Source organism: Haliotis rufescens, unplaced genomic scaffold, assembly GCF_023055435.1.
Source record: "Haliotis rufescens isolate VD_foot unplaced genomic scaffold, xgHalRufe1.0.p SCAF_5, whole genome shotgun sequence".
Classification (NCBI taxonomy): domain Eukaryota; kingdom Metazoa; phylum Mollusca; class Gastropoda; order Lepetellida; family Haliotidae; genus Haliotis; species Haliotis rufescens.
Genome location: NW_025964223.1, coordinates 16,369,680 through 16,483,093, shown reverse-complemented (window position 1 = coordinate 16,483,093; position 113,414 = coordinate 16,369,680). Strand labels below are relative to the sequence as shown.

The 113,414-nt window shown below is 39.0% G+C and overlaps 2 protein-coding genes across 2 annotated transcripts in view; both read left to right on the top strand.

The window, feature by feature from the left end:
* The window catches only part of LOC124113621, a 21,626-nt gene extending 1,209 nt beyond the window's left edge, over positions 1–20,417 (top strand). The window contains exons 2-15 of the mRNA XM_048383998.1: positions 2,209–2,257; positions 3,972–4,150; positions 4,850–5,051; positions 5,452–5,622; positions 11,060–11,191; positions 12,060–12,199; positions 12,828–12,944; positions 13,210–13,276; positions 13,531–13,692; positions 13,963–14,088; positions 15,121–15,220; positions 15,364–15,431; positions 15,550–15,643; positions 19,671–20,417. Coding sequence (XP_048239955.1) covers positions 2,209–2,257; positions 3,972–4,150; positions 4,850–5,051; positions 5,452–5,622; positions 11,060–11,191; positions 12,060–12,199; positions 12,828–12,944; positions 13,210–13,276; positions 13,531–13,692; positions 13,963–14,088; positions 15,121–15,220; positions 15,364–15,431; positions 15,550–15,643; positions 19,671–19,932 — 1,869 coding nt within the window. The 3' untranslated portion in view covers positions 19,933–20,417. The remainder of the gene's footprint in view (positions 1–2,208; positions 2,258–3,971; positions 4,151–4,849; positions 5,052–5,451; positions 5,623–11,059; positions 11,192–12,059; positions 12,200–12,827; positions 12,945–13,209; positions 13,277–13,530; positions 13,693–13,962; positions 14,089–15,120; positions 15,221–15,363; positions 15,432–15,549; positions 15,644–19,670) is intronic.
* Positions 20,418–38,041: 17,624 nt separating this feature from the next.
* On the top strand, positions 38,042–109,689 carry LOC125373069 (mucin-3A-like). Its single transcript, XM_048383903.1, has 26 exons — positions 38,042–38,252; positions 43,432–43,465; positions 44,279–44,410; positions 47,766–48,044; positions 48,901–49,056; positions 66,964–67,251; positions 67,851–68,009; positions 77,150–77,443; positions 78,062–78,217; positions 85,400–85,693; positions 86,559–86,678; positions 87,643–87,930; positions 90,853–91,146; positions 92,906–93,090; positions 93,360–93,555; positions 95,260–95,430; positions 100,836–100,967; positions 101,268–101,407; positions 101,962–102,078; positions 102,322–102,388; positions 102,686–102,847; positions 103,128–103,253; positions 104,235–104,334; positions 104,480–104,547; positions 104,664–104,757; positions 107,858–109,689. The coding sequence occupies exons 1-26, from the start codon at positions 38,199–38,201 to the stop codon at positions 108,117–108,119; spliced, it is 4,368 nt and encodes a 1,455-aa protein (XP_048239860.1). The 5' UTR covers positions 38,042–38,198; the 3' UTR covers positions 108,120–109,689.
* The last annotated feature ends 3,725 nt before the right edge of the window (positions 109,690–113,414 follow it).

Genomic DNA, 113,414 nt, shown 5'->3' with positions numbered 1-113,414 from the left:
TCAGCGTCTTGTGGTCTTAATGTATTATGGGGCCAGTATCTGTACTGGATCGGACAACCGTACAGTTTTTATTCACCCCACTTGGCAAAAGATTGGTCTAGATTTTTGAGAAAAAAAATGTTTCGAGCTTCCACGGCAACAACTTTCATATTTAAAGTAACGACAAGTATTTACCATTGCGGGAATATCCATGACTTCTTCCTCTTATTTTAATTTGAAACATCGCTCTAAAAGCACAAAATATAGTAGATGTATTTCCAGTGATGAGACCACCTATATCTCGAATCACAGCAGGTTTATCTCCTAATTCTACAATTAACTTGGAAAACTCTCGGTTTTCATTGGTCAGTTTGAGAATAAAAATCACACTAACCACCCCTAATTGAAACATAAGATTTGAGGGCCGCTATAACCACGAAAGCTTATATTTATAGAAAAAATTCTTCTTTCACAGTCGTCGATAGGCATTATTTAATAATAACATCCATATCCATTGCAAAACGATTCCTCGAAAAAATATTTCTTCAAATTGCAAAGTAATTCTCTATTTCAACCCGTCTTATAGAGTTCAATAGAGATAAAATTAATCTGGAATGGAATGATGCATCTTTTTATACATACTCATGAATACATCTCCTTGATTTTAAGGTTGTGATTAACAGTTTGAACGTGCATGTTAATGCAATTCGGATGTTTGCATATTTGGAGTATAATGCTAACACACGTTGTTAAAAATGTGAGCAGCATGCAATGATCGTTTAGCTATCATATGCTCATAAAAACACTTTTGTTCAACCGTAAATGACGCTTTCGCAATGTCACGACTCGCTTCAAATCAACGTCTACGAGCCGTTGGTTTACTGCAAACGGGAATGTCGCGAAACGAATTCGAACACGCCGGACCTTTTAATGTTCATCGAAACAGAGTATCATATCATCTACAGCAGTGCAACATCGGTCGAGGGGACACCATATCCGACCCCGACGGATATATCCGTTGCTTCCACAACAGGGACCACTAGCTTGGTGTAGACAACATCTGAGGTTCAGAAGACAAAAAGCGGAAGATATACTGTTGTCAGATGAGTCCAGGTTTCATCTGGACAGCACTGATGGTCGTCCAAGACTCTACCTGCGGCTTGGAGACGTTTTAGAGACGCTTGTGTTGACATTTCGAACAACATCCACGAGGCTCTTACACTACCTCTGTTTTGGGGCGTGTCGCTTTGTCGCGTGTCACTCCTGTTACCATGTCGCTCTTGTAACCATGTATAGGATTTGTCAATAGCTTTGTTATGATAAAACATTGATCAGACAAATGACCAATTAATATGATGCTATTTTCAATGACACAACATTTACACCACTTCAAATGAAGTTTTCCGTTTTCCGATAGTACATAGAAGCGCAGTTGTTGTGCTTAATCAGAATTCACTAAGTATCTCAAATGATCAAATACGCTTGTATTGAAGCAAACATGAAAACTTTGTTTTCCATTTTTGATCCTTTAGTTAAATCTGTCAGCCTCTCTGTTCTAAAATCCGAAAGCCCGTGATTGATATTTTGCCATACAAACAGTGTTTTACCACATTATCTAAACATTTATTTTCATCAAATAGCCCCTGTCATCTCTTATTGGGGGTTGTGCTTATTGTTTAAATGACAGGCTTTGTGATCCAATCACAAACACTCCTGAATAAATGCAACCTGTTTTACCTAGCGTACTCCTGTTGCCTTCTACAATTGAGGTTCCGAATATGACCTTTGATTGTGAAAGTTTGTCTTCAAGATGTCGCAATTCATCACAGTGACAGTGATCAACGTGACAACCAATGGCCAAGCTTAATTGTAGAAAACTCGAGAAATGTTTTCATATGTTTTATGTCCTAAATTAGAAATAGGCAATATATGATCTAACAACTTTCAGATAAGATTTAGGAGCATTGTCTTCAGATCTTATATATTTCCAGAATGATTGAAGATGTACCTATTCACTGTCAGTAATTATTACTTTGAATCTTGTCCACGATGATGATGAGACTGTGGTACCTAAATGTTGTATTTTCATAACCTGCAGAATAGCATGGATAAATCAAGAACATAGTAGCAAGAGGACACACCGAACTATACTGAAGATGCGATACAACAAAATGCACATGTTCATACCACGAGCCATTGGACGATGTAATATATGTTCTACCCTTTCAGATGAGCAATGCTGCCAGTACGACCACCGGTACTATAACACCTTCACCTAGTGAGTATTGATACCGTGAACCTATTGTGCGTTATATGTGTACTTACAGTGTTATATTCATCTACCCATGACAACAACAGTGATTGCTCTATTTGTTATCGAACAGTTTAACAATTCCTGCGTCAGTTCAGATAGGTCATAGGCTACTTAGGTCCTACGTGCACCCCACAACCTCCCAACAAAACTTACTTTTCCTGAAGCCTTAGAGTCTCCTGAACATGAAATCATATGTTAATATCGAAAATATAGGGATGCACTTCCTGTTTTCATCATATTTGTGGAGGTACCCTCAAAATCGCGATTTTGCATTCCACGTCAGCGTCATTTTTGTACTGCAACAAAAAGGTCAATAAATGTCTTTAAAATTGTCCAATTTCCATGTGTAATATATCAAAAATAAAGCTGAAGTTATTCCAGTTACGATAATGTTATTTGCATATAAATATAATGACAAGTTTAGTGGCTATTAAACTTTTACTTAGTAGAACACACATATGCAAATTCGCTCAACGCAGAAAACGGTTGCATTCTATATAAAATATGCATAGAGCTTCTACCGACATTATATAATCGAGCTATATCCATTTACAATGTACGACTACCGATCAATAGAATGAGGGTCCCCACTTTCGCAACTTTCAATTTGATGTAACGTGAAAGGATAAGCAGCATGGTGAAATGAAGTCAGTTTAAACTATCTGGACAGATGATCCGGATGATCCGGTTGTGCTATCAGCGTATTTTGTGGCACTGTTTCGGGAGTAGTTTTGTTAACGACTGTACAACCAGATCACTCAAAGTGAACATTTCCGATACAAATCATACGAAAACTCCGTAGAAGTGTGCCTTATTTCTGATTATGTGGCCCCAGATATCCCAAATGTGAACAATAACATTCCCTATCTCTAGTGTAAAACGCTGTGCGAAGATCACAGCTGTTCTTTCTTATTCCGGTGGTGACCTTGCCTTTCGTTCGAAGGACCCGTGAAGATTCCGGGGTAGAATAGGTCTTCAGCAACCCATACTTGCCGTAAAAGGCGACTATGCTTGTCGTAAAAGGCGACTAACGGGATCGGGTGGTCAGGCTCGCTGACTTGGTTGATACATGTCATCGATCCCAAATGCGTGGATCGATGCTCATGATGTCAATCACTGGGTTGTCTGGTCCAGACTCGATTATTTACAGACCGCCGTAATATAGCTGGAATATTGCTGAGTGCGGCGTTAAACAACCAACGAACCAACCAACCAACCAACTTTCGTTCAAAGTTGTCACTGACATGCAAGCAGACTTGACCTAATAAATAAAATACCATACTCATTCTCGTTGGATACCATTTTTACGAAACACGTGAACTTATCTGCGCGTTCGGTTCCAAATTCAATTTAGCGGTGTTAAATCTACAAGAAACCTAGATCTACATTGAAAATACAGTATGTTTATCTCCTAAATGGCATAGTGATTTCATGTAGGTGTTGTTAAAGAGTACCCCTAAAGGCTTTTAATGACAAACATTTGACAATTTACAAGTACTATAGTCTATATCCGATTGCAAGGCTTTTTTACTTTAAGCAAGCCTTTATGTTGTCTCAACAGCGTTTACACACTACACACATTTATGTATTTGTGAAATGAAAACATGACTCAGTTTCATCTTTAATAGTCTGGCTTTATATTAATTCGATAGCAAATACAAGTTGATTATGTCTTCAGCGGCCGGAAGGGTTACCAATCTAAAGTCGTTTGACAACACCTCCCGCTCTGTTGCTGTGGAATGGAGCAGACCACACCAACCTAACGGGAATATCTTTGAGTACATTGTCGACGTGAGGACGGACCTTCGGTGTGTGAAGCGGGTCATCATTAACTGCACTGGATGTAGCAGAAATCGGGTAAAATGTGCGCTAGATATGTACAAGATTCACTCGTATGTAAGAGTCCTTGACAAAGTACATTGTCCTCCCACTCGTCTTCATGTAACAATGTAATTTCTAAGACTAGGTTAAATGACCGAATAATTGATTACTAGTACTTGAAGAGAGGGATGTTACTCGCAATGGTTTTGATGAAGGAGACATGGGTGTTTAACGTCGTGTTCAAGAGTATATCACGCATATAGTGACGTGTGTGTGGCTGTTTGTGCTAGTGTGGACATATGCCAGTTTTATAGTGCTGTAGATACCATGCCTCAGTTACCCCAATACCGTATGGATACCACAATAGGACACATCATGCTGACTCCAAACCTACCAGTCTGGGTAAAAGCAAGTACTATCCTTTAACGTGTTTCCGACCAGTCCTTGTTTTATGCCGAGCGCCAGACAGAATAACAAGTGTCATATTCTATGCCGTTTGGGTGTGACGGGGCCGGGGACCAAACCACCGAAACCCAAGTGGAAATATACCAATCATTGGTTTATAGCAGTTGTTTCAAACTGTGTTCCATAGGTAGTGTGAAGCTGGTTCACATGCTGAGAAAAAAACCCATCAAATATATAACATCTACATGGTACAGCTTTTACAGTTTAATTCTTGTTTACAGTGAAGTCGTCGCAATATACTGATGACATATATGTTTAACATTTGTACAGACCATGCCACAGATGCAGATGGAATGTACAACAACCATGACAGTGGTGATATCTCAGACGGACATTGAAAATATCGCCCACGTCATACAGCACAACTTGACAGGCCTGAACCCAGATATAGTTTACAAAATAGAAGTAGTAGCTGTCAATGATGAGGGGCCAGGCACACCGGACAAAGTCTATTTGCACACACCTGAAGAAGGTGAGGCGAAATTACATTTTTTACTTATGAATTGTGTGTATTTGTGTGTCCGTGTGTGCGGACATTCAATTGTCGTGGAGTTTTTTGTGTTAATCAGACACCTATATCACACAATCATCAAACAATGAAAAATAACAATAATTGCTGTTCGACATCAGCGCTAGCATGACCACAACCATGCTTATGATTAAAGATAATTAATATGATTATTAAAAAGCAAAGAACATTTTAACGTGAGCCAGGAGGCCAACTGTAATACAAATCGTGAATGTATAGATTCCGACTCTAAATGCTTCTGTACACGCTATTGAATATGAATTATTGGGCCGGGCTTTCATTGCGCTCTCACAAGCAGGTAAACACTTCACCACTCATACATTACAACACAGATATATTTCAGCTGCTGGTGACCCTACAAACTTCACGGCACAGAGCAAGTCATCAAGCGAGATAACTCTGAAATGGGATCCTCCACAGCCCCGACCTGGTGTCACACAGTACAACCTAACTGTGTATGAAAAACAGGAAGAGGGCGAGGGTTACGACACTTTGCGGACCATATACTTTTCGGGTCAGTTGTTTTCGGTTTTGGACGTCATTCCTTTATCAATTGGCACCAATGACGTCATATTGCAAGGGGCATAAGCCATGGTGTGTTTATTATGGAAATAGAACTCTCTGTAAATGTGAAAAATATGAACCGATGTTATGAAATACTTTTCATGATGAAAAAGTACAAGAAAAATAGGTTTATTTTCGTGTGAACTTGCCATTTAAATCAGTTTTAAATAACACATGTTATCATTTAATGTATTTTAGTGTTATAGGTGCGATAAACCAATCCGATAAACACAAATTACCTACAAACATCAATGATGCCTACATACTAAATAGACTATTACCTGACGTTCCATTATAGTAAGTATAAATAGAGGTTTCCATATTTGTAAACAAATCTGGCTGGAATCATTTCAAAGCATACACATTCCAAGCATACACATTCCAGGTATGTTTGTCGTCTATTTGGGATTTATGTTATTAATGCTCCAATCCAAGGCAAGATCCCTACTGTAATCGTTTGGAGTATTATATGTTCCAATCATAACTCAACATCCAAAGGCCAGAATTTCTCCAAACACAACAGCAACATATGCAGCAATGTGAAGTAGTGCCTAAAAAAATCCCAATGCCATAGGCTCAATGACTGAGGGTGGATAACTCAAAATTCATCTTAAGACTGCAGCAATTGTCTTGGAAACTAATCGTCCAATGACTTCCACATTTGGCATGCGACCAAGGAATCAGATACCCATCAATTTTGCAGGACGTCCAATGTCACGAAAACGCACTGTTTAGCAGCCATATTGGTTTAAAGGTTTTGCCTGTCCGTTTTAACACTTATATCACTACTTGTCTTTACAAATCGTCCGCTCCGAAACTATCAGAGCAAAGGCTTCCAAACTTTGCATACGTTGTCTCCATGCACCACCCCACAACATTAAGTTAGCCAAACCTTGATATGTCTCTTGCTGGTCGCCATTTTGAATGCTACTTCTGGCTAAAAGTTGTCATAAACATTTTTACTTGAGTTATCATGTAAAGTGGATGCAGAAACTACTTCCTATATTGGCTACTGAACAATATCTGTTTTTCATCACATGTGAAAGGTTTCGTGAATTTGTGGCCATACTGGATTTAGTATGTTTATAGCCGATTTATCATATTTGTTGGGTACGCATCTTCCGCAGTCGTTCTTTCTGCCTCTATCAGCTGCAGTACTTTCAAAATGTGCTGCTACTGTTTATCTTTTACCGTTTTCAGATATTTCAATTAGTTAAGGACACATTGGAGTTTTTTTCTGCTGTAATCCTTCCCATAAGGTGTGCTATAAAAATTCGTATCTTCTCGTATCTGTCTCTGTCTCTTTGTCTTTCCCTCTCTATCTCTCTTTCTCTGGCTCACTTTCTCTCTCTCTCTGCCACTGTCTCTCCTTATCTATGTCTCTCTCTCCTATCTGTCTCTCTGTCTCCCTCTCTCTCTGTGCCTCCCCTGTGTCTCTCTCGCTTTCTACTCAAATATATTTTTAATCAACTGTCAGTGTTCCGATTTAGTCCACATTTTTATTTTGTATATTCACCGTGAATGCCCGTTGCACACGAAAAGTCCAAACTTGTAGTTGTAAACCCTTTTAGTAATGGAACTTCAAACAAACAACGACGAAGGTTTTTGCCTTATCCTCCATCAATGAAAAAGCAATGGGGGCTGTTTTAAGCGCATTTTATTGACTCTTCTTTCGACCAAAATCAGAGACATTGAGAATTGACTTTTCCGTATTCCAAGCTGTATCCTCCAATAAATATTAGTGTATCTTGAATGAGCTACCATGCATGTAAACCAGAATGCTAACATGTAGTTTAGGATCACTTGGACACCTCATCATTGCTGCAACTTTATACATGTTTTTAATTTTTTCACCTATTTTTGTAACAGCGATAGCAAAATAACCATTAATTCGATTTTTTTCACGTTATCTTTGTGCATGTAGACTGCTGGTACTACATCCCACAAAAGTACCATGCCCGTAGGCCCAGCAGACAAGAAATCAAGTAATTTTGAAGATATACTTTGCCTTTTGCGGACAACCGCGGGTCCGACTACTTTCTTATTTGCCATGTGTCTGCTGCCTGAAGTGCTTGGTACTTTATGTTCATTAGTCACGTGGTTTGGCAACCATATTGGATTCAAGTTTCAACAGTGCCTTTTGGGGACATGTCTTCAAAATAATTCTCCCCTTAATTTACTGAATGTAATACTTCCAAACGTTTTGTGAACTGTCTCCACACAATACACATCAAGTATGTATAGACGTTTTGGATATCCTTTTTAGTTGTGGCCATATTTGATTTAATTTTGATAATATGTTTCTCATAAATTAAAAAACCATAATTCATCTCTTGCAAGGTTCTTTACAGATAATATTGAAAGTTTGTATGATGTTTTTGTACCATGTGCACGCATTTTTTTGTTTTTGGTTGCATGTTAAAAGTAGCACCGCTGAGCGTTTATATTTGATTATAGTTGCATGTTTATTGCTCCCACGGAGTCCAAATCCTGAAGGTAGCTTTCAGAGACCAAAGCGCAACACACAGACTTCCGCAGTATTTATATAGATGTAAAATTCTAGACCTCTTTGCTGTCAATTCTATGTCATTACTATTGTGTTTATTATTCCACCGAGTCAGAGATGACTTCATGACCAGTTGCCCGAATATGTTCATATTGTGCATGTATATGTAGACAGTTGTGTTCTCGATACCACAAAAAAACAAAACAAACATTGACCAAGTGAAGATAATTTTAAAAACCGTCATTTTGATATCATATTTGGCCCTATTGCTCCGCAACCGCTTGTCGCATTACTTTCAAACGTTTTATGTGTCTGCTTCCTGATGTGCTTGACATTTTATGTTCTTTGACGTTGGTCATTTGTCATGTGATTCGGCAGCCATATTGGGTTAAATGTTTTCACAGTGTGTTTTACTTTGTTTTGGGTACATGTCTTCAAAATCATACTCCTCTGAATCTGCTGAATGAAATGCTTCCAAACGTCCTGCGAATTGGCTCCACACATGATACATCGAACAGGTCTCGTCATTATTGGATATCTTTGTTTTGTTGCCACCAGATTGGAATGTACTTCTGTACTTTTCTCGTACATTGTACATTTACTAAAAATCATATTGTTTCTTCATAGAAAATACTGGAAGTTTACATGGAGTCGTGTTTAAGCGTGCGTCAATTTGTGGGTGCAAACGTGAATACGTTTGGTGCGTGTGGGCGATTTTGAGTGCGAAATTTTGTTAGTGCTTTTGTGCAGGTGTGCGTTTGTGTTGCGTTTGCGGGCATGTTTATGCATACGTTTGTGCGTTCGTACGTTCGTGCATACGTTAATGCGTGCGTATGTTTATGTGTGCTTGCGTTTTGTTCGTACGTTTATGCCTGCACGTCCCCTGGAACGTGCCTATGCTGCTTGCAACTATATTTTGATAGAAATTGTGATTGTAATTGTATTTGATAGATGGTGTTGATTCAGCTAGCTTTATAGTGAAACTTGTCTTGGGTCGAAAACGTAAAGTGGGCGCATAATGTGTTGGATCACCATATCCCTCATCTTTGTTTACGCTGCATGAGGAATGTCATATTGCTGCCTTGTCAAGCTATATTAATACTACACATTCATGGAATATAACCGACAGATAGGAATATAATCCCAACAGGAATGCATTATCACAGACAAGATTATGTCACACAGTTGAGCTTGATTGAGTCCAGTCAAGAGGCTGAGGGACACCCTATATAGTATTTTGGCACGTAAACAGCAAACATGGAAGGCTATCAAACATATGATATATACTATCTACGATGCCGAACATATTTGAGGATTATATATGCAAACACCAAAAGTGAAATGACTCTATATATCAGAAACACTTGAAATGGTATATATAGGTATAGTGTTAACGTTGACAACTTCACATTCAGATGCTTGCGTAACAATTTGATCTGTAGAATGTGCTATCTGGTTATGAGGAATGTGTTCAGCAGGTTTGAAGACGTTATGACAAATTATAGTCCTGTGAATGCAAGCTACCTAGCGAGCAGATGGAGCGTTCGACAAACTAATGATTGACACTCACACATTGAGCTCACTCTTAGATGCAATAACAAGGTGTTCAGCAGGTTTGAAGACGTTATGACAAATTATAGTCCTGTGAATGCAAGCTACCTAGCGAGCAGATGGAGCGTTCGACAAACTAATGATTGACACTCACACATTGAGCTCACTCTGAGATGCAATAACAAGGTGTTCAACAGGTTTGAAGACGTTATGACAAATTATAGTCCTGTGAATGCAAGCTACCTAGCGAGCAGATGGAGCGTTCGACAAACTAATGATTGACACTCACACGTTGAGCTCACTCTGAGATGCAATAACAAGGTGTTCAGCAGGTTTGAAGACGTTATGACAAATTATAGTCCTGTGAATGCAAGCTACCTAGCGAGCAGATGGAGCGTTCGACAAACTAATGATTGACACTCACACGTTGAGCTCACTCTGAGATGCAATAACAAGGTGTTCAGCGGGTTTGAAGACGTTATGACAAATTATAGTCCTGTGAATGCAAGCTACCTAGCGAGCAGATGGAGCGTTCGACAAACTAATGATTGACACTCACACGTTGAGCTCACTCTGAGATGCAATAACAAGGTGTTCAGCAGGTTTGAAGACGTTATGACAAAATATAGTCCTGTGAATGCAAGCTACCTAGCGAGCAGATGGAGCGTTCGACAAACTAATGATTGACACTCACACATTGAGCTCACTCTGAGATGCAATAACAAGGTGTTCAGCAGGTTTGAAGACGTTATGACAAATTATAGTCCTGTGAATGCAAGCTACCTAGCGAGCAGATGGAGCGTTCGACAAACTAATGATTGACACTCACACATTGAGCTCACTCTGAGATGCAATAACAAGGTGTTCAGCAGGTTTGAAGACGTTATGACAAATTATAGTCCTGTGAATGCAAGCTACCTAGCGAGCAGATGGAGCGTTCGACAAACTAATGATTGACACTCACACGTTGAGCTCACTCTGAGATGCAATAACAAGGTGTTCAGCTAAACATACAATGCCATGTGTCGATAAGAGCGACATTCTTGGAAACCATCTTTGAAATTATGGTCATCTTGATTATTTACAGGTTGGTACTTTGTCACTAGTATTGAATACAATTGTCATTCTGGTTTAGTTTGGTCAAATTTGGTATTCTTACCTTAACACCAATATTGGTTTGACATTTTACAACTGATGAGTGTAGCCTGTTTTGCGCTTAAAAATTCGTATCATTGTCAGTATGATAATGACTAATTATATTTATATACAAATATTCATGATATTGCGTTTTGATACTTCTCTTAAAGGGAGTTGGGGACGATATTTTCAGATTGGGCAACTAAGACGTATACCATTGGCAATCTCTCCAGCTACTGGTCGTACAAGTTTGATATTGTAGCTGAGACAGTCATTGGTGCTTCCGCCATTGTCAGCAGCAGCCCTGAGAGGACGATGGAATCAGGTACTATATTTACGATAATTCTGAAGTTACTATGCAATATAAAAGCACATACTTTCTATACAGTGGTCGGTGGTCATACATCTTACGTAAGGTTTATTTCAAATTCGTATTATGGCATAATTCAATTGCAACGATGCAGACATTATAAGTTATTATCAATATTATAATTAGTTTTTTATATCAGACTGATAATATAAAGATGACTCTATGTCAGCATACTTAAAGATCGTGAGTTTGTTACGTGTCGATTCACAATTGAAACAATAAGTTAATCTAGAAATATGAATTTAGTGTCAACCAACAAATGGTTTTACAACTGTATTACACAACTAACTAGATTAACATATCAATACAAACTACTACACAACAATTACTATGGCCTTATGCAATAGGGTAGCAGTTCAATATTCAATGACTGTATCAAATACAAAATGTGAAGGCAGTGGTGACAGCAAAAAGTTCAGTGTTAATAATATTCACCTATCCGCAACAGTGGTCATGCTTCCGGGATAGGCCTAGGCTGGGAATCCGGGATGAAAAGTGATAATCACCCAAGGGCTGGAGTCTTACCAGCTTCCAGCGCTTTGTACACAGTGCCAGAGCAGTACAGTGGCATTTTAACATCACATAATGTTCCACATATTTCTATAACGCTTGACATCCATCCATACTATTCCGGATGTTTACGAACATCTAAATAAAATCCTCACCACTGCTTAAATTGAATAGTACTACATTCCTGACAACGAAACATGGACCAAATACAATGCAATGATCTTTTACCGAAGCTCAACAGAAACAATGTAATTCAGTTATAATCATTTTTTAACAATACATTACATTGCCATATAATAAATCATATCTTCAGAGCCAACTGTTTCGACGAACTTCCAGATCACGAAACTCCCAAATGTATTCAACATGGTCCGAGTGTCGTGGAAGTGTCCCAAACAGAAGGATGGACGAAATGGAGGGATTGTCAGCGCCAATTTGAATTACTTTACAACCGTAAGATAAATATATTAATAATACATTTGTAGTGATGTATTGTAGACCGAAGCGTATTATTAGCCATAGTGACGTATTCTTTTGTCACAGAGCATATTTACAGAAAACGCCTTATTTAACTAATGGACTAAAGTAGCCGTCCACCCCAGGGATTCGAACTCACGATCGGCAGATCCTGTCACAATGGGCTGTCTCGGGGAAAGTAGCCATCCGTGACCTCACAGTCTGTGAACCAACAAGGCCATAGTTCCCTATGTGATTCGGTTTCAGGACTTCATGTGGGGATGTTGAGGGTCGGGGTACTTCAAATGGGAGTTTAGGGTTTGCTTTACCTGCTCCTGTGCACAGGTATCTCAAACAAGAGAAAGGCCCTTGAACCTCTTTTGCAATGGCTGATTCTACTGGGTACAACGAAGCTTAACCATGTATCATAAGGCACACTTTGACATGCTTTAGATTCTTATACAAATGAGTACTGGATAATATACAGATTTTCCACTCTCAACATTAATTCATAGTTGTGCCTAGTTTCATCACCAGGACGCACATTCTTGTAAGGTTTGCTTCACTCAAAACCTCAACACGAACTAAAAGCATGTTTAACATGTATTGATTATTTTCTTTCCAGCAGCCGGCAGCATATGTGGAACCTGTACGGAAGAACATTAACTTATCAGCCGGAGGAACTGACTGCATGTGGGACGAGACTGTTACAGTCACTACAGAATTCTTGTACGAGTTCCTGGTGGGTCATGTGTGTAGGGCAAGAAGACGAATGTGTATTTTCTCTAGTTACATAGGATAGTTTCATGTCAAACAATATGTATGCACATCAAGAGATATTTTAAACCAAGTTGATATGTTCTTCCACAGCTGACATTTCTGACTACAGACTCACACACATACATACACCATTCCACATGACGATAGAAGGCATATTATCTATACAATACCATATCAATACTCATCTTCCGGTCCTATTTATCGTATCGAAGGTTAATTATGTTTAGGTTCGTCTCTACAACAATGGTTTTGCTGGTGCCATAGTAAATGCCAGTTTCTACATACAAGGCGGACGTAAGTATTAATATTTTTATCCGAATTTAATGAATACCAAATCTGACTGTTCATGCATCAGAGAAAGCATGTGCCGATGTAATACGATTGAATTTCAATTCAATACCTTTTGTCTCAATATTTGTCGTTTTTTAATGTACACATCCAAAACAACAGGCCAACAATTTAATGTCTTGTTATTGACAAATCTATATGTATAAATACATTTAATATAGTAGTTACATGCATTTAATCGTTTGCTTGCAATTGCATAGCACCATTACAGACGGCAGTTACAAATTCCGTGAAAGAGAGAACTGAGAAATCGGAGACGCCATCATTACTCATTTGTCCCCGCTGTCTTCATGATCGCACAAATGGCCAAGTAAACAACACAGGGTTAATAGTGTGTCGAAAAGACAACTGTGGGCACGCCAGTAAGTATTGGGGTCTTCCTCATGTTTGACTGTTTTGATATATTTAGTGAACAATGCACAAACGCATAGGTGAACTTTCGATTAACAACTGACTCCCAAGGTGAAAGAAAGTAGTTTGTGATCACATGTTTTGCAAAAAGAGTCGCCGTAGAATACATTTCTATCGAAATGGTGTGTGTCATTTTGTCAAACTTTCTTGAACATAGATATGATTTTTTCAAGTTCGATAGTTTTGCATTACAACAATATATAGGGCATATCAATCTACAGGAAATCGTCGCCAAGCTACTACTGTAGTGGATTATGACAATATGGCCAACTGGAATGAAGCCAATGCACAGGATTTTGATATTACCTACAGAGCAACAAAAAAAGACTGGCTTGACGGAAATATTCGTAAGTTTTTATATGGGAAGCCTTAAAGATAAAATACAAGATACTAATAATTACAATTAGTTCAAAATCGTTCAACCTTTCATGCAGGAAGAACCTGATCCTAGAAGTAGGCTGATCAATATCCGCTGTTTTATATGGCGAAACGATGTTTTCGGTGATTTATACTGGGAAAGGGTACTAACTTTAATCACAAACTTGGGCTATACCAGCTTTCATGTTTTCGAAAAAGGCAATAGTCCCGCAACATGATGTCGTTAATTCACCGTCTAAGCACTAATGGAAACTATGACCGTAAACTGTAGTCAAACGTTTATGTATATTTATAAATTGTAGCAAACATACTTAACAATTAAATCTATATTCTTTTGAATAGACAGGCTGCAAAGGGGCCTCATTTCAGAAGTATGCTGAGTATAATATGCTCATCCTTTTAGCTTGGCTTAGCGCTGATAATCATTTTCTGAAATCAGGGCCCACTTTTTTTCATCACGTGGACCTCTCAACTGAACCACATTTGTAAATCTAATCGTTCCATTAGGTTGGCTAAGGTGGGCTGACATTTGTAAATCGTATTTTTTATTTGGTTGGCTTAGCGTTGAAAACAATTTTCTTAAATGATGGACCACTTTTTATGCTGTCCAAAAATCTGAAGGCAACATGTTAGCCAACATTTATAAATCGGGGGAATCATTATATATCACATGTTGGCTTTCTAAGAACTACATTACAGTATCAATATTGTAATATTGCAGCATTTAAATACACCGATCAGGTCTATAAAACTTGTCATTTTGTCATACTTGATGTTTTAATGTCTCTGGAAACCATTACTAAAATGGATTAATGGTTTAACATCTCTGTAGCATAACCGTGTAAGACAAAACAAGTTCTACTTAACCAGGGCTCGGATTCCTTATTCGGGTATCTTGTTTCACAGACCAGCTGAGACAATGCTCTGGTAAAGCATCCTGTTTTTTATATAAAAGTTCACACACTGTATTGTCATTCCTGTATTTTGTTTTGTATTTACAGGAAAATCAAGTTTAATTTTCACACTCGGAAATGAGGATTGCAGTGGAAACACGAAAAATAGCTTTTGTAATGGAAAACTCCCCACAGGGGAAACATTTATGTAAGTTACAGACCATCTTGAATGGTCACAAAAAGTATATTTCATGAAGCGGTTTAAAGAAGTTTCAAATTCAATGCGGACATGTTCTGTTTCCTTCTATTGTTTTAAAATAAACTATTTTGCAACGATTTTTTTGGTTTCAGTGTGTTTGCATTTTCTTGCACGAATTATGGATGCACCACGAGCAACAGAATAGAAATATCAACACCAGGTAAACATCAATTTGTTTTAAACGTTGACTCCATGATGAACATACCTGTACTTGAAGTAACTATATAGTAACCGTTTTGATCGGTTTGATGTAAATCCAAATGACATGTGTGTTTCAGCTCAAGTACCAGTTGCTGTCGTGGTCGGAGGTGTAGTTGCTGTGGTAGTTGTCATGCTCGTTGTGATAGGCATCTTTATCATTCTGCGACGAAAGTGAGTGTGATTTACTTAAAAGCAGAATTAAGCTCTACAGTCAAACCCTGATTCTGATTTAAAGAAGTAAACATTTATGTGTAAATGTGATTGTAAAAAGACATGTAATCATTCTACAATGCTATTTATTATCTCAATCTCCTTATATATATTTTTATTATCATATTTACGCACCATTATCAACTGGCACAGTGGAGAAATTGTGGCTGATGGTGCATCTATTCATAACATTGTTCACTTTAAGCAAAACACACAAGTCACACTGAAACAATAAAGTAAAATGTTATTTTGTGCCATGTATTTTGCGCTACAAATCTTGATCAAACTATTGTTGTTTCTACTTGATGATATTCGACCAACAGACATACCACAGGCAACAATGTTAGCAATCTCTCGGTTATTCTTGTACCGCCATGATAAAGCTGTCATGTTACTTTGTCTTTAACCAAAATTCACTTTCAAAAACTCATAAATAAAGGCCTAAACGCAACTTAATAGTGTCACATGGGCCGTGTGTGTCACATGGGCTGTATCTGAATAAAAGAGAAGCCTGAAATGTCCAATCTACTGCCGATACTGTATGGCAATGTGTTTCACGGGCTCTGGAAAGTCTTCCATCTCAAATGTTTATCCCAGTGAAGCATTCAATGATGATGACTAGCATTCGGAATAAACCACACACCCCAACAAGTGTCGTTAAGAATGCCCCATTTTAACCTTTTCGAAAGTTAAGAAACTCTTCCCAATTTCATCATTTCCCGCACTTGAGATTAATTCAAAGAGCTGCAGATGAAAAAGTATTATCTTGTAATTATTACCAAAATGAAAGATATGGACTTAATTGCTACAGAAGCAAGATATCACAAAGTATGCAGAGCTCTGTTTGTAGCAGTATAAGCAGAAGGACAGCTTCGGATCAAACACAGAAAAGTTTGGATGAAGTTACTCAAAGAAACAACCAGGTATAAAGGCAGAGAAGGCTAATACCATGGCACTTCCGCTACGTAGGTTCAAGTCCTTCTTTGGACAAACGGGTATTTTATCGGAAAATGATTGTTCACAGCGACTGAAGATGAGGTTGCGGAAACATTTTCAGTACTCACTGATCTGCTTACAGCCTAATCCTTCAAAACCAGAACTCGACATATCTCTTCACGTTCTCTTCATTAATGCAGCTTCAAGTACCTGTAACTAGGAATCGAAGTCACAGAATTCATCCCAGGCTCTAGATCAGAGAACTGCCTAATGTTAATGGAGGTCCATGGATTCACGCCTACATGATCTGCTCATTGCGTCCAACACATAAGGCACAGCTTTTGCTCTGCTTAAAGGAACACCATATAACAGATGGTTGAGAGCGCACGAATTAGTTGTGGAAGCAACGTTGCTCCTACAAAGGCAGTCACTCTCCAACTTGGTTAGAGAGTATTGTTTATGCCACAGAAGTAGAAGGTCTCTAGCAAAATATAGTCATGCGGAGACAGTACAGAAAAGGATGGAATAATACGTGAGAATGTCAGAGAGTCGTGGAAAGACCTAGCAGGGATGCAGCAGTTGTGTACAACATTCTGAAGCTTCAGAGAGTTGGTTTATTACCAGCCACGAGAGGGCAGCCATTACAAGGGCCACAAAGCAGATGTGTGGAGGATGAACGTGTTGATTTACATAAGGAATCGGGACTCCACAGCCTGGGGAGGGATGAGGCAGATGTGCAGTCTCCTGTCTGTTTTCAGAACTGAACTCATTCTTTCACTTATGTGAATGCTGATGAGAATGCTTATCTACTGTTGGTAAACATTGCAACTGTATTTACAGTACCAGACAATATGACAAACGTGTTCTGCATGCTGAGGGAATTGGTTGGGAGCACATGGAGAAGTTCATCAGTGACTGGACACAAGCACACACAGCTTTTGATCACTATTATCACACATAAATTTAAATATATTTGGCACTCTGACAGTGAAGCCAAAAGATGAGAAACTAAAAGCTGTTCATTCTGACAGTGAACTGTTTGGAGGAGGAAGTATGGTTTTATGCCGTTTTACGCCTCCAACATTCCAGCAATATCACGGCGAGGGACACTAGAAATGGGCTTCACACATTGTAACCATGTCGGTAATAGAACCCGGGTCTTCGGCGTGACGAGCGAACGCTTTAACCATTAGGCTACCCGACCGCCCCGAACTGTTTGGAAGATTAATCATAACGTCAAAGTCTAGATGTGTAGATCTGAAAGAAGAACTGATATATGAACTCACCACAGTGCCCTCTACTGATGAAACTCTTAGAAAGAAATGAAGAATGTTTTGCTCAATGAACTTTGGAGTGGTGTTCCTGTTCATGTAAGGCTCCTTGTGTCCGATAGGCCAGTGTTGACAGCTTCCATATTGGCTGAAAGAGGTGCTTCCACATGCTCCGGCAGGTGAATTCAAGGAAGTTTCAGATACGGTATGGATTTCTCTTGACCATTCATAGCCTTTTGAAGTGCTAAGTTCAGATCAGGAGGAAGCAGTCACACGTATGATGTTTCATGCACCCAAAGCCTGAAGATCACAAAGGAGTAGGCATCCAGTCTCCAATTACAGATGTTGGTATCCTGGGTGTCCCCATCTTCCCGAGGCAAGGGCGTTAACTGACTATAAAAGTCCAGTTTGCACCCTTGCCAAACTAGGCTGGAATTTCTTGTCTCAATCGTAGCGCACACAGTGGCTAGTACGAGTTATGTCCCTCCTATGTCCCTCCTACTGACCAATAAGATTCCACCTCTCATATCATTTGCATTTTCCTCAAACAAAATGGAGGAGCCTAGGCAAGACGATGATCGATGATCAAGGTTTACATTGTTATAAAACGGGTCTTACTCGCGAAGTGCATCAAATCACTTGATCATCTTGATTAAAAAAATGAAAAATTTGCAAAATATCTGTCGACGCACAGTTGGCGGTATACGTGCTTTGCAAATCATGAAGTCAATCGAAATGTGCACCTTTAGATCCATGTTGTTTATGGACCGGATGTCTAGTTCGTAGCAAGATTTTGATTGGACCATTCTTAGACTCGTTAGTTCAACCAAAATGTAACTTTCATCCCAGTTGAGCAAGGCTGGAAGCTGGACTGTTATAGTCAGTTAACAACCTTGCCTCGGGAAGATAGGGTGTCTCCATCTCTGCATCACTCCACTTATCCATGTTTTGGTTCCGCACAGGCACAAAAAACAAGGTACACCACTGGAGGAACTGTACCTCTATTTTTGATTGATAATAAAAGGGTTCAAATAAAAACAAACCCTTTATTGTTTATCTATTGATGTATTGTTGCACAAAAAATAGTTGTAGCGTTGTTCTAAGTTACGGTAAATACATATAATGTAGCGCCCGTCTTGGCGTCCATCTTAGATTTCTCAAAATGTTAAATAGTCAAAAGTGACCTGTAAACATACATGTACCTAAAAATGAATAAAATGCAGAAGAACATTTTCTGTACTCCGATACAATGTTGATTTTAACATGTTATATCCACATCAATCTTGTGTGGATATAACAAACAAACACTGACCCATAAAAATAAACTGATACCACAATTATGTTGTACAACAGGCTTGACAACCCCTTTGAGACATAAAACTAACAGAATATGAAATAAAACCTACCGAATATTTGGTGTGCTACGTTAAAAACGTTTTAAGCTCCTGCTCAAAATTACCGCTTCGACTATAACATGGCGTGACCGGTAAAGAGATGTCCTCAGTTCTGAAGCACTATCATATTTTATTAATGAGATGGTGCCCGTCATTTTTCTATAGAACTGGTCTTCCTGGTGGCAGTCCTATATCAAGCAATAGCACATACAGACATGTGACTGAAATACACACAAGATGGTGACACACAGTACAATAACAACATGAGAAACAAAATGTCATCCATTACATGTTCTTGTATTGAAGTCTTTTACCATGACTGAACTCATTAATCAGTGTGCCCATTCTTCGATATACTTATAAGACTAACTTTCTCATTTCTTATAGAAATGCACAAAGGGAAAAGCCTAATAAGAACAGAGATCAAGTCATCGCCAATTTTCGTCCAGAACTATATCACATATATGACGAGATTCCTGATGCTCGGATGGTGACTGTCCACAGCAGTCGCAGTCATGAGGGTCACGTAAACTATGTGTCTGGACAGTCCTCTCGAGATAGATATAACACGTACGACCAGCTTGCAACCTACCCGAATGCAGATAGTCATGAATATAGAAGGATAAATATTGAAACCAGATTTAAATAAGGTAAACAGAAGCACGAGTTGCGTGAATAACTGACATGTTTCGGCAATGCTATACTTACAACACATCAGTACAAATGCCCTGGATATATATTATAGTTTGTGACAAATATGTACTCTATGTATAGATCCATGAATGTACATTTATGCGACAGGTGTCAAGAAATATGCATAATATTCTCAAAAATAATTACATATTTATACAAAAATATGTTATGAGTATGGGTTTTTTCTCAAGCAATTAGCCAGTATCAGACATCTGACTTTTTCATAAGGTGATGTGAGGGACAGGCCAAACTGGAATCTAGCATCATCACTATTTGATAGTGATTCATAAACAAGTGCCCAAGGAGTCGTACGGAGTTGGAATCGTACAATCGACTAGACCCAGACCCGTGAAGATCCGGGGTAGAATAGGTCTTCAGCAACCCATACTTGCCGTAAAGGCGACTATGCTTGTCGTAAGAGGCGACTAACGGGATCGGGTGGCCAGGCTCGGTGACTTGGTTGATGCATGTCATCGTATCCCAATTGCGTGGATCGATGCTCATGACATGAATCTCTGGATTGTCTGGTCCAGACTCGATTATTTACAGACCGCCGTTTTATAGATTGAATATTGCTGAGTGCGGCGTAAAACAACAAACAAACAAAACAAACAAACATGATCATTCTCGTGAATATGGAAAGGGTTTGATCGTTTTTAATTGCTGTAGAAATTACACACTTACCTCTTAGAAAAAGTTGGCCTATTGCTTCAAAGATGAACGACAATTGTAAGAATAACACATTAAAGATATACAAGCATTGTATGTTGTTATTGAAAAGATTTGTATTTAGTTTTGCAATAACAGCATGCAATATATCTCTTATATATCTTGTACATAAACAGATGTATTTCTACATATTTTAATAGAATCGCATTTTTATTTTAGACGTGTGTAAAAGTTTTGCATTGAAACATTTACCATTCGAACCAACACAGTTACAACATGTCTAACTTTGAGTCGTATATCTTTAGAACATTTGTTGAAATAACATTCTCGATGGTGCCTCGAAAGTTGCGAAATGTAACACCAACGGTTGGAGCTACTGTAATATTGCTGTGCATAAAGGGAAAGTTGACTTTGGAAAGTTGAAGTCACCACCCTTGTCATTCAGTCTTGTGGGGAGTTTTGTGACTCTGAATCATTGTGAAGGGATCTAAATATGAAACAGACAAGGCAGTTTCACGGGCCTGTTGTGTTGTGTTCTTGATACGGTTGGTAAATCTTTTGAAGAAAGTGACAGTTCGGCCGTTATATACGTTCATATATAATCTATCACGATGCGACTGTACATGTTTCTTTAACACTTATGTAACTTTAAGTATGTCATTAACTGTCATTAACATTAATTGTGCCACTCTGTGTCTCTTGCGTTTGTTTGTTTTCCCGATTAAACTATTTGTCTCTAATGCTTTTTCTCCTCTTGGTGGTATGTATAGACTTTATAGACTTGTTTAATGTTAATATGATCTTTTGTATTTTTTTTACGAAATATGGTAAATATTTGCAATTGGAGTATTGTAAGATAGCGTTTTGTGCCGAAGGGGAAGTTTTCCTTTTACGAGAGCTTCTTTCAGTATTTCTGACAGTTCCTAAGTTCCTATATGGTTTGACCCGGAGCAGGATCCGGATCATTACTTTTGACAGCACAAGTAACGGCTGCTGTGGTGGTCAATTGAGAGAGATATTAGAACTTATGTAGGTACTCGGCCCCCCCAATTTTGTAAGTATGCTACAAATACCTAAAGTACGTTTCTGAATATGTTGTGTACATGTAAGAAAATATGGAGTTGTGTAATAAGTGCTTTCATCGAAAGTTTGTTGTCATAATATTGAAGATGTTTAAATCCGAACAATTCCAAAACATAATATTCAAGTGTAATGTTGAAGCTTGTATGAGAAGTTTTCAGGATACAGAAATATAAACGTGTTTTTCTATGTTTATTTGTGAATCAAAACGTGTCTGATTTGAAAGAGCAACTATATTTTGAAACTTTGTTTCCTTTGTTCAGCTTGTACCGGTCTGTCAGCTGTTTGTCAGTCTGCCTTTCCCTGTCCGTGTCGGGGCATGATGGCAATTTGGAAAGTGAACATAAATTAACAGAATGAGTGCAGGGCTACAAGTATACTTAGGAGTCGTTCAAATGCATATCGTCATTTAATCTAAACAATTATTTCCACCGTCAAAATATTATTTTGTCAGGAAGCTGTAGACCAAAGGAATGTGGTGAAATACTATGTTTATTTGACAAAAAGATATGTATACGCCTATTATTTGACCAGTAATAGATGAATTTATGTGACATTCTACCATGAAATTGGAATTACCCGATTCTGATTGGTCAATCAGAGGTTATCAATCACAATAATATTATTTATATTAGATATTAAAGGAAGTATTATCGGGATATTTGGTGATTTTTCTAGCTCTTAGTCAACAATGCTGTTGTTAATATAATGTCATTCATACATTTGCATAAATGTTCATGTTGCCGCTACTCACCAATTAACGTGTTTGAACTGTTTAGAAACGTGTTTTCGAGTGTGTTCATGATGTTTCTTGTGTACGCATTATAATCTAATATTTGTTATCTTATGAACTACTGAAGAGTGAATTGAAACTATAATCCCTCACCGTCAGAATGTACAGGTAGGTTCGCAATAATTAAACGGCGAAATGTATTCCTCTCCCTTACATGGAGACTTTCGGAAAGACATTCATCCATTGTACAAAACATCATCTTTTGGTGCATTTGGTCTGGCAATCCTCAGAGCTCCAGATAAGCTTTTGGTGTTGTGGGTATTTTACCCATGCATTTTAAAATCATTGAGTATCATTATTCTATCCGGGTATTCAAATTTTTGTTACCCACTAGTTTTTGCACGTGTGGGTATTTAAGTTAAATATTTAAAAACACTATTCATCTAGTTCCTGCAAACTGATGTCGTGTGGGTTCGAGATCTTTATAGGACTCAAAAATACCACGATACGTCCACAAGAAAGTGTGAAGGAAAATGATCGTGATGTAACTGTCATCGTGGAGTTTGGCAAGGTTGACGGAATGCCCGTTTATAATTTCAAAATAAGTTGCTGATTTGCTAATCGAATACGCAGGGTTACTTCACAATATTTTGATGATACGCACAAGTTTTATTTTTGTAGCGTATCTGTAATGTTCGTTGCGTATTTGATACGCTAGGATTTTACTTTACTGCGTATTTCTGCATTTCTGATGCGTATTACACGCAGATACGCAGCTTATCTGTATCTCTGAATCCTCCATCTAAATATGAGATTCTGAATCATATATTTGACATGGCCGTTAATTTCATCCTTTATTTGGTTACATCACATACCTAATGTTGTCGTCATGGTCTGTCTACAGCTGTGCACAGTGGGTGTTATTTGTACAAATAAAATGAATACTTGAGTTCCCTCCCTTTCATCATTATTTTAGTGCCACGCCCCTAACGCAGCTGCGCAGAAAAGGGCGGATCCATTGGGTACGTATTTTGTAACCGGTTTTCTACAGATATACCAGATCACAAATTGGGCGATGAAACGGTCGATAGACAAAAGAAAACATTGCACTAAAAAAACTGTTGACAACAGTTGAAGCTTTCAGGGGTTTTATTCAGGGCACGGATACCATACACATATAGTGCTAGTGAAAACATTTTCAATGAGAAAATGTTTATCGGTATTGTAATATTTTGGTATTTTTCACATTCACGAAAAATACATGTTTGTAAAAACAGTTTGTTGTTATTTTATAAATATAAACAATTGAGAGAGTACTAATTGTTGCTTGTATCTTCATAAAAAAGAAAATCAAAACTAATTATTAGATTTAAGAAACAAAAATACGAATCATTGTCCACAGTGTAATGTATTCACTATTTCAACACTAACTAACAGGCACTAGTAAATATTTACAATACTTTTTGTATTTTCCAGTTTAAATATCACCCCGGGGAACACCAAAAATTGGGCTTCAAACCCTGTACTTTCTCAGAGAAAATAGAGCTAGAGTGCTCTTCTTTTTCAGGTTCCACATTACCTCGTTTACATTTCAAGATGAAGGTCACTTAATGACAATACCCTAACTGTGAGGTCACGTTAACTTGCTACATCATATTGTGACGTCACTTGTAGTTCACTAGAATTACTACTATGTTGAGGGGAGTAATTAATGTCTCTCTGCGTATAAAACATTTGTGTTGTACTTTCCTGTAAGGTGTCAGAGTGTCAGAGTGATATGACACGTTATGTGAGTCATTGCTGGATTGACTATCTATTCGAAATATTGTTTCACAGAAATAGTCACGAAAACGGTTTATCGTTTGTAGAGGGGATTTCTTTGCCCAAATGCCGCATTCGGTGTATTACATGCTTGTTGTATGACACGACATGGCTCATTGATATACACATGAATATGCCAAGCATTAACTTACAGTGTGGAAAGAGAAAATCCTTTTCACGGATAAATCATCGACTAACTAAATGTGTTTTTTACAACTTTTGACGGACACGAGCGAAGCCATCTTGTATTGTTTGTGTACATTCTGCTCATGTCTGTGATTCAGCATTTGTACTCATAAACATGATAACAGATGGATACAAAAGCAATGTTTGTGATTCTTTCTATGATCAAGAACAAATTCGTATTCGAGTGTGTGTTCGTGTCATTCCGTTCAAATGGTCGTGGCCATGGGCATGGACCGCGTGGCTGGTTGTAGATTTGTGAATGAATGAAAGTTGTGCCGCCGTACCATATGAAATGAAACTAAAGCAATAGTGACGGATTTATGAATTACCTGAGCAATATCTTAAACTTCGGCTAATTTCATCCTTTTTATGAGCCCAAACGTCACCATCACTTTCGGGTCACAGCTGATAGAGACAGACTTGTGGTTATCCCTAAGGTCAGTTTCCGCTGGCTGTTCCAAGAATTCAGTTCTTGTCTTGAAAAGTATTGCGAAACAAGTTCAAGGTTCAATTTGCAAGTGTATTTATAGACTATAACCAAGTATTCAATGTAAATATAGAACGAAATAAGATTGTCTTTATTGGTACTTTTTTTAAAGACAGACATGAACGTATCCAATTTGGAAAAAGGAGGAAGATATAGCTGCTGTCACTAAACTGAACATCCGCATCACGAGTCCAAGTGTATGAATCAGCGATGGACGAATGATTTCACACTAACAGAAACAAAATAAATCATGTCATGATAATGTCCGCGTCTCCCAACAACAACCGCACGTCTGTATTCAATCACTACATCATTACCGATATCAGCCGTTACGAATCTTTTCCTAAAATATCGTACCTTTTTACCTACCTATCGAGCAATTGTTTACATTGCTTTTCACACCATGCCATTTTTTTCCATTAAGTTCAATCCGAATTTACACCAAATTAGTCCTCTTAAGTTTACTCCCGTGCTCTACATTATGATAACATCATTCACTTATACTGACTCAGAAACATTTGCTTATGATATTGTCGGAATTTCTCATGAATATGGATTGTCGATTTCTGATGAGTTTCTGTTGACGTTTTTGTTTCTATCTTAACTTCTTAACAAACCAACTTAATGCCAAAGAGGATGTAACACCACATAAACAATGTTAAGGTAAATTCACGAATATGTATAAACCATGCTTGTTAAATCAGGGAAAAGGCTAGTGCCTGAAACTTTCGGGGGTTATGTAAATTCCCTAAATCAGACATATTACCCGAAATTTCCAGTCAATTTATATATTCCCTGTCCGATATACTGCTGAGCAAAAGAAAGTTTATACCCATGTTTGATGGTGACAGAAAAAAGAACCAAACACGAAATGGTTATTCAGTTGTGATGTATTTGATACCGGTATCACAGTTTTGAACTGGTCTTCCTGGTGGCAGTCCTATATCAAGCAATAGCACATACAGACATGTGACTGAAATACACACAAGATGGTGACACACAGTACAATAACAACATGAGAAACAAAATGTCATCCATTACATGTTCTTGTATTGAAGTCTTTTACCATGACTGAACTCATTAATCAGTGTGCCCATTCTTCGATATACTTATAAGACTAACTTTCTCATTTCTTATAGAAATGCACAAAGGGAAAAGCCTAATAAGAACAGAGATCAAGTCATCGCCAATTTTCGTCCAGAACTATATCACATATATGACGAGATTCCTGATGCTCGGATGGTGACTGTCCACAGCAGTCGCAGTCATGAGGGTCACGTAAACTATGTGTCTGGACAGTCCTCTCGAGATAGATATAACACGTACGACCAGCTTGCAACCTACCCGAATGCAGATAGTCATGAATATAGAAGGATAAATATTGAAACCAGATTTAAATAAGGTAAACAGAAGCACGAGTTGCGTGAATAACTGACATGTTTCGGCAATGCTATACTTACAACACATCAGTACAAATGCCCTGGATATATATTATAGTTTGTGACAAATATGTACTCTATGTATAGATCCATGAATGTACATTTATGCGACAGGTGTCAAGAAATATGCATAATATTCTCAAAAATAATTACATATTTATACAAAAATATGTTATGAGTATGGGTTTTTTCTCAAGCAATTAGCCAGTATCAGACATCTGACTTTTTCATAAGGTGATGTGAGGGACAGGCCAAACTGGAATCTAGCATCATCACTATTTGATAGTGATTCATAAACAAGTGCCCAAGGAGTCGTACGGAGTTGGAATCGTACAATCGACTAGACCCAGACCCGTGAAGATCCGGGGTAGAATAGGTCTTCAGCAACCCATACTTGCCGTAAAGGCGACTATGCTTGTCGTAAGAGGCGACTAACGGGATCGGGTGGCCAGGCTCGGTGACTTGGTTGATGCATGTCATCGTATCCCAATTGCGTGGATCGATGCTCATGACATGAATCTCTGGATTGTCTGGTCCAGACTCGATTATTTACAGACCGCCGTTTTATAGATTGAATATTGCTGAGTGCGGCGTAAAACAACAAACAAACAAAACAAACAAACATGATCATTCTCGTGAATATGGAAAGGGTTTGATCGTTTTTAATTGCTGTAGAAATTACACACTTACCTCTTAGAAAAAGTTGGCCTATTGCTTCAAAGATGAACGACAATTGTAAGAATAACACATTAAAGATATACAAGCATTGTATGTTGTTATTGAAAAGATTTGTATTTAGTTTTGCAATAACAGCATGCAATATATCTCTTATATATCTTGTACATAAACAGATGTATTTCTACATATTTTAATAGAATCGCATTTTTATTTTAGACGTGTGTAAAAGTTTTGCATTGAAACATTTACCATTCGAACCAACACAGTTACAACATGTCTAACTTTGAGTCGTATATCTTTAGAACATTTGTTGAAATAACATTCTCGATGGTGCCTCGAAAGTTGCGAAATGTAACACCAACGGTTGGAGCTACTGTAATATTGCTGTGCATAAAGGGAAAGTTGACTTTGGAAAGTTGAAGTCACCACCCTTGTCATTCAGTCTTGTGGGGAGTTTTGTGACTCTGAATCATTGTGAAGGGATCTAAATATGAAACAGACAAGGCAGTTTCACGGGCCTGTTGTGTTGTGTTCTTGATACGGTTGGTAAATCTTTTGAAGAAAGTGACAGTTCGGCCGTTATATACGTTCATATATAATCTATCACGATGCGACTGTACATGTTTCTTTAACACTTATGTAACTTTAAGTATGTCATTAACTGTCATTAACATTAATTGTGCCACTCTGTGTCTCTTGCGTTTGTTTGTTTTCCCGATTAAACTATTTGTCTCTAATGCTTTTTCTCCTCTAGGTGGTATGTATAGACTTTATAGACTTGTTTAATGTTAATATGATCTTTTGTATTTTTTTTACGAAATATGGTAAATATTTGCAATTGGAGTATTGTAAGATAGCGTTTTGTGCCGAAGGGGAAGTTTTCCTTTTACGAGAGCTTCTTTCAGTATTTCTGACAGTTCCTAAGTTCCTATATGGTTTGACCCGGAGCAGGATCCGGATCATTACTTTTGACAGCACAAGTAACGGCTGCTGTGGTGGTCAATTGAGAGAGATATTAGAACTTATGTAGGTACTCGGCCCCCCCAATTTTGTAAGTATGCTACAAATACCTAAAGTACGTTTCTGAATATGTTGTGTACATGTAAGAAAATATGGAGTTGTGTAATAAGTGCTTTCATCGAAAGTTTGTTGTCATAATATTGAAGATGTTTAAATCCGAACAATTCCAAAACATAATATTCAAGTGTAATGTTGAAGCTTGTATGAGAAGTTTTCAGGATACAGAAATATAAACGTGTTTTTCTATGTTTATTTGTGAATCAAAACGTGTCTGATTTGAAAGAGCAACTATATTTTGAAACTTTGTTTCCTTTGTTCAGCTTGTACCGGTCTGTCAGCTGTTTGTCAGTCTGCCTTTCCCTGTCCGTGTCGGGGCATGATGGCAATTTGGAAAGTGAACATAAATTAACAGAATGAGTGCAGGGCTACAAGTATACTTAGGAGTCGTTCAAATGCATATCGTCATTTAATCTAAACAATTATTTCCACCGTCAAAATATTATTTTGTCAGGAAGCTGTAGACCAAAGGAATGTGGTGAAATACTATGTTTATTTGACAAAAAGATATGTATACGCCTATTATTTGACCAGTAATAGATGAATTTATGTGACATTCTACCATGAAATTGGAATTACCCGATTCTGATTGGTCAATCAGAGGTTATCAATCACAATAATATTATTTATATTAGATATTAAAGGAAGTATTATCGGGATATTTGGTGATTTTTCTAGCTCTTAGTCAACAATGCTGTTGTTAATATAATGTCATTCATACATTTGCATAAATGTTCATGTTGCCGCTACTCACCAATTAACGTGTTTGAACTGTTTAGAAACGTGTTTTCGAGTGTGTTCATGATGTTTCTTGTGTACGCATTATAATCTAATATTTGTTATCTTATGAACTACTGAAGAGTGAATTGAAACTATAATCCCTCACCGTCAGAATGTACAGGTAGGTTCGCAATAATTAAACGGCGAAATGTATTCCTCTCCCTTACATGGAGACTTTCGGAAAGACATTCATCCATTGTACAAAACATCATCTTTTGGTGCATTTGGTCTGGCAATCCTCAGAGCTCCAGATAAGCTTTTGGTGTTGTGGGTATTTTACCCATGCATTTTAAAATCATTGAGTATCATTATTCTATCCGGGTATTCAAATTTTTGTTACCCACTAGTTTTTGCACGTGTGGGTATTTAAGTTAAATATTTAAAAACACTATTCATCTAGTTCCTGCAAACTGATGTCGTGTGGGTTCGAGATCTTTATAGGACTCAAAAATACCACGATACGTCCACAAGAAAGTGTGAAGGAAAATGATCGTGATGTAACTGTCATCGTGGAGTTTGGCAAGGTTGACGGAATGCCCGTTTATAATTTCAAAATAAGTTGCTGATTTGCTAATCGAATACGCAGGGTTACTTCACAATATTTTGATGATACGCACAAGTTTTATTTTTGTAGCGTATCTGTAATGTTCGTTGCGTATTTGATACGCTAGGATTTTACTTTACTGCGTATTTCTGCATTTCTGATGCGTATTACACGCAGATACGCAGCTTATCTGTATCTCTGAATCCTCCATCTAAATATGAGATTCTGAATCATATATTTGACATGGCCGTTAATTTCATCCTTTATTTGGTTACATCACATACCTAATGTTGTCGTCATGGTCTGTCTACAGCTGTGCACAGTGGGTGTTATTTGTACAAATAAAATGAATACTTGAGTTCCCTCCCTTTCATCATTATTTTAGTGCCACGCCCCTAACGCAGCTGCGCAGAAAAGGGCGGATCCATTGGGTACGTATTTTGTAACCGGTTTTCTACAGATATACCAGATCACAAATTGGGCGATGAAACGGTCGATAGACAAAAGAAAACATTGCACTAAAAAAACTGTTGACAACAGTTGAAGCTTTCAGGGGTTTTATTCAGGGCACGGATACCATACACATATAGTGCTAGTGAAAACATTTTCAATGAGAAAATGTTTATCGGTATTGTAATATTTTGGTATTTTTCACATTCACGAAAAATACATGTTTGTAAAAACAGTTTGTTGTTATTTTATAAATATAAACAATTGAGAGAGTACTAATTGTTGCTTGTATCTTCATAAAAAAGAAAATCAAAACTAATTATTAGATTTAAGAAACAAAAATACGAATCATTGTCCACAGTGTAATGTATTCACTATTTCAACACTAACTAACAGGCACTAGTAAATATTTACAATACTTTTTGTATTTTCCAGTTTAAATATCACCCCGGGGAACACCAAAAATTGGGCTTCAAACCCTGTACTTTCTCAGAGAAAATAGAGCTAGAGTGCTCTTCTTTTTCAGGTTCCACATTACCTCGTTTACATTTCAAGATGAAGGTCACTTAATGACAATACCCTAACTGTGAGGTCACGTTAACTTGCTACATCATATTGTGACGTCACTTGTAGTTCACTAGAATTACTACTATGTTGAGGGGAGTAATTAATGTCTCTCTGCGTATAAAACATTTGTGTTGTACTTTCCTGTAAGGTGTCAGAGTGTCAGAGTGATATGACACGTTATGTGAGTCATTGCTGGATTGACTATCTATTCGAAATATTGTTTCACAGAAATAGTCACGAAAACGGTTTATCGTTTGTAGAGGGGATTTCTTTGCCCAAATGCCGCATTCGGTGTATTACATGCTTGTTGTATGACACGACATGGCTCATTGATATACACATGAATATGCCAAGCATTAACTTACAGTGTGGAAAGAGAAAATCCTTTTCACGGATAAATCATCGACTAACTAAATGTGTTTTTTACAACTTTTGACGGACACGAGCGAAGCCATCTTGTATTGTTTGTGTACATTCTGCTCATGTCTGTGATTCAGCATTTGTACTCATAAACATGATAACAGATGGATACAAAAGCAATGTTTGTGATTCTTTCTATGATCAAGAACAAATTCGTATTCGAGTGTGTGTTCGTGTCATTCCGTTCAAATGGTCGTGGCCATGGGCATGGACCGCGTGGCTGGTTGTAGATTTGTGAATGAATGAAAGTTGTGCCGCCGTACCATATGAAATGAAACTAAAGCAATAGTGACGGATTTATGAATTACCTGAGCAATATCTTAAACTTCGGCTAATTTCATCCTTTTTATGAGCCCAAACGTCACCATCACTTTCGGGTCACAGCTGATAGAGACAGACTTGTGGTTATCCCTAAGGTCAGTTTCCGCTGGCTGTTCCAAGAATTCAGTTCTTGTCTTGAAAAGTATTGCGAAACAAGTTCAAGGTTCAATTTGCAAGTGTATTTATAGACTATAACCAAGTATTCAATGTAAATATAGAACGAAATAAGATTGTCTTTATTGGTACTTTTTTTAAAGACAGACATGAACGTATCCAATTTGGAAAAAGGAGGAAGATATAGCTGCTGTCACTAAACTGAACATCCGCATCACGAGTCCAAGTGTATGAATCAGCGATGGACGAATGATTTCACACTAACAGAAACAAAATAAATCATGTCATGATAATGTCCGCGTCTCCCAACAACAACCGCACGTCTGTATTCAATCACTACATCATTACCGATATCAGCCGTTACGAATCTTTTCCTAAAATATCGTACCTTTTTACCTACCTATCGAGCAATTGTTTACATTGCTTTTCACACCATGCCATTTTTTTCCATTAAGTTCAATCCGAATTTACACCAAATTAGTCCTCTTAAGTTTACTCCCGTGCTCTACATTATGATAACATCATTCACTTATACTGACTCAGAAACATTTGCTTATGATATTGTCGGAATTTCTCATGAATATGGATTGTCGATTTCTGATGAGTTTCTGTTGACGTTTTTGTTTCTATCTTAACTTCTTAACAAACCAACTTAATGCCAAAGAGGATGTAACACCACATAAACAATGTTAAGGTAAATTCACGAATATGTATAAACCATGCTTGTTAAATCAGGGAAAAGGCTAGTGCCTGAAACTTTCGGGGGTTATGTAAATTCCCTAAATCAGACATATTACCCGAAATTTCCAGTCAATTTATATATTCCCTGTCCGATATACTGCTGAGCAAAAGAAAGTTTATACCCATGTTTGATGGTGACAGAAAAAAGAACCAAACACGAAATGGTTATTCAGTTGTGATGTATTTGATACCGGTATCACAGTTTTGTGCTTAAAGTTTGCAGTGTTTCCGCGACTTTTTGCAGCCTATTAACGTTCTGATAGCGTTTGTAACTATTTGGTCAAATCCAATTTTCAAGTGTATACTTTCTTTTGCCCGGTAGTTTATGCATGAAGATGCCAAAGTACTTAAGCATAGTACGTTACTTGCATTGAGACTTATAAAAGGTTATGATATAACCGAAACTGATCAACACTTGCTTTATTGCAAGGGCTGTATCTGTAGACGTTGTAATACTAAAACATTCCTCTCTTAGATTCCATTTTTGAACAGTAGCTGCTCAAATAAGCGTGTACGCAAAACGGCCGCATGAGCACGAGCACATTTATCAACGCTGATGTAATGTTAATTGAGAAACTCTTCAAGACAAATACTTCCAATAATCGGGACTGTACTTCATTAAAATTACGGCTGAGAGTTTCCTGTAGATCATAAATGCAATTAAGTATATGATAATATTGAAATATTTAGCCTGTGTGCACTGCATTTCACAACAGTTAATACTTTCCTCTTGACTTTGCTCTATTGCTGATCAGCGCTATTCCTGGGTTACACTGAACCTTTTTTCCTTATATACGTTCGACATACATGGCAAACAGTCAATTCTTTCATCGTCCATATCTGTTAACATTATTTTGCTATTTCAAGTAAGGTCAGTAAGTTCATGTATGACCATGGTGCACAATATTCGTCAGCTCGATACATTCAAAGACAGAATGATGTAGCCAACCAGCAAATCACAAAACGTGTAACAGGCATACACGCGTATGGCAGGTATCACCTAAACATGTTCATGGCCTAAACATGGTTAGGGGGCACGGCGATACGCCGTGCAGAGTTTCGTCCCTTGACCGCAGCAGAAACCTCTGATTGTGGGTTCAAATTCCGGTTCGCCCCGATTATGTTTCTATGTCAGTCAGCACCATATCCGTGCTCGTGGGTTTCACCGAAGTGGTAAACGTCTGAGACCTGCATCACTTCGGGCTTTCCCCCAACATTAAAACTGACACGCCGCCTTATAACTGTAATATTGTTAAAAGCGACGTTAAATCCAACTCACTCACTCACTAAACATGGTCACAATATGAATTGTCCCAGACTGTTGAAAAAATAAATTAATGCAAAATATTTTACTTGAGCTCATATTTGTTTCAAATGGTCGGCCGCTAATGTCTTGTGCTTTGAGCTTAACTCTTGAGCTACATATTTAACCTATGGCTAGAAATAACCTTTTCAGGTAGTATGAGAATATCTATTTTGGAAACGTCCTCTTTAAACAGGAGACAAATTGCATTGACACCAATAAGATCCTATTTATTGTACAGATTCTACATGATTCCAATGTCAGATATTCAATACGATGCGATGGTCTTGGATGATGTCGGTTGCTTTGTATCATTACTATTTGATAGTGATTCATAAACACATGCTCGTGATGTAGTCGGAATCGTACACTTGTAGAAATGAAAATGTATGAAGGGTTGGTTAAATTTACTAAGCAGCGAGGTTTCGTTGAATAGTTTAAATACTGACCATAATGTGTCATGTCCTCATGCCTATAATGTTATCAGATAGTAGTGTGGAAATGTTGGTTAAAATGAACATCAGAGTTTAAAATTGGACGGAACAGGGCTGATTAAATGTTTTCCTTTGTGGAACAAGGAAAGGAAGAACAACCGCCAGTTTATGCAATCTGTGGGTTGTAACGTGTAACGGATGATCACAACATGAAGCAATGACGCTTACTCACCTTACTGAGATAATGATAATATAAAATAGCTCTCATACCTATTAATAGGTAAACTTTTAATGATGTTGTTGATAACACAATTGTTTATTTCATCGAATGTAACAGAAGAGTATTTATGAGTAGTACAATCACAAATGTGAATGTCACTTCCATCAATGAAATGAGCAACATATATCATTTGTCAAGCAAATATTTCATTGTGTTAATATTTTTCAAAAGCGCCTCCCCGATGTATTCTCTCATTTCACGATTCCTGTTACCTTATTTGTACTTATTTTCAGATATATTCTATGTTTCAAATGTTACATTATCGTTGATAATTGTGTATTGGTGCGTCCGTATCCTTTCTTTCCCTTCCACTTATTTACACACCTCAACTAGAAATAAACACCGATCTGCTTCATATTAGGATCTGTGCATAAAGATTCATAGTAATAAAAAACACTCTCATAAAACCGTATGAACAGATGGATGACTTCAAGTTTCCCATGGTCAACTTTGCCTTTATGTCGAGGAGTATTCCAGCAGCCCCTTTGGTGTCTACATTTCACAATTTTTCTACCGTGATTTCCAAGAGTGTCATCCGACTCATACGTTGTTTCATGAGGGTTGCAACATTGTTGATTTCGAAGTGAATTATTAGATTCCGGACCAATTGTCTCACCTTCATAATATCAAGTGCAGTTGTAAATTTCAAAATTTACACATGTATACAAAACAGATGTCTCTGTGTGTTATAAATTGTGCAATCGATTACCGAATTTTGGAATGTCATGCTTCAAAACGGGGAACGCTCATTGTACCTTTCGGGGGAACGTAACCTCGGATACTGGCGAGACGAGAGAACGCTTCTCTCCCTAGATATTCCCCGTCGAACCTTGCATGTAAGATAGCTCATGCTTTCATCCCCGGCGCATCTCAAGCAAGTATTGTTCAGTAACAAGAAACATGCAAACTATCAAAGTGACATGACACAGATGTGCAAGGTAATTAAACTAAAAATAAAACGTACTTCTTTGGAAGTCATAGTGGATAAAGGCGACACCTTGAAAACTGTCATTATAATTCACGGTTTCATGTACTTGTGGGAATATTTCTCTAAAACAACAGTCATGACGCATGGCATCACATATACCTGATTCATATTTGTTAAAGATAATTTATGCGGAAAGCATTGTGTTGGCTGTTGAGGGCAGGACATTCTTATCCTTTACATTTGGTGTCATCGCTGATTTTCATTGATCCATTCATATAATTCCCATTGATATATTGTCTCTAACGTCCATTGTAATCTGTTATTATCGGCGCATAATCGAGATTATTCTATGGCATTGACGTATCATATTTAAATCCATTTTTTAACGTCTTCTGCCTGAATGTATATACTGACCGATATTACGGACAACAATCATACGATTTTATGACGTTGTGTATGAAGCATTTAAATGTTCGGATTATTATTCCATGTAAGTCTTTGTGTAGAAAAAAATATTTGATGGTGTTTAAATAAAATTTACTTAAAACATAGAATATACATATTTGTACAGGTGATGTGAAAATTAAGGGAAGAACACCAAAAGTCAAATGAAGAGTGGATGGAATGTCTAATTTTACAATGAAATTATCTGTTACAGACTGACAAACAGACAGACAGACAGAAAGATATATTTCGTATGTGTGGCCATGAGGCCAGTAGTACAAGGACATTTTGTTGTAGGAGATTTGTCGTAGAGCACCACTTGTATATTGTATCTGAATAGATGTACACATTTGAGTTTTTTTGCATATTCAATGCATCATCCTTCTTTCAAGGGGCGGTCGGATAGCCTAGTGGTTAAAGCTGCTTTTACGTTTCCAAATATACGTCTTTCTAACTTCTTTCTAATGTATTTATGTGACAATGAAAATAAAGTAAATATGTGTTCAATCATGGAGTAATCTTCTCTAAACCCTTCTCGGCATTCTGACAATATCTGTTGGGTGGAGACCCAAAAGTGTAAGCGAGATTTGATAATTGATTTGAGTATTTTACTTATAATCTCTAACACGACAATGCCTCTGTAATTTTTTGCGTCACCCTTCGAGTCGGATTTATGTAAAAGGACAATTAGTCCAAGATTCCATGATTCCGGGAATAGAAGAATATGGTATAAAATAATATAATAACAGAGAGCAGGTTTCCTTCACAGCTTCTGTTGGGATCCCGTCATGTCCAGGTGATTTTCCAGTTTTCAAATACTGTATAGCATATGTTATTTCACGGTCTGATATTTCTCCACTTACCAGTTCATCGCAGTTTCTACAGTCATCACAGCCTGTGGTAGATCTGCGTAAATCTGCGACATCTTGAAAGATCTGATTTTTCTTGCGGATATAAAAGTTGTCTGAGGTAGGCATACCAATGACCAGCAACATTGCAATGTTGCAATATTTCTTAATTGTTTACCAAAATAATTTACAATTTCTACTTTTTGCAGTTTTTATATCTTCTTCAGAGACAGACATTTCATATCAATTTTATTTCCTTTACAAGTTTCTTTAAAAAAGCTTTATGGCGTTTAAATACTCACTGCAATGTTGAGTACCATTCGTAATTCTAAACCTGTGTGGAAGGACATATTTTGTACGTTTCAGTGTCTCGCATTCCATATCAAACCAATGTGGCTGGTGTTGGTGTAGTTTGTTTAAATGAGGTCGTCGTGCTTCAGGATGTCCCATAATGGATATCAAGCTATTTTTAAATAGTTATTTTAACTTCTCTGGAGCCGGGTCTAAATTTGTTTTATTAATTATCAAACAATGTTGAAAAATGTCAATGCAACTGTTTATAAAGTTCACAAACTCCCACGTGCTTGCTCCCACCGAAAGCGATCTGTGCAGTGAGATGCGTATGCAGCACAAGCGCCTGTGGGGTGTGCTCGTTCACGTGACAGATCCTGTGTTAAGGCTAAGTCGACTGTCAAGGGAAGATCAGATTCTGTTCTAGCTAAAAAAAATTTATTGCATTCATACATGTACATAGAAGAGGACACAATACAATAATCTACAACATTATTGCCTTGATGGCCAAGAAACGCAAAATCCCCCTCTACGTCTCATCCTGATCTACCATTCAGTACATGCATGGTCATGCTTACACACAGATCAAGCAACTGGTTACCTTGAGTAGTAATAAAATACTGTCTTTTGACTTTCTGGGAATGGCAATAGTTTAACTCATCAACTTAGAGATAATCGACGGAGTCATCTTCTGTTAAACCTTGTTCTGCTCCAATACGAGCATTTATATCACCAGAAAGAGTTATTAAAGTACCTGGATATTCATGACACAGAGTATACAGTTATATCTGTAAGAGTTTTATACCTGTGCAGTTTCGCATATTAGCTGCCGATGTCAGTCAGATATACAAATCCCAGTATAATGGGAAACCTGGGCAGTACTTTTTTAGGAAGAAAACTATCTGAAAATCACTGTGTAGTGGTGTGAACAGCAGGCTTCCTTGTCTCCCGGGGTGGTTATCACCACGTCGCCTGCTAGCTCTGGGGTCACGACCGCCTCTGGGGTCTAGTGGTAGAGCGTCCGGGGGTCCGGGGTTCGATCCCCATCTGCGTCATACCAAAAGACGTTAAAAGATGGTACTTGTTGTTACCCTGTCTGGCGATCGGCATTAAGGGACTAAAGGAAGGACTGGTCGGATCGGAGTCAGTATATTGTGTCTGAGTGGGGTATTCATGTTAAACTGCGGCATGGTATCTCAGTGAGTGAGCACTATAAATCGGCATGAGTCCGGACTAGTACCATCAACCACACAAACACACACACGTACAAGCGGGTCGCTATATAAGTGCAATAATCTTGGACGCGACGTTAAACCCAATTTCACATCACCTCACCTCACCCCTGGTTTCACTCATGTGAGTAGCTTCGTCGGGTGGGTGGGCTTTGTGTCCAGCTTTCTTTTCTATCGTTAATGCACAGTGCACAGCAACCTCGATACAACCAGGAAGTAGATCACTGGTATACACCCGTCGACAGAGAGCGAGGCGTCGCAGATCTGAAACACAGCCAATACCTGGAATACGTTTAACAAACACTTCACAACGTTTATCAAATGTTGTTAACTCGATGCAGTACCCAAATCAACAATGACAATTTGTGGATTTTACCTACTGACGCTCCTGGCTGTACTTGGATATCGGGTTGGTCACTCTATTCATATAGTGTTAACACCAAATGAAATAATTAAATATAAGAATATATACATGTATGTCCAATTATCGATTGCATCTTCTATTCATACTGTGAAGAATAGACACGAGCTCGTCTCCTGAGACTGATTGAAGTACCTGAGTTTGTTACAAAATGGTCTATTTGATTTCCCTGTCTGCTGGCACAGGTCCAGTAATAATATATCAATTCATTCTGCACTGTCGGTGATACTTCGGCATACACATGCAGCTGTTATGGCATAACTTTCGGGACCAGCTGTTCGAATCGACGCGTTGGTAGCAATGTCGAGCTATACACGACATCGTCTCTGCTCTCGGACGGGTTCTTCACTCCTGATCATGATACACCCATCTAGTCTTCACTCAATTCCAGTAAACACACCATGCATGCATTTCAAAATTCATTTAAAAATGAAAAATTCTGATATACTTGTATTTTACTTGAATTTGCCAAGGCCGTGAGTTTTTTGCAATAGCTTTGATCTTGTGGAAACATATTTAATTGAGAGAGTACTGTAGAAATTTAAGCATAACGTTTCAGTGAATCAATAATAAACAAAGTGTGAATTCACAACATTCATCACGTATACGTTCGACCGTAACGTGCTAAAAATGACAGTAGTCATCCTTGGACCAACTGGGCAGACATTAGAAATGCCCCATTTATATATCAACCTTTGCAACACAGTGTCTTGAATCTTTTGTAATCCGTTATTGATGTTGCTTGACGATAATTCTACCATTCCGACTTGAAGAAAGCTTGATTCTCATTTGTCAAAACAGAATTAAAATCGAAATTAGGAATGTCACAGAAGAAAAAAAACATGCGCATAAATACATCGATCTATACAAAGCTTACATATAGCAATTGTTGTCCATAACCACTGAGAACTGTGTACGTTCGATACCGAAACTTTATGGGATGATTTTGGCGACGCTTTCGACGGGCTTGAAACGGAAAAATAACACGCCTAGGCTTAAATTAAACTGAAAAAATGATTGATATCCCTTACTAGGCACGAATCTATATGGCCAACTTGCACCAACATTTCACCCTAACGGCTGTTGAAGGTTTCCCTACTTACAAGAGACAGTGGATCCCTTACATTGGTAATAATTTGGATACCACGTGAAACATTGGAAATGCTTATGACAGACTATAACTGCGATATTGGTTTGCTGTCAATAAGTGTTATTGACTCATTATTTTTAAGTGGAAATTAATAAATTGTGTCTTATGTTGAAGTGTTGCTCTCTCTCATTCCATGTGTGAGTATTGTTTCATTAAATTTGGGAAATTCATTTTTCCAGTCATGTTTTTGTACCTTATCGATTTTGAGGCCTCGGCTGAAATTTGGAAACAATGTTACTCAATTAAAGTAGGCACAATCTGATATGTAGTCCAGGGCTTGCAAACGTGCAGCCCCGGTACCCCTGGCGGGATTTATGATGAGACAACAACACTTAACGAAGGTTATATCATTTGTACACAAATGATCTGTTCGATAATGTTATAAATGAAACAAGCGATAAGATAAAAAGGAAACAAACATAACAAGAGTGTAAAAAAACATCATGATAATATGTTGTCAACAAGCCTTTGTCGCATTAGCACCATTTGAACGTCCATTCAACATGTTGCAGGACCAAGAGTTAGTGTAAATTAAGACAGCTTTGATCGTGTGATCTAATTACTGTCAGGCTTCGATATGGGGAATTAGCTATTTGGAGCTAGCCTTGAAATTATTACATTTTGATAGAGCATGTACGGTACAACCTACATGACACTTCAATGTTTGGATGTTGAGACTATTTGGGTAACTACGGTAAGGATTTATGATTACAGGAAAAAAAACATAAGTCGGGCATATACGGCAAACTGCGTGTCTAGATGAAGAACATGAATGTACTTCCGTGAAGACAGTAAACATTCATATGTTAATTTTAGTAATATCTTTCCTGACATAATAATTTCGGCAAATACGGTAGTAAAATAGCAGGGTGATTGTGCAGAGTAAAGATACGAAGGTACAAGGTAGAAGATACACCTCAGTTTTTAGCGAGAGAATAGTAAGTTCCATTAGTGAATATTTTGTGAATGTGATGTTGCTGTTGAAGACACGCGTTTCCTATACCTGCGGAGCTATATGACAATACATGATTGCGTGAATAAGGTACATGTAATTGCATACTAAGACGATATGTGTTTGAATACATTGTCGAGAAATTTCAAAGAAGACTTTAACTCTATGGAAATGACTACGGCAATGTAACACGAAGGCGATCCTGCTATTGACAACGTGCATTTCTCTATATTCTGAGCTATACGATAACATATAATTGCGTGATATAACTGAATGGAAATGACTACGGCAATGTAACACAAAGGCGATCCTTCTATTGACTACTTGCGTTTCTGTGCTAGACGATAACATATAATTGAGTGAAAATGGTAATTGTATACCTAAACGATGCGTGTTTGAAGGTACATTGTCGTGACATATAAAAGAAGGCTATGATTGTATTGAAATGACTACTGTAAAGAAACTGGCTCGTAGGCTGTGTTGTGCCGAATAGGTCTGAGTGAGGAACGAAACCTTTCACGATGTTTAAATAGTATACATGATGATATAAAAATACAGAATGCGTGGTTGTTATAGATTATATTGTGAGCGCGTACGGGAAGTAAATCTATTCATATACGATTTGATGGGCGGACTGATTGAAAAAATAAAATAACTGACCTACATATGAAATACATATTGCTTGAAGTAGTTGCGTTAACACCAGTAACCGTTTTGTCACAACGCTCAATGTACGTTACGGTACCGTTTGAAAATCTAGACTTTTCAGCAATTTTAAGATTTTATAATAGAGCTATTCACTAACTTTCTTTTTTATATACGGTGATGAAGTAATCGGAAAATTATTATCAACGGAATTTAAAGTACGATCTATCATGACATATTTTCCCGATAAAAGGTGCTTTCCGCTAGGTGACATGAGAAAATGCCGAGAAATACTTCCATTTTCAAAGCTTTGTATAAATAGTAGATGCGTAGATTCGTTCGATGTGTATATGTTTTTTAAAAGCCCCGATCTTCAATAATCTTGCCATAACCTCGCCATGAGTATTTTGTAACGTGCGATTTTCTTGGATAGAAATTAGTTTCTAATGACGCTTTTCTCGTAATCAAATGTAATATGCGCCCTCTAGCGGGCTGCCCAGTGCGAGATTGCAATCGGAGAGTACTAAGTTCGAACCCTGTTCATATAATGTCGGACTTTGCGTTGTGTTCTACTGTGATCAGTCATGAACAGTGTACTCTCTCGAGGTTCTATGGTTTGTCAGGTTCTCGACTTTGTCAAAACAAAACTAAGACAAAATCATAATTAGGTTAAAGTAGACCTCTTCTCCCTATACTCTCAACAGTCACACAAGTGTTCGGTCCGACTTGGCCCGGGCTGTTAAAAATCAACTTTAAACTCACATATGTATCATCAAATGGATTCACATCTATGAACTAGTATAATATCTACCTAAATACCACTTTATAGTGTCTCAGATCCCTGTACTTAAAGATAACAAGGGGCTCAAAGTGAAGCCCTTTCCCCTCTACATTCTCAACATAGTCTCTATCAGAAGTGTTTGGCTTGTGTTAGGTCCGACTTGGCACGGGCGGTCAAAATCAACTTTCAACACACATATGTATCTTCTAATGTGTTTACATCTATAGATTAATGTTATATCTACCTGTATACCACTTTATAATGTCACGGTACATCCTATTTAAAGAAAACAAGGTGCTCAAAGTGAAGCATTTTTACTGTATTTTCTTAAGAAAATCTCTGTCAGAAGTGTTCGGTCCGACTTGGCCCGGGCTGTAAAAGTCAACTTAAACCTCACAGATGTATCATTAAATGGATTGACATCTATAGATTAGTATGATTCTGAGAATGTGGAGGGAAAAGGGCTTCACTTTTGAGCACCGTGTTTGCTACTGCAATATGAGACACTAAAGTGTTATATAGGTAGATATAATTTTAGTCTATAGATGTAAAGTATACGTTGTAATTTTAGAAGCGCTTTGACAGTTATTAACACGTGTCGTGTCACTCCTATGACATTCGCGAATATCCACTTGCAGAAAACATCCTGTGTTGGTTTAACATGAATTAGTAAAGGTTAATTAGGGATGCGAAGCACGTTAATTAATGAAAAAAGAGTAGTCAAAACACTGTCATTTTGAATTCCTGCCCAGGACATCACACCCCTGCATGCTAAGGTCGGTGAGAAAAATTCTCATCAAAGTAAAGACACAGTCAAGACACTGACTTTTCGGTATGGACTCTCGGTATGTAGCTATAATTATCAGTTTATTACATGCTGAAGATGCATTTTGATTCAAACTCAATTAAATGAGCAAAACTATACGTTTCTGGACAATTGAGATCTGCCTAGATATGCATGTTTCGTTTTATTATTCTGCAATCCATTTTTAGTATTACCCGCTGGCCCGGCCCGGCCCGACTTTTCTTGGCCCGACTTTTAGGCAATCCCATCATAAGATATATTCTGTTATAGGTATAGCAACCAACTCGTGTACAAAATAAAACGCATGTTCAAACAACAAAGATAAATAATATTGTATATATAATACTGGTTGAAGACAGAAAAATTAGTTTAGTACATCCACATTGAAACATTATATTTCACCATAAAGGTGAGCTTTTCGTCTTCCGAGGAGAATCAGCGAGAAACGAATATGAACATCGATAAAGAAATAAAGTCAAAATTTCAAATTAGAAATATTGTACCACCCTTGATGCAGTTTCAGTTTTCATTTAGAGTTGCTTAAGATGTGTATTCACCAGTTTAGTATCATGTTCATGTGCTTAGTTCAAATATATTATATATTCTCATAACAATGACTATTAACAAAACATTTCATTGTCAGCCATTCCTTTTTTGAATGTATTGTATCTTTGATTAAAGACTAAAGATAACTCTTTCTAAATATATTATAGACGCATATATATTATATGAGATCCTACATCACAAACTGCACATGTTCACACCAGGAGCTTGATTTCCATCACGACTTTGTCAAACTCCTAGAATGATGTGGTATTTTCCCTTCACTTTCAGATGAGCAATGTTGCCAGTACAACAACGTCACCTTGTGAGTATTGGTCTTGTTAAACTAGTCTGCGTTATTTTCTACTAATAGTGTAATGCAACAAAGGTGGCCTTTATTTGAATTTTAAAAATTTAACAGTGAGTATTGATATCAATTATTTTTTTATATACCCTTAACAGACTGCTACGTTTGTAATCAGTCTCACACTCTCTGTGTCAATTATGTACGTAGGTATATAATTCATAAGTACGTACTAATATTCATACATATATTGTTAATAAACTGGTGTAGGTACTTTGCACACCTGCTGTTGAACTTTATCTGAACATCCCATTGAACCATCTGATGAAACCATAGTGTGGGCTTGTGTCTACAGTGAATCTGCAAAGCGTTAAATCTGATTCAAGGTGGCATCCGTTTACGACTGTTCTATTAACTATTCGTATTAATGTGTGTCCACGGTGTAAATGTCCTAGAACAGATATAAGCAACGTTCATGTATATGCAATAATTCTGACAAATGTTACAAGGCAGATGTAGGCTGTTGGTTATCATTAGTCTTGTTTGAAAGGGTAACACAACAATGTTGTATTTGAAATGTTGTTCATACAGTAACTTATGAGTAATAAAACGAGGATAAGGTTAATGCATCATTCAGGAAGATTTCGCTTCAGATAGGATGCCAGGCACCATAGTCACTAATATTTCAATGAGTTTTAGTGAAATTAAAACAAGAATAGGTTCAGCATAACCATGGTTCGTGTCATTCCAGAGACAATCAAACATATTTTGTACAGGTTTTGTCAGATCCAAAACATTATGCAGATTGTATTGTATATGCGTGCTCAATTTCAGATGTACCATATGGATCTAACTGTGCTGAAACAACTCAGTGTTTAACCAGTGATGCAGTTTGCAATGCATCCAACATATGTGCATGTGATGACACTCACTACTACGACATGGACAGCGACACCTGCACTGAGAGTAATGTGTATTTTCCTGTGTAGCCTCTAAGTAGACTTGATCACATAGTAGATTAGTAACGACGTAGACACGTTGCTTCATAACGTTAGCATATGTGATGTCTCTTTTGGAATAGAATTAAATCGATAACTGGTTTCTCATAGCTGCATTTGTACCTCTCACGAAATTGTTTGGTTCCTACCTTCTTGCATGTGATGTGGTCGCCTTCGATAATATTGGCAAATAGAATTTATTTTCTAAAATAGTTATTAATGAAATAATTTTACGCGGGTAATACCTGGTACTTTATCCACTGTCCAACACTATATCTTTTTTTTAAAAAGGTGTCATTGTAAGGAATCAGCCTCTTTGTTTTTATTGTGTCGTCAACGTTGACATCCTTAATATGTCCATGTCATTGCCCGAGTGAGTTAACTTAGTAGTTTTTCATTTTCTGATTCCTGAATACCCTTTAATTGAAGTGTCCATTTAAATCTTACATGTTAGTTACTTTTCGTGTTATTCCTACGATTTCAATTTATTTCAATTCAATATCAACCTCAATTACTCAACATGATATTCGTTTGCTGATGGTTATTGCTCCTATATCATTAGAATTCTTTTCATTTCGATAACATTTTGTCATCTGACGCTTTTTCTGGCTTTTTGTGAGAGTCTGACACGAACAATTACACTTGCGCTTATTGAAACATGTGTTTCAGACTTGTACAATGTTTAGCATAGAAGTAGATTGGGTTACAACTGCAATATAGTTCCTGTTAATTGCTTGTCTTTCTTATCTTGTTCACCAAACACTTGCACAAAGAGTGATACTTATAAGTGGAGGCATTATACAGTTACAACGATGTAGAAAACATTTCTCAACTTGGAGCGACAGGATCCATACACGAGAGTAATTGCTACTTAATCATCTGACATCAGCCTTGAAAGAAATCTTCCTCTTTGAGTGTGGTGTGGTCGACTTTGATGAGGGTAGAAGGGTAGTACACTAGTCAACTGTCAGAAACTGTCGTTGTGTGGAATCTTCGTCTATACGTCTATTCGTCCCCTACGATATAATAATTGCTCTTCAAAAATATCTGCAACTCAAGCTATTGTGAGTTTCCATATAATGAATGTGCATATAAAGTAAGTGCAAGTCATTAAGAATATGCATCACATGTTGGACTTATAACAATCATCATTTGTAAATTAATGAATACATACAGTGAAACCTTGATTGCCAGTACTATCCGAATATAATGAAATATAACAGATATGATAAGGAAACAAAACTTGGGTACCACTAATTCGTTGGCCTGAAATGTTGTTAATCAAGACGAATTCACTGGGAACAATAGTCAAGTGGATAAAATAGTGGTTCTGCACCAGAAATAAGGAAGGGTCCGGAGGAGGAGATAGGATAGCACTATCTAAGTTACCCATTGACCATGTTTCGTTTATCGTAACACTGTCTGAGGTATATTTATATATTTCTATGTCGTAATAAAAAATCTTTATCAGATATAATACTTGGCGAAAGTCAGGAATACTATTTCTTCAACGGCCAGTGTTTATATATGTTTTCAAAATAATCCAAAGGTGGTTTTCGGGAATGCCTATTAACGAAGTTTCACTGTGACTCCCCGAATATCAAATAATCGATTCCTTTAAAATTGGATTTGACCAAAAAATCACAAACGTTATAAAAAGTCGCGTTTTACGTTTATAATTATTCAGATTGCATTGTATATTTGAATTTGGAGTTATTTGTATTAATTTTCGTAGATTGTATTGCAAATCTCGAGTTTAACCCTTTTCAGACACAATATCGCGTTTTATACTCGCACATGAATCAAATACGCCGAAGAATATTTAAAAACAAACGAACATATTCATAATATTGGACATATATTTACTCATTATTGTGTGGTGGATTGTCGTCATTTCACCTCCGAATTATACAATGAAAGATGCTAAAATAATCCTTTTGCACGGAATTATCAGGATAATCGTATAAATTGTCACGTTGTTGATATAATTCTTTCTATTCTTTTGCAAATAAAGTCAACAGTTAAATATCCCGTAATGACAATTTTTAAAAAGTTGAAACAATAAATTATGTCATCCACAAGCGAAAGGAGTAATTCCTTAATCTTTTGTGACATACGCGCACTTGATGAATTCTGGGGCATCAGTCTACTGTCAATCAGAGAAACTATTTCTAAAAAATCCTTCTTCATATGTGTGGATATGTATTTTATACTACTATTATCTATTTGATAAAAGTGATATGTTCAGTTTTACATATAAAATAAAATGAAATGGATGTTAATTAACAATATTGAATATTACACTTAGAAGTAAATATTTTGCAGTTACATTTACGTTTCATCTTTTGCATTGTACATATGTATATATTGTATTTATTTTTCATGTAAGGATTCAGAGGTGGATTACGGAGCTAACTGTACTGACAATACAGACTGTATTACCAGCAATGCAATTTGTAATGGATCCGGCATATGTGCATGTAATGACACTCACTTCTACGACACAGGCAGCAACACATGCACTGAGAGTAATGTGGATTTCAGACCTAACTGCTTAGCCCCTGAGTAGATTTGATTACAACTTTGATCTAATTCCCGTTCTTTGTCTTCTGCTTATCATCCTGCTTACCACCAAGCTTACACGAAATGTAATTCATCTATCATGTGTAGCGTCATGCACGTTATCTTTCTTAACATATCACACGGTAAAGAAATAGAAATGTTCCACCATTAGATTTGTCTTTATTATGGTTTACTAAAAATCATTTGAAATGGGCAATAACTAGTCTTTGGTCAAAGTGAAAAGATGACGCGTTTGAGGAAATGCTGGCTCTTCATCCGCAATAAAATTTAACAACCCGATCCAAGCTTCCCTAAATGATAGGCTTGTTTGGTAAATTGCATTCATTACAAAAGGATCTGGTACTACTAGGAACGTAGAAACAGGGACACTATCTAATCGCTGTAGGTATCTATTGGTGAACATGCAAAATATGGCCTCTACATCTAACCTTTTCATAATCACTTTCCTTCATGGAAGCACCATTTTGGAATGAGGCTCACACAAGTAAAGCAAACCAGAATTGGCAAGATTAATTTTGATAACTAATTTGCTTGTAATTGCACAGAACAATTATATGAACAGATAAGCACTTCTATCGCATCCTGTTGTAGTACTTCGAACTCAAAATATAAGTGGACAGAACGAACGATAAATCACTGTCACTGGTGAAATTTTGTCAACGAATATCAACAAAGACATGTCATAATAAGATTTGTTCGTTTTCGCAAACATTCATTTCCGTGAACATGTTTGTTTTCAGCTACCCAACTAAAGCCAGTCATCACAGACCAACCATCCATAGGAACAGGCACTATTGGCATCAGCTGGACAAATACAGATGTCACTGGAGGATACACATCCAGCAGCTATATGGTAGTGTGGTCTCCGGGATCTCCAGGATCTGCCTCTACACAAGAGAAGAACTACACCATCCGGTCCCTGTCTCCAGGAACAGAGTATACAGTCAATGTTACATACACAATCACACTGAACGACAGGAGTCAGACGATTACATCGGACACAAAAACATTTACAACAGGTAGCTAAGTTTTAATATTTTCAATTTCTGTTGTTTGTCATTTATTGACATTAGATCCAAGTTTTTCACAACGATACATAAATACAAAATGTTTTTCTCCTCCTTAAAACCGACATTGTCTGGTTTGTTTTCAGACCGCCGTCGCATGGCAGGAGTCTTGATATGCGGCATCAGGCTATACATACTACTTATTTAATGTACATTGTGTAAATGGCGGATACTACTGGTAGAGCAGGAAAATGCTTACTCTTTTCGCGAACACCTGGTGTCAACACTGATTTTCCGTAGTCCGTTCATAAACTGTTCACAGCTGTTTTGGCTCTGACTCCAAATGGAATCTGTTGATCGGCGGATAATCTAGACTGTTTATTCTGTTACATTGGCAATATATATAATTTAACCCACTGCATCTAAACCAAGTAGATATTCCTGTTGCCTCTAGCCTTTGAAATCTGAATAAAGGACACATATACGCATATATTTTTTCAAACCCAGTTTGATGGCGGGTATAAGCAAAATTGTATTTTTCAACTATTATCTACTCATGTAGTACTTCTGCCAACCTGACCGAGTGCAATAACTAAGTAACTATGATGGTCGCTACACCAATGTCAGTCGTTGACTCTCAGCCAGTGAATAAGGCTATTTGATTGATATTTCAGTCACAGCCTTTCTTCAAAGACCTACCACCACTACAATGGTAACATCATAAACAAAGATCATTGACACACGTGTACTAATTTATACGTTTTTTCAACAGTTCTTGTGAATGAAGAGGCCCACATTCAGCTGTTATATATTAAAAATACACTGCTTTTTCACATGCTGCTATATTGACATCACGCATTATTTTCAGAGCAAATCTTTGGCGGAGTATGTAGTGACATGACCCAGTGCGACAACTCAGACTCGAACATAGGCTGTATGCAGATTACAGGGCAAACAGACAAGAGATGCCTTTGTCAAGATGGGATGTATAAGCCATCACCACCATCATCACCTTGTACGGACAGTAAGTACATGTATCTTATTTGAGGTATAAGTATATAAGTCCCTGTTTATACCTCATCTTCGCTCTGAACATGGTGGGATTGTCCGTCATTAGTTTGTCTGACATATATTGCTTTGAAACATATCAGTGCCAGATGAGCTTGGTGCTTCTTCTATAAGCCCAGCAACGCATCAGCGTTGATAGGTGTCATGTCAACGTTTGAGCCGAAGAGCGTTAGGTAAAGCTTGTCTTCTCGCCAAACAGGTGAATTGTAGTTCCTGGCACTTCATAGGGGGCACGGGTGGCCCAGTCGTCAAAGGTGCCGCGATTCGCTGTGCAGAGTTGTGTCCCTTGGGCACGCCAGAAACCTATGATTGTGGGTAAGCATCCCGGTTCGCCCCGATTATGTTTCTAGGTTTGTCAGCGCCATACCCGTGCTCGTTGGTTTTACCGAAGTGGTAAACGTCTGAGACCTGCATCACTTCGGGCTTTCCTCCCACATTAAGCTGACACGCTGCGATATAACTGGAATACTTTTAATAGCTGCGTTAAACCCCACTCACTCACTCTCTTCTGGCACTTCATGATAGTATTTAACTGACTTTAACAAAACATCCATTATAACAAATAATTATTATATATTGTTTCAGTTCACGTTAAATCATTACAGGTTTAGTCTTTTGTCTTTAAAAACTTGTTTGCGTATGTGAATATTTAATGTTCATTTATTTACTTAACAAAACAAACTTGATTAAAACATAACGTTTACAATTATTGTTAACGTCCGTACAAGGATGTAACGGAAAGTAACATGTTCGTATGGAAACATGTAACAACAATAAAAGAGTGAGTAAATAAAAAAATAAAAAAATAAAATTCCTCTAGTCGGTTGTGACACTCCCCTATATATATGATTTTATTTTAATTTAACAGTGTAGCCTATGAAAGTCATTAAAATGATTGGTCACATGGTATCGTGACATAGTTGGCATTCACTCATCTTCAGACAATCGATATTTTCTCTATTGATTTTAATTGTACTGACAATACAAGAGATTGATGGGATTATTTACAAAGTTTATACACGTAATCTGTTTTATTTAAATAGAAGGGGTCCGTTTAAAGTGATCATAGCAACAAATTGGAGAGTATTAGAGTGAAGTTATTTTAGCATAAAAAATGCCAAAGGTTTACCTTTATATTGGCAGCATCAGGTCATTTTCTCCACTCGCTGGACGCCTGTTAGTGGAGAATGAATGGTGTTATGTCCAAAAAATGATTTTTTTCCGCATATTATGTAAATTCCGTTGTCTGAGCCATAAGTTGGGTATCCAACAGTTTTGTTACAATGACCAAATCGGTACTGATTTACTTAAAGCCCCATCTGCGGTAGGAACTACCGCACTCTAGTGGGCGGAGCTTATACGAGTGATCTGACAGGTCAATATGACGTCATGATAACACACACATTTCATTGGTTATTGCGTAAACGGGTGACGTCATGTAAACACCCACCCACGTGGGCCGTTTGACAACAAGGACATACGTTTTAATGGTAATAAATATCTATCAAACGATTCCATAACTTTTCAACAAACGCGTAGGTCTTTGGTTTCAAAACCTACCTGCCATGTCGTCTTCACATCTTCATAAAATGATACCGCGGAATGTCCATGATATATCCAACGCAGTCCAACACAAAAATTATAGACGTTCTTGTTCTGAGCTATTCTAGATCTCCCGACGACAACGAATTAATACGTTTGTCGTGATGAATATGAACAGTGTAATTGAACAAAAAAACAAACATAATATGTGTCACGGCACCAATCGTTATCCTGTGGTGTACGGTATATCTGCAGTTTATAAATAGCATTTCTCACATATACACGGTAATCGGTGATTTCAACAGTGTTTTTCTTCGTTGTGTTCGTCTTGCCTTCATCTGGAATCTGGATGACAACGATCGTGTAAAAAACCCTGGTAATGGTCAAAAATATTTTCACGTGATCAAAGTAGTTTTTTGTCGTTTCCGTGACATTTTTTTATTGCCCAGTATGTATTTTGGCAAAGTCACACTTGTCCGATGAAGCTCTTCGTGCCGAAGTAACTCGATCCGTGAAACTTGGCGGGTCCCAGTGACCCAGATCCCTGTTGATTGGCATGCCAAGTGTCATTTGCATTGGGCCATCCATATTTTTTGTATGTGTTTCTCCCCTCAAGCCTAAACTAACCAGAGAGCGGCCAGACGAGATAAAATATATATTACTTATCAAAAAATGTCTTTCAATAATTGTGTAAGTTATTTTATGACATTTAAAAAAAAAGTTTAAACACTTGGTACTAGAATCTAGTCTATGCATTTGTTTATTATGTAGATCGATTCGCTTTGCTTCGGAAGCGAATTTTTAATAAACAACGGAACAAAGATAAAGTTGATCTGGTTCTGTTATAAAGTTGAGCTGGTAGTATTTCTTTTAATAGATCGGTGCGCAATTTTCCACAGCGGCAGCAAAATTAAGACACGAAAACATTATATTATTTCACGTCGCAATGGAAATAAGAATATTAAAATACGGACAGCCTCACAGACTTCGAAACGATGATCAAATAAATATTTGTTCACATTAATTCTGTCATGTGCGAGAAAATGGATTTCAACATTATTTTCATCAAGCTTATTCAGGTCGCTGGCTGCACAGATCATCCTCTCTTGTAAACTACTTCGGCATGAACACATGTTTTGTCGCGAAGCTCAAAGCAACAATGTTTCTCTCAGATACATTTTTTTCTCCATCCATGACGAGCATCTGTCATAATGTGCCTCAACAACCTTCCTGGTCAGTTGAATTCAACAATGTTATACACACGGCCTCATTCACGGCTTCGTCACACGATTCCTTCCAAATACCCACCACTTGATCAGGGTTACGACCTTGGGATGAATTAATAAATTAATTTGCACTTTTAGAAAAGATTTTTTTTCGTGAATATTATTATTCAAAAATATCCTGTACATGGTACTTTGGGATTGCACTGCGGATTTCTTTTATTACTTTATAAAACTTTTTGTTTTCCCCTTTCTGACCTCGCGATCTCCTAGCAACCACGCCCCATGAGTGCATCGAGTTGCTGCTTACAAATGACAAGAACTTTGCAATTTCGCTTGTCTTCAATATGAGCAACAAAACACTTTCATGTAAATCCTAATTTGACGAAGAGTTGTTCGAGATAATCAGGAAGCCTTTGGTCATTTCGATTGTGACATTGGTGACTTTATCGTGGAGAAAGTTCCAATATTCAAGATGACTTCATTCCGATTCACAACTCGAATCGACAAGATGGCGCCTCTCTTCCCGCCCTTGCAAGTGCAACAGAAACTTTGACAAATTCAGCGCCGATTCTTGGGAGTAGTGAATCAGTGTCACAGCGAGATTTAATTGTGGAAGCAGATGAAGCCGAATATGTATGTTCACACTTCTTTTGTCAACCATGCGTGACACGGCACAGACAATCGCAGTTAGGGAATGGTGCGGCCACCATGTTGCAGAAATTCGTCGATTCGAACACAGTGTTTCTGGACTGAGCTAAATAAACGAAGTGTTTGGAGAGATCGTAGATACTTGGACTTGAAGAAACGGAATTATACGTTGCAGCAAATGAAGGATTGGTGTGGACAAAACGGGAAAGGGATCCCAGATTGTATTTTAAAACTTGTGCGCGAAGTGTATCAAAATACCCCGAACAAAAAATACATGGGACAAGTGTGGATCTAATGATCCAACTCAGTTTTGTGTGTGAAAATTCTGTGAAAGAAAAGGAAATTCATAATTAAAGTTGTCTTGGAATATGTGTATTGGAGTTTTCGTTTATCGTAAGTACAATATTATCCGGATACGCCTTCTGTAGGCCAAAACATCAAGTATATTCAGTTACTTATTTACCAGTTGCTTATGTGCATTGTTATGTTGATACACGTAACATATTCATCTATTGTAGTCAAGCTGCGAAATATTGGCGTAACTTCTGGTGCTTCAAATTAGGCCCCTTCCTAAACACTAGTTGAAAAATCTCTGTAATAATTTACGTTTTATGAATATAAACTGATTATTGTGTGGCACAAATCTAACTGTTGAATGCAAATGACCAAAACTAAACAAATATCTGTAATTTTCGGATTGAACTGAAAGAATCGCGTCGTCAATTTCGTATTTAAGTATCGTTACTGTTACATTAACTGAAACTGATGTTCTGCTGCTGTTCTGCCGTAAAAATATACAACACAATACACTTTGACCACAAATGCATTACATGTGCCACATGTACACATGACCATGTGCTTTGCTATTTATAGCGCAAACGTAAATAAGCTCCGCCCACTGTGATCGATGCAGACGCCAAACACGATCGATTCGATTTTTTAGGATAAAACTACAGACTAATTATTGACTTATATCTTGATATGGAGCCATTTGTTGTATCCATGGTTTGTCATTCAAGTTGATACGAAGTTTGACGGTCAATGGTGATCTTGTTCCCGTATGGTTTTCAAAAAACGTCTCCCGACACTCGGTTGTGTTTACATTGTCAGTCATTGTTCGAAACTGAAACACCGCCACCTTGCGGGCTATTTATAGCCAGGCTGGGGCTTTAAGTATGTAATCATTACATAATTGACGATGAATAAAATTTCCTTTTAGTTTGTCCGTTTATTTGAAAAACTAAAAGAATCAATCAACTATTAGCAACAAAAGCTCTTAAGCTCATAAAAAATGTTGCTATATTTAAAAAAATAAAATCTGCCTGTATAATGTATCATAAATATTGTATTGAGAGAGTATAACATTTGTTCTACCAGTCCATGTGCAAAAGTATGTACATTGCATTGTGTTAATCTTACCTGTACATGTAATCTTGTCTGTAAAACAAACATTCAACATATACATTTTACGAGATTTTCTCCAAGTGTCAGTTCACTTGCATATGCTATCATGACGGGCAATAGTAAGAGGAATGCTATCAGTTTAGACACGAAATTGAGAATTATTAATGCTGTTGATGCTGGCATAAAAACCAAGAAAGACATTGCAATAATGAAGAAGAGAGAATCCATTCATGAATCCAGCGACTCGACTGACTTTGGCCCCGCCCGGATGAGGTTACGAGCTGCCAATCACCAAGACGTAGAGGACGCCCTCTTCAAGTAGTTTCAAGCCGTGAGAAGCGAAAACATTACGCTTAGTGGTCCGTTAGTGATTAATGAACAGATTTCTCTGGTTCCTTGTAGTTCATTATATCCGTGTTCTACTGTTTGTACTCTTAATCATGTGGTCTTTGATATCGAATAAACTTCTTCTTCGTCTCCTTCTTATCCATCTTCTCAATTTTTTTGTATTTTTAGAAATAAACGAATATCTAAGGTCATGGTGTTTCGAGTTCAGTGGTGAGAGTTTTCTATTTCATGGATTACTTTAAGGTATAATAGGTATATGAATATTGAAATGACGATCCTCACTGGCTGCTTTCATGAGATTTCACGTTAGCCATTGGACTGAGGTAGATTATCTGTTCATTTGTTGGTGGTAATAATACATGCACACACATCTTCGTCCGGCTCCCTCGACTCCTAAAGTTGGCGATGAACGAAAAAACATCCCAGAGCTAATGACCATACGGGACTGTGTCCCAACCGCTCACGATCACGCCTCCCTCACAAATTCCAAGTGCCCACTGCAGCAGAACGATCATTCAAATAGATATTACACCTTTTACGCCAATCTCTTCTTCCCAGTAATCGGGGCGGTGGGGTAGGCGAGGGAGTAAAGCGTTCCGTCGACAAGCCGAAAACCCAGGCTCGATCCTCAAAGTGGGTACAATGTGTGAAGCCCCTTTCTGGTGTACCCCGCCGTGGTATTGCTAGAATATTTCTGAAAGCGGCTTTAAGCCATACTCACTCATTCAATCTTTCCAGTAATCAATGAACATGCATATCCTTTTCAAATTTGCAGAGGATATTCATAAGATGCTTGTTCACATTGAAAACAGTACTGTTCCCACAGACATATGTAATGTATACTTTTGTCAATATGTATTACTGAGTTTTCAAATTTAAAGAACCTCAGTATGTCTAGGCAATCATTCTGGTATATGCGTCTGTTGATGTAACGTGTTGGAGTGTCGACATGATTGTTGTCAAAAGACTTTAGAAACGAATGGCACCGCTTCCTAAAAATAATAAAGGTCTACAGAACGTATTTATGTACGTAATAAATCTCTAATTATACATGTGTGTGAGGATGAGGTAAATTACAAAGAACAAAAATGTTTTCATAGAATAACTAGAAACATTTTAAAGTGAGTGAGTTAGTGAGTTTGCATTCATGCCATACCATGCATATTCAGTGTTCATGGCAACCTCTAACTAGACGAAAGTAACCTGCTTCTGACTTACATGCAGGGTAACCTAAATGCACCACTCAAATCTGATGACATCATTTGGGAAACACAGGGCAAACGTCCTATTCCTCTAGCTTCGTTATGGCCCTGTCACACTACAGCGTATAGCAGTAACGTAAGGCGACGTATTAGAATTTTTGCTAAAACGCCGGCAACGCTGACACACGCTATGGATAGGTTAGGTTTAAGTTGTATACGTTAAAAGCACGCTGTTATACGTGAGCTGAGCGCGCTAGTCATACGTGACACATACGCTGTGCATACGCTGGCCATACATTGAACACGCCAGACACACGCCGCAATACGCTTTTATACGCTGTCATAATTTATGTATGGCAGTGACATGCTACGAATACGTTAGAAATGCGTTACATATACGGTAAACTCTCGTTATGTATACGCTATGGATACGCTAACATCATGGTTTTTCGATGAAAACTGTTTTTTTACAGGGCCATTAACACGAAAATTACTCACTTCCAGCAAACCCCCCCCCCCCCCCCCCCCCCCCCACTCACACACACACACCCACACACACACACACCACTAAAACCCCACTAAATGTTAACAAGAAAAAAACCGGGACGAACTTGCTGTTAAAGCCTTTCAAAGTATGGTACCCTATATCGCGTTTTCGCCCGGTTTTGCCGTATATCACTTGGTGGTACGTATACGTTTTGGGTAGTCATCTCACTAGTGATCCATAGATCTTCAAGTGTGATATACCACTGGAAGCCGTATATAAGTACCTCTCCAATGAGGTATCAATAATTGGTATTGAGTGAATATGGACCAATCCATGGCACATCGAACGTCATATATCCCGACAAAACCAAATTCATCTCGCAGAAACCTTTAATCCGGTATATGTTTTAGGTACGTGTGCCTGATTCCACTATAATCTTCTAACCCATGTTCCAGTACATCTCTTGAAGTACTTCTTAACATGTGATGTTACCAGGTGAAAATCTTTTGCACAATTTGGAACATATTTACTCCTATAATATAAGAGTAGGATACCTAATATTGCATTCTCGGCTAAGCTACATCGGAACAACGCTTGGATGTATGCTCAGGATTTGGCTTGTCATATTGTGTGTTATTCACCGACCTCGATGTGTTATATACCAGAGGAAACCATATACATGTATAAACACCATAATTTGTTGTAGGCTGATTATTGATCTACTTGTGGACAATCATACAGAATACTTCTTGACAACTCTGATATCACTCACTTTTGTATGCATATATGACGTTCACAGTATAATGCTCGAGTCGATTTCAGAGCTTTGAATGAAATAGACCTACAATGTATGTGTAACCATATGATGGCAACCATAAAGCTGTGCAAAAAAACTGATCATAATGTAAATGTTATTTATTTTAGCAAATATACAAATCAATTTCTTGAACGCAGGTTTGATATTTTGAGAAATTTTGCCATTTCAAGCTGAGTTTCATATTCCTTAGTACAGCTACTAGGTAAGGTGAATTTTCAGGGGGCACCACCGAAGGTAAAAGACGAATCACTAACTAACATTTAATTCAAACACAACTTAGCTTCTCAAGTTTCCAATTTACAGAAAATATCAAAATGCGAATCGTCCAAATCGTATATGAATGGCTTGAAATGAACAGGGACCATGCATTCACAGAAATAAATGATTCCAATTACATACTTAAGATTCTATTACAGAATACCCAAGTTAATATATACTCCTCACAAAAAGTTAAGCAACAAATCTATTATGTGTCAGTCCATGTTCATATATTCCAATACCTAAAAACTGACTAAAGCAATACAAAGAAAAGGCACAAATACTCATTGTCCTCAAAGGGAACTGAAAAGCGTTTATGCCTAACAGGTTTACAAATGATCAAAAACAGTATCATGAAAACAGTCGTGCAACTTGTGCTGCACTGAAAGATGAAAATCTTTAAATTTGAGTTTAAGTCATTTTGAAACAATGATCCAATGTTCAGTAACGTGTATGGCCACCATTGGCTTGAATGCAAGCTTCTACACGTCTTGGCATTGGCCGGATAAGCTTATCAAGTGTCTGTTGTGGAATGTTCTGCCATTCTCTCCTTAAGGCCTGTTCAAGTTGATCCAGTTTCTGAGGACGAACATGAAGACCATAAACACACCTTCCAAGAATGTCCCATGCATGTTCAATGGGATTAAGATCCGGAGACCTTGCAGGCCAGTCCATATGCGTGATGTTGTTGGTCTGAAGAAGATCAGTGACAACTCTTGCTCGATGTTGACGAGCATTATCATCCATAAAGATGAAGTAAGGACCTGCTTGTTGTGCCAGGGGAATGATCACAGGCATGACAATCTCGTCCCTGTACCGTACTCCAGTCATGGTACCACGTCTGATGACCACAAGATCAGTTCTGTGTCCAACCCTGATGCCAGCCCAGATCATCAAACTTCCACCTCCGTACTGGTCGTGTTCAGTAATTGTACAGTTGGCGTATCGTTCATTACGGTTTCTCCACACACGTGCCCTACCATCGTTGGAGTCAAGGCAGAATCTTGACTCGTCTGTTAAGAGAACGTTACGCCAGCGATTGACCCTCCAGTTACGGCGTTACGCCCAAGCAAGTCTCTGTTGTCAATGGTGTGCAGGCAGTGGGATACGTCGTACTGGTCGTCTGGACCTCTGATCATGAGCGTGAAGTCTGTTTCTTACTGTCTGTGTTGAGACTCTGTTTCCTGCAACTATCTGATGGTCATTCTGGAGAGATCTGGCCGTAGTAAAGCTGTTTCTCCGGGCTAGGGTGGCTAAATACCGGTCCTCACGAGGAGTTGTCACCCTTGGACGACCTGTGCGTGGTCTCTCTGTCATCAGTCCAGTTTCATGGTATCGAGTTATCGCTCTTGAGATGACACTGCGGTGAACATTAAAATGATTGGCAACAGCAGTTTTGGTGAGACCCCCCCCTGTACCATTCCAACAATATGAGCAACCTCAGTTGGCGTTGAGTGACGCCCAGCCATGTCTAAAATGTTAATGTCGACAAAGTGCCCTTGCTGGCAGTTTTTAAGCAATCAGGGTGCATGGGTGAAGTGTGTAAAAGATGCATGTCGTGCATTGTGCATGTGTGTTTTGAGGGTGGTTGTGTTCAGGCGATGTTATCAGTGTTATCAGGAAAATCTACATGGAAAAGGGCATAAGTCGAGTATTCGTGGGTAGTTCTCCTGTCTGAATATGTTCTCATTGGATGGCATTCAACACTGAGGAGAATGTTGCACGGAAAATAATACTTGTTGCTTAACTTTTTGTGAGGAGTATATATACATCATAAATGTACCTGGCTTGAAGTATGGCCCACTACAACGTCTGAGCAAAGACAAAGATTCTGATAAGAAGATGGAAAAGCTGAAGGAGAGATCAAGTGTAGAAGGATGGCAGAACCTCCAGAAATGCCAAATCAAATGGAAGTGTCATGTACAAGCCTGCCGGCAGTTCTGGAAGAAACCCATGGCTAGCCCAGAGAATATTATCAGCGTTTTACAATGAACCTTGACCGTTTGTTTGAAACAACCTGAAATTGAATCTTTGGAACTAGCTGGCCGCCCCATTCAGCGTTCATCCTATGAGCCAATCATCTTCCAACCTGGCTGCATCTTTTGTACTTCGTATTCATGAAAGAAATTCAAGTCAAAAGGAAGCTGGACAACAGAAGGCCTCACAAACTTCAGTCGTGATGGATGGCAGCATGTCATCGAAGTAGCTCAACGTCAAAACGATGAGCCTCTACTGCTGCGGATCAGAGGGAAGTACCTATTTACCTGTGAAGCAAAATATCACAAGTCGTGCGGTACTGGTTACATACATACTTCAAGAGATGTACTGGAACATGTGTTAGAAGATTATAGTGGAATCAGGCACACGTACCTAAAACATATACCGGATTAAAGGTTTCTGCGAGAAGAATTTGGTTTTGTCGGGATATATGACGTTCGATGTGCCATTGGTTGGTCCATATTCACTCAATACCAATTATTGATACTTCATTGGAGAGGTACTGATATACGGCTTCCAGTGGTAAATCACACTTGAAGATCTATGGATCACTAGTGAGATGACAACCCAAAACGTAATCATAACCCCAAGTGATATACGGCAAAACCGGTCGAAAACGCGATATAGAGTACCATACTTTGAAAGGCTTTAACAACAAGTTCGTCCCAACTTTTTTCTTGTTAACATTCAAAATCATGCTTAGTATGTTTATGGGCTTTAAAATAAATTAGTAGGGTTTGGATGTGGGCGGGGGGTGGGGCGGGGGTGCTCGTTGGTCATACCTAGCCCACGGCCTATACCGGTTTAAACAGAATAACCATTGCCTCCAGTTACCTTGGTAAGATAATATTATAATTTGCCATGACAGTTCAATTATATCACTTCCGCTTCAAAAAAATATATATATTGTGTTCAATTTACCTCGTTCATTTGGCTGATAAGCCGAGATATAACTGTATCAATAGTACATTAGGCTACTTCTAATAGGTTATGATACTAGTGAGTGAGTATGGTTTTACGCCGCTTTAGCAATATTCCAGTAATATCACGGCGGGGAACACCAGAAATGGGCTTCACACCTTGTACCGATGTCGGGAATCGAACCCGGGTCTTCAGCGTGACGAGCGAACGCTTTAACCACTAGGCTACCCCGACCGCCCTTATAATACGAAGAAATCATAATAGTATACTAAGAAATCATAAGTGAGGATAACAGGTGTTTGCGAAAAGGTGAGCGTGTGCTTCCTTGACGGTGGCACCCGTCGAAGGCAAGCCACGTGTTCACCTCAACAGACATGGGAATATTGGATACAAATTTAGGGAGCTCAATCGTCGTCGTGGTCAGACGTGCATTTATGCACAATGAGGACTTACTCGGTATTAAGTTGGTTTTGAAAGTCGTGTTGAACAAGTATTGTGACAGTCTTAATTAGTCGTAAAGTGTTTGTTTGGATAACATGATCAGTTTGCACATTATGTAAAAACATAACCCCAATGAAATATGTACATATTGACCTTCTACATGCTTTTGTTTTTCTTTTATATTCTTAAAAGCTCTTGGTATTCTTCCTTTTGGACATGAGTTTAGTTGAGGAAGTCGCACATGCCACAGCCGAGCCAAAGGTGCCGGTCGGTGGCGCAGGACAGCACGTTTCAGGATTTAGTGACTTAAGCTGGATCATGTCTGATATAACCCGGGATATTTCAAGATGTGCCTGTTCATTTATATCCATAAAACACGCAATAAAGATACATTCAGTATTCAAAGTAAACATAGCTGATGTAATAGTTCAACATTTGTAAATCTAATGTGGGGACCCCAGCATAGTCCTGTCCTGACAGATAACAAATGTGCATATTCGCCACAACGCAGCCACGTGCAAAACATGTGATCATTACCTGTGCGCTTTCTGCACGTGCAACATGAACACATACAGTAAAGAGGTCCAGGGTTTCGTATTGCCGACAACTGTATTTCGCCGACTGTAGTACACACACAACGATTCAGTGAAGCACAGAGGAACAACATCATCGGCCACTTGGAAGCAGGAGAATCCCGGTTGGTCGTTGCCAGGGCGTTTAATGTGTACCTGAGCACCATCACAAGACTGTGAGACCTCTATCAACAACATGGATCAACAGGTGACCGACCCAGATGCGGTAGACCCCGTGTGACTACCACCGCTCTGGACCGTTACGGAAGCGCCTACACCAGCAGGCATTCGTGCCAAACATGGTTTTGATACATCAATACGACGATTTTAGTGCGTTGGAGACATGTACGATTTAGCGATGAGTCCAGATTTCCAGATTGGTTGGCACGATGGAAGATGTCGTGTTTGTAGACGTCGCAATAAACTTCTTTTTTTTTGCGGCAAACTGCGTACAGGAGGCTCACAGACTGAACGATTTGGTGATGACAGGTCATGATGTGGGCAACCATCTCAAACTACGGCAGAACACACTTTGTCCCTGTTCAGGAAAACCTATAAACCTGTGAAGATGAACTCAAAGCACCAATGATAGCTTCCCTTCTACATAACAACGAGATTGATGTCCTACCTTGGCCCTCCCAATTGCCGGATTTAAAACTAATAACACATTTATGGGACGAGTTGCAATTGGATAGACGCTTGCGACAGCGACAACGATAACCACAAAAACTCTGATATACCTGGCCCTAACAATCCCTAACCGCTCCCTAAGGTGTGATCCATTTTTCTGATTTGTCTGATGTGCAGGAGATGTAAGACAGTTCTCATGGAGGACACAGACGGGAGGCCCTGAGTTAATGATGAGCTGACCAGCCTGACTGTGCCAGGATCAGCCGAACTCTCTTTGATACATTTATCTATTTTAATCTGTAAAATATAATAATAATAATAATAATAATAATAATAATAATAATTATAATATGAACTGTACCATTACGTCCCCTGTTATAGTACATGTGTCAAGCAATCACAGTGGGACGGGGACAAGTATTCATCAAACCAGCAAATATACATGATGAAACATTTGATGTTATTTGCAAAACATCCCATTAATAGCAAAAATATAATTCACACTTTTTTTGGAAAAGAAAAAAAATAATACCCAGTGAATATATACGAACCAAATCAAAAACTTCACTATCCTAAAATTTTAACATTTTGACCAGTTATCATTGTGGGCCCTTATTGTGTATTTAAACAGTAATGGCCACGTATTGTCTTCAGATAACACCCGTTTTTGTGCATGTGAATCGATCAAAATCATGTGCTGAGTCAAATTAAAAACTTCACATTTTTAAAAGTAATCCCATATATGATATACAACGGACAAATGTATCAGAGAAGGTAATTTTTAATCATTAATGTCAAAAGAAGGATTTTAATTAACGGTGGTAACCACAATTTGTTCCAAGCACCTACGGTATTCTTTAATAACATCAACAGTTTAAATCATAAGTCCCAAGCACGAGAATCTGATGGCACACAAGTTCAGTAGCGTGTATGGCCACCATGTGCGTTGACAACTGCCACACAACGCCTCCGCATGGGCCTTGTGATGCTTGTGAACACATGATTGCGAAGACAACGCCATTGTTGCTGCAAAATGGTGCCAAGATCTTGCAAATCCTGTGGTTGGTTCTGGAGAGTGTGCATACTTCTGCCAAGAGCACACCAGACGTTTTCGATGGGATTGAGGTCGGGAGCCCTTGACGGCCAGTCCATGACGTTGATTCTCGCATTCCGAAGGAAATTCCTTGTCAAAATTGCTGTGTTGGGTCTGGCATTGTCGTGTTGGAAGATCAAACTGGGTCCATGTGCTGCCATAAAATGCAGAAGTTCTGGTGCCAGTACCTGGTCGCGGTAAGCAGCAGCGTTGAGGTTGCCACGGATGACAAGAAACCTGTAACGTACATTGCCACAGAAAGCACCCCACACCATGACACTTCCGCCTCGAAATCTGTACACAACACTGGGCGTAAAGTTCATGACGACTCCTCCACACCCTCGCCCTACCATCAGCAAATCGAAGATTAAATCGGGATTCATCACTGAAGACGACTTGATTCCAATTCCTCTGAGTCCATCGTAAGTGTCGCTGTGCCCACAATTGACGTTGACGGCTGTGTAATTGATTCAGAATCGGCCCGCAGTATGGCCGTGTTTGAAGGTGAGCACTTCTCAGACGGTTTCGAACAGTTTGCGCACTCAGTCTACCCCTAAACAGTTCATTTCTGGTTGATGTAGCCGTCAAAAATCGGAGGTGACGTAAGACAATCTGACGATCCTCTGCATGTGACGTCACACGTGGTCGACCTGGCCGAGGACGCTAAGCGATGGTACCCGTTTGCTGTAGACGCGTCTGTAAATCATAAACACTCCGTCGACTACAACCCATCGTCCTTGCGACTTCAGCTACGGACGTTCCCGTCTGCAACATGTCGATGGCACGTTCACGTTGCACATTGAAAGGCGTGGCATAACAAATCGCCGTAAAGACTTTTTTTTTCTTGTGTTTTTCTTTTTTTTGTTAATGACTGCTAACAAGTAACAAGCTGAAAACACGTGCGGTATTATGGCCACGTGACCAGTTGCACGTGAAAAATCACTTTTGCCACTATAGTGCACGGCACATGATTTTGATCGATTCACCTGCACAAAAACGGGCGTTATCTGAAGACAATACGTGGCCATTACTGTTTAAATACACAATAAGGGCCCACAATGATAACTGGATTGTGAAGTTTTTAATTTGGTTCGGAATATATTAAAGAATTGCTTTCTCAAAACATTATTCATTATTCTTATTTCCCGTCTATGCGTTTTAGAAAGTTCCCGTCTTTCTGTGTTTTGAAATGGTAGTCATAACATCCGTTGCTGTAGTAACGAATTTCAAACCAAAACATGAAGGATATATTTAGAATTTTACGGAAAGCTCTCCTAAATTGACGAACATGCATTTACTCGTTATGTTTTTAGGACATATTATTATTTATTTTAATTTTCATAATAATTTTGTTACTAAATAATGTGTTTATTCGTACTCCAATACTTTTAATAAAAACATGAGTAGGTATTTCTCTTGTTGAAATAGAAAACAGTTCCAAAATCACGACAATCTTAGCTAAGATCGCGATCTTAACTCCAAGCCGTCTTACAATCGCGCTAAGATCGGTTTGTGCAAGTGGAGTAGGACCATTGTATGGTGATTGTAAAGTTGATTGTAGCCGCCTAAGATCGCGATCTTAAGGATTTACAATAATTGTAGCGGTAAGATCGCTTTGTGCAAGTGGACCCAGGTTCTTGTACTCGTCCGGACTAATGACGATTTTATGGCTCGCTAGCCCACTGAGATACCATGCCGCAGTTTAACATGAATATCCCAAACGGACGCAGTATATTGACTCCGAGCCGACCAATCCTTGCTTGAGCCGAGCGCCAGACTGGGTAACAACAACAACTATCGTTCCTATTAGTAAATCTGTCAATGTGTTATAGGTGTATTATCCATAGGAATAAATCATGAACCATTTTTAATTCTAACCCCGTGGAACCCTGCTTTTCTTGACGATAACTGTTAGGAAGGACATGACATTGTACAAGATACCGAGACGTTTTCAGTTTGGAAGGCTGTAAATGGGAATCGGAGAACATGATTTCTCTTAATAACTTTGATTGCTTGACTTTGACGATAAGTTTTAAGAACGCTTGCTCTTATACACACCACAAAATTGCTTCCTATTTAACTGGTACTTGTTTGAATGAAGTTATTGCCAAGCAAAAACATTCATTTAAGAAATACTACAAAGGCGAAGTGAGTGAGTGAGTGAGTTTGGTTTTACGCCGCTTTTAGCAATATTACGGCAATATCCCGGCAGGAGGCACCAGAAATGGACATCACACATTGTACCCATGTACCCATAATAATTTTGTTACTAAATAATGTGTTTATTCGTACTCCAATACTTTTAATAAAAACATGAGTAGGTATTTCTCTTGTAGAAAACAGTTCCAAAATCACGACAATCTTAGCTAAGACCGCGATCTTAACTCCAAGCCGTCTTACAATCGCGCTAAGATCGGTTTGTGCAAGTGGAGTAGGACCATTGTATGGTGATTCATGTCGGGAATCGAACCCGGGACGAGCGAACGATTTAACCACTAGGCTACCCGACAAAGGCCAAGAAGATCTTAACAGAAGTATATGACGGAAAGTCCTACAGTGCGCATTGGTGTTAGCCGTATACGCATACGCATACGCACACGCACGGACTGCGTCTAAGTACCGAAAAAAAAAGAACGCGAGACGGGATGTTTATTCTTTTTGAGCTCTCCAGAAATCCGGATCTTTGGTTTGCAATGTTGGCATTTTATAAGTTTAATGAAGTTAAATATGTTAGATTCTCGCAGCGTTCTTAACATTTGGGAAACAAGTGTATTTTTTCAAAACGTCACACCTTGTTGACATTCTTTATCATTCCTTGATCCATGGGGCGTTTGTAACGAAACGTGATGATAACAGACCTAGTTACAGAGGTTCAGAACAATTTGTCAAAATGACAGTAAAGTCATCTGCAGTTTACTGAGAAAAAAATATGTGAAAAGCTGTAATTCCTCAGTGATAACATCGATATGAAATTTGTGGATAAGACATTTAGTAGGCACCTCTATAATTACATGGGCATTGGTTGTGCTCCTTTTCTTACTGATCTGTTTCTTAATGCATAAGACTCGGTTGTTCTGCTTGGATTGGCAAAATCAAAACTTCAGCTTCGGCTTCATGTATATCGATGATCTGTCAGAGTTCAAATTCAATAACGGCCAAATAGGCAATTTCCTTCGACTGATTTACCCACCTGATTTCTAAGTCAGTGAGGAAATATTCCCTCATCTTCTCTTGCCTTAAAAATGCAAATCCTGATGCCATGCAGCGTAATGCTGAAGAAGACGTTTATCATGAAATAGGTAACGCAATGTATGTGAATTATAATTGTTTCATGCTCTATGCACTTTCTCAGCATTCGCTTCATGAAGGAGGAAGAAGTAGATCTGAAAGGTCGTGACAGAGAATAAAAGAAGTTGCTGTCGATGAACAGTGTCATATATTCACACTTAAGCAGAGACTTCTTATGATTATGAAATGTTGGTTTTTTACACTTGTATTTTACTGAGGAATAGAACGCGATATTATTCCTAATAATACTACTTAGGTTCACATAACAACACAAACTAAATCACTATACCCACTTACAATCTCCTTGATAAGATGTAATGTTCAGATCACAAGCGAGTGAAGATTAGATTATATTCATCTCGACTGATGTCGATATGCAAGATCCTGTTTCAATGAAGGTAACCATCCGAGGTTCGCATTTAGAGACAGCCCAATAAGTATTCGATATTTCCAGGATAGTATACACATTGAATGAGGATATTCACGACAGCTCTATGGATCACTAAATATTATTTCGAATGCAAATGATTTCCTTTGCCAACACACTAAAAATAATAACTTAGGATCACTTGGTATCGAAATAAACAACTCATCTGGGTAAACGGTCCGCGAAACGAGAGAGATATGTACTCGCGAATATCTTTCTAAGACTTAAAAGAGACTTGCAAAACTGATATGCACTTTCAGATGAAATGTTCATTATCCGTTGTAAAACGAGTGGCAGCGTGTGCACAATCCGATTGGTTTAAACGTTGTTTTAATGTGATTCCAAGCCCGGAAATCTACATAACTTTTCTCTCCACACAAGTCTGCCAAACCGGTTGTTTCATGGAAACATATAAAGCCATGTACCATTGTAACATGAGATCAGAGGGATGCAGTTTAAGGGTTAATGTCAAAGTAGGGGCCGACAGTTTGATATTCCGGGGTCTTCAACATTCTACTGACTTACGGTACAGTAATATCTGTGATCATTTATATTTTTCAGCTAGTTCACTAAAACCAGTCATTGTAAACACACCAACCATAGGAACAGGCAATATTGGCATCAGCTGGACAAATGCAGATGTCACTGGAGGGTACTCCTACAGCTTTACGGTAGTGTGGTCTCCAGTACCTCCAGGATCACCAGCAACTACCTCTACACAACAGAAGAACTACAACATCCAGTCCCTGTCTCCAGGGACCGAGTATACAGTCAGTGTTACATACACCATCACACTGCACGGCAGGCGTCAGACGATTACATCGGACCCCAAAACATTTACAACGAATAGTTAAGTATCAGCCTTTATGTTTTGTCCATGATGACATGAGATAAAGTAGTATAACAAGATATAACTTGATTTTCTTCCCTTGACATTCTCAGAATATCTATCATTTAATCCAAACCAAGTCATATTGGTTGTCATGTGTCATCAAGCACTTTACAGACAGTGAATCGTTTAAAATTAATAATCGCTAACATAAAGTTGTTTTGTTAAAACAGTTGGCAGTGTCTACCACAATTACATTGTTAAACCCACTACCACATATCATTACGCCCGTGTTCTAAGTTACACGTTTTTCAATAGCTCTTCTTAATGAAGGAGTTACGTTCACTTTTATCAGAAATACACGGCTTTTCACATATTTCTGTATTGATATCTTGCATTACTTTCAGAGTGAGATTTTGTCGCAGTAGTAGTAACATGAAATATACGCATCTTTAGCCCGTTGACAGAAGGGTATAGCTAATTATTCTTTTGCATATTGTTTATTTTCTTTCTTTAGTTTGTATAATAACTGTTTAATGAACTTTATTTGGGTGACAATAATATCACCGTTACCCTGTTCGTAAGATATTTCTGTACTTTTATGATTTGCTTATTTCAGAACAAGCCTTCGGTGGTGCATGTAGTGAGACATCCCAGTGTGACACAACTTCAGACTCCAACATAGAGTGTGTACAGGCTACAGGATCACCAGACAAGAAGTGCCTCTGTAAGAATGGATGGTATAGGCCAAATACAAGTCCAACATCTTGTGTTGAAAGTAAGTGGCCGAGTATGTATAAGCATGGTCCAGTGCGACAACTCAAACCCGAACATAGACTGTGTACATATTACAGAGCAAACAGCAACGTCCTGTGTTGAAAGTAAGTGGCAGAGTATATATTAGCATGGTCCGGTGCGACAACTCAAACCCGAACATAGACTGTGTACATATTACAGAGCAAACAGCAACGTCCTGTGTTGAAAGTAAGTGGCAGAGTATATATTAGCATGGTCCAGTGCGACAACTCAAACCCGAACATAGACTGTGTACATATTACAGAGCAAACAGCAACGTCCTGTGTTTAAAGTAAGTGGCAGAGTATATATTAGCATGGTTCAGTGCGACAACTCAAACCCGAACATAGACTGTGTACATATTACAGAGCAAACAGCAACGTCCTGTGTTGAAAGTAAGTGGCCGAGTATATATAAGCATGGTCCAGTGCGACAACTCAAACCCGAACATAGACTGTGTACATATTACAGAGCAAACAGCAACGTCCTGTGTTGAAAGTAAGTGGCCGAGTATATATATTAGCATGGTCCAGTGCGACAACTCAAACCCGAACATAGACTGTGTACATATTACAGAGCAAACAGCAACGTCCTGTGTCGAAAGTAAGTGGCAGAGTATATATTAGCATGGTCCAGTGCGACAACTCAAACCCGAACATAGACTGTGTACATATTACAGAGCAGACAGCAACGTCCTGTGTTGAAAGTAAGTGGCAGAGTATATATTAGCATGGTTCAGTGCGACAACTCAAACCCGAACATAGACTGTGTACATATTACAAAGCAAACAGCAACGTCCCCTGTTGAAAGTAAGTGGCCGAGTATGTATAAGCATGGTCCAGTGCGACAACTCAAACCCGAACATAGACTGTGTACATATTACAGAGCAAACAGCAACGTCCTGTGTTGAAAGTAAGTGGCAGAGTATATATTAGCATGGTTCAGTGCGACAACTCAAACCCGAACATAGACTGTGTACATATTACAGAGCAAACAGCAACGTCCTGTGTTGAAAGTAAGTGGCAGAGTATATATTAGCATGGTCCAGTGCGACAACTCAAACCCGAACATAGACTGTGTACATATTACAGAGCAAACAGCAACGTCCTGTGTTTAAAGTAAGTGGCAGAGTATATATTAGCATGGTTCAGTGCGACAACTCAAACCCGAACATAGACTGTGTACATATTACAAAGCAAACAGCAACGTCCCCTGTTGAAAGTAAGTGGCAGAGTATATATTAGCATGGTCCAGTGCGACAACTCAAACCCGAACATAGACTGTGTACATATTACAGAGCAAACAGCAACGTCCTGTGTTGAAAGTAAGTGGCAGAGTATATATATTAGCATGGTCCAGTGCGACAACTCAAACCCGAACATAGACTGTGTACATATTACAGAGCAAACAGCAACGTCCTGTGTCGAAAGTAAGTGGCAGAGTATATATTAGCATGGTCCAGTGCGACAACTCAAACCCAAACATAGACTGTGTACATATTACAGAGCAGACAGCAACGTCCTGTGTTGAAAGTAAGTGGCAGAGTATATATTAGCATGGTTCAGTGCGACAACTCAAACCCGAACATAGACTGTGTACATATTACAGAGCAAACAGCAACGTCCTGTGTTGAAAGTAAGTGGCAGAGTATATATTAGCATGGTCCAGTGCGACAACTCAAACCCGAACATAGACTGTGTACATATTACAGAGCAAACAGCAACGTCCTGTGTTGAAAGTAAGTGGCAGAGTATATATTAGCATGGTTCAGTGCGACAACTCAAACCCGAACATAGACTGCGTACATATTACAGAGCAAACAGCAACGTCCTGTGTTGAAAGTAAGTGGCAGAGTATATATTAGCATGGTCCAGTGCGACAACTCAAACCCGAACATAGACTGTGTACATATTAAAGAGCAAACAGCAACGTCCTGTGTTGAAAGTAAGTGGCAGAGTATATATTAGCATGGTTCAGTGCGACAACTCAAACCCGAACATAGACTGCGTACATATTACAGAGCAAACAGCAACGTCCTGTGTTGAAAGTAAGTGGCAGAGTATATATTAGCATGGTCCAGTGCGACAACTCAAACCCGAACATAGACTGTGTACATATTACAGAGCAAACAGCAACGTCCTGTGTTGAAAGTAAGTGGCAGAGTATATATTAGCATGGTCCGGTGCGACAACTCAAACCCGAACATAGACTGTGTACATATTACAGAGCAAACAGCAACGTCCTGTGTTGAAAGTAAGTGGCAGAGTATATATTAGCATGGTCCAGTGCGACAACTCAAACCCGAACATAGACTGTGTACATATTACAGAGCAAACAGCAACGTCCTGTGTTTAAAGTAAGTGGCAGAGTATATATTAGCATGGTTCAGTGCGACAACTCAAACCCGAACATAGACTGTGTACATATTACAGAGCAAACAGCAACGTCCTGTGTTGAAAGTAAGTGGCCGAGTATATATAAGCATGGTCCAGTGCGACAACTCAAACCCGAACATAGACTGTGTACATATTACAGAGCAAACAGCAACGTCCTGTGTTGAAAGTAAGTGGCCGAGTATATATATTAGCATGGTCCAGTGCGACAACTCAAACCCGAACATAGACTGTGTACATATTACAGAGCAAACAGCAACGTCCTGTGTCGAAAGTAAGTGGCAGAGTATATATTAGCATGGTCCAGTGCGACAACTCAAACCCGAACATAGACTGTGTACATATTACAGAGCAGACAGCAACGTCCTGTGTTGAAAGTAAGTGGCAGAGTATATATTAGCATGGTTCAGTGCGACAACTCAAACCCGAACATAGACTGTGTACATATTACAAAGCAAACAGCAACGTCCCCTGTTGAAAGTAAGTGGCCGAGTATGTATAAGCATGGTCCAGTGCGACAACTCAAACCCGAACATAGACTGTGTACATATTACAGAGCAAACAGCAACGTCCTGTGTTGAAAGTAAGTGGCAGAGTATATATTAGCATGGTTCAGTGCGACAACTCAAACCCGAACATAGACTGTGTACATATTACAGAGCAAACAGCAACGTCCTGTGTTGAAAGTAAGTGGCAGAGTATATATTAGCATGGTCCAGTGCGACAACTCAAACCCGAACATAGACTGTGTACATATTACAGAGCAAACAGCAACGTCCTGTGTTTAAAGTAAGTGGCAGAGTATATATTAGCATGGTTCAGTGCGACAACTCAAACCCGAACATAGACTGTGTACATATTACAAAGCAAACAGCAACGTCCCCTGTTGAAAGTAAGTGGCAGAGTATATATTAGCATGGTCCAGTGCGACAACTCAAACCCGAACATAGACTGTGTACATATTACAGAGCAAACAGCAACGTCCTGTGTTGAAAGTAAGTGGCAGAGTATATATATTAGCATGGTCCAGTGCGACAACTCAAACCCGAACATAGACTGTGTACATATTACAGAGCAAACAGCAACGTCCTGTGTCGAAAGTAAGTGGCAGAGTATATATTAGCATGGTCCAGTGCGACAACTCAAACCCGAACATAGACTGTGTACATATTACAGAGCAGACAGCAACGTCCTGTGTTGAAAGTAAGTGGCAGAGTATATATTAGCATGGTTCAGTGCGACAACTCAAACCCGAACATAGACTGTGTACATATTACAGAGCAAACAGCAACGTCCTGTGTTGAAAGTAAGTGGCAGAGTATATATTAGCATGGTCCAGTGCGACAACTCAAACCCGAACATAGACTGTGTACATATTACAGAGCAAACAGCAACGTCCTGTGTTGAAAGTAAGTGGCAGAGTATATATTAGCATGGTTCAGTGCGACAACTCAAACCCGAACATAGACTGCGTACATATTACAGAGCAAACAGCAACGTCCTGTGTTGAAAGTAAGTGGCAGAGTATATATTAGCATGGTCCAGTGCGACAACTCAAACCCGAACATAGACTGCGTACATATTACAGAGCAAACAGCAACGTCCTGTGTTGAAAGTAAGTGGCAGAGTATATATATTAGCATGGTCCAGTGCGACAACTCAAACCCGAACATAAACTGTGTACATATTACAGAGCAAACAGCAACGTCCTGTGTCGAAAGTAAGTGGCAGAGTATATATTAGCATGGTCCAGTGCGACAACTCAAACCCGAACATGGACTGTGTACATATTACAGAGCAGACAGCAACGTCCTGTGTTGAAAGTAAGTGGCAGAGTATATATTAGCATGGTTCAGTGCGACAACTCAAACCCGAACATAGACTGTGTACATATTACAGAGCAAACAGCAACGTCCTGTGTTGAAAGTAAGTGGCAGAGTATATATTAGCATGGTTCAGTGCGACAACTCAAACCCGAACATAGACTGTGTACATATTACAGAGCAAACAGCAACGTCCTGTGTTGAAAGTAAGTGGCAGAGTATATATTAGCATGGTCCAGTGCGACAACTCAAACCCGAACATAGACTGTGTACATATTACAGAGCAAACAGCAACGTCCTGTGTTTAAAGTAAGTGGCAGAGTATATATTAGCATGGTTCAGTGCGACAACTCAAACCCGAACATAGACTGTGTACATATTACAAAGCAAACAGCAACGTCCCCTGTTGAAAGTAAGTGGCAGAGTATATATTAGCATGGTCCAGTGCGACAACTCAAACCCGAACATAGACTGTGTACATATTACAGAGCAAACAGCAACGTCCTGTGTTGAAAGTAAGTGGCAGAGTATATATATTAGCATGGTCCAGTGCGACAACTCAAACCCGAACATAGACTGTGTACATATTACAGAGCAAACAGCAACGTCCTGTGTCGAAAGTAAGTGGCAGAGTATATATTAGCATGGTCCAGTGCGACAACTCAAACCCAAACATAGACTGTGTACATATTACAGAGCAGACAGCAACGTCCTGTGTTGAAAGTAAGTGGCAGAGTATATATTAGCATGGTTCAGTGCGACAACTCAAACCCGAACATAGACTGTGTACATATTACAGAGCAAACAGCAACGTCCTGTGTTGAAAGTAAGTGGCAGAGTATATATTAGCATGGTCCAGTGCGACAACTCAAACCCGAACATAGACTGTGTACATATTACAGAGCAAACAGCAACGTCCTGTGTTGAAAGTAAGTGGCAGAGTATATATTAGCATGGTTCAGTGCGACAACTCAAACCCGAACATAGACTGCGTACATATTACAGAGCAAACAGCAACGTCCTGTGTTGAAAGTAAGTGGCAGAGTATATATTAGCATGGTCCAGTGCGACAACTCAAACCCGAACATAGACTGTGTACATATTACAGAGCAAACAGCAACGTCCTGTGTTGAAAGTAAGTGGCAGAGTATATATTAGCATGGTTCAGTGCGACAACTCAAACCCGAACATAGACTGCGTACATATTACAGAGCAAACAGCAACGTCCTGTGTTGAAAGTAAGTGGCAGAGTATATATTAGCATGGTCCAGTGCGACAACTCAAACCCGAACATAGACTGTGTACATATTACAGAGCAAACAGCAACGTCCTGTGTTGAAAGTAAGTGGCAGAGTATATATTAGCATGGTCCGGTGCGACAACTCAAACCCGAACATAGACTGTGTACATATTACAGAGCAAACAGCAACGTCCTGTGTTGAAAGTAAGTGGCAGAGTATATATTAGCATGGTCCAGTGCGACAACTCAAACCCGAACATAGACTGTGTACATATTACAGAGCAAACAGCAACGTCCTGTGTTTAAAGTAAGTGGCAGAGTATATATTAGCATGGTTCAGTGCGACAACTCAAACCCGAACATAGACTGTGTACATATTACAGAGCAAACAGCAACGTCCTGTGTTGAAAGTAAGTGGCCGAGTATATATAAGCATGGTCCAGTGCGACAACTCAAACCCGAACATAGACTGTGTACATATTACAGAGCAAACAGCAACGTCCTGTGTTGAAAGTAAGTGGCCGAGTATATATATTAGCATGGTCCAGTGCGACAACTCAAACCCGAACATAGACTGTGTACATATTACAGAGCAAACAGCAACGTCCTGTGTCGAAAGTAAGTGGCAGAGTATATATTAGCATGGTCCAGTGCGACAACTCAAACCCGAACATAGACTGTGTACATATTACAGAGCAGACAGCAACGTCCTGTGTTGAAAGTAAGTGGCAGAGTATATATTAGCATGGTTCAGTGCGACAACTCAAACCCGAACATAGACTGTGTACATATTACAAAGCAAACAGCAACGTCCCCTGTTGAAAGTAAGTGGCCGAGTATGTATAAGCATGGTCCAGTGCGACAACTCAAACCCGAACATAGACTGTGTACATATTACAGAGCAAACAGCAACGTCCTGTGTTGAAAGTAAGTGGCAGAGTATATATTAGCATGGTCCGGTGCGACAACTCAAACCCGAACATAGACTGTGTACATATTACAGAGCAAACAGCAACGTCCTGTGTTGAAAGTAAGTGGCAGAGTATATATTAGCATGGTCCAGTGCGACAACTCAAACCCGAACATAGACTGTGTACATATTACAGAGCAAACAGCAACGTCCTGTGTTTAAAGTAAGTGGCAGAGTATATATTAGCATGGTTCAGTGCGACAACTCAAACCCGAACATAGACTGTGTACATATTACAAAGCAAACAGCAACGTCCCCTGTTGAAAGTAAGTGGCAGAGTATATATTAGCATGGTCCAGTGCGACAACTCAAACCCGAACATAGACTGTGTACATATTACAGAGCAAACAGCAACGTCCTGTGTTGAAAGTAAGTGGCAGAGTATATATATTAGCATGGTCCAGTGCGACAACTCAAACCCGAACATAGACTGTGTACATATTACAGAGCAAACAGCAACGTCCTGTGTCGAAAGTAAGTGGCAGAGTATATATTAGCATGGTCCAGTGCGACAACTCAAACCCGAACATAGACTGTGTACATATTACAGAGCAGACAGCAACGTCCTGTGTTGAAAGTAAGTGGCAGAGTATATATTAGCATGGTTCAGTGCGACAACTCAAACCCGAACATAGACTGTGTACATATTACAGAGCAAACAGCAACGTCCTGTGTTGAAAGTAAGTGGCAGAGTATATATTAGCATGGTCCAGTGCGACAACTCAAACCCGAACATAGACTGTGTACATATTACAGAGCAAACAGCAACGTCCTGTGTTGAAAGTAAGTGGCAGAGTATATATTAGCATGGTTCAGTGCGACAACTCAAACCCGAACATAGACTGCGTACATATTACAGAGCAAACAGCAACGTCCTGTGTTGAAAGTAAGTGGCAGAGTATATATTAGCATGGTCCAGTGCGACAACTCAAACCCGAACATAGACTGCGTACATATTACAGAGCAAACAGCAACGTCCTGTGTTGAAAGTAAGTGGCAGAGTATATATATTAGCATGGTCCAGTGCGACAACTCAAACCCGAACATAAACTGTGTACATATTACAGAGCAAACAGCAACGTCCTGTGTCGAAAGTAAGTGGCAGAGTATATATTAGCATGGTCCAGTGCGACAACTCAAACCCGAACATGGACTGTGTACATATTACAGAGCAGACAGCAACGTCCTGTGTTGAAAGTAAGTGGCAGAGTATATATTAGCATGGTTCAGTGCGACAACTCAAACCCGAACATAGACTGTGTACATATTACAGAGCAAACAGCAACGTCCTGTGTTGAAAGTAAGTGGCAGAGTATATATTAGCATGGTCCAGTGCGACAACTCAAACCCGAACATAGACTGTGTACATATTACAGAGCAAACAGCAACGTCCTGTGTTGAAAGTAAGTGGCAGAGTATATATATTAGCATGGTCCAGTGCGACAACTCAAACCCGAACATAGACTGTGTACATATTACAGAGAAAACAGAGGAAAGGTGCCTCTGTTAAGATGGGATGTATAAGCCATCACCATCTGAATTTCATCATCTTATACGGACAGTAAGTATCTAACTGGACATAGTTAAGTGCCTGCTTTTAACCTTCTCTTGGCGATAAGCATAGTATAATTACACTTACCGACCCCTACCTGAAAAGACATTTCTTTATCCTCATTGAGTATGTACACAAGCTCCAATGCAAAATTGGAAAAGGATGAAAAAGCGAGGGAAACGTCCTGTCGCGTTGCAAACGATTTTTGTTAATTGGCTATTTACTGGCAGTCTCAAGATTTAAATAACCTAATTAATTTCAACATAATTATCAGTATCCACTATCACGCAGTGAGGCAGGGATTGTATATAGAAACGTACGTCAGTCTGCTTCTCAATGTGAATTATTTTTCGCAAAAACTGTTCAAGTTAGAGAAATGAATTTTTAAATACTGATGTTACTGATTTTGATCTCAAATGAGTTCGAAAATTGGTGTCGTACATATATTTTTTAAAGAGTTATGACCCTTGGTCCGTGCTCTTCATCTTAGAGCATATTGTGTGCAATGGGGACATGTTGACTAAGAAATTAGTGAAGTTACTCGAATGAAAGTTTGCATGCTTGTCTAACAGATACTTGTTACTATTGAGTTAGCAAATTGATCCCGTAATATTTTAACAACACAGTAACGGCCCTTGGTCCATGTCAGTTTACTTAGTGCATCGTGTCCGCAATGGGTACAAGTTTTCTCAGAAACTGCTCAAGTTAACTTGTCTAAGAGATCATTATCAAGACTGAGTTATTTTTCAAGAGGAGGGCCCTTTTGTGTGTATTAATTTAACATTAAATATTATTTTCTGATGAGATTCTGATTTCTTTGTAAGGCTTTATGTGACTTTTTAGTTTACACTCGCTATTATAGAAACAAACATAATTGTAATGTTCCCGATGGCGAGGGATAGTGATAATGCTGTTTCCTTGTCTCAAATAGTATTGCAGGACTAAGAAGTTGAAGGACTGTTACAAAATAAGGGAACAAAAATGTCTAATATAAAAGAATCACAATACCATACAGCCACTTTCACAACAACCCACACGTCATGCCCATTTGTCCATTGCACATGGACAACATTGTTGACCGTGCCAATTGATCATGGCTGTTGACTGACAGTACAGTAATCTCTGTGAACATGTATTGATTTCAGCTAGCTCATTACAACCAGCCATCGTAAACACACCAACCATAGGAACAGACTACATTTCCATCAGCTGGACAAATACTGATGTCACTGGAGGGTACTCCTACAGCTACACGGTAGAGTGGTCTCCAGGACCTCCAGGATCACCAGGATCACCAGGAACTGCCTCTACACAACAGAAGAACTACAACATTCAGCCCCTATCTCCAGGAACAGTGTATACAGTCACAGTCGTATATACCATCACACAGTATGGCAGGAGTCAGACGATTACTTCGGTCCAAAGAACATTTACAACAAGTAAGTGTGACACTTACTTACATTTACTACAAGTAGCTAAGTTACGATGTATTATTTGAGTTATTTGTAGGAAAATATATGCTTACCTTTTCTCGAACACCTGGTGTCATCACAGATTTTCAGTGATCCATTCACAAAAGTTTAACCGCCATTTTGCGTTTTACGCAAACTGTTTAGTTGAATAATCGAGGTTTACTCTGGCATTGACTTTTAATGATTAGATAGTTGTTGTTGACTCCAGATCAAATATATCAATTCAAGACTTGAATATGTCTTTCCACACCTAAAATACTGACAGAAACTGACAACACAACTGACAGAAAAAGCCACTTGGTTGGGTATTGAAATCAGACGGTAAGGTTGAAGCGGTGAATGAGTAATATTCAGTATTTCAGCATTTTGCCTGAGAGGAAGGTGTGTGTGTGTGTAGACGGCTGTAGACGGGTAGACGGCTGTAGTATGTAGTGCTATAGCCTGGAGGGCATGCAAATGGTTTATTTACTCTCTCTAGTTTGTATAGTTTGTATAATAACTGTTTAATGAGCTTTGGTGACAAAACGTATCACCGTTACCCCGTTTGTAAGACATTTCTGTAGTGTTATAATACGCTACTTTCAGAATTGGTCTTCGGCGGTGCATGTAATGACACATCCCAGTGTGACACCTCAGACACCAACATTGGGTGTATAGACACTACAGGACAATCAAACAAGAAGTGTCTCTGTAAGAGTGGATGGTATCGGCCGAATACAACTCCAACACCTTGTGTTCAATGTAAGTATCACATTGTAGCCTTTAATTGGTCACCAAACCTCCTACATTTGGGCATAGAATCAATTCGATATTATCAAACACGAATGAATGAATGAAATCATTTGCAGGATATAATAATTGCCAGACTTAGTCAACAAACATTTTCCTCACCCTCACTGACCACTTCGATTCTGAGAATCCTGTTGGAAGTCAAAGGGTTAAAGAGTTCCCCTGCTCTGACATACACATTGAGTATGCCAAAAGCTGCCAAATACGTGATACAGTTGGTTGTGAGAAAATGGCATACATGTATCATAGGCAGTTTGGCAGGGTATATAGGTTTTAACAGGGAGTCTATATGTTTTAACAGGGAGTGTATATACGTTTTATATATTCCCTTAATTAAGTAAGTTGATTATATCTATTTAAATAAACAGAGTGCTGCCAATACAAATTATAACAGCAGCTGGGGTATCATTACCATGGCCAGCATCACAGAGTCATGTGCGGGTCAGCTGGTTGTAGTTAATGCCAGAGAATGGCCGGTTGGCCACTGAAGCTTAACTTTGTGGATGAGGTGCGGGATACTGCAGGCTGACCATGTATGTAACGTAACACGATACATGGCAGTCTGACAGTGAGGGTTAAAGATAGTACGCTTTCTGTTAGTCGAGACTTGACCCTCGGTCAGCGGCTAGGCAGGTTGGCTCTATCACGCCTCAGAGATCCTGCTTGGCCATACTACTATGTAGTTATATAGATATAGTAAGATCAAGAATAAACGTTGTGGACCCACAGACGGACTTGTGTGTTGTAATAAGAGAATTATCCGGTAGAGCACCAACGTCTACCTAGGATATATTGGTGGAGAATCCGGGTACCTCAAACCCAATGCAACAAGATAAAGAAGTTTGTCAACACAAAGTGAATCGTTATTTCGTCTGGGGTCCACAACAATAACAACCAACAACCAGCATTCTGGTTCGTCTATCCTCAAGCTATTCTGTGCTCATCATTATTGTCATCATTGTTCTTACTCGGAGACATTGTTACCACCCTAAAAGGCCAACCCCTTCAGCCGTCCCGGGGACCAGCAACTTTTCCAGGATACAACAGAAAAAGAACCCAGGATTCCTTGTTTCGTCACACCCCTCCCTCAACCATCAAGAGGTGATTTCGAAGACTGACATTTTCATCGACGACCACTGTGTTAACAACATCAAGTTCCACTTAACCAAGACATTTGTTTCATTCCGGTAATTCCTGTGTGTTTGTGCCAGCCACTATCTCAAAAGAAACAGTCCTCAAAGGCATTGTGATTTGCAGTGAATATTTGTTGTAATTAATGTGCTATAGCCCTGCATATTTGTGACATTCGTAGGAACAGTTTTGGTAAGCATTATTTCATATATTGTATTACAATCAACAAGAATGACTTTTTACGCTCTGAAACCCCTCAATGCCAATGAACGTCTTCCCCTAGCCTCCCCCGAAGTCTTGAGTCCTCCCATAGTATACCAGTCCTTACAGTCTAGAAATGGTTCAACCCAACAAGAAACTATTTTCACTCCCCGATGGGAAACCTTGTATGCAACCGGGTCACCACGACCTCGTTCACCACAGCCTCAACACCCCCGGGACCCCCAACAAACTCCCCCATCTTACTTGCCTCCTCCATCACAGTTTCCCCCCCTCTCCTCCCCACCCCCCTCCCAATCTGAAATACCTCAAACATGTCAGCTGACCAATCGCCCAAGACCCCACGCTGATAATCCTTCGTCCACTGATGATCGCACCTCTTTATTAAGACTAATTAACTGCTCCCGCCTCCCGCTCTCAATGTATGATGGCAAGGATTCCATTGCTGCTGTTTCATGGCTGAAACGCTTTGAAAACTTTGCTTCAGTACAAAAGTATTCTGAAGAAGACCAAACAAAAATATTCCCCCTTTATTTAACTGATCTCGCAGCTGAATGGTACGATGGTATCAACAATATTTCACTTATGTCTTGGTCTGAGTTGAGACAAGCCTTTTTACGGAGATATGCACCTTCCGCAGTAGGTCTTGTAACTCGACAAAATGATTTATTGGACAGAAAACAGTGGGAAGGTGAACCTTTCCGATCATTCCTCCAGTCCATAAGACATGAGGCAGAGCTTCTACAAAGAAATGAAGACATGTACATCAAAGATCTTATTCTCCGTAATGCTCTTCCCAATATCCGCATGTTCATCCTGACACGCCCCCTCACCTCCTTAGAACAGGTGACAGATAGTGCGGAGATAGCCGAGGCCATGTCAGGGTGGACTGACTCCAGATCTGATGAAACCATGACCGCTATAAATGAACTCACAGTTAAAGTCAATACTCTCAACACCCATCATGTCAATGCAATAGGATCAGATACTGGGCCAAAGAAAGAGCATTCATGTCAGCCAGGATCCATTCCATCACCATATCCCCAAGCACAACATGTGAACCACGGGTCTCAGTCCCCAACTCATCAACCCAGGTCATCACAATACCGACCTTGCATGTATAATCAAGGACCCCAATCTGTGCCCTTTAACGACTCCATGGGATTCCAATGTGAAGATAACGCTCGTTCTCTTGACCAGTTCATGTGGTATCATCAAAACCTCTTGCTACGATGTCTTAGTATTGCTCATATTTTCACCACCCTCATTTTGACCATGTACCCTTTTGTAAACCTGGTGCTAACGAAACTCAACCCATACCTATCAACAGTCTATTAACGCTCATAGGATTTAATGTTCTTGTATTAAAGTGTACCCTTGGTGCGAGTGTGTGACAATGATGTCGATTTGTTGAAGTTATTACATCATTAACAACAGTGTATTTTATGCAAGATGTCTGGATTTTTACGTAATATATGGATTATGACTGTGGAATAGTGCATCATTTTGTGAGTGTTCAAATATCATTATGTAATGTTCACATGTCTACTAGCCATTAACAGGTGTTCAGACGTATCATCTTTCATTATCTTTCATTTGGTGTTCCTTAGTAACTGCTCTTACCAATTATAGGCCCTTTGCTAGCGGGGGTTGGAAATGAGTAGTTACGATTATCTGTCCCTATGTGATTCTTAATACATCATTGAAAATGAATGCATATATATTCCCTATGTGAGCTGTTGTCTATTTATGAAAAATGTCAATCCTGTTTGAAGTATAAATGTGTGTTGAAAGTAGGTTTAGAATAGGCTTGTCTTATGTACTGTAAAGTGGAGAGAGAGAGAGTGAAGGAGTAAGATAGCTGCTGATAGGATAAATGAACAAAAAAATGACAGAATACAAAAGAAAAACTGACATGTATGGTAGATAGGGTGGGTCCGAGAGAGAGAGAGAGAGAGAGAGAGAGAGAGAGAGAGAGAGAGAGAGAGAGAGAGAGAGAGAAACAGAAACAGAGAGTGAGAGGATATAGCGTGGGTGCGAAACAGAGACAGAGAGAGGTGAAGTGTAAGCGCGAGAGAAGGACAAATGTAGAATTGGGTGAATGAAGTGTTTGTCCGCATGGGAATTATGAACTGACAAGAAAAATAGAATGAAAGAAAGTGAGTGAAGCAGAGCATAAGTGAAAGCGTTATTTGTGAGGAGTGGAAATAACGAGAAGAGGGAATAAGAACAAGACAGAACAACCGCTGTTATAGTCATCAATGTCTTTGTTCATTTTTTTTCATTGTACATATTCATGTATTGGTATATTTGTAACGTGTAACTTCCTTGTCCGTATGGATAGCAATGCACCGATGTAACCACTGTATTCATTGTACGTATGTAGTCATATTGTCGTTACTGGAAATATTTCTGTGTGAAATTGTATCCAGTTCGACAGCAGTGTTTGTAGATAAAAAAAATAAATCGTGGTCCACACACAAAATGCTGTACATTACATCAAATTCTCAGTTTAAATTTTGTCCAGTTTAAAAAAAAGAAAGAAAATTGCTTTATGTACTTTTTGCTTGTTTATACATTTCACATTGTTTTAAATATGTGGTTATATTGATTGATTGTCCACCGTACCTCATTCCCAATTCCTTATAAGGACGTGGGACACGTCCTTCTTTACAGAAATGGCATTTATCATAGGCAGTTTGGCAGGGTATATAGGTTTTAACAGGGAGTCTATATGTTTTAACAGGGAGTGTATATACGTTTTATATATTCCCTTAATTAAGTAAGTTGATTATATCTATTTAAATAAACAGAGTGCTGCCAATACAAATTATAACAGCAGCTGGGGTATCATTACCATGGCCAGCATCACAGAGTCATGTGCGGGTCAGCTGGTTGTAGTTAATGCCAGAGAATGGCCGGTTGGCCACTGAAGCTTAACTTTGTGGATGAGGTGCGGGATACTGCAGGCTGACCATGTATGTAACGTAACACGATACATGGCAGTCTGACAGTGAGGGTTAAAGATAGTACGCTTTCTGTTAGTCGAGACTTGACCCTCGGACAGCGGCTAGGCAGGTTGGCTCTATCACGCCTCAGAGATCCTGCTTGGCCATACTACTATGTAGTTATATAGATATAGTAAGATCAAGAATAAACGTTGTGGACCCACAGACGGACTTGTGTGTTGTAATAAGAGAATTATCCGGTAGAGCACCAACGTCTACCTAGGATACATGTACTAGATAAAAGTAATACTTTACCATTTAGCGTTAAACAAAATGAGGACGTTCGTATATATCTGGCCATGTACATGTATGTAGAACTGATTAGATCTGCCTGTGTAAAGATTTGATGTGTTGGTAATCTACAGCTTGTGTTGCATGTATATTATAAATATACACGTCTACAATTTTAAAGTGTTTTCATTTCTGTCCTTGTTCAATTCAGCTAAAGTATCACATTATCCCAAAAATCGAAGTGTTAGAAATGTCTGTGTTGACAGATCATTGTACCATTTGATTAGCATTTTTTTCCCCAGTCGATTTGTTTGATTATGACACTAATAACTGGAGGTAAAATATTTCTGCTGGGAGTGAGATTGCTTGGTAGGACGTCAAAGAGTCATATGTCAAATTCCACTACATCCATGTCAATGGAAATAACGAATGTACGGATGTGAGTGAAAGGTTTAATATATGACATGTGTCAGATGAGGTAAAATAGGAAAAGGACATTCTCGAGGTGATGGCACCCGAATGTTTGTTTGTTTGTTGTTTTTTAACGCCGCAATCAGCAATATTCCAGCTCTATGACGGCGGTCCGTAAATAATCAAGTCTGAACCAGACAATCCAGTGATTGATATCATAAGCACCTATCCGCACAATTGGGATACGATGACATGTATCAACATGCATCAACCAATTTCATGTTATTTAGTGCTGTAGAAACACGTGGTATTGTTTACACTACAACATTGTCACGCCTACTGTGCGTGACGTCATCAGTGTATGTGGATGACGCCATCCTCAGTATATGATAGAAGCCGTCATGACTTTGTTTCTTTGTTTTTGGTTCTGCACCAATATACGACAGGTGTTACCATTTCATCAAATGCCAAACATATCATAACATGTAAATAGCTTAACTCTCATTTATATCTATACATATAAAATAAGGCCTTTGTGGTTTGTGACATGGCAAGACTGAGCTCTAGTGTAAACCAACGTGGAAATAAAGTTCCAGATATCTGTTAAAGGAAACAACTTCATTTTGTATACTATTAAAATACCAATTTCACAGTTGTGGAGTATCTTTTATCCCCACTCAGCTGTTCAGGAGAACAGTCATTAAAAAGACGTGGATTCTTTTGAAACGTGGCGTGCAGTACAGATGTGTTACCATCAGCTCAAAACTAAGACCTGAACCCACTCTGTTAGTCATTCACGATATCCTTTTATCACACCGCTTATGTTACTTGGTATTTAGAATACAGGATTAAACGTCGTTATTTACAGAAACAATGAAGGGTATACACATATAATTACTGTTAGCATCACTTGCACGCAGCAGAATATTTACAAGTTTTATGTCGTTTATAGTTTCAACAAAAAACGTAAACACACTTTCGTGTCACTTCATTGTATGATCAAGACACGATTGTTTACAAGCCGTAGTCGTTTTACAGGGTCACTAATGTGGGGTGTGCGGCAACAAAACAAACACTTACGTTTTTTATATACATAGTGAGAGTGGCGTGTGCTACCGGCATAGTAGGATATGCTTACCCTTTACGGGAACACCTTGTGTCTACAGAGGTCCATTCATCTCATTAACATGTAAAACTATATTTATTAAGTTCCCAATATCTGCCAAGAATAGGCATGCATTCGATACTTCAATGGGATCAGCTGGAGATATTTTCAACTTTTATAGATAACATTTTTACCAATATTAGGAATATGTGAGTTATCATACCTACACCACTCTGTTTAATACACAAACATTTGTTTGTGTGAGTTTTGTTTCCTGTTTTTGTTGCCTTTACCACAGGTTTAGTTGTTGTTTGTTTGCAGGACACCAACATTTAACAAATGTTGCATGTTGCTACTTACACTTCCTTCTATTGAAATACTGTCAGTCTCGAAGCAATAAAAGGTTGGTAGTAAACCGCACACAATATTTCACAGCAGCATAACGGCATTTATCGCTGAAATATTTTCAGTCTTGAACTTCCTATTGCAAATAAGCGTAGCCTTCCTTGAACCAAGTGGAAAGTTGTCTGACAGCGTCCTTCAAAGCGGCCACATTCAGTGAACCCTTGGTGCATGAAGAATATTGTAGGACTGTAGTCGCAAACAGCATTATGAATAGTAAATATAGAGCGTGTGAAGTAGACTGTAGCCACATTGACAATACCTAGCATTATATTATGGGCGGAAAATATCTGACTTTAAATGAATGGGGGTGGTGGGGGAGAGAGCACACTAAACACGTCTTCTTCAAAATTTTATTCATAATAATTGAAAAATGTTCAGATTAATGATCAAACTGCACTGTCCGTCAGGTATTTCTTAATGCATTATTTTTTATGTCAGAATCTTCACAAGTGGAGGATGGACAGCAACACTTGCACGTTATGAAGTTGTGGTGGAAACAAATATGACAGGACATTTCAGTAATAATCTAAGGCGAACATTAATCCATTATATCCAATAACCTCGTTGATGATAATTATCGATGTTAGATATTTCACTAATCGATGTGATCATGAATACTTTCAGCTAGTGTGTTACGACCAGTCATCACAGACCCACCAACCATAGGAACAGGCACTATTTATATCAGCTGGACAAATACAGATGTCACTGGAGGATACTCCTACAGCTACACGGTAGTGTGGTCTCCGGGATCTCCAGGATCACCAGGATCACCAGGAACTGCCTCTACACAACAGAAGACCTACAACATTCAGTCCCTGTATTCAGGAACAGTGTATACAGTCACAGTTGCACATACCATCACACAGTACGGCAGGAGTCAGACGATTACCTCGGTCCAAAGGAATATTACAACCAGTAAATGTGACACTTACTTACATTAACTACAAGTAGCTAAGTTACTGTGGTGGGGGTATTGTTTGTGGGGCAGGATAGATATGCTTATCCTTTTCTCGAACACCCGGTTTCATCACTCCATTCGTGTAATCTTGACTGCTATTTTGCCTTTTACTCCCATTGGGATCTGTTTAGGCGGATAATCGTGACTGGTTATTCTCTGGCATTGACGTTTAATATTTAAATCGTTGTTTTCACTGCTTGACTCGAGATCAAATATATCTGCCTCTACACCACGGAAAAACTACATCATACAGACCCTGTTTTCAGGAACTGAAGTTGCTATCACATATATCATCACACTGTTTGGCAGGAGTCCGACGATTATCTCGGGCCAAAGGATATTTAGGGGGGGGGGGGGGGGGGGGGGGAGAGAGCTGGGTATTTTGCATGGAGAAAAAAGCGTGCAACAATGTACGTTTTCTGGCAGGCAAATTATATTTTTCAATAATCCGTAGCATAATTATTTTTCAAGAATTGTAGGGGACAATTCAAATTGATTCCAGGAACACTACTACCCACCCCCACCCCCACCCCCACCCCCACCCCCACCCCACCCCCACCACCACCCACCCACAACCCCACAAACCCCTCCCCGCACACACAGGGGACCCACCCAAACACAAACCCCACCCACTCCACCAACCCCTCCACACACACACACACACACACACACACACACACACACACACACACACACACACACACACACACACACACACACACACACATATATCATCACATGTCGAACTAATTTATTATTACCGTCTACCATTTTGTTATGAGCGCAATCGTACAACCTAACCAACCTAATCATTGATTTCAGAGATCGCCTACAATGAACCTTGCTCACAACTTGGCTTGTGTATCGATGCCCGTACCAACTGTTACAGTGGTAGTTGTCGCTGTGATCAGGGATACTACCGAGCTACGGACTGTTCCAGCAGTAAGTGGTTAATACGACTATATGTATCTATATGTAGTATCCATTCAACATGCAGCATCGACATCAACTAAACATAGCCGCTTGCTTTCACTAAACAAGTCTTCTTAGGGTTTGCCTACATTGTTCTTGTTTATTCTTCAAAATTCAAATATTCATGATATTCAAGTATAGCTTAAAGCCATTTGAAGCTTGTTCAGTGTCCTACTAAATACCATTATTACCCCACGTGGTGAATAAAAAGGTGGTGAGATACCACATGCGTACGTCACATGTCTGCAGCACAAAATCGATATCAGACCGCCTCCGAGGTCTGGTGGTAGAGGGTCTGCCCGGAGAACGGAAGGTCGTGGGTTTGATCCCCGGCCGCGTAATACCAAAATTCGTTTAAAGATGGGCTAAAACAAAGACTGGTCGGCTCGGAGTCAGTATACTGTGTCTGAGTGCGGTATTCATGTTAAATTGTGGCATGGTATCTCACTGGGTCAGCACTATAAATCGGCACTAGTCCGGACTAGTACAAACAGCCACGCACACACGGATGGACGTCGTTATATAGGTGCAATTATCTTGAACGCGATGTCAGCCCCTTGTCGCCTCACCTCACCTAACAAAATCTATATCCTTTTCCAACTTTAAGTTGTCACCTCGATACTGTCTTCCATATAAAATCGAAAGATTTCTACATTAAATATTCCATTTATTTAAACACTATTTGTTCGTCACACACTTCGTGGAATGGTGGAAAATGATTCATAATGTGTCATGTAATTGGGAGTCCAAAACAATAGATGTGTGGCGTGCTTTAAACACACACACACACACACACACACACACACACACACACACACACACACACACACACACACACACACACACACACACATACACACACACGTATTAATCTCGATTCATGAAAGATAGTTGACTTCACCAGTGTGTGCTGTTTCTGTTCATTTCAACACAGTTGAAAAACTCAAGCCTGCCTCTGTGACGGCCTACGTAAAGGACACAACCACCATGACAGCATCCTGGACAGCTCCATCTAACGCCGTCATTACCGGGTATGAGGTGAATGTTACACCAGGGGACATCACTCCAATCAGTGTGGACAGAGACATCAGGACCACGCCCATCACAGGCCTGACGCCGGGGAGACAGTACACTGTGTCTGTGAAGACAAAGATCACCTACATGTACCTGCAGGGACGCGATGAAAAGACGACCGCTGTACTTGCAGTACCAAAACGAACAAGTATGTATAGTTCACATTGACGTTTTTCTGTTCATTTGTGGTTGGGATACAATCACACCTCACCGCATGATCACCTCACCTCATCTATCTTATTCGACAAATATTTGGATCAGGTAACAAGCATTTATGTGTGTCTAGTAAATCTTTTTTAACAACAATAAGTTTAGCTACGATGTATTTGCTATAGTATTTTTCACAGCTACAACACCTCAGTTGGGGAACTATATCTCAGTCTTGTTATGTGAGATAAAGTGTTTTTGCATCAAAGGTGTTCGTCAAGGGTTATAACTTCTGTACCAGATGGCTACACAAAGTACGTGATCTAAACTACCAGTTGTCGGACTTTACTATGTACTTTCCTGAGAAAGTGTTTTCCAGAATATAACATTTGTTACATTTGACCACTTTCTTAATGGCATTGTATGTTCAAAACTTTCGGCCATGGGAGCCGTGCTAATTTACATTCATCAGAGGGGAACACAAAGTACGTTATCTTTACTATCAGTTGTTTGACTTTCATTTTGTGGAAGCCTCGGTGGCTGAATAGGTTAGGTGCCTCACTTTGGCATTGTGGCATTTTTAGTACCAAACAGGTACTAGAATCTGTACTTAGCGGAGAAAGTGTTATCCCATGTATAACATTATGAGTTATTTATTATTATAGAAAGAGTCACTAACTTTCTTTGAAGAAACAATAAGTGTAATAAGTGTAATTTGCTTTTAACGCCGTTTTATTATACAACACAATATTTTAGTTATATCACAGAGTGTGAGCCAAATATGACGGGACGCCTGGAATGACGTGTGCCTTAGATACCTCATACTTTGGCATAAACCCAAGAGAACACGGAAATGGTGCTGACAAAGCAAGAATCATAACTCTGTGTGTGTGTGTGTGTGTGTGTGTGTGTGTGTGTGTGTGTGTGTGTGTGTGTGTGTGATCCCAGATATGTTCTGTCAGTGGGAGTTTGGGTGAGCGTGACGGCAAGGGCAACAATAATATTGATACGTCCTCTTGTGTGGTAGAGACGTGGTCCGCTGCTAGGTGTGCCCAGTTTGGTGTAATTGCTGAAGCTGTATGACAATTGTCAGTCGGCTGAACCCGAACGTTCTTGCAATATAGAACTGTGTAGCCCCAATCATAGACATCCCAACACTCCTCTCTCTCCGCTCTGCTTATAACCTTGGCATGACTTTACTAGCATTGATGTATTGGGAACCAACTGCATCCTTTTTATACCCTGCATTTTTATTTTGATATCGTGCTATAATCACAAAAATCTGCATTTTTCGCAAAATGCACAGACCTCAAACAGTCAGATGTTGGGTGTGTTTGGTCAATTGATTTCTACCTGTTAAATTCAGTTTTCTTTCCAAGGTATTACATCTATTCACAATCTAACAATGAATAATCTCTTTTGATCGGCAGTTTATATTATACAGAGCTGTAAATGTCCCATTATAGATTATACATGTATGTTGTAAATGGTATACCCGCTTAAAGTATTTAGTATAGTGTATGTAAAATAACTGTTGTTTACCTGCTTGATACCCCGTCCCAACAACTTTCTAGTAAAGGCGCAGTCCAACGTCCCAGACAGCTACTATACAGCAGGCGAGTGAAATGATAAAATCTGTAACTGTTTTCAAGTGACCTGAAGTGTTCACCTAGCAGTGAATGGGTACCCGGTAGGATGACACGGTTGTTAACCTTCTAGCGCCTATGCATGTCTCTGAAACCACCTCCAGGAAAATGCAACAGAAGAATGCATGTTTTAAAGCAAGACCGACAATGTATTTCGTCTCTCACAAAAACCAATCCCGATCGAAATCACAGAACAGAATTCTTATTATCCGCTTCATCCTGTGAACTGGAAATAGAACAAGCTTAAGATGTTGAACTGAAAGAGAACCGTATATGATATGGGTTACTTGGCATTGTACCAACTGACCTGGCTGTAAGCATTAGCTGTTTGTAAATATGTAATCTAATGTGGCTGTAAGAGTAAAGTCCTGCACAGAATTAAGATTCAGTGTTTTCACTCTCAGGATTTGATAAATTCCGACATCTGGTAGTCTAGATCACGTTCTTTGTATACCCCTCTGACAAGTCAAAATTGGCACGGTTCCCATGGACGAAAGCAGTGAATACGCAATGTCATTTAGAATGTGGTCAAATGTAAGAACTATTATATTTGGGATAACACTTTCTGGGTTCCCTGTGGAGGCCTCAGTGGCTGAGTGGGTGTAGATCGCTGACTTTGTGTGCTGGCGATTTGGCGCCTCACTCTGACAGTGTTGGTTCGAATACCGGATGAATTTATACTTTACTGAGAAAAGGTTTTCCCAAATATACCATTTGTTACATTTGACCACCTTCTAAATGGCATTGTGTATTAACATGGCAAAATTATTGCCATTACTTGAACTGTTAATCATCGTCTTGTAAAAACTCATACAAGTTGGTTAGCGCATCACCTTCGGCCTCAGTGTGTACAGACCCATTTAGTTCGTAAAATAACATACATCCCACCGGGGACATATGCAACTCACATTCTTGCATAGGTTGTTATGTCCACGTACATGTGAATGTGTTCGTTATACATGACATCAACTGGTAACTACATAGACTCTATATATTCGTAGTGTGTGGGCTATAATATGACTTGAGGTCGAGGCTAGCGACTAGAGTCTCTGGGGATAACGTTCAGACTAGACCATAGATATGGCCATATTATCGGGGAAACACTATTTCCGATGTAACTGTCATTTGATATATAATAAGTGTAAATGTTCAAGGTCAGAATCACTTAATTCTAAATCTGTTTGTGAGATCCATGTCTCGACAGCCATTTACAATCAAGTTATTGGTGGGACACCAAGTCATCTCCAGAACACTCCCACCATGCTACCACATTTCAGAACCGGCTTCCATCGTGGACCTGGACAGCAAAACCAACAGGACAGCTCCAGATATCACCATTGTGTTTGCCAAGGCCGATGGGGATGCAGACAAGTACATTGTGACACTCAGTGGGCTGGATGGAGATACATATAACCAAAGACATGAACCTCCCCACGGCAGTGGACAGGACCTAATCTCTGTCGTCTTCACTGGTATTGTCCCAGCTGTGTCGTACAACCTGACCATACAAACACAGAGTGGGAACCTCCTTAGTTCACCATATACCACTGTGATACTGGCACAAGCAAAACGTAAGTATTCTGATTTTTTTTGCACATTTTTGGTGCAAAACACTTAAGTTTTTGAATTGTAACGTTTAATCTATGAATGATGTAACGTTTAAAACGGAACATCCAACAAATTTTCGAATTGTTTCTGATGACCTTCCAAAACTGTACATTTCAACCATATGTTATTCAGCTATAACTGACATGAACACTCTGTGTACATGTATATGCTATAATGTTATAATCTGTTTGTAAAATCATAATTCATACATCATTTACAAATCATTCATCCATCGTTCACCTCAAATCAGTTATAAAATATATATATATATATATATATTTAAGAATTGACCTTCACTTTGTGCGACGACGTTCATACAATGTTTGGCCCTCACTCTATGAAGGTTCATACTCCAATGAACTCACACAAAGTGAAAGTCAATTCTTATAATTTTTTTATCACAATTTCTTACCTCAAAGGATGTAGGCCAAGATCTAAACACAATTTTATTTAGTACGTGTGACTTCACATGTTTACACTGACAGCCATACAACAACCAGCTATATCGCGGAGTAAAATAGTTCCTCAAAAAGAGAGGTGACATGGGCGTATGGATGCACAACTTGCTCTTCAGAAACATCTTAAGCAGCACATGTGTTCAAATCATATCCTCATTAGATGAGAAAGGTCTGTAGAGAACTACCTCAGTAAGTTAGTCACAATGACAGCGTCGTAATACATTTACATCATGTACAAGACGTCAAAATGGCCGACACGATAAACGTGACGGGAGAGATTTCCGAAGTTGGTAATGAATCTGTGGCGGTTACATGTGTTAGTCATCACTGATCAACTGGCCGATCATTGAAAGGTGAATAAAGATGCGTCAAACAGACACAAAGGTAAATACATGGATTGCTGGAGACGGTCCAGGGTTAGAAACTAACAGTTTTTGTCTACTAGTCCTTATGATGATAACATATAGCAAAACCCTTAAAACGGGCAAATTTCTACTAGTCCTTAGGATACCTTTACTATTGGGCAGTTTGGTAAGGACTACAGGACTAGTGCCAATTTCTAACGCTGCGGCACGGATCGAGTCGATACTACGATAGTTTAGATGTGCATTTCTTCGTTTGTTCATTAGGGTGGGCCGTAGCGAGGATATTCGTGAACAATCATGCAGTCACGCTCCCCGCAGTTCTCAATGTATACTGAAACGCTGAGACCAAGAATAAAGGTTCTAAATGATCAGAAAGAACGCTTATGCATGTTTTCGTTTTAGGGAATTCCCAGGGGTTTCCCCAGGAATGTGGAAGTAGTCCGTCAGTGTTTACGTCATTTCAAGAACACGGTTTCGTGAAAAACGAATGAACGTCAAATTGTGTCGTTCATACACTTATGAACGTCAATTTCGCGGTCATGTGACCGACCTCTCGTCCAATGGAAAAGCCGTATATCGTGTAAACTTCAAATTAAAAAATTATATATATATATATATATATATATATATATATATATATATATATATATATACGAATGTATGTCATTGGCATAGTAATTTCATGTATGCTCCGTTAAAAGTGTACTCAAACTCTTTACAATCTAAAAGAACTAGTCTATATTCTATGACACCGCTTTTTGTCTTAAAATAAACTTTTATGTAGTTATCAACATTCTTTACGCACTCAACACTGTAATGGGGCAATGAAAATCGGTTCATCGTGAACAGTCTAGCTTTATATTGATTATGTAGCAAGTACAAGTTGATTATGTCTTCAGCTGCCGGAAGAGTTACCAATCTGACGTCGTTTGACAACACTTCCCGCTCTATTGCTGTGGAATGGCACAGACCACTCAACCCTAACGGGGATATCTATGAGTACATTGTTGACGTGAGGACAGGCTCTCCTTCAAAGTGTGTGAAGCAGATCATCGTCAACTGCACTGAATGTAGTAGAAATATGGTAAACAAGCGTCAAAAATATGTACTAGATTCACTGTTATGTAAGAGTCCGTTACTCATTGCAAACAGACACTGTGCTCCCACTCGTCATAATGTAACACTTAAATTTCTAAGACGTTCATCTGCTGAGAAAAAACACCATCAAATATATAACATCTGCAGAGTGCAGCGTTTACAGTTTGATTCTTGTCAACAGAGGCAAGGTATGTTTCCACATTATAAGAAGTCTTCACAAGATGCTGATGACATACATGTTTAACATTTGTACAGACCATGCCACAGCTGGAATGTACAACAACCATGACAGTGGTGATATCTCAGGCTGACATAGATAAATACGCCCACCTCATACAGCACAATATAACAGGCCTGAACCCTGATACATCCTACAGCATAAATGTAGTAGCTGTCAATCAAGAGGGACAAGGAATGTCATCCCAAGTTAATGTACTCCTACCCGAGGAAGGTGAGGCGAAGTTTGATTTTTTGCTTATGAATTATGTGCGTTTGTGTGTCTGTATGTGTGTTTATGTCACTGTACGTGTGTCTGTGTTTGTTGTAATGTTACCTGTGCAACTTTCAATGTGTCTGTTGTTGTAAAACATGCATCATTTTATATACTTGAACTGCACAGAATATTAGTTATGATTGTAAGGCCTCTGGCCCGTATGCAAATGAACATCGGTGTCAATGAGTAACACTTTCAAATATTGAATGACGATATCGGCAGTGTGAATGCCTTTTATTACTTAAAACCATATCATATGTTATTGCCTGATGTAGACAACAGATATGATCATGTTATACAATTGGTACATACAGTTCATAACAACCATACAGCGTCATAAACACACATACCGACATCTCAGAAAAACAGATATCAATCTAGTGATTAGATTGCGAAATGCTTTGACATTCAGAACGGTTAAACATTTCTCTGGTCCAAACAACCTTTTTATATTCCCTATCCAAAACACACGTTGAGCTTTTGTTAATTCAGCTTCCTAAGATTTAATAAACGTGTACAATTAAATCTCTTAAACACTTACGTGAAAGCCGGTCGCGATTTGTCACCAACGTATTATGTAACTTACACACCCAAAACCATAAAACCATACCAATATCCGAAGATCCATTTCTCACTGTTGAGTGACATGAAATATTTTCCTTGGGTATTCCAGTTCAGTGCATTTTGTTCATCTAAGCTATTATCAATTGCATTATATTGCAAAATTTGAATATATTGCAAAAGTTGAATTTACATCGTGTTGAATGCAACCCATTCACCATGTTAACATTTTATTATTTAAAATAAAATATTATTTATCATATTGCTGATAATCCAAACATTGTAGCCATAAAGCAGGATAGGTTAAACCTCTTTTCTCTAATGTATTTTGAAATAAGTTTGCTTACTATCGTTTGTCACCTCCAACAGAGCCCTTGTTTCAGGAAGCTAAATCTGAAATTGCACTGTGCAATTCAAGAGGGGAGATGAAAATCAGACCCAAATAGCGATAGTTGCTGGTTCTTTTAGGCCGCACCTCTCGTGAAGGCCAATTATTCCCCCGTCTGAATGTGAGGTGTTTTGCATATAATTCCCACACATTCAATTGTATTGGGGCTTTCCGTGTTAATCATGCACCTTTATTACACAATCACCCATGAAGATCCGGGGTAGAATAGGTCTTCAGCAGCCCGTGCTTGCCGTAAAAGGCGACTGTGCTTGTCGTAAGAGACGTCTAACGGGATCGGGTGGTCAAGCTCGCTGACGTGGTTGATGCATGTCATCGTATTCCGATTGCGTGGCTCGATGCTCATGGTGTCAATCACTGGATTGTCTGGTCGATTACTTACAGACATCCGTCATATAGCTGGAATATTGGTGAGAGCCGCGTCAAACAACAAACAAAGAAACAGACAAATAATCATTAAACAATAAAAAATAACGATTAATGCTCTTTGATAAAAGCATGAACATATCAATGTTTACCACTAAAAATAATTAATGTGATAATGAAAAAACAAAGGACATATAGTACGCAGTATAGAATGAAGTACAGATTCCGACTCTATATGCTTAATAAAGAATGATTGGGCCGGGCCTCCTTTGCTCTCTCTCTCAAGTAGATAAATTCTTCACCACTCATACAAAACAGATATATTTCAGCTGCTGGTAAACCTACAAACTTCACGGCACGGAGCAAGTCATCAAGCGAGATAACTCTGACATGGGATCCTCCACAACCCCGACCTGGTGTCACAGAGTACAACCTAACTGTGTATGAAAAACAGGAAGAGGGCGACGGTTATGAACCGTTACAGAACATATCGTTTAACGGTCTGTTTGTCATCTATTTTAGTTTTATGTTGAATGCTGAAGTGGGAATTGTCTTTGATCGTAATCCTTATACGCTGATGACGGTATAATGCGGTGGATCACATTACCTCTCACCATTGCTTACAATGCATGGGAAATGTCATATTGGTGCTTTGTCACGCTTTATAAATATCACAAATTAGTGGAAGATTACACGATTTCGTGACCAGAGGCATTACGGGTCTAATGTTGTCTGTATGTACTTGATTGTGTCCAGTCAATACGTTGTAGGATACCGCCATGCATGGTATTTTGACAGATAGCCAACAAAAAGATATTAACTTTATCATGCATATAAATTTTGACATAATGGAAAATTATACATGCAAAGCAGTCGGATCAAAATGTGCATACACTCCTTAAATCTATATGGTATGTGTTTAACATTTTTTTATGAGTTGCCTATGGCTCGCATCCCAAATTGAGGCTTGCTTGTTTGCGTCATACTCGTGCAGCTAGAGAGCATACACGAGTCCCCTTTTGATGTTATCAATGGATTCCACCAGGTTGTAAGTGCAATGGCTTCGAGGGATCCACGGCATTCTGTCGGCCTGTCCTCATTTCGCCTACACCCTTATCAAAACAAATTTACAGCTGACTGCACATAAGTCAAGTGCTGTGTTACCTCTAAAATAATGAACTGACCCAAAAGAAGGTTAAACGGACAAGACAATCTTGAAGCTTCATACATTGTTTAATAGCTGATATTTACATTATGCAGTAATAATAATAATGACTCATGATTACTGTAGCTTTAGTACATATCCAACGGCATCAAGAAATTGCATTACAGTTTTTCTTCCACTAAGAAGCTGTGTCTTTCAATTCTTTCGTCCCTTTGTCTCTCAACACGAGCTCGGGGTCTGCATGATCCTCCAAGATCAATTTGTTTCCTGGAGCGTCTGCCTGCCTTTCAATCTTCTTGATCTCCTTCAAGAACTGATAGATGTTAGGGTGAGATCGGGGCATTCTCTTTTTCAGTCCACAGTGGAACCCTTCCAGATGGTTGTTGGATCGGGGACCGGTGTTGTCGTGCTGGTTCCAAATATGGCAGGGGAATCTAGCGTCGTCATCTACCCATGTGCTGGTGACATAGTCGTTAAAATCACCAATCTGTTGATCATCAGGTCCTTGCTCAATCACCTCAACCCATGCATTCTGTACCTTGTCAAGTGGGAGAAGTGGCAGGGCTGCGGCACGTCGAACATGGGACTGAATTGCTGGATTGTTCGTGTATTCTCGTACAAGACCTCTCTCAACTACCTGACGCCACAAAGCTTGTGAATAGTGAAACAGACAACCCCTCACATAACTATCAGGAAAAACCTCTGCAATGGCACTTATGACTGCTGACTCGTAATCAGTCTGAAACACCTCTGGAGAAAGTTCAGTACCAGTTCTGGTTCCTACTGTGTCCTTCAACAACCTAAATAGTCTAACATATGTCTGTTTGGTCTTGTTAGGAAGCAACGAAAAAGCAACAGGATACATTTTACCATTTACAAGACAATGAATAATATACACTTGGAGTCACAAGCTAGGACAAACAAAAAAAGTACCATCCATAAACAAACTGTCAGAGTCACTCATGATTTCTAACATCTCAGTGGTACCAAACACCAGTAGTCTGTCGTCTTCCCCGTCATTGATGCACAGAAAGTCTCTTCCATCTTCTGTCTGTGTCCACGTTCCTTCCAAGTTGACTGCTGCTCTGGTTTCTGGAACTTGTGGAATAGTCTTGGCTCTGTTTCTGTACAGGGAAGCTTGAACACTTGCAAAAGAAGGGGCAGTCGCAGCTACTTCTTCATCAAGTTGATCCAGTTCTGCGTTGTATATCTGCTGTACAGGAGAAATGTCGGTCTGGACACGCTGCTTGAGTCGACCATTGACTCTGATGTGTTCTTCATTCTCTACAGGGGGGTGGTTGTGAGGAGTTGTAGACACGACGTGTTCTGCAATAGTGCTGCGTCTACCATTGCAACTTGTGTGGACACACTTCCAGTGAACAGCAACTTGACGCTTGACATTCAGTCTGTATCTATAGCCTGCATAAAATACTTGCTGGCCACGTCTTTGTGATGTTACAAACTCCGCTCTCTGAAGATTTGCCATTTTGATGCTGACTAGTAAGCTTACTTACTTAGTTACTTTGGAGATTTAACGTGCGCTTTCCGACTGATGCGTATTTCGCACACGGGACTAGTAAGCTTACTTACTTACTTACTTTGGAGATTTAACATGCGCTTTCCGACTGATGCGTATTTCGCACACGGGCCCGGCCAGGCCATTTAAAGTGCTTCCGAAAGGGGCGAAAGTGGTCTGTGCAACCCAAGAGGGGGGTTTAGGGGTTGCTTATATAGAATTTGGGAATTTTGAGATTTGGAATAGATGCCGATGGGGTTGGGGAGGAGAACTAAGGGAGCTGGGTATGGTGGATGTTTGTTTGTTTATGTGATTTTGATTTGGTAGGTTATTGTGTTTTTAGATGCGTTTTATTAGTTCCGTTTTTATTAAGAATACGCCTAAGGCCTTGAAGTTTTCTAGTTTATTTTGTGGGTTTAGTATTGCTTCTAGAGTGAGAGCCTTGTTTAGATTGAGGGTGGTTTGTAATGCGGTTCGATGTGTTAGGTAGTGTGTGCAGTGGATGAGTGCGTGTTCTGGGGTTTCTGGTTGTTTGCAATGTGGGCAGTTACCTGTAGTGTGTTTTTTTATTTTTTTTAGGTGGTTATTTAGGTTGGTGTGTCCTGTTTGGAGTTTAGTGATTACTCTGTCGAGTTTTTTTGATGGATGGAGAATGTTTGGTTTGGTTAGTGGTTTGCTGAGCACTTTTTTGATTTGGCTATTTGAGTTTAGATATCGGTTATGCCATTTTTTGTGATTTTTTGCTTGCTTACACTTTTAATTTCTGATTTTGAGATGGGTAAGTTTAAGCTTATTTCTGGGATTTTGAGGGATAGTTTAACTGCTTTATCGGCGTTTTCATTACCGTATATTCCTACGTGGGCGGGTATCCACAAGAAGGTTATTTGTTTGCCTGCCTTAGTTAGGTCGTTGGAGCTTTTAAGTATTTGATTTATTAATTTAGGTCGGTTTTTGGTATATTTGTTTTGGAGGGCTTGCAGTCCACTTAGGGAGTCGGTGAGTATTAGGATTTTTTTTGGTGGTTTTTGGATTCTTGATTATCGAGGGCTGAGGCCATGCCCATTAGTTCTGCCGTGAATATTGATTGGTTGTTTGGGAGTCGGAAGGATTGTGTGGTTTTAGTTGGTTGTGTGGTATGGACTCCGAAACCTGTGTGTTTGGAGGTCGGAATCTGAGGATCCGTCCGTGTAAATGTGACACCAATTTGGCCAATTTTCGTGTATGTATGCTAGTGTGGTAGTTTTAGCTATGTTTGGGTCGGTTTTTTTTTTATTTGGCTAGCTAGTGTTGTGTCTATTTTGGGTATTTTAAGTTTAGGGGTGAAGATATTTGATTGTTTGCAGTTTCGTTTAAGATTTTTAATTTGGTGTTCATTTAGGTAGTTTGTTATTCTTTGGGATATTGGGGTAAGTAAGGGGTGTTTACGAGCTAGAGCTTGGTTTTTGGGGCTGATGTTTTGGTTTATTAAGTTTTGGATGAGAGGGTTTGATTGGGACGCGGCCCAGAAATTTAAGCTCAGCTGTTCCCTGCGTAGACTTAGTGGCATTTCTCCTGTTAAGGCCTGAAGTGAGGTGTAGGAGGTGCCATGTTGGGTGCGTGTAATTCGTTTGAGAGCCTGATATTGTATTGAGTCAAGTTTTTTAGACAGAGAGTTGTTTAGGGTGTTGTATATGGCGCAGCCGTAGTCTAGTTTTGATCTAATTAGAGAGAGAGGAGGGTGTCTTTGGAGGCTCCCCAGTTAGAGCCAGTTAGGCATCTTAGGGTGTTTAGGTCTTTACTGCATTTAGTTGTTAGGTTTTGGAAGCTGATAGGTCAGGTACATATATACCAATGCAATAATAACAACAATAACAGTTCAACAATTGAGCAGACATCTAATTTCCTTTAATTAAACCAATACTAAGAATTAACCAATTTGTAACAATTACAAACAATGTGAGAAGCGATGATAGGCTTCTTTACACCTTATTTATTAAATATGATTTATTTAATAAACAAGATTTACTTGCACATTCAAAACATGTAAGGATTAACAGAATGACCAAGTCAAACAAGAGTTGTGAGAAGTTGTCATAGGTTGTAAAAACTTCACTTTGAACCTCTATGCCGCTTGGATTAGATTACAGATTGGATTAGTTAACAGCCTGAGATGGACAATGCCCATTCATATAATAGGGATGAGGCAAGTAAGCATTTGAATTATTGTAGGCGAAATAAGGTGTAGGCGAAATGAGGGCAAGCCAATCTGTCAGCAACACTTGTAATACTATTCTTCTTTGCAGGATGCTTAATGAGAGCTATATTTACAATTTGTACGAATGTCTTATCAAGTAAGATGACCAAGTTGTTAACTGCCTTGGTAAATTACAACATCAGGCAAAACAAATACAGATAATTCACATTTTCTGTGTTTCAAAGTTACATATTCTAAACTAAACCTGTTATACAGTAATGCTTTTCAAAGCGATGAGTGATTTCATAATAATTTCATACAGAACCATCTCACTTACACAGGCTATCAAAAGCCTTGTTCACTTCCTGAACTTCACCTTATTTGGGAAGAGTTTGACTGCTTCAAATGTTCTTATTCTAAGAGTTAGCTCCCTTCCCAAACAAACGCCACTGTGTAAATTCCTCTGGTTCATTTTATAAAGTTGACAAATTAACATGGTATAAGGTTTTAATAGAGAGAAGTGTTTTGTGAACCATGAAATACATTTAGGTTTGTGCAGAACAGTCGCAAGTGATCTGCAAAACATGCTGTTAGATTATGAGGAGGGATGCGTATATGTTCAGCAGGGTTCTAGACGATATACTAAATGCATATTCGTGTGAATGATACCTACCTGGCGGATATATGGAGCGTCAGGCAGATATACACTAGTGCACTGACGCCCACACAATTTGCTCACGTTGAGGATGTAAATACAAGGTGATAACCCCAAACACAATGCCACGTGTTGCAGAGAGCGATGATTCTTGGAAGCAATCTTGGAAATAGTCGGCATTTTGAATGTTTGTAGGTTGAATTTATTTTTTTATTTTCTAACCTTCAACACCAATATTGGTTTTACCAATTTCGCGGATGACGAGTGTGGTCGGTTTGGCGCACAACTATCTTCGTCATTGTCATCTGAATGATTCCTGAGTAACATTTAACACAACTAGACATGATATTGTGTTTTAATATTTCCCTCAAAGCTGTTGGGAACTTTTTATTTCAGATTGGAAAACTAAGACGTATACCATTGGCTCTCCTTCCAGCTACTGGTTCTACAAGTTTGATATTGTAGCCTTGACATCCATTGGTGCTTCGGCGATTGTCAGCAGCAGACCTGAGAGAACGATGGAATCAGGTACTATAATCAGGGTGACTAAAAGGGGTCTCACTGTGGAAACAATATATGTGATCACCTAAAACATGATGAATGAGAACATTGTAGACACAAGCCACATACAAGACTTCAAGATTCTGATGTCACTCTGACACAAATAAGAACTTGCACAGTGGTTATCTTGTCATCAAGTTCAGTTTATACTCGTATTATTTTACAACTTCATTGCAACAATGCCGACTTTATTTGAGTTTTTTCTCAAACTGATAATCGAAAGTTGAATTTGTGTCAGTATATTAAAAATGTGATTGATTTCTCCAGAACCGACTGCTGCGACTAACTTCCGGATCACAAATCTTCATAATGAATTTAACAGGGTTCGAGTGTCGTGGAAGTGTCCCAAACAGAAGGATGGACGAAATGGAGAAATTGTCAACGCCAACCTGAATTTCTTTACAACCGTAAGATGAATGTGAATGAAAGACACTGGTAGTGTTGTGTTGTGAACCGAATGTTGAATGCTTTAACCACTAGGCTAACCCCCCCCCCCCCCCCCCCCCCCCCCCCCCCCCCCCCCCCACTCAACTCTAGTTTCATTCACGAGAAACCAGAACGTGCATTTTTGTACTTGTGCGTCACGGTGGGCTTACAGGAACTTTTACATGCGGGATAGAAAAGGATCGGGTGGTTAGACTCGCTGACTTGGTTGTTGAATGTCATCGTTTCTCAGTTGCGTGGATCGATGCCCATGATATCAATCACCGGATTGTCTGGTCCACTCAATTAATTACAGACCGCCGTTATATAGCTGGAATATTGTAGAGTGCGGTGTTCAACAACAAACAAACAACACAAACAAAAATATCTCTGTTGATATGTTACTGCATAGTATCTCAGTCCATGTGTTACTGGGTAATAGGGCTTACATGTACCTCCTAGAGTAAAGTTGGCTTCATTGAAAACCTCAACACAAAGCAATTGCAGGATCAATTTGAACTGAGTATTTTCTTTCCAGCAGCCGACAGTATATGTGGAACCTGTACGGAAGAACATTAACTTCTCAGCCGTAGGAAATGACTGCATGTGGGACGAGACTGTTACAGTCACTACAGAATTCATGTACGAGTTCCAGGTGGGTCATGTATGTAGGACAAGAAGGCGAATGGTTTTTTCCTTTAGTTCCATTGATAGAGGATAGTTTCAGGTCAAACAATATGTGTGCACATTAAGTGACCTGCTATTACTAGTCTTTCCCACCCCTTACACTTCTGGTGTCACACTCACACACATATGTATTCATCATACAAATAATAAGAATCATCTCAATACTCCTCTCCCGTTCATGATTATATCATCGTAGGTTAATTATGTTTAGGTTCGCCTCTACAACAGGGGCTTCGTTGGTGCTGTGGTAAAAACAAGTATCTACATACAAGGCGGACGTATGTTTCAATATTTTAATGAATACCAAATCTTACTTGTTTATGCTTTTGGGAAGAATGTTGAAAGCAAAACGATAGAATTTCAATTTACAATATATGTATCTTTATATTTACCACTTTTATAAATGTACTGCATTAGATGCATTTATGATGAAAAATCAAAATAATCATGAAAACACGTAATCTGACAGACATGTATATATTATCTTTGTTTGGTTATACATGTTCATCTATACGTACATTTAATAAAGAAGGTGCATGCATTCATCCTTTAATTGTTTCCTCGCAATTTCTTAGCCCCAATACAGACGGAAATTATCAACTCCGTGAAAAAGGGAACGGAGCAATCGGAGACGCCACCATTGCTCATTTGTCCCCGCTGTCTTCAGGATCGCACAAATGGCCAAGTAAACAAGACGGGGCTCATTGTGTGTCGAAAAGACTACAGTGGGCAAGACAGTAAGTTTTGGCGGTCGTCTCAAAATTTGACTGTTTTGACATATTTTTGTGAACTATGCGCAAATGCACAGGTGAACGTTCGATTACTAGATGTACCTGACTCACAAAGTGGAAAAAAGCTTAATATTTTGTGGTTACATATTTTGCAAAAAAGAGTTAACGCAGAAATAAAATTCAATCGAAATGGCCTCAGTCATTATGTCCAACGTCCATGAACATAGATTTTAAAGTTTGGTCGACATTTCATTATACCATATACATTTTGCATATCAATATACAGGAAATCTTCGTCAGACTACTTCTGCAGTGGATTATGACAATATGGCCAACTGGAATGCAGCCAATGCCCAGGATTTTGGTATTCCCTACAGAGCAACAAGAGATAACTGGCTTGATGGACTTAGTGGTACGTATTGATGATATGGAAAGCCTTGAAGACACTCATAATCAGGTCAACAGTTAAGGAAGGATAGCATTGAGTTAACCTCACACTGGCCCATATGTAGTCTTTTGAACGGGCTGCAGAAAAAAACACGGTTTAAAACGTAAAGCGACATATCCGCTGTAGTATTGTATTTTTGTATATATTTATATACTGTAGAATCAAGACAAACTTGACAATAGCATTAAGACTTTATTTTTACTGAATAGACATGGCTGCAAATGAGCCGTAATTTAGAAAGCAGTTGTTGTAAGCTGAGTATTGATATCAAATCGTTTTAGATTGGCTTAGTGCTGATAATAGTTTTATGAAATTTTATGAAATCAGGGCCCACAATATTTGGAGATGGCAACTGGCTTCCATACCTTCAGCGCTAATTACTGCAAAGTTTTGGCTTCCGTTGTCTGTTGCTAATCACTTATCAGCGCCAATCAGCTGTTAGCTTCCCTTGTTAGTTTCTACCCTTTGTCATTTTCCACCTTTTGTTATCTTATTATTTTGTTGTCCTTACCTATACATATAAATTTTATATGCTCTCTGTCTCATTGCATTCATTCACCCGATGAAGGAGTAAGCATTTATTCCAAAACGTTGTGTTCCTCATAATATAGAAGTTGACACCAATATATATTCTCTTCCTTATGTGTATCCCTTCTAAATGCATTTCGAAGAGGTCATGCTTGATGTTTAAATGTGCCTGGAAACCATTACCAAAATGTATTAATGAGTTTACGTTCCACACATGGTTTAATATCTCTGTATCTCTAGTATAACTATGTAAACGGAAACATAGTTTCTTCTCCTGCAGGACTCGGATTCTTTATTCGAGTATCTTGTGTCACATACCAGCTGACACAATACTCTGGTAAAGCTTCCGGAGCTTTTACATCAAAATTCAACTCACACTCGGTGTTGTCATTCCTGTATTTTGTTTTGTATTTACAGGAAAATCAAGTTTACTTTTCACTCTCGGAAATGAGGATTGCAGTGGAAACACGAAGAATCTCTTTTGTAATGGAAAACTCCCCACAGGAGAAACTTTTATGTAAGTTACCGACCATCTTGAATAGTCACAAAATATATATTTCATGAAGTGGTTTAAAGAAGTTTAAAATTCAATACGGACATGTTCTGTGTTTCCAGACATTCTTTTTACATAAACTATGTTGCAAGGATCTTTTTCGTTTCAGTGTGTATGCATTTTCTTGCACTAATTATGGATGCACCACAAGCAACAGAATAGAAATATCAACATCAGGTAAACACCAATTTGTACTAAACGTTTACTCCATGATGAACATATCTATACTTGAAGTGACTATTGTATTTTGTTTTATCGGTTTGATGTTTCTCCAAATGACATGTGTGTTTCAGCACCAGTACCTGTTGCTGCTGTGGTCGGAGGTGTAGTTGCTGCGGTAATTGTCATACTCGTTGTAATAGGCATCTTTATCATTCTGCGACGAAAGTAAGTGTGATTTGTTTCTAAAGCAGGCGGCCTAATCATGAAGCTGACTCAGCTAAGACATCGACTTAGACAAATATTACGACTGCCATATGAGCTATTCTTCAAGCTGTCTTAAACCTTTCGCAACAATACCTTACATATCACAAAAATATTAGCTGAGACAGGGAGCACTGTTGTAATGCCGGTAAATTAAATTTGGTGTTTCAAAATGACGTCATCGGTCATTCAGGGAATTCCCTACATCTTAAATGTTATCTAAGACGTTTGATAATCACATAAACAACTATTGAATATAAATGTTGATGTTATGATTAAGGATGGAGTCTCATGTTATTGTTATGTACAATTGATCAATGTAGTACTTACGTAAAGCTATTGTCTTTTATAGTTAGATATTTTATTGAAGATCAACATATACAATTCGAAATGATGATGCCAAAGGAAAACGAAAGTGTGAATACAACAAAATGCGTAAATAAGTAGCAATGCGACACATCGCAACACCAATTTTGCTTTTTTGGGGGCGTTCCATTAGCGACCTCGAAGCTATATGATGTATTGTTGCGATTTATACGGGATCTCGATGTTCTTTTCATTCCCTATAAAAACACCTGCAACCGAAATATGTGTAAACAATATTCAACTCAAACTACAGATAGTCTAATTGCTACACTGTGAATTGTTCAGCTGGTTCTGTCTCACTGAAGCGTGATACAACTTTGCTGTCCCGGGTCTATTAACAATCATAAGTACAAGCGAAAGCCTTTGCTATGCCAGTTGATTCAATATTTGTATCGATACTGATTCTATTTAAGAATTTAAGATAGAATCAGGTCATTTGTGCCTATCTTTTGAGCATCTTAAATTAAAACAAAAATTCAAGAAATTTCCCGTGTTGAAACTGACCGACTGCCATTTACAAGAAAAGATCACGGCCATTCCGATAGCATGCACATACGCTTCTAGTGTTACAACCGAATGAAATGAAAAAAGTATGTTGTTTCAGTTCCGTTCCCTATCTTAATATTTTTCGTTAACTTAGAAAAACTTCGAGAGTTGACGTTTCTCGCTACACGACTCATTTACGCCAATCTTGGCGCTAAGAAAGCTTCATGAATAGGCCGCCAGAACTTAGATTAAAGCCTGATCCTGTTTTGACAAAGTAAATATTTATTCGTAAATGTGACTGTGAAAGGCTAGATACTGAACAGCATTGAAAACGCACCACCATGAAAATGGATGTATTTTTATCCGGGCTTATGTAATATGAAAATATATAATTGAATGAGTAATATACGACGTTCTGGACGAAGCATGAAGAAGACCAGCTCGTCAAAACACATTCCAAAATGTTTTGTGAGCGACAACGCCAAAAAGCAACAAATTGCGTGCGCTACATGGAAAACGTGTTTTGTTTCACGGGAAGCATGCAGAATAGGGCTATAAAATACAGACTTTTAAAAGCCACATCACTTGTTGATGCAGACCTCAAGGGTACTAACACAAGAAATGCCAAGATTAACAGCAGAGGAAATGGAACGTGCCTTGGGCATGCTTCAAGTTGGTACGTCAAGTAGAGTCGTTGCACAACGTTTTCAATGCCATCATTCAAAAGTCCTCAGGCTACTGAGCAGATACCAACAGACAGGAACCACCAGAGATCGACCACGTCCGGGTCAACGTCGTGTAACTACACCACGTCAGGATCGCCATATTGTTCGTCGGCATCTTCGTGATCGTACACTTCCGGCTACCAGGACTGCAGCAACCGTACAAGGACGACGGGGTTTGATAAGCGCCGACACCGTACATCGACGTCTCCGCTCAGCTGGGCTACGTGCTCGACGTCCATATTTTTGACCAATACTCACTGATCGACATCGAAATGAACGTCTGCGTTGGGCCGAAAAGCATCGTCATTGGAGATTGCGGCAGTGGCATGGTGTGCTGTTCTCTGATGAGTCCCGTTTTCATTTACGGAATGCTGACGGTCGACTGCGAGTGTGGCGTCGACGTAGAGAACGTTACCACAATGCCTGCGTTGTACAGACAGATCGATGGAGGGGAGGGAGTGTCATGGTGTGGGGCGGCATCAGTCATAACCATCGAACAGAGCTCCATGTTTGTCGTGGAAGAGTTAATGCCCTTTACTACAGGAATAACACATTGGCAAATCACGTCACTTATTCTTTCATCAGCACCAGGATATGCACACCTTTCAGCAAGATAATGCAAGAGCGCACACGGCACGTGTTTCAACACAGTACCCAGCGAACAATAATGTGCCTCTGCTTCCATGGCTAGCCCTGTCACCCATCTATCGCTAATTGAACATCTATGGGAATACCTAGGTCAACGCCTCTCACGTCGTCCGCAAGTACGGAACCTGAGAGAACTTGAAGATACACTACGTCAAGAGTGGAATGCTATCCCACAGAACACTATTCGCAGACTTATTCGATCAATGAAAAGACGTTGCATGGCCTATGTTGCTGCCAATGGCGGACATACCAGATATTGACTTTTCATTTTAACCCTATGTGTTTTCCTCACACTGATGACGTAAATGTAATTACTGTGTGGTATTCCTGTTTCCTTTGTCGTCTTTCTTAATAATCCGTCTATGTCTGTTCTAATTGAAATCGATCATTGCTCAAGTTGTTCTTGTAATATTTCAAGATTTATTGCTGGTGCGTTTTCAATGCTGTTCAGTATATTATCATTTTACTATGCTATTTATTATCTCCATGTATTATTTGCAAATGTTTGTAAGCTATCCACTACGCGGATGCATACAGTTTGCACATCGGTTTTTCTATTCATACCTCAAAGAACCGAAAAACTCACACAGTTAATCCTTAAGTAAAGATTGCCACCTGCTGTAATTCATCGCCCGTCCTAGAGACACATTCGACTTTCAGCTTCAGAACTGGTCTTAACTCTCCACCACGAAGCCACAGCACATATAAACATTTGACTGAAATAAACATGATTGTAACACACAATGAAACACAATGTCCTCAGTAACTGAACATATTAAACAGTGCACCAACTCTTCGTTAGTCATGTGTTTGCCTAAAATAATTCTCATTTCTTATAGAAAAGCTCAAAGGGAAAGGCCTAAGAAGAACAGAGATCAAGTGATCGCAAAGTTTCACGCAGACCAAAATGAGATATATGAAGAGATTCCTGTTGCTCAGATGGTGACTGTCGACAGCAGTCGCAGTAATGAGGGTTATGTGAACTATGTGCCTGGACAGTACTCTCGCGACACAGATAATACGTACGACCAGCTTGCAACTTACCAGAATGTAGATGGTCATGATTACGGAAGGATAACTACTGAAACCAGGTTTAAATAAAACTACAAGTAGCAGTAGTAAATTTAATAACTCACATGTTTTCTGCAATGCAAAATGTAAGCTTAGAAGCAATACAATTGCTGTTTAGTTTGTGATTAGTATGTACCCTGGTGCATGAATATATATTAATGTGCGTAACCGGTGTTATGGCTGATACACACAGTAGACACAGGCTTTGCTGTACCATTGCTTTTCCATCTCTGATTGACGTTTTTACCTTTCGATCATGTTGTCCGATCATTTCAATGCATTTCAATTTGACATGGATTATGTACAAAATATACACCTCACTTTCAGAACATTTGACACTTTAATTTCAACCTTGATGATCAGTTTTGCCAAGTTTCATCTCTTTAATATGTCTCAAAGTATGTTTACATTGTTTGGACAAATAAGGTTTCTCATATCCATGGTGACGTTTCTTTTGCGGTTCAGTATACAATATAAGTATATGACATTGATTATGTGCAAAATATACACTGTGTGCTGTTGTCGCAAATCATTTCAATCAAAACCATTTCAATAATCCTGAAGAATCTCTGCGTAAAGCAGATGCCTTTGTCCGATTTCGACTGTCATAAGCATGTGTTGATGAATCACTCTCAAATAGTGATGATACCAGGTGTTCGTGAAAAGATGCCTCCCGTCACATACACTTGCACAGGCAAGTCAAGTGTTCACCTAAAAACACATGCACATATGGTACAAGTCAAAACAGGGAATTGGACACATCATTTTTGTCACGGATGTCTCAAAAGTTGCCTGTTTGAAAGTAATCAGGATTGTCATACGGCCTTGTGGATATTTTTTTGTCACTCTGGATCTTTATGCATAGACCTAAATATGAAACAGATGAGGCGATTTCACTGGTCTTTTTTTTATTTCTAGTACATGTACAGGTTGGTAACAGAACTGGCTATGTGGCCATTATACACACGCATATATAATCTATATTATGGTATTTTATGTTCACATTTCACTTTTTTTGTTTAAATATGATTTTCAATATTTTTTTCAAAAACTGTATAGTCAATTAGTGTCAGCGTTCTGACCCAGTCAGGGGTACGCCAAGTTTCGTGTTCTAGACTAGACTAGACAAGTTGTCGGACTTCAGTGCTGAAGTGGGTGAGATCGCTGACTTTGTGTGCTGGCCATTACTCTGAGAGTGGGGGTTCGAGACCCGGATCCCCGAAAGTCCTAGAATTTGTATTTTACTAAGAAAATGTAATCCCAAATATACTATTTGTTACATTTCACCACTTTCTTAAAGGGTTGTGTATTCAATGTACAGACAAGGCAAGTAAAATTGTATTGAGTACTGGTACTTAGGATTTAGTTCAGGTCGCAAGATAATTGGCATTTAATCGAATCAATTCTTCATCTCCAGCGTCAAAATTGTATTTCAGCATGAAGTTTAAGTCAATATTATACTTGGTTAAACACAACATCTGTTGGGAAAATCTGATGTTGTATCTTTTGTCAATGTATTACGCCTGTTTTTTTGGAATGTAATAAATGTGTTGATGTGACAATGACCTAATATATGTCATTCACATTGCCAGCGAAGTAACACAGACATGAATCTTTATTTACTGTGATAATGATGTGTCCGAAACATTTGAAATTGACATTGCTAAGGAACGTCACACCGTGCCATACATATAATCCTGTTTAGGTTGTATGCAGATATACAATATCTACATGCATTTAAAAATACCCTTGGTATTCGGATGCGGGAAGCTGGGACCTTTCGTTTTGACGTGGATTGTAACACCATCAGAACATTCTTGCATTGTCGACAAGAAAAACGAGGTGCTTGGCACATTATCGGTACACATCTGAAGTGTGTCATTTCTAACATAGGTGTTAGTCGCAGACACCACAACTACAACTATACCAGGACTGGCTGGCTTATCGAGTCTGGACAAAGCGAATCTATGACTGGAGCCCAATGGCAAGACTTGGTCAGTAGTCAGCTATATTGTATCTGTATTAGAACTGGTAGAACGCCTCGCCTCATGCCAGAATCCGTTAAATCTCGGTGGATATTTGCGACCAGTAGTGACATGTGAGAATCCGCTAATTGTGGTTTCATTTATGGAAATCTGCGTTATTTATTTTACTTTTACTCACTAATTGAGCTCACATGCGAAGATATGACTATATATAATACACGGTGGATAGGTTGCATGCAGGGTAAGCAATCTTATAGTATTCGCAGGGTCATGTATGGTAGGATAATGACGGCCGGATTGAGTAACACTGGGGATGTTTAGGGTTGAGCAGAGAAAGAAACCAACATAGTGTCATTCTTAGACACATCAAACCTTCCGTCCACATGGACTATCATTGCATTTTACCACAACCCAACTTTGACTAACTGTGTAAAGTTCGCGATCGGTTGGACCGAACATTCCGGACGATAAATGGATCATCTACATAGAATTTGATATTGATATTTACCAAAAATCTGTTTATCCGGACAATTGTCAATTGGAACGATGCACTGGGACAATGCTGTCCAGATTAACAGGGGTTCACTGGAATGTCCTACTTTTGCATTAGTACGAATATTTCAAAGTGGGTGACAATAGATATGAGGTTCAGATGAACTCATGTTGTAGTCGAATATGTCCCATTGTCATAACGAGCAAACGCTTTTCCCACTATGCTACCCACCTGCGGCTCGAAGACCTACAGCTGTTGGAGACCCGTTAATGAAGTTATCTGACTTACATTTACAACCGAAATTATCTGTCAAAGCAACAATCAATCACAATGGAGATACATCACATATAAATGTTGAAAACTGCTTGATTGTGGTAGTCTGCTGACATTCATGTTGCTACAGTTCATTTGAGCTGTCTATACATAGAAAACAGTAGGGATGTAAAAGAGCAACACTTTTCCCGAGACGGAACTTATCACACGGAATAGTGAGTGGCAACTGAGAAGTGAGTGAGTTTATGCTGTTTTTTAGTCCCCCCTCCCCATGTCCTCGCGAGGGACGCAAGATCGACCTCAAACATTGTACAAAACGAGCCCGGGTCTTTAACGCTTTAACCACTAAGCTACCCCAGCGCCCCACAATGGCCGCAGTTGTTTGAAAATTAATCTCTAAAACAGCCCATAGAGTGATTAAATGCATATTTGTTGGACGGCATTCAGATAATCATTTGATGATATACAAATTACAAAATTAAGCTTGTATACAAAATTAATTGTAATCATTTTGTCCCATACAAAAATATATGTTCTCATGTATCTATTTAGTGTGCGTGATTACATAGATTAAATTCATGAAAGGCAGGCAATTGACAGTTCCTGTTATAAACATGAAATAAGTAAAACCTGCATTGAGAAATTGAATGTATTTTAGCCATAAGATCCCAATCTCCATATATCAAGTCGTGACCTCCAGATTCATTCGATGAGCACGCCTTTATATAACTCACCACGTTCCTTAACTTGAGAGGTCGTCCCGAGATACACATGTATCTTTGTCCTTAATGAGATAAAAAACAGTCGCAAAGGTCAATGTTATTCTCATGTTATCAATGTGTTCAGTTTAGGGAAAATTGTATTTATAACAACATGCAATAGCATCTGTCTATTTAGCTATCACTATATTTCATCAACAACCAGACCTGTTCGCCACGGGTGGAACGAGCATTCATTGAAACAGCCATCTGCATAATGCTACCCCTGCGTCACAGGGCCATATGACACAGTTAAACAAATCAACTCAATTCGAAAGGGTGCACGGGAATCCCTTGATTTCCTTGCACCCTTTCGAGTTGAGTTCAGATATTGTAGTAAACGTCGGTACCTTAAACTACCTTCCAGACCATACATTCCTCTCTCTGAGATACTTTCCGAAAATATCATTTGTTTATGGGAAAGTCATACGTGATCGAACGCCTGGAGGCCGTCATTTTGTCAATGTGACGCAAGAGAGAGTACCTAATCATGGTACACAACACACAGATCTCGTTAGTATTAATCTCCGTATGCATTTAGACGTAATCATACATCTCATTATTTGATGTTATTAATAAGATATTTGACATAGCCGTTGGATTCATCATTTGATTTGTTAAACAACAATTATCAGTACCTTGAGTATATTGTTCTGTAAGCAGGTTTATTCGAAATAAGATAGTTATCGAGGGGAATGTTTCCTTGGTCAACACTGAAGACATGTTCACGAGAAGTGCAGTTAGTCTGGACACCCTGGCGTCTGAAGGATGATATCACGTTGCATCTCACTCGGAGGTGTACCATCCGGATAAGTGGGGTTTAGTTACTGGCGAATCTTGAAAGTAAAGTATTAAAAAGCATTTTGTCAAACGTGGCCCTCTCTGGTCATTACGTCAGGCAAATAATGATTGAAACAATTTAAAGCCATAAGTTATTGTAAAGGAACAAGCGTTATAGTCACCGGGTGCCCCTTAACCAAATATTCTGGCAGTTTAGCAGGACGCTTAAAGCAATTTCTACTAAATATGGTTATTGTCAATGAAAAGCAACCTTTTTTATTCTAATTACTAGTACTCATTTGTAATCAGACCCATATTATCCGAGGATAATGTTAGTATGACAGTTACTGAGTTTGAATGACCTTGTGGTCATGGTCTATGTCTACAGCCTGTGCACATTGTGTGTCATTTTGTGTACTTAGAGTGGATACCAGAGTCCCCTCCCTTACATCAGTATTCGTGAAAAATACATTTTACAAGTTATGTACATTTCTCTATCATAACTGTGAGTCAGTGACGCCCCTTTTAGCAATATTCCAGCAATATCACGGCGGGGGATACCAGAATTTGGCTTCACACATTGTTCCCATGTCGGGAATCCAACCCGGGTCTTCGGCATGACGAGCGAACGCATTCACTAGGCTACCCGACCGCCCCAGTTGGGCAGAAGAGGGCGGATCCATGGGATGCATACTTTCCACTGGTTTACTACAAATAAACCAGATCACAAATCTTGTTTTGAACCGGATGATAGACAAACAGGCATAGTACTTAAAAACTTTTGACAACAGTTCAAGCTGTTCGTATGTTTATATAGGGCACAGATGAGATACACATATAATAAAAGTGAAGAAATTATTGATGAGAACAAGTTAATGATATTGTAATATCCTGAACAAATTTCAAATGTTTTACAAAACATATTCATCAAAGACATTTCGTGGGTCCTTTTTTACAAATATATACAATTGACAGAAGACGAAGGAGAAGAAGACGAAGAAAAAGACGTTTACTTGCATGAAGGCCTCGGTCCCAT

What these genes read in the sequence shown, in the direction of transcription:
- LOC125373069 (XM_048383903.1), top strand. Translation starts at nt 38,199, where the DNA reads ATGACAATTTGTGGATTTTACCTACTGACGCTCCTGGCTGTACTTGGA. An exon ending in TATCTACATACAAGGCGGAC is followed by an intron (nt 102,389 to 102,685) that starts GTATGTTTCAAT and finishes GCAATTTCTTAG; the next exon opens with CCCCAATACAGACGGAAATT. An exon ending in AATAGAAATATCAACATCAG is followed by an intron (nt 104,548 to 104,663) that starts GTAAACACCAAT and finishes TGTGTGTTTCAG; the next exon opens with CACCAGTACCTGTTGCTGCT.